The 114,914-nt window shown below is 40.5% G+C and overlaps 4 protein-coding genes and 1 pseudogene across 11 annotated transcripts; 4 read left to right on the top strand and 1 right to left on the bottom strand.

The window, feature by feature from the left end:
- The first annotated feature begins 6,464 nt into the window (after positions 1-6,464).
- LOC117758641 (DNA repair protein RAD51 homolog B) lies at positions 6,465-43,627 on the top strand. Of its 5 annotated transcripts, XM_034580480.1 has the most exons (11): positions 6,694-6,820; positions 6,908-7,013; positions 8,589-8,726; positions 20,040-20,157; positions 20,301-20,392; positions 20,671-20,765; positions 20,941-21,054; positions 25,709-25,838; positions 29,936-30,057; positions 30,533-30,687; positions 43,507-43,627. In XM_034580480.1, exons 1-10 carry the CDS (start codon positions 6,729-6,731, stop codon positions 30,654-30,656), a joined length of 1,131 nt encoding a protein of 376 aa, XP_034436371.1. In that variant the 5' UTR covers positions 6,694-6,728; the 3' UTR covers positions 30,657-30,687; positions 43,507-43,627. The 5 variants fall into 5 exon arrangements, with proteins under 5 accessions (XP_034436372.1, XP_034436374.1, XP_034436373.1 ...); XM_034580481.1 differs by lacking the exons at positions 6,694-6,820; positions 43,507-43,627 and adding an exon at positions 6,465-6,619 and having other exon boundaries at positions 30,533-31,764; XM_034580483.1 differs by lacking the exons at positions 29,936-30,057; positions 30,533-30,687; positions 43,507-43,627 and adding exons at positions 23,156-23,201; positions 23,309-23,444 and having other exon boundaries at positions 6,683-6,820.
- rmdn3 (regulator of microtubule dynamics 3) lies at positions 32,140-48,864 on the bottom strand. Its single transcript, XM_034580467.1, has 12 exons — positions 48,255-48,864; positions 47,607-47,796; positions 46,292-46,435; positions 43,486-43,831; positions 40,676-40,778; positions 40,470-40,530; positions 40,288-40,363; positions 39,072-39,149; positions 38,845-38,943; positions 37,674-37,727; positions 34,830-34,910; positions 32,140-32,428 (listed from the first exon to the last, which is right to left on the bottom strand). The coding sequence occupies exons 1-12, from the start codon at positions 48,451-48,453 to the stop codon at positions 32,369-32,371; spliced, it is 1,491 nt and encodes a 496-aa protein (XP_034436358.1). The 5' UTR covers positions 48,454-48,864; the 3' UTR covers positions 32,140-32,368.
- Positions 48,865-49,733: 869 nt separating this feature from the next.
- mcm9 (minichromosome maintenance 9 homologous recombination repair factor) lies at positions 49,734-86,878 on the top strand. Of its 4 annotated transcripts, XM_034580452.1 has the most exons (17): positions 49,734-49,747; positions 54,967-55,036; positions 68,346-68,529; positions 69,665-69,830; positions 71,870-71,976; positions 73,446-73,652; positions 73,808-73,889; positions 74,165-74,365; positions 74,463-74,588; positions 78,233-78,352; positions 79,543-79,717; positions 82,328-82,530; positions 82,845-83,048; positions 83,952-84,034; positions 85,323-85,468; positions 85,786-86,619; positions 86,675-86,878. In XM_034580452.1, the coding sequence occupies exons 3-17, from the start codon at positions 68,365-68,367 to the stop codon at positions 86,733-86,735; spliced, it is 2,880 nt and encodes a 959-aa protein (XP_034436343.1). In that variant the 5' UTR covers positions 49,734-49,747; positions 54,967-55,036; positions 68,346-68,364; the 3' UTR covers positions 86,736-86,878. The 4 variants fall into 4 exon arrangements, with proteins under 4 accessions (XP_034436343.1, XP_034436344.1, XP_034436342.1 ...); XM_034580453.1 differs by lacking the exon at positions 49,734-49,747 and having other exon boundaries at positions 54,891-55,036; positions 73,506-73,652; XM_034580451.1 differs by lacking the exon at positions 49,734-49,747 and having other exon boundaries at positions 54,891-55,036.
- Positions 86,879-93,407: 6,529 nt separating this feature from the next.
- Positions 93,408-100,592, top strand: LOC117758836 (annotated as a pseudogene).
- Positions 99,383-105,071, top strand: cx43 (connexin 43). Its single transcript, XM_034580475.1, has 2 exons — positions 99,383-99,539; positions 101,826-105,071. Exon 2 carries the CDS (start codon positions 101,842-101,844, stop codon positions 103,006-103,008), a length of 1,167 nt encoding a protein of 388 aa, XP_034436366.1. The 5' UTR covers positions 99,383-99,539; positions 101,826-101,841; the 3' UTR covers positions 103,009-105,071.
- Positions 105,072-114,914: the final 9,843 nt, after the last annotated feature.

The raw sequence follows: 114,914 nt of genomic DNA, 5'->3' as shown, positions 1-114,914 counted from the left end.
TTTATTAAAAACGAAAAAACCACATGTACATAAGTATTCACAGCCTTTGCCATGACACTCAAAATTGAGCTCAGGTGCATCCTGTATCCACTGATCATCCTTGAGATGTTTCTACAATGTGATTGGAGTCCACCTGTGGTGAATTCAGTGGATTGGACAGGATTTGGAAAGGCACACACCGTCTATATAAGGTCCCACAGTTGACAGTGCATGTCAGAGCACAAACCAAGCCATGTAGTCCAAGGAATTGTCTGTAGACCTCCGAGACAGGATTGTATCGAGGCATAGATCTGGGGAAGGGTACAGAAAAATGTCTGCAGCATTGAAGATCCCAATGAGCACAGTGGCCTCTATCATCCATAAATGGAAGAAGTTTGGAACCACCAGGACTCTTCTTAGAGCTGGCCGCCCGGCCAAACTGAGCGATCGGGGGAGAGGGGCCTTAGTCAGGGAGGTGACCAAGAACCCGATGGTCACTCTGACAGAGCTCCAGTGTTGCACTGTGAAGAGAGGAGAACCTTCCAGAAGGACAACCATCTCTGCAGCACTCCACCAATCAGGCCTGTATGGTAGAGTGGCCAGACGGAAGCCACTCCTCAGTAAAAGGCACATGACAGCCCGCCTGCAGTTTGCCAAAAGGCACCTGAAGGACTCTCAGACCATGAGAAACAAAATTCTCTGGTCTGATGAAACAAAGATTGAACTCTTTGGCCTGAATGCCAAGCGTCATGTCTGGAGGAAACCAGGCACCGCTCATCACCTGGCCAATACCATCCCTACAGTGAAGCATGGTGGTGGCAGCATCATGCTGTGGGGATGTTTTTCAGCGGCAGGAACTGGGAGACTAGTCAGGATTGAGGGAAAGATGAATGCAGCAATGTACAGAGAGATCCTTGATGAAAACCTGCTCCAGAGCGCTCTGGATCTCAGACTGGGGTGAAGGTTCCTCTTCCAACAGGACAACGACCCTAAGCACACAGCCAAGATAACAAAGGAGTGGCTTCGGGACAACACTGTGAATGTCCTTGAGAGGCCTAGCCAGAGCCCAGACTTGAACCCGATGGAACATCTCTGGAGAGATCTGAAAATGGCTGTGCACTGACGCTCCCCATCCAACCTGATGGAGCTTGAGAGGTCCTGCAAAGAAGAATGGGAGAAACTGCCCAAAAATAGGTGTGCCAAGCTTGTAGCATCATACTCAAAAAGACTTGAGGCTGTAATTGCTGCCAAAGGTGCTTCAACAAAGTATTGAGCAAAGGCTGTGAATACTTATGTACATGTTATATATTCGTTCTTTATTTTTAATAAATTTGCAAACATTTTTAACAAACTTTTTTCACTTTGTCATTATGGGGTATTGTATGTAGAATTTTGAGGAAAAAAATGAATTTAATCCATTTTGGAATAAGGCTTTAACATAACAAAGTGTGGAAAAAGTGAAGCGCTGTGAATACTTTCCGGATGCACTGTATATGTCAAAAGAAGGCCTTCTAAAAGTAACAAAAGAGGCAGTGTTTTTTCATTATATCCAACAGTGGGAGTATCCTCTACACAATTGCCTGTCCTTCTCACCCATAGATTTTAGTTGAGCCTCAGTAAAGTGGAATGTTGACAGTCAGGGTCACACTGATCTTCTTCCTCAGGTTGCAGATTGTTTCCAAAGAACAGTGTCCAACACAGCACAGGTGTGAGACTGCTCATCAAAGCTGAAACTAGCTCAACTATCCTAAAGATGGTAGAGAATCAAAACTGAAAAAACAAAGTAAGAAGTGAGGAGAAGACACAGTCCAAATAATCCATGTCACACAGGGTCACAACTGTGACGTCACAGTTAGTCAGATTAAAATAATTTTGACGGAAGGGTATAAACCCCTACAAGGTGTTTTTAACTGGTGATGAAACTGTCATTGTAATAATGCTGCCTCTTTATGACCCACAACAGCTAATGAGACCTTTAGAGAGATACTTGTCTTTTTCCATAAACTACTCTCAATGTCTGTGCTCAAGTCGGATTACCTGCGAGGTCAGAGCAGCAATTTACGGCAGTCAGGCTGTAAAAGCCTATCTTTACATCATTTCTGCTGGCACGAGGTTCGGTTTAATCTCCCTGCATACTTCAGACAAATCCGTCTTTTCCATCCCACCGGCAAAACGGCGCAGTTGGAGGAGGGAGAGGAATCAGAAGCGCAGGAAGCGTGCCTAGGCTACGCCCTAGGCCAAAGGTTAACCCGTGCAGACCAGCGCTCCCAAGTGTTCCTCACCAATTTCAGGTTTCTTACAAACAAGATGGATGAGATCAGTCTGAGAATTACAATACTGATGCTGATGTCGCCACGTGCCCCTTGGGTGAGAGCAGAGATGGTGTTTTGTTTGTGTTTATCCTGAACTCGCTAAACCTATTTCAAAAATGCAGACACGATAAAACATTTTCGATTTGGTCTTAACTCTTTCTTCCTGTATTTCTGTTGCTGTAGATAAAGTCATACTGGCACCATCTTCCTGCAAAGAGAACACTGTAGTTGGTAAAGATAAAGAAGGAATGAATGAATGAATGAATGAATGAAATTAGATGCAGTGTTCTCAGATAATTAGACCTACTCACACATGGGTCATGTATAACTTCAGCATCTTGTAATGAGGCTCTAAAAAGCATTATTGTGTCTCCACTCACTGACATATAAAGGACTAATATAAATATATTAATTTATTGATTAAATAAATAAAAGCCAACATAAAGCAACGAAGCAGTTTAGTTAGAGAATATTCACACTGTTATGAGATTTCCTAAATATCAAAGGCATACTTGTCAAAGACCTACACATCTCAATTCATAAATTAGGCTTAAAGGCTTTTAGTGGAGTCTGCAGTTATTGACAATATCATTGACCTGCAGAGTCGAATAGCCCCTGCCCAGACCCAGTTCTAGATGTACGCATGTGCGATGTTCAAAACGTGTAAAAATGGCGGTACACCTAGCGGTAAGTGTAATTTAACAAAGAAGCAGAATATTAATTATTTATAGTTTAGGATTAACGCTCATGTTTTTGAAACACATCAATAAAAGTGCTCTACTGAAATCTAAGTTAGCTTTGTTAATAAACAGTGCCTTAATGTGTGTTTACATTTTGTATTGTCCAGACATGCTGCATAATATATTTAAGATATGTTGCTTTTTTAAAAAGACACCAGAGCTTGTTGTACTGTATTTCTCTGTCTATGCCAGCACAATTAGTAAGGGTTATTAATACAGTACATACATTGAAGTTGAAACTCTATTGAACTTTTTAAAAGAACTGAATATGTATTTTTTCTTTCATTCTAGACAGGCCACGACATCTGCAATTGCTGAGGTGCAATTCAATAATCTTGGTTAAAATATTAACAAATAATTTCAATTATATGCCTTTTGGAGATTAGTTCATATCCTACTCTACTATTTGAACTTTTTGATCAAGGGGGCCAAAACTTTTGTATGACATTATAATTTTCTCTAACATACTGTTAGTCTATTTGCTCAATGTAGGGGTTAAGGTTGATATTCGGTGTATTATCCTACTCATTATTATTATCATTGTTATAGTTTCCATTGTGAAACAGAACACTTTGAGGACAGGGTGGAGAGAAGATTAAAACAAGAAGAGAACCAGCCATTATAATAGCGCCTGAGGATTGAGTAAAGGGAGCATGTACAGTATCTATATGTGCATGTATGCAGGTGGTGTCCACACATGTAAAAGTACAGTAATAAAGTGTCCTTTTATGTAATATTGGTTTATGTAATTTGTAAATCCACCAATAACATGCATAGCCATAAACAACAATTGAATAATAAACTATTTTTGCAATTTGAGCATTTCTTAATCTACACTCAAACCAATATACTACATTAAACTGAATTAATACTTACGTTCATGTGTCCTGCAACGCCATGCAACTAAGAGAAGGAAACTGAACAGCTAGTATTCTTATTAACGTTATCTAGGCTGAAAATTCCTTTCAGCACTCTAGACAAATAAATATACTGGTGGCATAAAAGTGAACAGCTTTAAGCAGCATTCTGCATCTCCACTCAGATTTCCATTGCTGTGCCCAAATGAAGGTCAATCACAAGCTCTTTAGGTATGTCAAACTGGTGGCACATAGGTCTAAAACGGTGCTTGTGGGATTCGCACATGTATACGTCTAAAACGGTGGAGTCTCCCCAATACACTCCATGTGTTCTATGGATCTTATCTCTGCTATTATGTCTTCTGTTCCCATCGAGCTGCCCGTTAATAAATATAACAGTTTATAACATTTGCGTATGCATCTTTCAAGCCCCATTTTGTGCATACGCCACTTCTTAGGCTTTCTGGGATCTATAAAAACAAAGTTGATAGGAGAATGTGCGCACTTGTACGCAAACCTTAACCCAAATGTGTACGAACATTTTAGAGACAGGGATGTGGTGAGGCTGAGTTGAGGTGAATTGAAGCAAGATTATTGTTAGACTTCATCGTTGATATTAAAACCATCAGCGTTATTTGTGCTCGCGCGACATAATTATTTCATAAACACCTTTAGTTGGAAAAATATATAAATCAACAAAATAAATTACGGTAAAATAGCATAAAATAACAGTTACAAAACAGACTAATTATTAGTTTATATTATCTTCTATAGCACTGCGTGTGTGTGAAATTGCTGCATTGAACGTGTCTGTCCTGTCAGCCGCATAGAGCACACTGAGGACAACTTACAAAAAATACACTGTATTCACCTTCAAACCTCTATTTCCAAATGATGGTCCAGAATGGAGGTATGATCTGGGATCTTTGTGCTGAACTGAGTCCAGTATTACACAGACTGATTCAACAGAAATGAACCATCAATTGTCATTACACAGTAGTTAGCTCCTCTGTATTGTCGCTGGACCATACATTTACCGACTTAATTTCTGGTTTGCTGGACTTGAAGACTGACCAGCAGGTGGGGAGCAGTTGGATAAAATTATGATCAGAGTTACCAAGGGGAGGTCTAGCTCTGGCTGTGTAGGCATCCTTAATATCACCATAGTACCTATCAAGGATGTTATTGTTCCTTGTGTTACACTTCACATATTCATAAAATCCTGGTAGGGATTTCTTCAGTCTGCATTGATTGAAATCACCTAAAATCAACAAGGGTGAACCAGGCTCATTTTGTAAATGCTGGTGGATACAGTCTGTAGTTTGGCAAGCTGCTCTGGTAGCGTTCCCATATAATGAGCAAACACGTATAGATATGTAAATTCCCTTGGTAAGTATTAAAGTCGCAGAGTGATACACAGTACTTCCAAGTCAGGATTGCATATCCGATCACTGACTGAGGTTTCTACCTTCTTTTTACCCTGTTAAAAGGGTATTTTAGTAGTTTTTCCTTACTCTTGTTGAGGGTTAAGGGCAGAGGATGTCACACCATGTTAAAGCCCTATGAGACAAATTGTGATTCGTGAATATGGGCTATACAAATAAAATTTGATTGATTGATTGATTGACTGCAAAATTATGTAAACATTAAAAATACATCAAGAGAAACAATTCCACAGCTCTCCATTTTATCCCACATACAGTGTATGCCGTCTACGGTCCATACTAACACTCACACTCAGCGAATGTAAAGCCCAGTGCGCTCGACCGATAACAAACAATATACGGGGACACCACAAACAACCAAATAATGTGCAGAAACACCCCCCCCCCCCACCATGTTGCAGACAGAGCCGCGCAATCTTTAGTGTTATCTATGTGTTAAAATATTGACAGTAATCTTGATCGTTTGTCACAAGTAATGGTTGAATTACAGCATGTTTTGATTTGTTTTCTAAATGGTGGATGACTAACCCTGGTGCATTAGCCTCAAACATTGTCAAATTATCATTAAATAAACGTTTGCATTAAGAGGAAAAAGATGTGATTACCCTGATTGCCCAACTCGGAGCAATGGAAAAAGTTCGGTAACACGTACAGAAAAGTACAGATCAGCCTTCACTGACATCATGTGCGTTCCCGCCGTGAGGGGCACACTTTCTGTCAGGGATAAGTACCTCTGCACGACACCTGTCCTATCCCCAACCACAGCCGGTTGCAGCAGCACAGGAAAACACTATATGTGCATATATTTTTTCGTGAATTAGATCAAATCAATATCAGTTATATAATTTAAACCTCCTCCAGATAGTGATTAATTAATAATTATTTAATGAACTAATTAAATACATAACTAGCCAGAGAAGATAGTCAATCAGTTTTAATGCAATAATGCAAATACAATAATAATACATTTAAAAAAAAAAAATTAATAAAAGAACATTGAAATCATAAACAAAATTAACACTGAACCATAGTACGCTTTATTTCAATTCATGTCCGCTCAGTCAGATTTATATATACTTCCTAACAGAATTGTCAATCTAAAATCTGAGATTTTACTTTGAAGGGTAGATCGGCCTGTTTCCTGTATTTACCTGGCTTGACTGATCACAAAACTTGGGGTGTTGACGTCCATTGCGTAATTGCGTCAGATAAGTGCGTATTACGTATTTCGCGCGGGAGCTTTAGTTCTCAGACGACAGAGTTTGAGGGGAATCAAGAAGCTGCATGTAAGTATCAGCTGTGCATTTCAGTCCACACATTAGACGACGTGTTGCGCTGTTTGTGTTGGCACTTATGCTAACAAGCTAAGCTTTAGTATGCGTATTGAATTGCTAGATGATATACTGGTGGGTACAGGGAAACCACGTCTTTCATCGCCCATTACATTCAGCTAGGATTGTCAAAGTTGTATTAGCCACTCTCTCAGGGTTAGTGAATTATGAACTGTTCCGTGACACATCCCTCATGCTCACTGTAGTCACCTCAACACTGAGCCTTCTATTTCTTCTCTGTAGACCAGACTGTCATACTCTAAACATGGCTATGAGGAGCGAAGCCAGAGACGAGGCAGAGGTAGAGGTGGAAGACAACTATGGACCACAACCTCTGTGCAGACTAGAGGTTTGTTATCTGTGTGCATGTTTAATGAATGTAACTTGCCACTGTTTCTGAGTGAGAGCGAACATCCATTAACAGATGTGCAGCCAATTCAGAGTCACTGTGAAATGAATGGGAAGTGAGCTGGGTGAACTTACATTTTTTTAGTCCTTACTAGCAACTAAGTATTATTAAAGGCAATCTTGTGACATTGAGTTCTGTGATTGCTGCTGGTTCAGAGTTGTAGTCCATAGGGAGTATCCCCTTCACAAAGCTGGAACATGTATGTGTGAACCAGGACCTTAAGAATTTGTTTCTTATTGACCAGTGCGGTTCCTGTTTGGCTTTCCATTCAGTAATAGTCCAGTGTTTTAAACAGCCATCTAATCATTTAATCATTTCAGTATCAATAATTTAAAAGTCACTGCTGTTATATGATCTTAATGATAATATACCCTATATGTACAGCTCTGCAATAAATCCTCCGTGATCATAAAGTTCTGTTTTTACTAAAAGTGGTGCTGATTTATTTTAATGGTCAGTTTGGAGGCTGTATTTTGTGGAGCTGTTGAACTGTGCTGGCTTTCACTGAGATGTTCTTAAACTTTTACCTGACACTTCTTCTACTTAGGATGTGAATCAGCTGTGAATGGTGCAGTGTTGATCTTAACAAAAATTTAAATGTACCTTAATGAATTAACAATTTTAGTTGATTGATAATGTAATCAGTATCCATTTTGTTCTGCCAACCCATGTCCAGGTCATGTTAATTAAATTGATTATATCGCTAGGGATTATTCTGATATATTGCTGAGAAGCACTGACAAATTGTAATGTTATAATAATTTTTACACTGTATTGTCCTATCTAGTCTTCTATTGTGCATTCATACTTCTGATTGTGAAAATTTATGAATTTTCAAAGGAGATGTTAAAAGTCTTACACATGCCTTAGTTAACTTTGTTTCAACCTCACTTAGCCTGCTTTCAGACATGCACTGAACTCTGGGGATATCCTCTGTAGTTTCTCTGGAGGAGGTGCATGTGTGAACGCAAATGTCCGAGTAAGAGCTGCCCGCCCCCCCGAGTATAAAGTTGACAGAGAATCTTGAACATGCGACAGATGCAAAAATGAAAAAAACAAACCACAACTACAAACATATCAGGATGAAGAAGCAGTGCCATACTAGTGGATGACATGGACATGTTGGTGTGATGTAAACAAAATCACATGATTCACATGATCACATGGTTGTAGAGAGAACGTCCTCTAACTAGGTGGTCGGTGGTTTGATCCCAGTCTTCCCCATAAGCATGCCCAAGTGTCCTTTGGCAAGATACTGAACCCCAAAATTGCCTGTCCCATAGAAAAAGTGTTGCCCATAGATGCACTGTATGAATGTTTGTTTGAATGGGTGAATGGCAAAAAAAAGTGCTTTGAGTGGTCATAAAGACTAGAAAAGTGCTATATAAATACATGCGTGTTGTGTGAAAGGCAAACTGCCCAGAAAGTCTGGACCCAATTCTCCAGAGATCCTGCTTAAAACATTTCTGAAAACTGCTTTAGTAAATTCACTCATTCAAATTCTTTCCATTGCAGCAATGTGGAATCAGTGCCAGTGACATCAAGAAGTTGGAGGATGCAGGTTTCCACACGATTGAGGCAGTGGCCTATACACCTAAGAAGGAGTTGCTGAACATCAAGGGCATCAGTGAAGCCAAAGCTGACAAAATTCTGGTAAGAAACCAAAGCCAATTTACTTAGTGTCCCAGATTCATGATGCAGCATGTAACTACTCCATATTTCTTTTGCAGGTTTTACGTGTTCAAAAGTGTTGAACGCAAATATGAGTAGCCGCGGACAAAATTAATCACCAAATTTGAGTCTCTAACGTCATTATGGTCTGGAAAGCATGGATGAATTTGTTTAAAGGGGACATAGCATGCAAATTCCACTTTGTTAGTGCTTCTACAGGTTAATGTGGGTATCTGGCATGTCTACCAACCCAAAAACTCTGGGAAAAAAACACTCGCGCGTTTTGTTATGGTTCCTCTAAGTCAGAAACGTCATGCTTGAGCGACTCGAATGAGCTTCCTGGGTTTTGTGTCGTAACAAGGCACTGGAAGTCTCCCTACATGGTCTTGGGTTAGGGTACTGAGCAGGAATTAATGTGAGCCAGAGTCATGGTACAAATCTCACACTTAAATAAGCCAGAATTATCAAAGTAAGCCAGGATTAGCGTTCAGCTACTTTGATAGAATACCCCCCTGCTCTTTTATGTGTAATTCATTGTCCTTTAGGTGAGCAGCAACCCGAGTCTCTCATCTTAACTGTAAATCTGGTTGTTGTCAGCATAACTATTGTTGGCAAGGTTATTGTTGTGAATGATATGGCAACGTGGGAGAATGAATATATGAAACAGAAGTGGTCCTTGAATTGATCCTTGAGGGGACACCACAGGTCAAGAGCATGTGTTCTGACCCTTCCAATGGAGACCCTGACCAAGTTTCAAAGTTGGTAGGAGCCATAGATAAGTTAAAGGATATTATTATTATTTTGCTGGTAATGATATCAGATGTGATGGGTTTGTATTTTGGGAGTATTATTTGTTATTTATTGTTTACTTGTGATCCTATTAATTTGGCAGGAAATAGGTCATGAGGATAAGGGCGGGGGTCATATTTGATCTAAGCACCTGTTTACCTGTGTAGAAAGGAAAGAGGGTGAGTGGGGACGATGTTTTTGTTGACCACTAAACCTTGTTACGCAACCTGCTACTTTCTGTTTGATCGATTTAATCTATGAGTTTGTGCATGGTCCAATAAGTTGATCTTCTTTTTCTTTAATAAAAGTTTGAACACATTTTTACGGATTGCAGTGATTTTTGGATCATCATGTTATTCAATTTATTAGGCCCTACTTCAGCCTCTCAGCAACGTTTGTTTTCACTAAGTCGCTACAAAGTCTATTTATAAGTATACTGTGATCGACATTCTCAAAAGGTGCACTGAGATCTAAAAGCCCTTAAATTGATGTTTTGCCGGAATCGATATTAAAACGAATATAATTGAAAGCCTTTATAAGGGCTGTCCCTGTGCAGTGATTGGCACGAAAGTCAGATTGAAATTGATCAAATAAGACTTTTATTATTAGGAGGTAAGTTAAATGATGGCCTTTTCTATGATTTTGCCTAAAATTTTGTATTAGTATTCAACATTTGCTACAGGATATATCTGATCAGTAAACAGGATGGGATGGTGATAATTTAGATTAGCTTTAGGTTAGTATTCCAGCGTTTCAGACAATCACATTTATTTTAAGGATGCACGATTAGGGGTGTGCGATATTTATCGTCTACGATAATATCGTAATTGTTGTTTTAACGATGTGCAAGCTCAAGTTATCGAGATAATGATGATCCATGCTCACTTCCTCATCTCATCTGCAGAGTTTACACTCACTCACACACTGACACAGTAAAGCACAGATGAGAGAGGAGAGGTGGTGAGCGAGGTCGTAAATGTTGAACAGTATTTGAAAGAGGTGATTTTCAAGTCTCACCAGCGCATCATTGTCAATTGTATAAATTGAACAGTTATTCTCATCACATTGACTGGCAGGGCAGTGGACACTCATATTTGTAACATTGGCAGAGTTATGGGTTGTAATTTGTGGATGGAAAAAAAGAAAGGATCATCACTATCGCAGTCAGCAACAATAACCAACAAATACTTCTTCTCAGGCTCCAACCATACACCCTGAAAGGGTGCCATGGACATGGTCTTTCCATCGTTCACCAGAGGGGAACTGTCACACCCTTCTTGATGGTTTGTTGAAGCTCGGAGTACAGGCAGCACTCCCCCCATGAGGTGTTAGGATGGGGTGATGTGTTTGACTACTCACTGCACAGCTGCCACTTGTTGGAGCTTGGCATGCTACTGATGGAGGAAGGCGCTATTTCACCCTTTCCTGTTTCTCTCGCCTCTAATCTTACTGGTTGTCTTTGTGGACGTTGGGGAGGAAGTCGCCCACTGGTTCCCGTATGCACAGGTGGCTCTTACTTCAACCTTCACTGCTGTCTCGAGCAGCTGAACCATGAACAAACAACTCCAAGTCAACATTTTGCAATGGGGTGTCAGTCAAGTCTGGTTGTACATGTGTCTTGTAAAACCTCAATGCAGTTATGTGGTTCTCTGTCATCTGCAGTCAGTATGTCATGAGCGCTCATATTTTGGTCCAGGGACCATGGCTAAGAGAGAAGCTTATCTTTCTGAGTAATTTGGAATCCACTGTCGACAGTATGACGTCATACCCAAGAAACTCATCTGTTTGTTAGTGAAAGGTTTTGGAATTGATTGGATAGCTTCAACACGTTTTGGAGAGAGGGATCTGCCTTCTGCTGTGATCACATGTCCCAGATAAGTCGCTTCCTGTTTGGAAAATTGCAATTTAGGTAAACTGGCTTTGTGCCCGTTCTCTGCAAGAAATTTATGCTCAAGTAATGCAATGGTGTCTGTTTTACAGGCCTGTTCTGATGGACTACAGATCATCAAATCATCAACATATTGCAATAAAGCTGAGCCAGCTGGCAGATGTAAGCTTTGTAAGTTCTCCTGTGTGAAATACACCTTGACTCTCGCAATTTCCCTCTGGACAGCGAGTCCATGTCCAGCCATGCCCACTGTAGGAGAACACGAACCAAAATTGGCTTTCTTTTTCAACTGGAACAGAAAATAATGCATTCAACAGGTATCGACAACAGAAAAATGAGTCAAATTTGGTGATATCAGAGATAAAATTGTTCAGATTTGCAACTTCTGGTGCACGTGCATCTACTGCAGCATTTGCTGCTTGCAAATCATGTGTTGACTGGTGAGTCAACACATGGAAAGATTACAGTAGTGACTCAAAAAACGGTTTGATGCCCTGCATGGCCTCTCACTTGAGATGATATTGTTTCAGGCATGGTCTGTAATCAGATTTTGCACAACTAGTGGTTTTGAAGTTTTCATCAATCCAGTATCATATTTGTGTTTAGCCCATCAGTCTGATGGGACCTCTGCCAATTCAGGAATGCTCTGTGGGTTTGTCATCACAGAATACATTTTTACCCGGGATTTACCGTCTTACACTAACTGAACCGCCTTGTTCACAATTACTGTGGAAATTAATACAGTGCGGTATACATTACCCTTCTCTAGGGCTGGACAATCGAAAATCTATCGTCATCGCGATATCAACGTGCGCGATAGACGTATCGCAAGAGACAGCAAAAAAATGCGATAAATGGTTATTCATGCACCACGCATTCGCGCTCTGCAATGGCCAATCAGGTGGAGTTCTGCTGCCCTAGATCAGTGATTCTCAACTGGTGGCCTTTGCCTGGGCAAAACAAATTTAAAGAAAAGAATCCTGTGCTTTTATTTTGAAGGGGATTTTTTATGCAGCGGAGTGCCATCTATTCACACTCCTTAACAGTATTTGGCGTTAATGCCTTGTAATGCTAATAGACACTCGCCATTTCACAGCATAGAAGAACACCTGCAAAGTTTGTTCTCATATGCTAATTGAGCATGAATCTTTTTGAATTGAACTTTTTGTTTAATTTATTTTGAGTTTGTGGATAAAAGCTGCTACTCAAGACACTGAATTTTTTCCATAGTGCACTGTTGGTTGTCATAGATTCAGCGAGTGAGTATTCTCAGCTAAAGCTACATAATTTGAGTCTATTTGAAACTACTTCTCAGTAGTTGGACTTTTTTATTTCATGTTTGTGCATGAAAGCACTGTTGAGTCTGTTAAAAAAGGCTGAAGTTACTGAATTGTTATGTATGTGTTACATATATGTATTACCTTGTGTCCTTAAGATGCAATTTTTGGTTTTTAATTAAAATGCAGCTAATTGAGTGTAAAAGGGAATATTTCCCTCTCTAGCATCGCCACCTGCTGGTCGTTTTGGTTTATCATTAAACTAGTTTTTTTGTGTTGGCATACTGATATTCTGTACTATCTCAGGTTCAAACTGCACCATCTTTTCATCAAATAAATTTGAGAAGTTGAAAACTTTCCTTGATTTGGGTCGCGGCTTGTCATTAAGGGGTGATGGTGGGTCCCGAAGCCAGACCAGTTGAGAACCACTGCCCTAGATGATAAAATAAAGACATTCAGATCATTGACAGGTTTTCTGTCAGTGAATCATCGCCAGAAGATGAGAATAGAGAGAAAACATAGAATTTGAAGGTGCCACGTCGCACTGTCAAATCTTTCTCCGCCTCCTCCAAGTAAATTCTACTGTGAAACTTCTACTGATCACGTTTGTCCCGAAACTGAGGGAAGTAACAGCACATAGACACACAGACTCCTCTACTGTGCATGTGTTTCTCTCTGTCCCTCTCTCTCCCTGCTGACGTCTCTGACTCGCTACAGTTTAAAAGTTGATTTGTTTGTCGCCACAATATCAACACTGATCATTACATAATGATCGATACTTTTATTAATGAGTTAAATCTTTATTCAGCCGCTCGCTCGCTCTTTTCCTCTCTCTCTCTCTCTCTCTCTCTCTCTCTCTCTCTCTCTCTCTCTCTCTCTCTCTCTCCCTCTCTCTCTCCCTCCCTCTCTCTCTCTCTATATCTCTCTCTCTCTCCCTTTTCCTCTCGCTCTCGCTCTCTCTCTACCTCTCTCTCACACACACCGACAAACAGTGGGATCGGACAATGTGTAAACTCAGTCTGAGTAAAAACAACAGACTTTATAAACTTAATTTGTGTAGAGCTGGAGGAGATGGCGACGCGCTCCGTTTGGTTTGACGTGGTTGCGCAGCTAAAAACTGTAAAAAAAAAAAAAAAACTTTTCACGGTCCAAACATGTATGGAAAGACCCCAAATTAACACAGTGGACTTAGTGGAGCTGTGTATGGCTCCCTGGTGTCTGCCCCCGACTTGGTGGCGCTGTGGCTGGGCTGTGTGCCTTCTCCCGGCCGTGGAGTTGTCAGTGGTCTCTGCGTCCCTAGGCAGGGACTGTTTATGTTCTTTATCGCAAATCATATCGTTATCGCGATATTAAACAATGTTATCACATATTGCATGTTTTCCTAATATAGTGCAGCCCTACCAGCACTACCACCTGTTCTGGGATCCCCCTCAACTGGTTTAAAATCTCACCGAAGCAGCCGCTGCCCCAGCCAAGGACCCAAATCCTGCAATTTCCATCCTACTGGTTTTGCAAATGACACACTCTCGCCTGCATAGGAGAGAGTGAGACAGACACAGCAGCAGCATCCTCTGTCCAATACACATGTATTAGGTTTAACCTTTATGGTGTCATCATGTCTATATACCACTTCTTCTCATAGCTGCTGTCTGGCCCTGAACTCACATGTGATGTGTCCTGGTGTCATGAAGTGTGTGAGACATGAAATTGTGAAATCAGGTAGATGTGGAGCTGTGGAGGTGACATCACTGTTGACAAGCTTCCACTCATATGCATACAAGAGTGCACTGGGACTGTATTTAACCATTTGCAAAGGAGAACATTCTCCTGGTTTTAAAACGTTGATGCCCTCTGGTATTGAACAAAGAACAAGGCCAAAATGGCTCATCAAATCTCTGCCCATCAAATTTATGGGACAGTGTGTTGACACTAAGAATTGTTACCTTATTGTCCAGTTCACATCTTAGAGGCACTGAGCAATGCTCTACAATGGGTGTCCCTCCAGCTCCTACTGTGAAGCATGTTCTTCCACTTCTCTTTGGGAGTGTTGATAGTGCATCAGATCTCAAAACTGAGGTTGTAGCACCTGAGTCTACAAGAAACACTTCAGGTTGTCCTCAGATAAACAAAGTTAACTGTGGAAACATTCTATATCCTTTATCATAAGTGTACATTGGGAAATCAAAGGCACACAGCCTTTGATTTAGTGAGCTATATTTGGATGTGCGTGTGTGTTACTTGTTCATCTGGTGTATGGTGGTCTGTTACCGGGGTCCACCCTCCCTCCTCCATCCCTCAGTCTCCTCTAAGAAAAGACGTCTCTGGGCAATTTTTCCTGCAGTGTCCTGTCTTCCCACACTTGTGGCATAGATATGGGTCATTCTGACCTCCTCTACCTTTTCCTCCACGCCGACGACCTTGTCCTCTCCCTCTGCCTCCCCTCTGGCTTGGACCTGTGAAAGCTGAAAACATAGCAGGTCTTCCAGGTCACACACTTGATTTTGACTGCACTGGAGAGATTGGGTCTTAACCTGCTTAAGAAGTGTTCTTTTAAGTGGACCTTATAGGGAGACAATGGGGATGCTCCCATATTAGCTGGACGTGTGAGTCCACTGTGTAGGTCAAAAGAAGCTGTAAGCCTCTGCAAGTATGCACTGACAGTCTCATCCACATGTTTACCAGTCATCATGCATCTGGTGAGATGGTTGTGGGACTTTCCTTTTGCTTGAAATGGTTTACATTTTTTACATTTTCTTTTGGACAGAGTTGCAATCCGCTCTTGTTCTTTTGTTTCTCTCTCTTCCAATTTCTCCTTTTAACTGTTCAAGTTGTCTTTTACTACAACCTCCCTTTTTTGTGGAATCCCAATTTAACATACTCAGTCATTTGACTGAGGCTACCTGGATAGGTATCATTCATTTGTTTTTTAAAATGTGGCAGAATTGGGGTCACATTGTCAAAACACTTTAGGAGTTTCAGGGGTAAACAGTCTTTCAGCCATACTGCATACATACATTCATACTGTGGTGTCATCCAAGTGTCCGCAAGCCCCGACATTCATATTCGACTCGAAACAAGGTAATTTACACTGTGTTTTAAGCCTAAATGTCCACTACCGGAAGTGGTGATGCTAGCGGACGTAGCCACATGAACAGGCATTCTTCGCAAGAGTGTGCCGTTTTTGTGCACGCCTCATCAGAGGACATTTAGGCTAAAAACATGGTCTAAATGACACCGTTTCAAGTTGAAAATAGTTGGGGCTTGTGGACACTTGGATGACACCACACAATCAGTATCGAGGCATGTTATGTTTTTTTCTGTTGTTTTTGCAACGTTTGAAGGGGTTCAATTTATTTCAATTTGATTGGATGTGGCTGCAGCACCTTACCCCTGAGACTCCAAAAGTGTTTTGTGGACTCGTCATCCACCCCCATCGGCATAGTGGTGAGTAGATAATGAGTGAATTTTCATTTTTCGGTGGACTATCCCTTTAAGCATGTACACTCTGACACATACATAACATACTATTTAACAGCAAAATTTCATATATCTTTAATGTCTTTTGATTGCACTAACCAAATCTGAAGTTGATATGATTATTCTGGAGGAAGAGTTCATAATACCTGCAAATGGCAAAAACCAAGCAAAGATTGTACATTACAATCATAATCGCCAATTTCCTGTTCAATTTAGGGTATGGGTCCGAGACTTTTTATTGTAAGTCTGGCCACGATGCATACCTACCTATTTTCATATGTCAGGGAACCTTTAAACTTTCTGAAATTGTGTAGGGTGGGCTATCGAGCCATTATGCCACAACCTTATGCAAGACCCTTATTAGAAGTAAATGCTTGTCATTTCACTGTTTGGCAACTTCTCATGCATACTAAGCTCCTCAAAAAATGCGATCAACTGTAAAAAACATAAAAATCATTTGCCTTGTTGCCATGACTTTCACAAGATGTCTCCATCACACTCTCACAAAGGGTCTTTGGACCAACTTTCAGCTGGATCTGATCTTGTGAAGTGTGGTGCAGATTGGACAATATAGATACAAGTTGGAAGAACTTACTTTTCAAGTCAAAATGTCAAATTTGACATCACGGCACAGACACGCCGTTCAAAGAAACCCCATCTTGAGGGTGTTAAGGTTAAAATGACCCAGTATTACATTACATTTCATTTAGCTGACGCTTTTATCCAAAGCGACTTACAATAAGTGCATTCAACCAAGAGGGTACAAACCCAGAACAACAAGAATCAAGAAAGTATCAAGCCAATCCGATGGACTCTAAGAGGAGTTTGTTGTTTCGAAAAGTTGTCAACCGTGTGGGAAGATCTCTGCAAGGGTCATGGGCAGGATATCGACAGCCTCACCACCTGCATCACGGATTACATCCATTTCTGTGGGGAGAAAACTGTACCCACCAAGACTGTACGGTGCTTCTCTAACAACAAGCCATGGATTAATCCGGACATGAAGGCCCTCCTCAAGGAGAAAAAGAGGGCTTTTAGGTCAGGAGACAAGGAGGAGCTGAGAGCTGTTCAGAAGGAGCTCAGGAGGAGGATCAGGGAGGGGAAGAACAGCTACAGGAGGAATATGGAGGACCAGTGGCAGCAGAAAAACATCAGCGGTGTCTGGAGAGGTCTGAAAACCATCTCTGGCCACAAGAAAGCTGTGTCCCAGGCTGCAGGGGACCAGGAGTGGGCAAATGACCTGAAAATGTTCTTCAACAGGTTGGATCAGGCACCTGGCCCTCCCCCAACCCTGCCAGCCCAGCTGCAACCCCCCTCATCTGCTCCCCCAGTACACTACCCCACCCCCTCCTACACAGCACTCAGCTCTCAGCCCCCCCTCCCACTCCATCCAGCCCACCCACCCACCCACTGCTCCAAATTGTCTCACACATCAAACCAGGTGAAGGAAGATAAAGCCAAGAAAGGCGGCGGGCCTTGACGACATCGGCCCCAGGCTCCTCAAATCCTGCGCTGACCAGCTGTGTGGGATTATGGAGAGGGTCTTCAACATGAGCCTGACTCTGGGGAGAGTACCACAGCTATGGAAGACCTCCTGCGTAGTACTGGTGCCAAAGACTCCTCACCCAAAATCCGGGACCGTGTGTCAGACACGGCTGTCTGCAGTACAGGGGCCCTGCAGGTAACGGTCCTGACTCCGTTCCTCTTCACCCTCTACACTGCAGACTTCACCTACCACTCACCCTCCTGTCACCTGCAGAAGTTCTCTGATGACTCTGCTATTGTCGGCCTCATGACTGCACACACAGTGTTGTGACCGCAAATACTGTGATCTACCATTCAAGTAGTTTACCATCCAGGACATAAGGGGGGGCAACCATTGAGTGGCGTCAGAACCAGTAATTGAGTGTAGGGCTGGGCGATATGGAAATAAATCTTAACAGGATAATTTTTTTCATATCAGTTGACATCGGTATATAGCGCGATATAAATCAAATCAGCGCCACTGCACTGAGGCGCATTACTCTGCACAGGTCAACAAGTGACTCTGCTCCTCTGATGTTTTCTAATAATAATGGCTTGCATTTATATAGCGCCTTTCACAGGACCCAAGGATGCTCTACATATGTCTGTGGATACAAAAAAGAAGAGAAAAGAAAAAAGTAATAGTACAAAACAAGATAGAAATAAACAGCCTGGTGGGGCATTAACTGAGGCCAAAGGACTTAGTGAAAAGGTGCTGCTTGAGAATGATTTGAAGATGTTGAGGGATTCAGGGTTGCGTATTTCGGCCGGGACAGAGTTCCAGAGGGTGGGGGCTGCCACACAGAAAGCTCTGTCTCCGAAAGTTCGCAGTTTTGTGTCTGGGATGGAGAGCAAACCTGTTTTTTTTTTTTCTTTTTTTGTTAATGTTGATGTAAATTATAAATCTGTTTATGTATCGATTATTTATAGAAAAACTGCCCAGTTCACACCAGGATCCCTTCTGGACGCTGATTAGTTTGTAAGTTGTGGAAAACAAAATGTGCTGGTGTTCTGTACTAAACCACCATCCCTATAGTGGTCTGCAAACAAATATTAATTGAACTGAAAAAACTAAGATCATTTGATTTTAAACAAAAGACTCAAGTTCTGGTATTTGATCAATTTACAAATTATAATAATTTGTAGAATTTAACCAAATGTGTATGTTGACTTTTTTGTCTTCACTGAACATTAGGAGATTCTACCATATTTCATTGTTGTTACTCCCCTTTTTTTGCTATGTGTATGTAACATTTCTCTCTGACAACATTTTTTAAGCCTAAATGTCCACTACCGGAAGTGGTGATGCTAGCGGACGTAGCCACATGAACAGGCATTCTTCGCAAGAGTGTGCCGTTTTTGTGCACGCCTCATCAGAGGACATTTAGGCTAAAAACATGGTCTAAATAAAGTCTATTTAAAAAGGAAAAATTACACTGTAGAGGTTAAAGGATGTGGGCCTGTGAGGAGGGGGAATGGAGGAGAGTACAGATGGTGATGGTTTTGAACAGATGAGTCCTGAAGGGAATGGGCTGTGGCAACGGTGTCAAATTTGTTAAAAACAAATTAAGTTTGTTGGTCCAGTGCACATTGCCTTTTACTCCTCTGTTGCCAGTAGGGGAGAACATTGATGGTCCTCATGCCAATCCAGACCTCTTTCATGGTGTTCTGTTGGAGTTTCCACTCCAGTATCCTCCTTTACTTGTCTTTGTCCTCCGGACTCTGTTTCTGTTCAAACTTGGTATTAATATCCGTCCTAAGAGATCCATTAGAGTGTTGAGTATGTGTATCATGCCTGACATTAAAATGAGTCCTGAACGTGTCTCCTGTCACCACTTTATCGAATCTCAATTCCCCGCTCTATATTCAAATGATCATGACCATCATTTCTGTTTGCATAGACCAAATTATGTTTTTTAACCCAGTGTAAGTATACAGGTGTGTGTGTCTGTGTGTCTGTGTGTGTCTGTGTGTCTGCATGAGTAAACAAGAGAGAGTGAGCGGTATAGAGAGAAAGGAGTTAGGAGGGGCTGACTGAATCTGTGATGTCAGCCAAGTATACTGTCCTTTATATGCCCCCCTTATGCCTCCCGCTCTCAGTGCAGTGCAGGTCGACCCTAAACAATATGAAAGCCCTCTATGAAGATGTTTGTCCTGGTGCAGCACATGATACTGCACTCCAAGTACTCCATTGACTCCTGGCTAGCACTGTTAACTCTTTTTTGCAAGCAATCTCACATTGCCCAAAATGAAAGAGGGGAGACAAGGAGTGTTTCAAGACATACTCTTGAGATCTTTATTTGTCTTCTAATTTCTAAATTGTTATTTCTTCGTGGCCAGGCTGAAGCTGCCAAATTGGTGCCAATGGGCTTCACAACAGCCACTGAGTTCCACCAGAGGAGAGCAGAAATCATACAGATTTCTACAGGCTCAAAGGAGCTCGACAAGCTACTACAAGGTCTGTACGTCTGTCTTGAAAATCATCCTGATCCTAAGTTAATAGAAAAACACCATCTAGCACGTCCCAAGGTCTGGTTAGGAACATGAGACCTAGGTCCTGTTCACGAAAACCGTTAATAGAGATCCCTTTTTCCTTTGCAGGTGGCATTGAGACAGGCTCCATCACAGAGATGTTTGGAGAGTTTCGGACAGGGAAGACTCAACTGTGCCACACACTAGCTGTCACCTGTCAGGTACATTCCACACTAACACCAGTGTGGGCGGTTCTTCTACTGCGGAAGCCTCAGTTGTATGAATAGAAGCTGTGTAATACACCTCAAGCAATGAGTCAGAATGCAGGGGCTGAGGGGGCAGACGAGAAAGATAATGTTTTATTTTAAAAATGCACAGAAATCAAATTACTACATTTATTTTGAAGTAGGTGTGAGGTTCATATTGCAATTATAAATACTGTGTATTAAGCCTAAATCTTCAAATTGACTTTTTATTGCACTGTCCTGTCTGTCTGCAGCTGCCCATTGATCAGGGGGGTGGAGAAGGTAAAGCCATGTACATTGATACAGAGGGAACCTTCAGACCAGAGCGACTCCTTGCTGTAGCAGAGAGGTGAGTCAGCGCCTCATCAATGGTCGAAGGCTAAAGGTTATAACATGGGCCCACATTTAAGTTGTTCCTGAGACTTCAAGTGTCTGGAGATTTGTTTAAACCAATAAAAGGGTCTGGGTTTTGGAATAATGGAAACAAAGTATGTTACATGTGACCTAGATCTCTCTTTCATCAGATATGGGCTGGTTGGCAGTGATGTTCTAGACAACGTTGCCTATGCCCGAGCCTTTAACACAGACCATCAGACCCAGCTGCTGTACCAAGCGTCTGCCATGATGGCTGAGTCAAGGTCAGTCGGCACTAAATGTCTTTGCTCTCAGGGTCTTAAAGGGGACCTATTATGCTTTTCCTTATTTGCAGAGGTAACTATAATGTTACAATGTTGGATTATCATATTTAACGTGCTCAGAGTTTCAAAAATTGGCTCAATGCATGTTAGAGTAATCCCTCTGAGGCACAGGGAGCTGGGCTTTTCTTTTGCGTCTTGTTTCCAACCTTTTTTTTCACCCTCTTGGTAATCTGACGATTTCCTTGGACATGCATATTTGGGGATCTGGTCCAGGATCTTTTCGTAAGGTTTGTCAGTATGCCTCTTCTTAAGTGCTTTTTTGGTTGTGAAGGTAAGTTTTCCGAAAGAAAAACACCTAGCAACAATGGATAAACGTTCTTTTTGCAGGCCAACAACAACCACATGCAACCTTCTTTGTTTGTTTACGCCACTTCACGGAGGACTCTCATCAACAGAGCCCAGCATGAAGCTGTATTTGCAGCTTGGTTTTTGTTGAAAGATGGCGCTGTTCCCTCTGTGAAGGGCAGTGCTGAGAACCCAGAAACGCAACCGTAAGTAACATATCAGTTAAATGTTTGTTTTCAATTAGCAGTCAGTCTAGACCGCTTCGGAATACAGTTTCATTACAGACAGTGTAAGTTTACAATGTAATGTACAGTAGCTCCAGTTAGCTGCAAGGGCTAATGGGGATTTGCACATAACAGTACAGCCGAGCTGTGCACTAAGCAGTCTGATAACGTAACATTTTTTTAAACCATTAATGTAAAATTCAAGGCATTATTTTCACAACTGCAGTGAATGTAACCATCCTCCAAAGTTTTTATTCACCTAGTTGTTTCCAAATTTGAAGCAATTCACGAAACCTGCTTACCTCGCTAACAAGGAGCTATTGGGGAGGGCGAGGAAAGAGTGGCAAATAAGGCTGTGTAGATTTCATTGTCATTATTGTTTTTCGTTTAATGGGTAAAAATAACTAATTGTCCAGTGAATTCACAGTAATGTGTCATAATGGCGACACAGCACAGAGTTTAGCAGCTTAGTGCTTGTTTCTGCTCACCTTTATATTGCTTTTTGCTCTTTCAAACATGTTGTGCACACATTTGAATACATGTAGGCTAACAATATCAACATGAAAATAGTCATCATTACAGAGAAATCCTTACTCAGATCAGCTGCACCACCTCACCTAAACCAAAAATTACACAAGTATTTCCAGCATGTAAGATTGCGTCTCACTCAGACAAGAGAAACTCCATGTCTGGAGTTAATATGTGAAAACGGATTCACCTTTAGTCAACTGCGCTGCAACTACTGTAACAGTAACAATGATTTTTAGCCTTAAAAGCTGCTGTTTTAGATGTATTAGCAAGTTTATCATGGCAAACATAGCTATTTCTGTTGACTGAAATTCGTATTGTCTTTCCCCAAATAGAGCACATCACAACAGACCCATAAAAGACAATACTGAGACACAGGATGCCAGATGATACATGTAGGCACACATGGTACATATTTTCACAAACAAAGATGTTCTTTTTAACATCCACCAAATCTGTTGGGACACAGTTGTTGCACGGAACACTGAAAGCACATGTGAGAAGTAAAGATGTGTATGCCATATGGTCACTAAATGGGTGTTATTTACTGCTGGAAAATACATAATAAGTTCATAAATATAATATTTAAAAACATAGTAGCCTGGAAAAACAGCTGAACAAATCTAAGCTGTTTTAAGACCTTTCATGCACAACACAGAGAGAGGTTTTCTGCACAGATGCGTTCCCAACAGCAACAACTCCTCAAACATTATTCAGGTGAGGGGTGGTGCAGCAGGCAGGGGTAGGACGTAACATAGTAATTCCGCTGCAGAGATCCCCTTATTTTCTTGACAACACACAGACAGTGTTGGCTCTTATCAGCACAACCTCTCTAGACATCGTCTGTGCCTTCTGTGTGTGTCACCGCCTTTTGACTTGAAGATATGTTTTATCTTTTTTTTTAAAAAATGTTCATGTTAAGAAGTATCATCAGTTTTATTTCCACACAAGACTAACTAAAATATCCGTAATCGTGCATCTTTAATTTTATGTTCCAAAACTAGGTTTGTCAAAGAGGACCTGTCTGCACAGATTGAGAGATCCTCAAAGGAGGAGGTCATGAGAGATCCTCAAAGGAGGAGGTCATGAGAGATCCTCAAAGGAGGAGGTCATGAGAGATCCTCAAAGGAGGAGGTCATGAGAGATCCTCAAAGGAGGAGGTCATTGCCAGGCCAACATCAAGATTCAGTCAAGGGGAGGTTGGAACCCAACATAGTTCCCAGCAGGATTTAGAAACTCCTGGCGTATTTGGCGAGCAACAGACAAGATGACGACCCGGACATGACCTCCAAGGTATCCCCAACACCAGCTAAAAAAACTGCTGTATGCAAGATATTTGTAACAGATGGAAGAGAGGGAAGACACTATCATTTCAAAGATTGACTTGGCTTGTCAGCTGCAGTGAATCTGGTGGATGACATTATAAATGCTGGTAGTAATGTTTCTCTGTACATAGTCTTGTGCTTTTCAAAAAAATTATGCTATCAACATTTGTTTTTTGTTGATCTTGTTCATTTAATGAATACTGTCTGCACTTTAATTTCTTAAATAAATGACTTTTTCTCAGTTGAGTTATTGTTTTCAAATTGGCAGATATGCTGGTAAACTGAGGGGTAAAACTACTCAAGTACTCAAGTAATCAGTGACCAATTCTGATTGAATATAGACACATATTCTAATTATTTCTAATACTAATTGTATATTTTTAAGGAATATAAAATTTAAGTTGTCTCAATACAGTTTTTCTGTGCTATTTTATAGAACATCAAATACCACATTGTCTGTCACTCCTGTAATACAGCAGAATTGACAAGTGCAAGACTAATAGCTTTCTGTAAGCATCTGTAAAGCGTGTCTCAAATTGTGCCACTTTGGGTCCTTTAATGTGAGAGAATTGGGCCCTGAAAAGTCCTTAACATTTTAAAGAAACATGGGAACCCATGAGGAAAAACGTACTAGTCCAAAATCTGTTTGGTATATATTGTTGATATTTTTAAGTGTGTATCCATTGCAACAGTTGGGTTCTAGGCCTGGGTGGTCAGTCATACATCTTGAAGTGTTTGGCACTTTATTGTTCTTACAAACTGATGTTAAAAAATAAAGATATTGGAAAATAGCCATTTTGATCGGGAAGCAACACAGACATTTATATTTGTGTAAATGTAAACACTTATGTTTCCTAGTGGAAGCATATAAAATTGGGCCGAGCACAGAACCCTGAGGAACACTGTGATTAACTTTGGTGCGCACAGATGACTCATCATTCATTTGCACAAATTGGAATTTATCAGATAAATAGGGTTCAAATAAGGTTAGGGCGGTTCCTTTAATGAAAACATCTGTTGAAGGGCAGTTTTGTCTGGTGCTTGTTCTTGCTTCCGCTCTGTCACTGTCAGAATAAGGGTAAACAAAACCATGTTGTTAAATGTAGGGTGGCTGCAGCCACTGCCCTTGTGAGGTCAACACGCGCCCGAGCTGCTGAAACAGATCAGCAACGCACACCGAGCAACACAAAAAAATATACATTTTAATTATGATAACAGCATTCTAATAGTATTTTCTTTTGTAATTTTTATGTTCGACTCCCAAAATTCATTCCAACAGCCCTAGACCGTACTAATATTTTTGTGAAAACCATAAATGGTCAATGCAAAGCACCTCATGAATATTAAATTACCACGGTGAGTCACGGCATCAAGCAATTGAGAGGAGGAAGCGAAACTCTGACACTGACATCGATGTGTTTTTTTTACTGAGGTGGAGGTGAAGAGCAATTTTATGGGACAGCAGTGATGTCATTAATGAAGAAAATACACTGATACACTGCTGCTGATAATGAGTGAGGGAGAGTGAGGACGATAAAAAGAACAGAGCCTGAAATAAAAACAAATCTAATTCACAGGTAGAGGCAAAAAAATGATGTCTTCCCACTGTCAGAATGTGAGGGATCTTGTTGTATCGCCTGTTCGTAAATTGAATCATCCAAAACTGCAGGATTATTAAAATCAGAGACAGCTGTGATGTCCCTAATCTATCAAATTTAACAGAATTATATTTATATGCTTGTTTGTACTGGGATGGATCGGTTCAGTCGGGTCGGTCTAATACTGGACTCACTTCAGCACAATTATATTATATTATAATTTCATCATTATTAAAAACTATTATTGACTCTCTAACTCTGCTGTTTAATGGTATTGGAATGTAATTTGCTGTAAGTTGTTGTAGGTCTTTTTCAATTGAAGGTTCGTATGGAACAGTTATGTCGCGCGAGCACAAATAACACTGTTGGTTTTATTGTTAATGATGAAGTGGATCAATAGTCTGCCTAAGTTCACCTCCTCATGTCAGCATCGCCACTTTCACGTCTCCAAAATGTTCATACGCATGGGTCACAGTTTGCGTGGAAATGCGCAAATTTTCCCGTCAAGTTTGTTTTTATTAATCCAAACGTTTGCGTGAGAAGTGGCGTACGCACGTTTCAGGCCCCGTTTTGTGCGTACACAACGGTTATAAATGAGGCCCCTGGTGTGTAACTCACTCTCTCTTTGTGTCAGGTATGCCCTACTGATAGTGGACAGTGCCACTGCTCTGTACAGAACAGACTACTCGGGTAGAGGAGAGCTGTCGGCCAGACAGGGACACCTGGGACGTTTCCTCCGAATGCTGCTCAGGCTGGCAGACGAGGTAAGGCCCCCTATTTTTTCAGAAGTGCATTTAATTGCTCAGCTACTCTGCTCTCTCTTTCTCTCCATCACACACACACACATATACACACATCTATAGAGTCCCAGTGGGTGAAAATAGAATGTTTCTGTGTATGTTTATGTGGAGGTGAGGGGGCTGGGAGAGCACCCTCACCTGCTAGAGAGGATCAATCAGCGCAGGTGAGAGCTGTTAGCTGATTGGTCCTCATGCTTAAAAGGCAGCGTCGGCGCTGCCTCAGGACTCAAGACTGAGGAAGGAACTCAGAGAGACTGAGGCTCCAGAGACTCCCAGACACTGAGTGGAGGACTGGGCTGCAAAGCCAGTCTACTTTAAGTTGGCACTTTGAATTTATGTTTATTTGTGAATAAAGATGTTTAAGAGGAACACTTCCGTCTCTGGCTGTGTGTGGGAGAGCCCCGTGGCAAGGTCAATTGCCACACTGGCGCCCAACGTGGGGCTCCACACAGCCACAGACGTGGACCAGCAGGCGGTATGGGAACTGGTACCGAGGATGGGGGACCTGGTGACTGCGTACCGGGAGGAGAGCGCGAGGACCAGGCGAGAGCTGGAGGCGCTCCTGAGGCAGGTGAAGATGGAGGCGATGACGTCGACGGATGCTCCGGTCTCCAACCCCCTTCCGGCCCCTGCACCAAGGCTGGCGGTAAAGCCAGCATCCCCTGTACCCGCACCAAGGTCGGCGGTGAAGCCGACGCCCCCTGTCCCTGCACCCAGGCTGGCGGTGAAGCCAGCGTCCCCTGTCCCTGCACCAAGGCTGGCGGTGACGCCAGCGTCCCCTGTCCCTGCACCTAAGCTGGCGGTGAAGCCAGCGTGCCCTGTTCAGGCACCCAGGTCGGCGGTGAAGCCGACTCCCCCTGTCCCGGCACCCAGGCTGGCGGTGAAGCCAGCGTCCCCTGTCCCTGCACCTAGGCTGGCGGTGAAGCCAGCGTCCCCTGTCCCTGCACCCAGGCTGGCGGTGAAGCCAGCGTGCCCTGTTCAGGCACCGAGGTCGGCGGTGAAGCCGACGCCCCCTGTCCCTGCACCCAGGCTGGCGGTGAAGCCAGCGTCCCCTGTCCCTGCACCTAGGCTGGCGGTGAAGCCAGCGTTCCCTGTCCCTACACCCAGGCTGGCGGTGAAGCCAGCGTCCCCTGTCCCTGCACCTAGGCTGGCGGTGAAGCCAGCGTTCCCTGTCCCTGCACCCAGGCTGGCGGTGAAGCCAGCGTCCCCTGTCCCCGCACCTAGGCTGGCGGTGAAGCCAGCGTCCCCTGTCCCCGCACCCAGGCTGGCGGTGAAGCCAGCGTCCCCTGTCCCCGCACCCAGGCTGGCGGTGAAGCCAGCGTCCCCGGTCCCCGCACCCAGGCTGGCGGTGAAGCCAGCGTCCCCTGTCCCCGCACCCAGGCTGGCGGTGAAGCCAGCGTCCCCTGTCCCTGCACCCAGGCTGGCGGTGAAGCCAGCGTCCCCTGTCCCCGCACCTAGGCTGGCGGTGAAGCCAGCGTCCCCTGTCCCCGCACCCAGGCTGGCGGTACAGCCAGCGTCCCCTGCAGCCCCTGTTCCTGCGTCGGCAGAGAGGCCGACACCGGCAGGCCCGGTACCTTTTGCCGGGGCGCCCGGGCGGAGTCGCCCACCTGCTCGACCTCCTGAGAGCCTCGGTGGATGGGCTTCCTCTCCTGGTCCGTGGGGCGGGGGGAGTAGGTCAGGCCGGGATAAATCCCTGGCCTGAAATTTGCGGTGGAGGTATGTGGAGGTGAGGGGGCTGGGAGAGCACCCTCACCTGCTAGAGAGGATCAATCAGCGCAGGTGAGAGCTGTTAGCTGATTGGTCCTCATGCTTAAAAGGCAGCGTCGGCGCTGCCTCAGGACTCAGACCTCAGGAAGGAGCTCAGGAAGACTGAGGCTCCAGAGACTCCCAGACACTGAGTGGAGGACTGGGCTGCAAAGCCAGTCCGCTTTAAGTTTGTAGCGTGAATTTATGTTTATTTGATTAAAAGATGCTGAAGAGCAACAATTCCGTCTCTGGCTGTGTGTGGGAGAGCCCCGTGGCAAGGTCGATTGCCACAGTTTATTTTCATATAGAGCAGGAAAATTTGATCTAAGAGACACGTGAAGACACATTCTAATGTCAGGAGCACTCCAACTGTGATCAGATCACTGGAGACATGTTTTTACCAGGTCTGAAAAGGACCTAAGATGTCCTAGTTGTCTGGTAATGGGCTCATGTGCTGCTGTATAGGACAGAAGTCAGGACACCATAAAGACCAATTCACACTTTTTATTATTTTTTTAGTCACATTCACTGTCGAATACAACTCTGGAAATGTACTCTCAATCTAAACAGTCCACACAGTGATGCAAGTTAATTAACTTAAACTTTATATGTATCGCCCCAAATCACAACATACATATACTCTCGAGGCACTTTATATAGTAAGGTTGTGTAACTGTCGTATTGAAGCACCAGAGGTGTGGACTCGAGTCACATGACTTGGACTCAAGTCAGATTCAAGTCACAATTTTGATGTCTTCAGACTTGACTCGACAAATCAAAAATGACTTCTTACTAGACTTGGACTTTAACAACAAGGGTGTCTGTATGCAACATCATCGGTTAAGCGGTCGGTCGGTGATGGTCTGAGAAGGCATATCCTTGGAGGGTCGCACAGACCTCCATTTCATAACGGTGCCCTGACTGCTGTTAGGTACCAGGATGAAATCCTCAGAGCGATTGTCAAACTTTACGCTGGTGCAGTGGGCCCTGGGTTCTTCCTGGTGCAGGACAATGCCCGGCCGTATGTGGGCCGAGTGTGTAGGCAGTTCCTGGATGACGAAGGTATTGATGCCACTGACTGACCCTCATGTTCCCCAGGCCTGAATCCGATTGAGAACGTCTGGGACATTATGTATCGGTGTGTCTTTCGCCGGCGACAGTCCAGTGTCCAAGAGTGTCCAAGAGCTCACTGATGCCCCGATCCAGGTCTGGGAGGAACATACCCAGACAATGTTGGAAGTGCATACAGGCACATGGTGGCCATACATACTACAGAACCACCTTACGAATTGTTGGAATGAAAATCCACACAAGTTGGATCGGCCTGTGATTACAAATTTTCAATTTGATTTCGCTGTGATTTTAAATCCAGCCCTCAAGGGGTTAATGATTTTGGTTTCCTTTGGCGCTTCCTACGTTATTTTGTTCTCAATGAGTTACGCAATCAGTAAAGATTTTCAACATGAATAGACCCGTTTTAGAATCGAATCATAGCCCTCTGAATCTAATTGAATCGTGAGGTGCCTAGAGATTCCAAGCCCCAAAGTTAAGACAAGAAAGGAAAAAATATCCCTCCACTTTTTTCTCTATGGTGGGCTGTTTAAAATGACAGATCTCTTGTTTTATATATTAGGAATAACTAAAGACCAAGATTTCTAGTCATTTCTGCTGTGTGCAGTGTTTTCTCCTTTGCTATGCATTTCAATCCCTTACCAGCCTCCCTGTAAAACAGTGGGGAGTTTTCCAAATTCATAACACATGCTAAACATTTATTTGATTTATTGAAATATTAAGTCTCACTTTGATGAATGAGAACAATATTACATACTGTAAAAGCAACTCACTCACACTCCCCCGCACACAAACCTCACTCATTCATTCATTCACCCCTACCCACACTTAGAAGCATGACTGTTTGGATACAGTACCAAAGTAAGTATTTAGTAGTGTTCAAAAGCAGTATTCAGTATTTGCTCATTTGTCTTACGTTTTTTTGAAAATGATAGACATTTTTAAAGTAATTCACTATTTGTGTTAATTTAGTACACTTAGTGTTACTCTGTAGGCTAGAATGCAAAGGCAATTCATTTGTCAAACAGGGCACATTGACTTATTTATGTCTTGAAAAATAAGTTTAGGCACTTGGACTTGACAATCCTTGACTTGGGACTTACTTTGGATAGCTCTGTCTTGACATGAGACTTACTTGACAAACAATGACTTGGTCCCACCTCTGTGAAGCACTGTCAGACTAACCAAGGAATTTTGCAGTGAGTTGTCTAACAACTATTTCTGTCTGATCTATTTCACAATAGTTTGGCGTTGCCGTGGTGATATCAAACCAGGTGGTAGCACAGGTAGATGGGGCAGCCATGTTCTCTGCAGATCCCAAGAAACCAATCGGTGGCAACATTCTGGCTCATGCCTCCACCACACGGTGAGTGATGCAGTGTGTCATCCTTACATTATTCTCCACCTCCAAGACCATCAGGAGATGCCTCATCCCTCTGCACCACAAAACATGAAAGAGCAGATAATTTGGTGTCATAGTTATATTTCCCTCCATGAACTGAATGTTTAAAATAATTCTGTGATAACAAGTGAATGCTTTCATGTCCTCACCCTTTCTGTTGCTGAATGGTGAAAGGTTCTGAGTTGAGAACGGCTCCTGTTCGCTGAAAGGGATAGTTCACCCAAAAAATGGAAATTCACTCATTATCTACTCACCACTCTGACGATGGAGGGGTGGGTGAGTGTTTGAGTCCGCAAAAAAATGTCGGGGTTTAGAGACACTTGGATGACACCACAGGAGCAGATAGTTACCACACATCACAGCAGCTGGAAGGCTTTGACTGCTGCAGATTGATAAAACCTCGGTTACATCAATCTAACATCACACAATTTTCTTGCAGTCTGTACCTTAGGAAAGGTCGAGGAGAGACGAGGATCTGTAAAATCTACGACTCGCCCTGCCTGCCAGAGGCTGAAGCCATGTTTGCTATCAATGCTGACGGAGTGGGCGATGTCAAGGACTAAGTGGGCAGAGAGAGGAAGCTACAAGCTGCTGGTAAATGCTCACTTGTTTCTTGGTCAACTGTGTTGAATGACGATGACCTTAACACAAAGCCACAGATGGGCTCATTGGATTTTGAGTTGGCTTCCCTGAGGCAGAACCGAAAAGACGGTCCTGCCTATATGCATTGCATGCTCACTGAGAACGCTGTGACATTAAAATATTTGTTTTGTGGATTCAACAAAGGAAAAAAAAACTGTTTCCTACAGTTACGACATAGAATCTCATAGTTATGGTATACCACCTCATAATTGTGAGGTTATATCTCCATAATTACAAAAAATCGTGAGATTTATATTCTCGCAAGAAGTTCTTTAGTTCTAACCCTTACCCTACCTGTAATGTGTCACAACTCATAATTACGAGTCACTAAGTTGTAATAACAGAAAAAGTTGTTTTTTCGTTGTTAAATGTGCTGCAGTTTCTTTTAAAAAAGAAAGTGTGGTAAAATTATTTGCTATAGCTTGTGACATTTATTTTTCTGTTAATTTGATGACGTTTTTGTTGAGTCGTGCTTTCTTTGGTGGGTCTGATGGTGAAGCTTTTTTTTCAGAAGGCAGATGAAACATTATTTTACAATGAACACATACCCAAACCACTTCTGTTCAGTCCCTTCTCTGTTTATTTACCAGAAAGAGAATTAAATTCCTTTTACCAATAAATTAAACCTGTTGCATCATCGCAGGAGGAATTTTTTACTGTCTGAGCTATCCCCATGTTGTTGTTGGTTACACACATCCTTAACATACCTGAGGTAGAGTGGTGTCACGGTGGTTCAATACACACAACTACAACTTAATAAAGACAAAAATGTGAAAACAAGTTTATTAAATGTAATCACTGTCACTGAATTGCATGCAACATTTTTCATTCATTAACTGTGAAAAGGATCACTTCTGATATCCCCTGTTAACTCACAGCACATGTATTTTCAAAAAAGTAAATTCCAGGGAATAGAAAACACAGTACTATTAAAGTGATGTTAAACTGATGACCTAATTAAATACTGCACCTGTACTTTCACTTCAGGAAATCATGTAAAAAAAATATTAGGATACAACCAGACAACTCCTACCTCCAATTCATTTTACCATCGCATATTACTAAATATTCTGTGTCTGTAGTGGAAAACTGTAGTGTTTGACTAGTGGGAATCTTCTTCCACTGTGGCATTATGACACTGAATTGAATGTAACTAAAGAACAATAATAATAAAATGACCTTACCTCTGGTATCTAGCTGTGCAAATGGGTTAATTTGTCTGGTCCTTGAGATATCTGCATGACTATGAATCACTAAGTTTAAATATAAGCTTGGTCTTTTTGTTTATCTGGGTGAACAAATTCTGTTGCATTCACATTTTGGTGCTGAAAAATAAAACGACCCTCAATGACCTTTAGGTATAAAGACATACTTATCAGAATAGGTACCATATGTACACAAAAATCAATATTAATTACTAATACTGACTCAATGAAGCATAATAAAGTCAGCAGGAAATAAATCAACATCAAAAAACTTTATAAGTTCACAGTGACAGCATAACAAAGATATCCACCAATGAAGGGAAAGAAAAAGAATGTGCCTTTTGTAAAGCCCACCGGACTGATTGATCACAGATGGGTGGCCTGACTAGCCAGGCTCCATCTGGTAGACCTCAGTCTAAATTAATTGTTCAAGTTGCTCTGTCAGTTAAGACCACAAGTTGAGCTTCCAGTTTGGATGTTTCTTCATCCTAGGAAACAAAGAAAAGTCAACAATAAATAGAAATGAAAGCTGCAAGCTTTCACTTTCTGCGTGTAGTTACTGGTCGTTGGTTGACATGGCCTGGTATTATGTAATGCATCTGCACAGTGCATGATGGAGTTAAAGGTCACATCCTGTTGAGGTGTGCATCCTGTTGCCAGTAGGTGGTGCTATGACTTTCGAATTTTGGCATGTAAATGTGGTCACGCCAGGTCATCAAACATGTCAGATTGGACAATGTATTGTCAAATTAGTGGCACTTCCTGTTTCATGGCTATATGGCCATGCTGTTAAAGGAAGACTTATGATTAGCACAACTTTTCATTATAGTTGATGTAATTAATTTTGTAAAAGGGGTTGAAATTGAGCAGAAATTGTGTATTAAAATGCGTAAAGGTGTGCTGCGGCTGTGTTACGTTTCAGCATATGAAGTGAAGACCAGACCATGAAATATTTCAAACAAACATACATATGTTTTACATATGCATCAGTGTTGTATTTGTTGTTAGCAATGCATGATCGTGAAAATAAGGTAAATGGTTTAATTGTTGTAATCAAATTAGGACTGACTTCATCGATTTCACTGTGGAAAATCACTTGTTACAACAGCGGACAGGAAGAATGATAAGGAAAGAACTGTGTAAGAGTGTAGTTGTGTTTGCCTAGGGACCAAAGGGTTGTCAGATTATGAAGCACAAATGAAAAGTATAAATGGTTGCAACACTTTCTGTATGCGTTTCAAAATAAAAGCACTCCAGCATTTCTGTTGACCGAATCCATTCTTTTGTTTAAAAAAGGTTTTTTTATCGTGAAATATTTGCAGGAGCGGACAATGCAAGGCTTCATACTGTCAATTTTATTCCAGGAGTTTGATTATAGTGGTGTTTACGTACTGATTTTTATACATGTCGGTGAAACGGCATGCAAGGGCTGCTTCATTGAAATTTTCCAGGGGCCACTATCGAGCCATTTTGCTACAACCATTTTGCAAAACCCATATTGGGAGTAAATGTTTGTTGTTTCATGAGTTCATCAACATTTGCCGCACAACATTCACAAGATGTTTTCATCTCTTATGGGTATTTGGACCATATTTTAGCTGGATCTGGTCCTGTAAAGTTTGATAAAGATTGGACAATGTATAATCAAGTTAGAAGAACTGTCTGTTTCAAGGCAAAACATCAAACTCAGAGTACAACTTTTCATCTTGAAGGTGTTTAGATTACACTGACTCAATATGAAGCTGATCTGATTAATCCTCCTTCAAAAGGGTCTTCCAACCTAATTTTTGCTAGGTGTGGTCAACCTGCTGGGAGGAGTACATCACAGTATAAAAGATGTAAATTATATTTGACTGTAGGGTGTGCTATGACTGAATATTGGTATGTAGATGATGAAAAGTTTTTCTCAGCGGGCGTGTGCGTGGCGTAGAATTTAAATATTTCACCGCGAAACAGGAAGTTGTTGTATTGTTGTGCATTATCCAACTTCACATGTTTGATACGCACATAGTTACAACAACTTCCTGTTTCACGGTGAAACATTTAAATTCTACGCCACGCCATGCACACGCCCGCTGAGAAAAACTTTTCATCATCAAGGTGTTAAGATTGCACTGACCAAATTTGAAGTTGATATTATTAATACTCGAGGAGGAGTTGTGTGAATCGCCAAAAATGACTGACTTCTTGTTGGGTTTGGAATATAGGTCCACGCAACTTTTTGGTACATCTGGGAATGATACATATGGCTTATAATTTTCATTTTGGTAAAACGTGCTGCTGGGGTTGCACTTTAGGGGGCGCTCGAGTCAATTGGGTACGCAGGAAAACCAAATAAATTTCTCACATCTGAATTTTGGGCAAAGTTTCAGCAAAAGTTACACATGTTTAGGCCACCAAATGTGCGATTCAATGCTAGAATAAAAAGTAGTAAATACAATAGGGTCCTCGCACTGTAAGTCCTTGGGCCCTAATTAATTGTTGGGTGCAATTAGTCCTTTGTAGTCTGATGAAGTAGTAGTCTTAAAAACTAAAAGTTTTTACTTCAAACAAGTCTGAATATTCTTGCTTAGCTCCACATCTGACAGATTCATTATTTACTTTCAATGTTATTCTTTCAATATTCAATGCTACTGTAGAAACCGAACTGTTTTGATGAATATCTCGAATCTGTGTACATGCAGTACAATCTCGAACATGCAGATTTCACATACTTTAACATTCTACACACTTTTCCATTATGTCACAAACTGTTTCTTCTAATCAATGTTTTAAATACTGTTAATAAGCCCAATGAGACAAATAGTGATTTGTGAATATGGCCTATACAAATAAAATTTGAGTTATTGATTGATTGGTTGATGTTGGGAGGGTGAGGTGTGATCTCACATTGTCACTGTTCGTGGTCATGTTCAGAGCGAGCTGAGTCCAGTTTGTGGCCTCCGATATGTTTCCCAGTTCCATGTGACACTATGAGCATAAAAATACGATGATTAGTTTCATTGACTTCACAACAGTAACACACTGATGATGTGGCAGTGAAGGACAGGCAAGAAAATACACCCTGATATTTTGGCCTATAGCTTTGCTTTAAGCCTTTGAAAATCTGCTCTGGTTTTTGCTGGAATTTCACTATAATCCAAGTTGAAATTATTTTAGTATTTTGCCTGAATGTCCAACAGGTTTTTTGTATACGAGTTGATTTGAAGAGGTATGTTTTGGAACCTGCTCGGCTCTGGGCCTGCCGCACCACCAACAGTCATAAGCCAGGGACCACCATTCATCGAATCACCGCCCCTTATCCCGGTACATCTCCTCGTGGCAGGGCATTGAACAGGGATATCTCCTTGATACTACCCGCAGCTAAGTTTTCTCAGGAGCCCCTGGCTCCCCAATTCTTGTCCCACCTTCTTAACCATAACCAGAAGCTGGCCTTCTCTGCGCTCTCAAGTGGCCTTACCCGGTAGCCCTAGATCTCGGAGCAGGTGTAATGTTGAGCTCCCAACAAAGCGCATTTAACAAATCTCCACCGGACTGAGTTTTGTATTCCGTCCGCTATCCCTGCTCTCTGCAACCAGGTCTGCATATTTTGCCCTCATCCTTTCATGGGCTGCCTCCAACCCCTCCTCCAATGGCAGAGTCAGCTCCACCAGCAGCTATTTTAGCTGACCAGAGTACCATTTCAGATCGCATTGTGGTGCTGCAGATCTGAAATAGAGCTGCCTGCCAAGGTCAACCTCCAACCCCCACAGTCCCAGACAAAAGGAGCAAGGGTGCTGATCTTTTGCTGGTGGTATCTGTGGACTCCCCCTTGTCTTTGGAACTGGATCCACTGATGGATCTTCATATGGCCCTTTCTCTCCACCACCTCCGCCAGCTTCCTGAGCACCTGGTCGTGTCTCCACCTGAAGCAGCCCTGTGGGAGAGCAGTCCTGAAACTTGCAAGAGTGTGTTGGAGGTAGGCGTTGGTGGTTGCACTGTCCCCAGCCACTTGTGCAACACCCTGCCCTCGTAGGAGGGCAGGGTGTTGCACAAGTGGCTTGTGCCATCCGTGTGTCCTCAGAAATAACTAGCTGACTCTGGATCACACGATTGGTGGGTCGCTCCATCCAAGCCCGACCTGTTATGCCTGTCCCTCCCAGGCGAATCCCTGAGCTCCATCACCAGCCTTGTCTCTCTTGCCTCTCTCCAAGAGTCATTGATTGTAGGGGTAGCTGCAGTGTGTTCCACCCGTACAGGCTTGCTGTTGAGTGGAAATTTGAAAGTCCTAGCCTACAAGATAATGCTTAAGCACCACACCTTTTACTTCTCAGGTAGCTGGCTTGAGTCGATGTTGGGTGTCAATCTGTAAAACAGTACAGATGTTTCTCCCGGCTTAGGCACGAAGCCAGGTGGACACAGAGGCTCATTCATTGTGGGGTCACTGTAGTGAACATGGATGTGTTCCTCCAGCTGTCCAGCATCCCACTGGTCTTCTCTTTAAGAAGTCCTTGTGCAAAGCGAAAGGGATTCTAGAAAAAGTTTGCCCTCATTCTCCTTTCTCTTCCTTCGCCGTCTGATGCGCACTGCCCTTCTGAGGTTGGCCAACCTCCTTCTGATGTTGTCCCAAAGAGTTTTAAGGTCCTCTTTTGCTTTCCTCCAGGGCTTGCAGAACTGCCTTCAGCTTAAAACCAGATTGGTAATCTCCTTTTCCCTCCTTCCCTTTGTTCTCACTGCTGCTTTCCTGCCGGTCACCTCACTGTACCTGCAACTTCTCCAAACAGGTCAAGCTTTGGCCACTTGATCCTTCACTAACGCACATTGTTCTTCAGGCTTCTGGCACTTTGACTTAAGACTCTTGGGGGTGCTTCTGGGTGTCCTCCTATGAGTCGTTCACATCCTTCCACTCTTCCGGTGCCGCCTCCACAAAATTGTGCCCGGTGGCACTGTGGTTTTTGACCTGGCCTTGGATCCTGCTTATCTGAACTGCCTGAGCAGTGCAAGGTTGCTTATGTCTACCACCACTACCACACTTAGGCTCAATCCCATTTCACCCCTTCTCCGTAGCCCTTCCCCTCTGTTTTGCGCAATGTAGGGGAAGGCTGTCCTGATCCTTGTTGGGACGGCGGGCCAAGTGTTAGGGTCATAAAGCCCTGGAAACTGAGATTTTTCAGACACACACTTCAAACCGAGGGCTATGAGAATTTCCCAGAAATGTAAAAATGGTATATGTTTTGGAAAAAAGTTTTGTTGCATCTGTTTACATCGACGACTACTGATGACGTGCCTGGTTTTCAAGACAACTACTGATGTAACAGCTTCTTTAAGTGCTGTCCCAATTCGTAGGGGTAGATTTCAACCACTACCCCTTGTGACTCTGTTTCAAGGGGTAAGATAACCATCGAAAACAAGGGGTAGCGGTATGGAGAAGGGGTGAAATGGAATTTTTAATGTGAATACACATCCCCCTGATTGTTGTTGTCTTCTCCTATCTACATCCACCCTAAGAATCCTCATCTCGTTATAACTTGTCCTTGTGTTCGAAACAGCAACATCTGCCCTGGCCGGCCAATCTTCTGTCCCCAGAAGTACAAAGATTTGAACAGGTAGATTTTAGAACAGAGGGTTAGGGTTAGGGTTTATAACAGAGGGTTATATATATATATAATATACACAGTTTATTAATCACACAGTTCCTTTAAATCTGTGTCATGAATTGAATAAGTACAGAGTGTCAGTGAGCAGCTTGTTTACCTTTGCAATGTAAAGTCTCACGGCCTTGGAGAAACCTGGACTGAGTTCCTCTGCCTGGGTGTTCAAATAACACACAAGACAAAGATTCTGTTTAATAATCACTTTACTATATAAAATATCATTACACACTGAAAAGCAGATGAACCGTTAAGACCCACTGAACGCTAGGTCAAGTTCATCTTTGCATTGTGGTTGATTGAGCAAAAATACAACAAATGATATTTAAAAATATATTTATATTTATATTTATATATTTATATTTATATATTTATATTTATATATTTATATTTATATTTATATATTTATATTTATATATTTACTTTTATCTCACAAGAAAAGCATTGTGACTCCCTGAATCGATACCCTATGTTACATTGCTTCTACTTGCCTATATATTTCTGGTCTCTTTCAAATAAATTTTGTAATATTGTTTAGTTTTTACCAGCTGGAGACATGTCTTTATAGGAGAAGATCATAACTGGGGGATGTCTGTAATATACGTTCCTCGGCTCAAAGACAACAGATTGTGTCTCAGTCTTATTCTTTGTTGAATCAAGTTGTAGATTTATTTATCTATTTATTAACAAGGCAGGTGTATATCTGGGGACACTAGAAAGTGCAGTGTTTAGGATGAGTGATCACAATTCTGGAGTGGTTAATTTGTAGTGGGAACACATAACTTAAATACATACTCTAAGTTTTAGCTAAATAGCCTCCTTTATCCAGTGTGCTTTATACCACTAGCAGCCTTCTTTCTTTTTAGCTAATTATAGACCCATATCAAACCATCTCTTCATTTCTAAAAACCTTAAATGTTGTTGCTGACAAGTTGTGTGATGATTTGCAATAGAATGGTCTGTTTGAAGGCTTTCAATCAGGATTTAGAATCCATCACAGCACATAAACAGCACTGTCAATGACCAATGACCTTTTCATGGCCTCAGACAATAAACTTGTCCCTATACATGTCCTGCTAGATCTTACTGCTGCATATGACACCATAGATAACAAGATTACATTACAGAGACTAGAACAGGTTTAAGTCACACTCAGACAAATTACAATTTGTTAATGTTAATAACTCAACTTATCCACTGAATGTGACCAGAGCAAACCAAACCTAAGTTAAAACACCCTTAGACCAAAGCAGCAGCAGTCTGTGATCCTGTACCTTGAGGAAGTTCTCAAGGGCGTCATGCAGTGTGGAGTTGGGGGGGCTGTGGTAGAGGGCAGCAGCCGCCTTCCTCTCAATCCAGTCCAGGGTGGCTACCTGCAGAGACACAAACACTTGAAACACTGACATCAGAGGTATTATACCGTAAGAAAGTGTGATGATGAAGATGCATTTGGTAAGACCATAGTCAAACATAACACCAACAATACATCCCTCTATCTCACCTCATAGCTCCATCTACCCAGCAGGTAGAAACACATGGGGTCATCATCTCTGAGGAAGATAGCACGTTCCAGATGCTCCTGGGTGTAAAAAACAAATCAAGTTCTTTAAAAAAAACTCCCAAGATAGAAGCTCAACATGAACTGGGATAAAAATGGTTAGCACAATATATGTGTCATACAATCATAAGATCATAAAGGTGTCATACAATCATACGATTTTCAGATGACAGCTGTCACCATCCTTGTCAGCAGGGACTCCAGTTTGCTGTGTAGTTTCATTATTTATTAGTTTTAATTCTCCCAAAAAAATTATAAAATCGTAGGTTATGTTACTAGGCCATCTTCAAGGTCAAACAATTTAGATAAATGAAAAAGCCTTACAACATATGTCGCCTGTAGACCAAATAGATGAAACTACCGAATTTCTACGCGTTTGTTGAACAGGTGATTTGATTAGGTTATGTATCAGTCTTAATCTTTACTGAACAAAAACTAGTTTATGTCATTACAGTGTCTCCTAAACACTAAGTGTGTGAGCATCCCAGCGGGGGTCAAGTCGCGTGTCAACGTCTGTGTGCATGTGCGCACATACACATTGGTCTCAAGGTGGAGGGATCCTTAAGTAACTGCAGTTTGCAAGTGAAGAAACAATGCTAGAGCAAGAGTCAGAAGGACAGGTTACCAGTATGTTGTTTTTGTTAACTTCCTATGATTATTTGCGTGAATTAAAGACAGTAAGTGCATATTTACCTATTGTTGTGTTCATTGCCTGTGTAGAATCCTACTGTGTTAGCTTACCATTCCCATAGAGCTCATTTAGGTTATTTCATACTGTTATTTTTGTTAACACACTATTTAGTATTTACCTTATGCAATTAAACCGTATTCCTCTGGTTAATTTATGTAAGTGTTATGATAATAACATGTATGTGTAACCTAGTTTTTCCTGTATGGACACATACTGCCGTGTTTGACCAACATCCCCACTTCAACGTCATCTACAGCTGTTAAACTCAATTCAGACACACTGGTGGTGTGGAAACATGCATGCACATTAAATGGTCTGAATTTATAAAGCAATTTTTAGTCTTGACCACTAAAAGCTCTTTACACTACATGTTTTGCCATTCTCACTCTCTCTCTCTCACGCACGCATACAATGAACATGATCTCACTCCCAGAAAGAACTCATGAATGAAACACAAGGAGACATTACTTTCAGTAAGAGGCTGCTCTTCAGCTTGCCATGCATGCCCTCATACTGGGAGCAGAGTCCTGTCAGCACAGCAAACCTGGAGCCAGAAACAGAAGAACTCAGACACAAAAATATAACCATGTTGTCATTCATGGGAGCAATATTTAAACAGAATGTTAGGGAAAAGTTCATTATCATCTTACCATTTGTGACACTCAGCGTTCAGGCCATTCTTCTTCAGGGCCAGCTCTGCCTCCATACGACCTGCAACACCAGTTCAGTTTATTTCCAAAATCTGTTGGAAGATGCAAACTTTTAAACTTTTCTCTTAAGTAAGTTTACTGTGTTCTAGCAGGATCCACAAGCAGTTGATCATTTCCTAATGTGTGTGTGTGTATTAATTAGTTACCTTGTTGTGCATATATCATCTTCTTTTGTTTGTCCTCAGTGGACTCATACACATCAATGTATGCCCGAGCCAGTCTCCATAGAAACTCCCTGTTGTCTCCATACTGCAAGCACCAAATCAGAAAACCATCACACACCTTTCTGGCATACTCATTATTAAGGTCCCAAAAAACTTTGAGAGGGCACTAAGGTGATAAATAACATTTATTTAATTTTATGTTTATGTTATGTATTGTCCATTAAATAATTTCTTCACTTCTTTCACATTTAGCTATGTTACAACCTATGTTTCTAACAATGTTTAGAATCATTTCATCCTTATCAAGGTAAACTCACCATACCCCATAACACAGATTATATATATATATATATATATATATATATATATATATATATATATATATATATATATATATATATATATATATATATATATATATATATATATATATATATATATATATATATATATATATATATATATATATATAGTATTCAGACACTTGGCCATGGCACTTGACATAAAGGTCAGGTACCTCCTGTCTCTCTTTCATCTTTGAGCTGTTTGTGCAACTTGATTGAAGTCCACCTGTGGCAGACTCTTCTAATTGGACATGATTTATCGTTATTATCATCATTAGCATAATCACTTCTTTTATTAACAAGTGCTGTCATCATTGCTGCCGTTATTAACATCTTTACAGTGTCTCCCATTAATTGTCTAGACTGTGGCAGCCCACTAAGTCTGTAATGATTCTCCAAATCCACGATTCAGTTCAAACCTCTGTTTTTGAGGTTTGGGGGGCGGGGTGTATTGGGTGCGTAAGAAAAAGCGGGGAGAACATTTCTAAAACACCAATATTTGGAACAGTAAAAAGAAGAAGAACACTGAAGAACATGTTGGACTTAAAATTACGTAAACAAGAAGGGTGTGTGTGCTTGTGTCTCCCACAGTCTCAACGTCCAGAGTTCAATCCGTCTATTTAGTATATTTAGTTTAAGTCTTTCATTCTCCCCCACAAGCCCAATATACAATAGTTCACTTCAATCCAGTTCAAACGAAAAACAGAACAAAGATTATCTGTTGCGGGTGTTGAGGAATTTTTGACCATCCTCACACATTACTGTATATGCCACTATATATTATGTATATTACACATTATATCTGTACAGGAGAATAGTTCCTGTCTAATTCAACAGATACTCCCTTCTCTCTCTGAGCAGTACCAAAGGTCAGGTTATAGATAAAGGGCCAACCAACAGTACATTGTTGTGTCTACGTTGAGGGACTCTCATATCTAACTCAGATGCTCCAGACAGAGGCACCAACTTCAACTCTCACCAACTTTAACTCTTTTGCATATTTTATAAGTGGCAAGACGTAAGGACAAACTGTGATTAAGGTATGCATGCTTTAGACTAAACTATCCAATAGGATGGGAACACCTACATGTAACATAGAGAGTGACAGCAATTCTAGCCATTCATGCATGTGCTGTTGGAATGGGTGATGCAAGTAGAGGACATCTTCAGACTTGGGGGGGGACAATTGCTCATGTTACTCTGTTAGCATTTGTATATTGTTTCACCTTCTGGTTTCCTTGATGCATCAAGTCTACATTAAAATCTTCTGCATAATACATCAGCTGCTGCCTGAGTTCTCCTTTCACCAGCTTCCAGAAAACTTCCATAACAGTGGGTTTTACACAGTTAGGTCTTACACAGCCCTACAGCCCACTATGTTGTAATCTGACTCTTAAGCTGCTTTCCGACATGCACTGAACTCTGGAAATCATCAAGATTCTTCAGAGCAGGTGCATGCGTAAAAGCAAATGTGTGATCCCTGGCTCCTTTGTATTAAGTCCGCCAAATGTCCGGAGGAGTCGATGTGAGTAGGGGGATGATGACACTTAACAGGCCACAGACGCAAAAATGAAAAAAACGAAAAACAAATCCCTCCAGATGAAATGTGTTGCCATACATGTAGAGGACAGACAAGACATCAAGAGAGTTTGTGGTAATAAAAGATGACGCTGGTATCGATGTGCTGTTAACAAAAACACTTGATCTCCACTTTGGAATCAATACATTACATCCTGCCTCTGCCTGCTGTACCACCCCTCACCTGAATCCTGCAGAAGATTTGTTGTTGTTGTGAATGTGTCTGTGCGAGAAACTTTGTGCAGGTGTGAAAGGTAAACTGCGGAGAAGGTCCAGACCCAATTCTCCGGAGTTCCTTCGCATGACATCTCTGAAAAAAGCTATGATGAACCAATTTTTTTTTACCTCTCATAATACAAGAAATCTCGAAGTTGATGTTTGAAGCGCTATTTGCCTTCATGCACATAAAAATGCAGCCCTTTTACCACCATAGATTGAATTAATTCTGTCAGAAATGTTGTTACATCTGTAACTATTACTGTCAATGTAACAACCAGTCTGACAGTGCTTAAACACAACAGCACCCCTCCTTTCTCTTTTGCCTCTCCATCAATTTCTTGCCTCTTATCCCAAACGAGGCAGATGGCCACTCACCCCAAGTCTGGTCAAGGTTTCTTCCACTTAAGAGTTTTTTCTCTCCACTGTCACTAAAGTGTTTGCTCGTTGTGGGAACTGTTGTGTTTCTGAATAATATTGTAAGATCTCAACCTTAATCTTTACAGTGCCCTGAGATAATGGTATGTTGTGATTTGTTAAGTAGTTTATAGTCACTGAACCTGACAATTTCTACACAAATAACCTTTTTTCTGTTATTAGTTTCAGCACTAGTTTACCGTCATGTAAACAGTAAGTCAGTGTCCTATTACTGACCTCTGCTCTGTTGTCCAGCAGGAGTCGAAAGCCCTCTGCCTTTAAACTGGCATCTCCTGTGTGGAGGATGTCACTCTGTGCCAGAAGGAGAGCCAGCTCCCCACTGGGAACTTCAGTCACCAGCTGCGACCTACCCTGATCATCTTCCTCCTCCTCCTCCTCCTCCAACTCTCTACATTCATCCACCTCCTCTTCCTGGGAGTCTTCCTGGCGGAGCGTGATGACTGTGGCACAGCTCCCGTCTTCATCCTCCTCAGACTCCTGCTCAGGCTCCTTCTCAGGCTCCTGCTCCTCTCTGTCTGTGTCCCGGTCTGTGTAGTCTGACTCAGCATATGCTGTGGAGTAACTGGGACATACAGTATATTGAGGATCATCTGTTATTTATGTAGGATTTATTTAGCTGGGAAAAGGTTGTAAATATATTCAAGAAACCGCAATTGCAATTTCACACAACAGAGTATTGATTTGTGAATAATATTGCTGTTTTAAATGTTAATTCACCCAAATTGCTAAAAAATTAAAAATAAGTTATAAATGGTAATTTGTTTTGTTTGTCCAGGTTTATAGATAATGTCTCCTAGATCTCTGCATCCACCTCAATATTATGGACGTCTAAAATAAAAAAATATATATCTATAACATAATGCAAATCAAGCATGTTCTTTGTAGATTACTTACGTGAACAATGTATACTCTTAACTACCGCAGTGCGGTTGTACAGCTCTGCCAACCAGTGCAGTTTCAATCTACATAATTTTTTTCCCCCAGATTCATATTAGGTCACAATGACCTTTGACCACTGAAATCCCATCATGCACTGACTCTCCCTCTCGGTCTCTCTTCCCCCCATTTATTTATTTTATTACATGTCCCCTTTGTGTTTTTTCCCTCCCATAGTTTCTCTCTCTCTCTGTGTCATATTCTGCAGGTATCGGACTCCAGAGCTGCAGGATCCAGATGACAACTATTATTAATTATTTTTTATGAATATTGGTAAATGGTCTGTATTTAAATCATGATTTTTTTAGTATTCATGACCACTGAAATCACTTTTACATTACAGTTTTGCCATTCACCCATTCACACAGTGCATCAACTGTTGCTAATGATTTGTGAGGCCACTGTGACCTTTGATCACCAAAATCTGATCAAGTAATCCATGAGACTGAGTGAATATTTGTTCCAACTTTGAAAGAATTCCCTTGAGGTGTTCCTGAGGTATTACATTTAAATGGTAAATGGTTTGTATTTATATAGAGTTTTTCTAGTCTTGATGACTACTCAAAGTTCTTTACAGTACAAGTTGCCATTCATCCATTACAACACACACTGAGTGCTCAGTACAAACCCTAGCATTACGGCTAACGGGAGGATTCTGCCGTTTCATTGCCGGTAACCAACGAGTTTGGAGCTCCATGTTTTTAAATTATTCTGCGATTATTAGTGCTGCCAGTAGTTCGCTAATGCAGGACTTGCACTTCAACCAACAGCACGACGTCACATCCAGTGCTAGCAGAATATGATGATATCCTTGTTTGAAATAGGCATTTCAGATTGCTGATTTTTTCAATTCAGCTTAACTGTCAGTGTCAAAACCTGTAAGGATTTTTAGAGCGGGAAATCCTCTTTGAAATTATGTTAAATACATTAAGTGTTTCATTTCCACTTTAATGCTTCAACTTACCAAGACATGCCTCCAACTTTGTGGGAACAGTTTGGGGAAGGCTCTTTTCTGTTACAGCATGACTCTGCCCCAGTGCAAAAAGCAAGGTTCACAAAGGTATGGTTGGGTGAGTTTGGTGTGGAAGAACTTGACTGGCCCACACAGAGCCCTGACCTCAACCCCATCAAACACCTTTGGGATGAATTAGAACGGAGATTACGAGCCAGGCCTTCCCGTGTATCTGACCTCACAAAAGCTCCTCGGGATGAAGTGGCAAAACTTTACATTAGCACACTCCAAAATCTTGTAAAAAGCCTTACCAGAAGAGTGGAAGCTGTTACAGCTGCAAAAGGGGTACCAACTCCATATTAATTCCTATGGATTTAGAATGGTACATCATAAAAGCTCCTGTAGGTGTGATGTGTAGGTGTCCCAATACCTTTGTCCATATAGTGCATATCACATTCACAGGAATGAGAGGTCACTGTGACCTCGACCTCCAGGCACCAAAATCTAATCAATTCATCTTTGAGTCCAAGTATCTACCAAATTTGAAGACATTACCTCAAGCTGATCTTAAGATATCCCATTAAAAAAATTCAACATACTTTGAGGGGCCACTATGACCTTGACATTTGGCTACCAAATTCAAATCCCAGTCCAAGTGAATGTTTGTGCCAAATGTGAAAGGATTCCCTCAAGGCGGAGATTTGCATTCACAAGGCAAATATGTGATTGTGAGGTCACAATGACCTTGACCTTTGACCGCCAAATTCTAAACATGAAAATTCACTCATTATCTACTGAATAATGAGTGAATTTTCATTTTTCAGTGAACTATCCCTTTAAGAACCCACATTCACTTTCATTTGGCCGGCCCCTCACACCAGGAAGTACAAAAATTTACCAAATACAACTTGAAAACAATTTCTATTGAATGCTCATAGGCACTTGTGGTCTGTACAGGTGCATTGTACGAGGAAACTATTACTACTACTTACTTATCTATTCTTAGCACATGGCACTGCCTAACTGTCAGCAATGGTCTTACAAGCATTAGCTGATTAAACTAGTTAAAAAGCCTTTTAAAAATATCCACAAGATCAAGAATATGACAAAACAAAAGCACCACCCATGACATACCCTCCTTCGCTGGTCTCTTCATATGCGCTGGCCATGCCCTGGCTGGCAGTGAAATAGATGGAGCTGGAACTGGTGGAATCATTGCGGTCTCTGTGGACAACATGACGGCGCCTACGTACTCGCTGACTGTCCTCCACTCCCTTTCTGAATGTGAAAGAGTAGAAGGAAAATCCATGCACATCAGTCAAACAATTTCAACAACCTCCATGTGGGGACCCAACCTCATTTAGAAGAATTACTCTTATGCTTCATACAGTACGATGATTTCATTCTGCATTAGCTAGTTTACACGCATATGTATACAGCCTTTCTTAACAAGCGTCTCCGGTCTGTAGGTCCATTACTTTCTGTATTCAGTTCAATTTACCATCAGAATAGAGTGCTTTCTTTCATTTCAATTAGAAGTTTGGTGTCTCTGATGGTTTCCTGCATCACAGTTGTTTTTATTTCACTGAATATGTTCACTTATGCTATGTATTATTGGGGACATGGTGCATGGTGTAAGAATAAAGAGAAATCAACAAAATAGTAGTTTGAATACATTCCACGACACAACCCTCTGAGGCCCAATATTCCTTTCACCTTTCAATTCCATACAAAGTAAGCTTCCACAGAAAAGAAACCACATTGTTTGACCAACTTACACTGTATGTATCTGCCAGTATTAAAGAACATACCTGTACTTACTAAAAGACTCAAATACAAAAGAATGACTGGGCCAGGAATACCACAGCACATGTTCTACCTTAGAGTTGGGAGGGAAGATCTATTTAGTCAAGTATGAGGCCCATTCCTTGAATAAATGAATATAAATGACTGATGCTACCTACATTAGCACAATTTGTATTTGAACATACATGATGATTATAATACATAGACTTCAATGGGTGATGTGTTTTTTGTGGTCGTTTTCTTCGATCCTTTTTCGTCTTCACTGTCTGGATAAATCCGACTGTTGTTGCAACCTTTCAATGAATACTGTATATCATCAACATACAAGTAAACGCATGATTGTTATTTCAATGTAAACACATGACAAAAATAAGAAAATACTCCGAAACACTAACAAGTTTTTTTTATTATTATTAATAATAATAATAATAATAATAATAATAATAACAACACCCTTTATCAAAGGCGATCATAGAAGGTACTCTAATGCTTTAAATGAAACTACTGTGGATATGTAGATTTGAACCATGTATTAACTACACAATATTATTTCATTTTAATGTTCTGGCTAAAATGACTATTTGGTACAACATGGGAGGCACACTAGCATAGACTCAGTACAGCTCATGACACTGTCACTTACTTGACGTCCTGGATGATTTGCACGGCGATGTCCTGCAGGCCGCCCCTCAGCTCAGCCACCTCTGAGCGCAGTGAATCCACGCAGCTCAGCACCTGGTCCAGCTGGTTCCTGAGCTCTAGTTGTTGCTCTGGGGACAAACCCTGTACCACTGCCTCCACCGCTGCCAGAGCCTGCTGCTGAGCCTTCTCCTCTGGAGACAGGGAGAGAGAACAAGTTTATCATATGGGTTTGGTATTATTAGCCATTTAGTCCTGTCTGTCTCAACAGGCACCTCTATACCTAAAATCTCTAACCTTTCTCCCACCCTCTTAACATGAAAATCACTCTATTTTGTCCTGTTTGTCCAGGTTGTTGGGGATGCAGACTAACAATGGTATCATGGACGTCATTCACCTAACACTGCAATCAGACCTCTTCACGTATTTTTATGCAATTTTGCTGCCAAAAGGTGCTTCAACTATGTACTGAGTTGAGTGCCTGAATATGTATGTCAAAGAATTGCATACTTTGCAACAATTATCAAGTTCTGTTTTTGCTGTGTTATTATTGGGTATTTAAACTAGATTGGTGGGAGAAAAATGTTGACAATATTACCATAAGGCATGTTATGTGCCTGCCTTATGTGCATGCCAGTTCCAGGTAACCCACCCTGAGCTTCCAGTGTCTCCTGCAGCAGCTCTGCTCCAGCCCCGTCAAACAGTCGGCGGGATGGACGGGCCTCCAGCACCAGTCTCTGGAATCTTCTCTTACTGACCTCTCTGTAAATCATGAGGGCAATCAAACCCAAACTGGCAGTAGCTCCAACAGCAAGCCCGATCAAACCACTCCTGCCGAGAGGTGTGTTCATGTCGCTACTCGGAGCAGACACTAGTCGTTATTAAATATCGTTAATGTCGGTTACTGACAGACGCCGCTGTCTCCCACCATTACAGAGCCTCAGCCTGGAACCAGCATGCCCGCGACCGAAGAGAAGGCTGATAAGGCAACGCTCACTGCATTGGACCTAGTTGGCCCAGTGTCACCAGCTGGTCACTAGCCAGTCCCTCTGCTCGGGTTTCAGTTTGGCTAGCAGCGCTAACCACTTTTAATAAGAATTACGCAAATGTCAATTGTTTCTCCTGGCACCACAATTATAGATGTCGACACTTCTTTTCACAAACATCTGTTTACATCCAAATGTGCGACGATGCTGTGAATCCAAACACCCTAGCTACCTCACATCCGCACCCGGCAGCACCAACATCAATGAGGGCAGCAACTTCCGGTTTGAACTTATAAAATAAAACGCGTTGACATCATAATATATCCATTGTTGAAATGCGAACTGAAGCCCATTTCCGTGTGTAAAATTAAATTCAACCTTTCATTTTTATAATGGGGGGGATATAGAGCTCTACCGTCTTCCAACATTTAGTGTTTAACAAGTAATTGGACCGATACAGTCAAACCAAATAATCATTTAATATTTGATCTGTTTGTGCACAGAAATCCCTTGAAGAATCTGCTGCATGTTGTCCAGGTCCATGTGATGCAAAGGTTCCATAGAGAAACCTCACATTTACTAAAATTAAATTTCTCTTCAGATGAACTCCAAGATATGGGAAGTAATCTGTTTTCAGTGGAAAAACAAGAACAATTACATTGGAAGAGTATCAATCAATACAATTTTATTTGTATAGCCCATATTCACAAAGTGCAATTTGTCTCATAGGGCTTATCAAGGTGTGACATCCTCTTTCCTTATAACCTCAATAAGAGTATGGAAAAACTACCAAAAAAAACCTTTTAACAGGAGGGGAAAAACATTTGAAACCTCAGAGAGAGCCACATGTGAGGGATCCATCTCCCCGGATGGACAGAATGTCTACCCGGATGTAGCTAAACACATCTACAAAATAACAATATTTACAACATTGATTAGAAGTAGAAGAGTAAATAAAAAAAGATAATTGTTTGTTGTTTGGGTGTACGCAAAAAGGTTATGTGGAATTAGGTAAATACATACATAAATACAAATGTAAAATGTCTTGTGTTTTGAGCAAAGCAGGATAACTTAAAATGGAGGCGTTTTTTCAATGTGTGAGGATGAGGAGACTAACTCTTTGATGCTATGGAGGATGTGAGCAGAGAAGAAGAGGATGGTGACCTTCATAGCGGGATTTGCAACAGCGGTGGAAGTCAAAAACAGGAAGGATTAAAATAATTGTCAAAGCAGCAGTGCATCATCTTGTTAATGATAAAACTGATAGTAAGAGAGGCAATAGAAGAACGGTTAGATGAGAAGAACTTAGTCTCCCAAAAAACATTGGTCTCCAATAATATTGCTCCACTTGTGAAATGAAAGTGTACCAAGAGGGAACCAAAGGTGGTGAGTATTATCCAGTCTGATGCACAATAAACATTGATGCTTCTAGGATTAAAGCAGACAGGGGTGGAAAATGGTTGAGCTAAATGGTTGGAGTTTAAGGATGTGTGATAAGTAGTAATTAGATAAGTAGTTTGAGCTAATGACCATAGAATCTTTGGACGAGGAAATAAGACAAGGCATTCGACAGGTGCACTCAGATCCAGTGGTACAGTGGAAAATAAAGAAAGCAAAAATTACTTATTGGAGAAAGTTAGGTGACCCGGTAGGGAACACAACCGCAGTAGGAGATGTGTGATGGGAGGGGATGGAAGGGAGTGGAGTTATCATGTGCTATCTTGAACTAGCAGTAACTAAAAACAAACTGAGCTAAAGGCCTTTTGTAAAGATAAACAGCTCTAATAATTTGTCTGAGAAGAAGGAGCAGAGAGAAAACAATGGGCCTTATTCACAAACAGTGCGTACGCACAAATCTGTGCTTAAACCGTGCGTATGAACGTTTGATGCACAAATCTGGGATTCGTCAATATGTTCTTACTTAAATTTGTTCGCAGAGTATGAACTTGAACAGAACTTCCTCAGACCATGCTTACGCACAAATGAAGGCCCGGCTGTCCTAGAAAACACCCTTTTAACTAAATGCATAGTATATTAAAACTCCCCAGGACGGACAGAATTGCAAAAGATGCCACGTGTAAAGGAGAACATCAGAAAGATAACGGTATTTACAGCATTGATTAGAATAAACACTTTGTAGCATAATGGAAGGTCAATTAATTGATGGATTATTGTCAGTAATGGTCGAGTATCTGAGGAGAAATATTGTATATCAAGCAGTCTTGTTGTAATCATAGTCCATGGTCAGCAGCCACCACGATCATGATCCACCATCAAGATCGGATGCCACTATAGTCCACAATCATTGTCCACTGCCGCCATCAGGATCCACCATCAGCTGCCACCTCAATCGTGGTCCACCACCACTATCAGATGCCAACATGATACAAGATCCGCCATTATTATCACGATCAGCCAGCAGGATACAGGATCCACCAATACGATCACGATCTCTGATACGCGATCCACCATCATAATCCACGATGTGGCCGCAGCCGCGGCCCTGGATCTGCGGACGATAAGGCAAAGGGACTCTGGGGAAGAAGTCAAGTCAGTAACATGTATTGATGAGATATTAATTTCTTTGATGTGATAAGGATGGAGAAGAGGAAGGAGAAGCTGGGAAGAGAAGCTCCGTGTGTCATGTGTCCTCCGACATTCTAGACCTATAGCAACATAACTAAGAGCAGGTCCAAGACAAGCCTGGACCGGCTCTAACTATAAGCTTTATCATAAAGGAAGGTTTTAATCCTACTCTTAAACGTACAGATGGTGTCTGCCTCCCGAACTGAAAGTGGGAGATGATTCCACAGGAGAGGAGCTTGATAGCTGAAAGCTCTGGCTCCTACTCTACTTTTAGAGACTTTAGGGACGACAAGTAAGCCTGAATTCTGGGAGCGCAGTGCTCTAGTGGGTTGACATGGTACTATCAGCTCTTTGAGGTATAATGGTGCCATATTATTAAGGGCCTTGAAGGTAAGGAGGAGAATTTTAAATTCTATTCTAGATTTAACTGGAAGCCAGTGTAGCGAAGCTAATACAGGAGAAATGTGGTCTCTTTTCCTGTTTTTTTTTTTTAGCTCTAAACCCTGACTGAAAGTCTTCATATTCATTACTTTCCTGGAGAAACTCACACAGCTGATTGGCTACAACCTTTTCAAGGATTTTAGACAGGAAGGGGAGGTTGGATATCGGTCTGTAGTTGGCTAAAACCTCCAGGGTGGATTTTTTGAGAAGGGGTTTGATTACAGCTAGTAACAGTAGGACTGTGGTACATATCCTGATGATAATGAGAGATTGATTGTGTTCAGTAACATACTATAAATGAGGGGCAGAATTTCTTTAAGTAATTTTGTAGGAATGGGATCTAAGATACAAGCTGTGGGTTTAGAAGATGGGATCAAGGGTGATCAGAGAGAATCTGTCTAAATAATTGGTAAAATTCTCAGCTGTTTCTGAGATTTCTATTCTTGATAGGGTATTAGTGCCAATTGAGGGCAGGAAGTGGTTGATTTTATTTCTAATAGTTAGAATTTATCATTAAAGAAGTTCATAAAGATATTGCTATTCAGGGATCAAGGAATACTGGGTTCGGTGGAGGTGTGACTCTCTGTCAGCCGTAGTAGGCAGCTCTTGCTTTGTGGAGGACCTTCTTATATACTTTAACAATATTTTTCCAGGCTAGGTGATTTTCAACATGGTTGTTGGAGCGCCACTTCCTTTCTAGTTTTCTTGACGCTTGTTTTAATTCATGTGTTTTGGAATTATACCAGGGAGCTAATTTACTATGTTTTACACATTTCTTTTTTAGAGGCGCTATTGAGTCTAATGTTAATCGTAATGACTTTACAGAGCTATCGACGAGATGGTCAATCTCAGTGGAGCTAGGGTTTTTAAAGAATTCGTTGGCTATATTGACGGATAATACAGGTTTAAATGTAATTGGAATTATTTCCTTAAATTTAGCTACAGCACTATCAGGTAGACATCTAGAAAATTAGTTTTTTTATTAGTGGCATATATTCTGATAATGAAAAATCAAAGGTTATTAAATTATGGTCTGATAGAATTGGATTATGTGGAAGTACTATTAGATGTTCAATTTTGACACCGTATGATAGTACAAGGTCAAGTGTGTGGTTACAACAATGAGTAGGTTGGTGTACACACTGACTGAAACCAATTGAGTCTAGTACTGAAATAAATGCTACGCTAACACTATCATTATTATTGTCAACATGAATATTAAAGTCACCGACAATAATAATTTTATATGTTTTTAGGACTAGGTATGATAAAAACAAAACAAAAAATAATTCCGTTAAAAATTCAGAATAAGCCCCAGGAGCACGGTAAACTACAGCAAATATGATTGGCTGTTGGTATTTCTTGGATGGGTGTGGAAGACTAAGAACAAGACTTTCAAATGAGTTGTAGCTTAGTTCAGGTTTAGGATTAATTGATAGACTGGAGTTAAATGTAGCAGCAACTCCACTTCTTCGGCCAAAGTCTCGGGGAACGTGTGTATTTACATGACTGGGGGGAGTAGATTCATTTAGGCTGACATATTCATCGGGATGCAGCCAGGTCTCAGTGAGGGACAATAAATACATTTTTTGATCTGAGACTAGTTCATTTACATAGTGATCCTATGTATAAAGTCCACATTTAAAAGTCTTTGTTTGAGGAGTTGTTGCAGAGGGAGACTTAATTGACAATGGGACTGCAGCCGTAACAGATGAGGAGAAAACAGAAATGTTGGCACAGACCTTTATCAAAGTTCATGGTTCTAGTAATAGTGAGGAGGGGAGATGAGGAAGGGGAGTATATAGCGGCTGAGAATGAGGAATTATTAGAGAAACCAGTGGTTTCATACATGTACCATTCACAAAGGCAGAACTCAATCGTACTCTCAGGAAAACTAAGATGCACCCCAGGGAAAGATCAGATATGTTATGTCATGGACGTTTTACTGGAATTATACAACAGAGTTTGAGAGAAAGGAATATTACCACAGATCTTTAAAGAAGCTGTTGTAGTCCTGATACGTAGGCCAGGTAAATATTGCTAAAACCCAAGGAGTTATAGGCCTGTTGAATTAACTTCTAATGTATGCAAAATTATGCTGAGAACGATACATGAATGACTAACATATTCTATGGAAAACAAAGGCTATGTATCAAAGTATCAGAGTGGATTCAGAAGTGGCAAAAACACCATGGAGCCTGCAATATGTTTAAATCAAGAAAAGTATAGATTCATAGGGAACGTGTAGTGACCTTTTTTTTCTTTTACATATAGAGGGCCTATAGAGTCTATTTTTTAGAATAGAAGAATGGTCAGTTAAGTCGGGATTTACATTTGGAGAAAGGGATTACATGGGCTGTGCACATTCAGAAAATAATAAAGTTATCAGACCTTGAGACTGTTCAGGTGCCACGAGGACAACCCCAACATCCGCACACTGGTGGAAACAGGAGAAATGTCACTGGAATTAAGGAGAATACAGCTATCCCTGAATTACTGCATTAGTTTAAAAGAACAGCATGAACATCATCTAACACAAGATAAAATGAAAACGTTTTGGGAAAATGAGAGGAGAGTAACAAAAGGTTTTGGATGGACAATTGAACAGAAAGCAAAATAACTAGAAATAACTGGAATAAATATTAGTCCAACAATACCACTCTCAGTAATACACCCATGGATACTTACCAATCCTGTTGTAGACCTCATATTGCTTGGTAAAAAGAATACAGATAAGGAATTTAGTTAACACCCCCAGGTTATAGAAAACAACTACTATAGCTACGTCCAGATTTATACAGATGCTTCAAAGAACTGTTAACAAAATTGTTATTTCATTCATGGTATGATACAGTATAATACTTTCATGGATACCAGCATGTATAGGAATCAAAGGAAATGAAATAGCTGACAAATGTGCAAAGGAAGCCACAAAAAGGGATCTCATTGACAGCACAGTGCCCTTTAGTAAAACGGAAATAAGGACCACAATTAAGCATAAGTTAAGCAAAAGCAATGGGAAGAAGAGAAAAAGGAGAGGTGGTTGTACAGAATTCAAAGAAAAGTAAGAAAGATGAGAATCACGAGTAGAACCTGGAGAGAGGAAACAATAATATCTAGGTAGTGTATTAGTCATGCAGGATTGAACAGTACCTTGTTTGTAGGAAAACATTACACCGGAAGGTGTAAACAATACATACATTTTTTTAAATATATAGTTAAGAAAAAAAATCTATATATATATTTAAAAAATAAAAGGATATATATATTAGAATGAGTGAATGTACATGTATTTAGCTTGACGAGCCCCACTTCATACCAGTTGGTGGCGGTAATGCATGATAACGATAGAAGAAGAAGAAGAAGAAGAAGAACAACAAGAAGAAGAAGAACAAGAACTGCCTGCTTAAATCAAGCACCGGTAAGGAGAGCGAACATGTTTTTGCGAGAGTATGAGGTCTCAGTGTGTCAGCAGATAAGGTGACGGAAAAAAGCGCAGAAAAAAAAGCCAAGCTTGTAGACGCTCCTCAAGCGCAAGGTCTCCCGGGAAGTGTAGGCGAAGGGGCATGTGACAACTGTCACTGTGTGGATCCGGGGATGTGTCATGGCCGCGGGAGTTTGATTTGTATATTACTACGCTACTTAATGAACTGGTTAGGACGTATTTTCTGATTGAATAAAGGACACTGATTTTGTATTTGCGGACGTCGGGACCCATAGTAGTAGAATAGGGTATTGTGAAGTACAGTTTGTGGGGGTATCGACCGGCGGCCTGTATAGGTCCGGTTTTCCAGTTTAACTGGGGATCATGGCAACTGGTGACATGTTGTCTTTATTCCAGATGTTGATGGTCGGTTGCAGACTTGGTCGAAGATTCGTCTTTTTCACAAAGCGCCTGTTTCTGAAGTGCGGTGATACACTGAAAGTCTCGTTGAAATAAACATCAATCTAAAACACATCACGAGTTAATGTAATGTGTCTGTGTCAACATCACGTTTAAACAACAATATAATTCATATGGGTAAACAAATTAAAACAATAATAAAAACTTGAGCGGGATTCGAAGCAGTATGAAGCGTTTGTACTCTTTCAGCTGTGTAACACCAGATGTTGTTTAAGGAAGCGCCCATGTTATCTGGTAATAGTCCGAACACAGATTAAACCCTGCATACTTGATAACAGGCTTCACAAACTGATGCTCATCGCTCATAGTAGACACAAAGTGCTTTCTTTTGACGCTGGTGGTCATTACAATGTGCAGGCACCAAACACGTGTCACATGAAAACATCACTCACATCATCGAGGTGGAAGCTCCTGCAGTGTTTTTGTGAGTAAAGTTGGTGAACGTGCTTTTATTGGATGAGTTAAGTTTCATGTCCTCCTATGGCTGCTGGTTAAAGTCAACAGACGTGATTTAAAAAGATTAACTGGATGATGAGGATCAATCATCTGAGAATGAAAACAACACAAACTCTCATCAGAAAACTGGTGTGTTTGTTTTTCGTAGTTTCTGTAATGCAAGTGTTGTTTATCTGTCTGTAATCAACAGATGATCTGTCTGAACTGTGTCCAGTGTCTTGTCAACATGACACATGTGTGACGAGACAAATCTGGAAAACTAACGTCTTCATTGTCGAACGACGTGTTGTGTATTTCTTCTCTTCTGTCAGATGACTATGTGCTTTGTTGGAGCTGTGTCAGTCAAAGGAGTAAATAAAGTACCCTGTGTAACTATGACAACAGTAAAAGAAAAGAGAAAGAAGCCTGTAATGTCAGCAGAATAAAATTAAAATGTACTTCACTATTGTGGGATTGTCAAAGAGGCAGGTTTTGACCTCTGGCCACTCCTGAGGCTCCCAAGTCCTGGGACTATAAAAAACTTGAAATATCAAAACATTAATGGAGGAGGGGGCTATATTGTAGACCTGTACTGTGTTTAGTGATGAAAAAATGCATGATCATTTCTGATAGCTAACCAATGTTTACACAATGCAGTTTGTGCTGCTGCTGCAATGCCAGTAATTCATATCGTGATTGAGAAGGTATCACTCCCCTCAAGAGGATGTAGCTTGGACGTTTTACTTTCCAGGCAAAGGAGGGAACACTATTGGATTCATGGACTGAAAACCCTGTCACCTCATATATTGAATATAGATTATGACTTGAAGGGTTTTCTGTAAAGTAGCACGATTTATTGGATATTTAGATTAAATGAAATCTATTCAAAATAAAAAAAAATGTTAAAAACATTTTCACATTTGTTTCACATTTAGTTCAACTAGTAAACACTTTGAGCCTCACTAGTTCAACTAGTAAAGTCAAAAGACACTTCAACTAGTAAACTAGTGCACATTTTGACTTCACTAGTTCAACTAGTAAACATTTTGGACCTTACTAGTTGAACTAGTGAAGTCAAAATGTATCTTAATAGTTAACTAGTAAACATTTTGAGCCTCCCTAGTTCAACTAGTAAGGTCAAAATAGGCTTTAACTAGTAAACTAATGGATATTTTTGCCTGCACTAGTTGAGTTTGTTTGCATTTTGACTCCCACTAGTTCAACTAGTGCAGAAAATTGTAGACCACTAGTTAACTAGTGAGCTGAATCCATGTTTGACTAGTTAACATGTCAGAGCTTTTGCAGCTCACTAGTTAGCTAGTAACACTTTCAGCATTACTAGTTCGGTCTAGAGGGCCACTAGTGCGGCAAAAAGCCAACTAGTAGGGACTGTGGTGCTACTAGTGCGGTGCACAGTGTTACTAGTAAAGTTTCTGTTGTAACTAGTTGAACAAAAGTGCCACTAGTTGTTGAAAAAGAGTGACTAGTAAGATTTTTTGTTCAACTAGTACAGTAAGATGCTGAACTAGTGCAACCAAATGTCCAACTAGTGCTGACAAAGACCAAACTAGTGGAGGGGACTGACATGTGATATCAAGGATATGGAATAAATGCTCAAATGGCTTGCCACACCCACCTTGCATCTCACAACACACACACACACACACACACACACACACACACACACACACACACACACACACACACACACACACACACACACACACACAAGCGTCTACTCTTGCTGGAGTGAACGCCGCTCACGTTCATCATTTGTAAACTGAGATGAACAAACTGTCAATAACCGTCTCTGAACTCTTGTCAACTCGCTGGGGCTCTTCACCTTCGCTCTCTCGTGCTCTCTGAGTCTCTTCCCTCATGACAAAAAGTTCACTCCCCCGCCCATCAACAAATCTCTGGATGGGCAGGGGAGTGAGCAGGCTGCCGTGACAGGGCATGAGAAGAGAGAAGCGAAACTCAAAGAGAATTTCATGCTGCTTAAAAGATTCACGTGACAATTTATACTCGATGGTCGAGATATAGTCATTTTATTCATTGCACGTGGTAAAAACTCTGCTACATCGAGTAAATTCTATATATTACCGACCCCTACTTTTATTTTTTTAATTATAATTTTTTTAACTTAGTCCCTTTTTTTATAAATTGAAAATTTAACAAATAAATATACACAGGGAACAAACAAACAATCATCAATTACACAGCGCCAGGGGTTCATATTGGTTCAGCAAAATTTACACAAAATGCAAAGCATTCAGCAAAGAGAAAAGTATGTATACGTACGCATAGCTATATACTCAAACAAGTTCAGTGAATATTTTAATTTGGGAGCATAAAAGTTTTCCCAGCTTTTTGGTTGCAGGAGGTTAACAATGTTTTAAAGTAAAGTTGTAATTCCTTTTTGAAGGCACAAAAAGAAGGTTTGGTTTTTTTAGCCTTGCATTTATGAATATAGAACTTGGCTAACAATATACTGAGGTTACATAGGTAAAATTCATTTTCTAAATCTTTCTCATATGTTGTAAATCCAAATAGTACATCTTTTAGACAAAGCACAAACTTGTCATAAATGTTGTCCAAATGAAACGACAGACGCCCTGCCATAGGATTCGAGTGTTTTCACATGTCCAAAATAGATGGTAGACAGTCTCTGGATGCATGTTACAAAAAGTGCAGGCGACATCAATGTCCTTCTTAAATATTACCAGCACCGTTTTTACCGGGTAATAGCGGTGAATGATCTTGAAAGAAATCTCGTTGACTTTGTTAGTAAGTATGTACCTGTTAGGAAGAGACCATGTCTTGACCCGGCAAATGTCCTTAACAGCATTATTTCAAAATGCAATTACATAGGAGACCGAAATACAATCACTTTGGAACAAGCTGTGGATTTTCTTGTTATTTTTATGTGTAAAACATAGTTTCCCTATAGGTGTGTCAACTGGGTCATTCACAGTTGTTACAGCAGAAAGAGGAAAAGAGTAACCCCTGTAAAGCATAATAACACCTGTTGGAATGGCATCAAAGACAATGGCAAATTGTTCGGGGGTCAGAGGAATCTTAAAAAAGTCGAGAAATTCATAGAAATCAAAACGCTTACCCTCCTTGTTGAAAAGCTGACTCACCAAAACAATACCATTCTTGTCCCAATTGTCAAAAAAAAGTGATTTATTTTTGTAACATATATCTCTGTTGTTCCAGATAACGTGCTTTTGTAGGTGAAAAATTGTGCTTATATATAAGTGACCAGGCCAGAAGGACTTGCTTGTGGAAGTTTGAGAGAGAAACAGGAATCCGATCAATATTATAGTTAGACAATAACACAAATTTTAAGCCTCCCAGATTAGAAAATACATGATGAGAAATAAAGTTCCAAATTGAAGTAGGATCTTTTAAATAGCGTCCGATCCAATTAACCTTGAAGGTGTTGGTTAGAGTAGTAAAATCGAGAAAATTTAGACCACCGTTATTGTAGTTATTCATCAGGACAGATTTTCTAATGTAATGAATTTTTTTTCCCCCAAATGCAATGATTAAGTATCTGGTCAATGACTTTACACATTTTCTGGTTAACTTCTAATAAGATAGCTGCCTAAGTCAGGCTAGAGATACCTTCTGCTTTAGAGAGTAGCGTTCTTAGCCCACCCCTACTTCACAGTCATCAGAACATAGAGGTGACGCTGCACTTCATCCCGAAAAGAGGCGTAGTGGTCAGTGTCATCGCCATTACGTAAGACGTTTTTATGTGGACCACAGTGTGTGGTGTCTGAAGATGATACTGACACAAAAAGGCAATTTATTTTAATGATGTTACCTGAAGCATCCTCAATTGCCTGTATCACCACACCACATTGTTCGTGAAAATACAAAATACAAATAGTTTTATTATTATTATTATTATTTGCCAGAGTTGTCATAGTTACACAGGGTACTTTATTTACTCCTTCCACTGACACAGCTCCAACAAAGCATTTAGTCATCTGACAGAAGAGAAGAAATACACAACACGTCGTTCAACAATGAAGATGTTAAGTTAGTTTCACAGATTTGCCTCGTCACACACGTGTCATGTTGACAACACACTCGACACATTTCAGACAGATCAACAGATTGACTTTAACCAGCAGCGATAGGAGGACACATGAAACTTAATCCAATAAAAGCCTGTTCACCAACTTTACTCACAAAAACACTGCATGAGCTTTCACCTCGTATTGTATTCTTCATAACTCATAAAATGGGGAAACTCAAACTTATACATTTTTTTCTAAAATTAAGCATTTTATTTTAAGCTGCCTTTTTCAAAGTGACCTTTATTTTGTTTTTTAAAAGCAAACCTTATTTTACTTGAAATGAGAAAATAAAATTTCTTTTATTATTAGAGTACACTTCAGTTCAGTGTGAAAATTTATAATAAACACTATTGAAATACTATTTAATTATACTTTATAATATACTATAATTTTTATTTGACAGTTAGTTTTTGACTTCATACAGACATTGATACATCTACTATGCTACTTCAAGATTGTTTTTTTTTATAGACTGCTAAACTTGAATTTACAAAGTGTTTGGATATTCCTCCAGTAGGTTACTTGAATTTTACCTTGGTTTTCATTTATTTTGTTGTTGGACAGCTAAATGTAGATTAATATATTCCTTTTACTTAATGGACCAAGCTCTTTCACACATTTTATTTTGGAGCGATATGGGACTTTAAAAAGCAGATTAGCAGTTCAGTCTTGGATATTTTTTGTTGTGGAATAATGACTTGCAGTGCATACTTTGTTTTTGTCAGATTTGTTTGTATTTTAGAGAAGATTATAACATATATATAAATGACAAGTTTTTTTATTTAATTTTGAGTAAATTCATTATTGTTAGTTTAACCGAAAAAATAATCGTAAGATTAATCGATAAAAAAAGAATTGATAGGTGCAGCCTTAGTTTGGACTAAAACCAGATAACATGGGCATTTCCGTAAACAACATCTGGTGTTATACAGCTAACAGTGTAAAAAACTCTTCATTCAGGTGAAGCGCACTGAAAATCTTAGTGACTCGGTGGCGTAATGAGATCGTCATCAGTCCAGAAGCTACTACTGCTTCGGCTCGTCGTTTCGAATCCCGTTCAACTTTTTTGTACTACATCTATTTTTTACCCATATGATTTATATTGTTGTCTAAATTTGATGTTGACACAGACATATTATATTAACTTGTGATGTGTTTTTGTTTGATGTTTATTTCAACGAGACCTTCAGCATATCACCGCACTTCAGACACGAGCGTTTTGTAAAAATGACGAATCAGCAACCGAATCTGCATCCAACCAGCAACATCTGGAATAAAGACTGTTGTAGATGTACTTCCGTGTAGTCATAGCGGCTCATACTACGCTGTGACAACACGGAAGTACAATTACATACCTAACATTGGGAACGCTAAGAAAGGCAAACGCAATGTCATTCACAAATTAGTGGACATGATTTTGCTGTTGCTCAACAATGAAAAAGGAAATTGCCAAAGTAATGGTAAAGGTCCACGGATTTTTCCATAGACGCTAGATAAGCTTGTAAGTTGCTAGGGGAGGGGAAAAGTTGTTAAACCTAGCGATGAGTGTCGTAGACACGAGTACACCTAAAAGAAAAAATCATGATAGAGGGGGAGATAACTCCCAGAATAGCGATATGGATAAGAATCAAGTAAAAGCAATGAGGTCAAACCAAAGCAGTAATTTACATTGTATCAATGGGTGTATCTGAGCAGGAGCTGCTAACCTGTCTGAAAGGTGGCAATATTATAAACGTGACATCCTACTGAGGATGCCCCAACTATATCAAAGCCGAAAAGGTAGAAAGACTAAGAAGGAAAGCAAAATATCTTGTGCAGAAGTGTTAATAAGGGTGGAAGGGGGCCAGACAAGTGTGAGTTGATTCTGTTAGTAGAGCTCTGACGGGAATTATCATGTCCATTAATGAAGATTCAGTTGTGTTAGCAGGAAAATGCTGCCTGCATTTATGGTTAAAGCAATGTGGAAAGTAAAAATGGTAGTAAATAAAAAATCTGATGTAGCTTGAGAAATTACCTATGCTGCAGGGAAGCTATCCTAGGAGTGGATGAGTAAGAATAAATAATAAGCAGAGATGGGGATTTTCATGATGATTAGTGCTATCTGCATAATATTTTATATTTCTTTTAGATAAACTAAAAGAAAAGCTAGAAATAATATGCATTGAGGAGACATGGTTAAAAACATGGTTAGATTTTGTAATCCCAGGGTATAAGTAAAAGAAAGGATAGAGAGAACAAATCAGGAGGGGTGTGTGCAACATTTATTGGAAATGGAATCCAGGACAGATGAATAGAAATCCAAACAGAATTGGAGTTTGTAGTTATAGAAGTGTGGACTGATCTGGGGGAAATTACCATTATAAATTTGTATAACCCCTGCTTTAATATAGAAGAAAGTCACTATCAAAATTCTATTGATAAGGTTAGTACTGATGGTATGGGTAGAGGATTTTAATGCACACAATAAGTTATGGAGAAGCAAGAAGAGAGATAGAAACAAAAGAATTTTGGATGATTTTATAGATAAAAATAACCTATTTCTGTTAAATGATGGCCGACCAACATGGTTCAAAACAAGCTGAGGAATGTCATCCTTTATATACGTAAACAGAATTGGCATTAATTGGTGGATGGGAAATAGTAGACCAAAGTACAATAGGAAGTGAGCCCATAATAAGTAGAGTTGGTTAGGTGCTTAACTGAGGAACCAGTTAATTTCTCCTTGAGGCTTGATTTTAAAAGGGTGAATTGTGTAGAGTTTAAGAAAATTGTGAATACAGAAATATTAATGGTAGAAAGTCAGAAATGTGTAAACAAGTAGAATAGTTCATTAATTAAGGAGATATGGTCAGCTACAGCCAAGACTATCCCTAAGAAAAAAAATCCTCAAAGAAGAACAATGGTCCAATGGTGGAATGAGGAATGTAACATTGGTGTCCGAGCCAGAAATATAGCATATAGAAAGTTAAAATGGCATCCATTAATAAAGTATGCTATTGAATATAAGGGACTGAGCGCCAAAGTAATGGCGTAAATGTAATAAAAGAAGCAAAGAAAAACAGCTGGAGAGATTTTTGTTGTCAATTAGGACCAGACTCCGATTACAAAGATCTGGATCTTATTATATGAAATGACAGTAGTATTTAGGCAATCTACAATTCCTGTCCTCCACCTCAATGGTATTGAAGCTGTTAATAATAAAAATCTGTTGGTAAAAGAATTCCAATAAACCATAGTTCAAACAAATTTTGTGAAAGAAATAGAAGGAGAGGGGAAATATCAGACAAACAACAGAATAAACTAGACTTGCGAGCAAGTACAGTGCGGTTCTGAGACTCGCCACTGTGGGGAAGTGACGCGACAGCGCCGAGGCGGCCACGTCCCCCCACATTGCCCCCACGAAGGGATGTCAGACCTTGTCCATTGGGTGGCGCCTTAAAAATACTCGCTAATCATGTCTCATGATTCTCACGAGTCAGCTGTGAAAAATTCAGGTCATTCATATGATGCTTGAACCAGAGTGAGTACTTGCAGGTTTCCAGTAGGTGGTGCTATTGAGCCATTCTGCCTCAGCTGCCAAATATTGTGCTTGTGTTCACATAGTGACTGTCATTATACATGTCCAGTTTGAGGCAGACTGGAGCAAATGCAGTGGAGTTACAACAACTTAATTTCCATGCTGATTAGTAGGTGGCATTATCACCATCCCTACATACAGACTAATAGATCTGTTCAGGCTTGGACTCTGATCATGTGACAGAATTTTGGGGCTGATTGGACAATGCACAGTGGAGTTACAACAACTTCATCTTTACGCTGATCAGTAGGTGGCGCTATTACTATCACTACATATAGACTAATAGATCTGTTCAGGTCGGGGCTCTGATGAAGCCTGATACATTTGGGTCTAATTGGACAATGTACAGTGGAGTTTAAAAAACAATTCTTGTTTCACAGTGAATCAGTAGGTGGCGCTATGATCATGTGACAGAATTTTGTTGCTAATAAGACAATTCACATTGGAGTTACAACAAAATAATTTTCACGCTGATCAGTAGGTGGCGCTATGACCCAGATTTTGGCGAAGGATGAACTTTTGCTGCACCTCAATGTGTACACGGTTTGAGGAAAAATCGGAATTCAGACCATGGACTTATGACTTGTCTGAGCTCATTTGAGCTGTATATTGTAAAGCAGCCAGGAGCAGTGCATCAAAGTATACAACATGTCACTTCCTGTCGCCAGCAGGTGGCGCTGTGACAATGAGTTAATATTGACATATGGAGCTGTTCAGGCCGGCACTGTGATCGTGTGAAAGAGTTTTGAGGCTGATTGGACAATGCACAGAGGAGTTATAAGAAATCCCTCTTTTTAGGCGATTCATCAAAATTTGATGCTACGCCACAGTCAGACCGTGTGACTTAAAAATCGAGGTAGTTTTAATCTCCATGGAGTTGAGATGACACTCACTGAATTTAAAGTTGATTTAAAGTTGATCCGAGAGAGTTTTTTGTTTGTTATGAAAAGACACATGTCCCTACTGATTTTTGTACATGTCGGTCAATCGTGGTGCCGGGGCTGCACTTTAGGAGGTGTTATTCAGTTATTTGGCCACGCCCACTTCTTAAAGCCATATGAATGTCTTCGGGGGGGGGGCTGTTGTTACACACATGTAGTTTGAGGGAGATTGAACGATGTACAATGAAGTTACAGCAATTTCGTGTGTCACAGCGAATTGTTGAAATTTGACACCTCGCCGCTAACATGGCATTTGACGAAAACTTACAGTTTGCATATGACTACATCATTAATGTCTTGAGAACCTTCTGACAAAGTTTGACATGGTTGCGGTCAATGAATGAGGAGGAGTACATCAAAATGTAAGATGTGCAAAAAACAAGGCCTTTCCTGTTGCCACCAGGGGGCGCTGTGATTTTAAGTCGTGATTTCTGTGTAGATATCATCAGGCCGGGACTGTTGTCTTACATGTCCAGTTTTGAGTCGATTGGACTATGTATGTACACTGAAGTTACAGCAATATCGTGTGTAACGGCGACTTGTTGAAATTTGACGCCACGCCACTAATATGGCGTTTGACGAATACTCACAGTAATCTTATGCCTACATCATCAATGTCTTGAGACTCTTCTGACAAAGTTTGACATGGTTTTGGTCGATGAACGAGGAGGAATTAATCAAAGTGTAAGATGTGCAAAAAAAAGACGTTTCCTGTTGCCAACAGGGGGTGCTCTCATTTTAAGTCAGTTCTGTTTAGATGTCATCAGGCCGGGACTCTTGTCATCCATATCCAGTTTGGAGTAAATTGGATCATGTATGTCCGAGATACAACAACCTCGTGTTTGGATGGCGAGTATTCAATATTTGATGCCACGCCACGGTCACATCGTGTGACGAAAACTCAAAAAAAAGTTAGTTTTAATTGACATCTTGTTAAGATGACACTCACCAAATTTGAAGGTGATCTGATGAAAGCTCTAGGAGGAGTTCGTTAAAGGTCAAAATGGCCGTCTTCATGTTGCATTTTTCATAATGCTCCTTGGGACCTTTTTGTTCGTCTGGTCATGATACAAATGTGTACCGAGGTTCGTGAAGATCGGTGAATGCAAACTCTGGGGTTGCATTTTAGGTGGTGTTGTTGAGACATTTTGCCACGCCCATTTCAAATTACTCCAGAATACTTCAGTCTTTGCCACTTTTGAATTTTCTGGAAACTTTGGTGAGTTTTCAAGCATGTTTAGGCCCTCATAAAGCCAATTCATTTGGCAGCAAATAATAATAAGAAAAAACGGACCAATTTCAATAGGGAATTTCCACTGTCTGTGCTCGGGCCCTAAAAATCATTTTCGCACTGTCATGGCTCGGGCCCTAATAAGAATAATCGGACCAATTTCAATAGGGCCTTCACACTGTCGGTGCTCGGGCCTTAATAAGAAAAATCATTTCAATTTCAATAGGGCCTTCGCACTGTCAGTGCTCGGGCCCTAATAAGAATAACCGGACCAATTTCAATAGGTCCGGTAGAGCAATAGAGTTGCTTTAGACAGTGATGCTCAACAATGGACTCTGTCCTGAATTTAGACATTGACATCAAGAAAGCTGTAGCAAAAAATAAATAAGCAGTAGTTGCATTTTTTCTTGACATTGAAAAAGCGTAAAATATTCTATTGAAGGTAGGATTATAGATCACTCTTTATGACGCAGGGGTTCGAGGAAGAATGTTCAACTAGATTAAAAACTTTTTATGCAATAGGTAGATACAGATGTGGGTAGGGAGTGAACTTTCTGAAGAGCTTGAGGTGGAGAATGGAACCCCACTGGGGAGTATTATTAATCCTGTCCTGTTAAACATAGTAATCAATGGAATATTTAGTAGAGTAGGAAAAGAATATTGTCATTATTTGCAGATGATAGGGCCATTTGGAAGCGAGGGAAGACCCTCTCCCATGTCTTCACCAAAATCCCCAAAACACTGGATAAGGTGACTGAAGGGGCTAATGATTGGGGTTTTAGTAACCATAGATAAAACAATATATATGTTATTTAGATATAAAAAGTAATTGACAAATCATAATCTACAAATATATGGAAAGTTAAAAACTTAAGTTTCTTGGAATGTGGTTGGATGAAAGATTGACTTGGAAACACAGACTGGTACACATAGACAAGGTTGCATTAAAATGTGAAAAAATAATAAATGTTCATAGGTTTGTGGCAGGTTCTGAGTGGGGGGCTGATACAGAATGAATGATGATGAAGCATGGTACAGTATATGGTTCAGCAGCTTCTGCAGTAATTAAGAAAACAGATGTAATACAAGCTAAAGCCCTGACAATATGCATTTCGCACTACTCCAATTCCAGCATTACTGATAGAAATGGGAGGAGTGCCCTTGGAAATAAGATGATATAAACTTGGACTAAAATATTTGATGAAACTAAAAGGTCAAGATGATACATTTCCAACAAAGTGCCTGCTGGATCAACATTGGGAATTTCAGGGAAGAGTAAGAAAGACTTAAAATAATATTGGAATTCAGCTAAAATCTAAAGCGGAGGAAATTGGAATTGTGGATATAGATGTGTGCCCTCCAGTCTGCTGGTCAGGTTCCATTATGGCTGATCCCAGAACCCAATGTTGATCTAAGCATATTGAATAAAGGCTAAAAAAAGACTTCAGAGATCATGGTTCTGGAAATTAAGACTTGGTTGCAAAATGAGTGGAATTCATATCTACAGATCTAAACAGATTGATCAAATCACCGAAACAGGGGGATAGTGGCGTTTGGGGTAAACATACCAGAATTAGGAATTAAAAATGGATTTCAGATCAGATGGTGGGTAGAAGAATATAATTCAATCATATGCAGTGACTCAGCAGCAGTTTTAACTACAATAAAATAAATCAAATCCAATTTTTTCCCCATATTTTTCAAACATTATATAGAATTCATAAAGCAGGGCATGAGGTGGGTTTTATTTGGGTACCGACACACACAGGTGTAGAGGGGAATGAGGAAGCAGATTATTTCACAAAGAATGCTGCCCATGGGGAAGAATAGAACTGAACTTATGACATGGATGGTCAGAATACATGCGATATGCGATAACGTTGTTTAATGTCGCGATGGCGATATGACTTGAGATAAATAAACATAAACAGTCCCTGGCTACGGACGCAGACACCACTGACAGCTCCACAGCCCGAGGGAGAAGGTGCCTAGCCCGGCCACAAGTCCAGAGCAGACACCCAGGGAGCCATGCATAGCTTCACTAAGCCCACTTACAGTGTTAATTTGGGGTCTTTTCATACATGTTTGGACCTTGAAAAGTAATTTTTTTTTGAGAGAGATGGAAAGATGTTCTCTGTTCTTTCTATTCTCACCTCAGCAGAAAACTATTCAGAGACCCGGCAACAACTGGAGAAACAGTTTTTATGAAGCTGATGGACTTTCTGCATAGTAGTGGACAATATAAACACATTTGAATAATGATCAAAAGGTGCACATATATCAAACAGTAGAGGGCAGCAATATGTCATGCAGTGTCTAGTCTGCCAAATCCAATAAGTAGAAAAAGTGTTTGAGGAGGAACTTAGCTAAGTGAGCATACATCACAGTCGTTGGGAAATATGGCAAGTAACAGGCACACAGGGTGGAGAGGGTTGTCACAGTGTGTAGATAATACTGTACCTATTTGTGACCATAAAAGTCTAAGTACTTGCCATATTTTAATTCTAGTGAATATGACATTTGTCTGATTTGTTCATTTCTCTTCTTCTAGGAGTTCTAATCACTTCAACATGCTGATAAACTCAGAACAGGAGGCACTGATTGGGCGGGTGTTTGAAACCTATCTGACAGAACATCATCATGGTGACATTCTTCAGCTTATTGCAGATGCTAATGAAGAGACCCATCACCCTGTTGTTGTCAATGCAATGACATTGTTTGAAAGCAATATGGAGGTAAGTTAAAACAAACAGAAGTAAGCCAGGGTACTTGTGATATGGATATCAGTCCAACTACAGGCCAGAGAAGAGGATTATTTTTACTGTACAGATATATTGCTGTATAGCCCTAGTAATCATATATAAAATAATCTCAGTTCAATACACTGTTCCATCTATCATGCTTTACACAAGACAGAACTCTTCAAATAACACAAATCCTTCATTGACTCGTGAAGTTTCTTTAGTTCCTTCTTTAGTTGGACTTCATTTGGACAGCTGAATGTTGTCATGACTGGATACCACAATTCGAGATTGAATCAGTGTCCGAGCTAAATTCAATAGCTGCTGAAAATAGAGCCTTTTTGCATTCCAGCTAATATATATATAATACAAATTATTATTATTATTATTAATAATGATAATAATAATAATAATAATAATAATTTGTATCAGTGTCCCAGCCCATTAAAACACTCAAATTCCATTACTTTAATAGCATATTAGCTGGAATGCAAAAAGGCTCTATTTTCAGGCTCTATATAATCATTATTATTATAGTTTTGAGAATTGCAGATAAGGGGAGCAATTTTCTTTAGTTTTACCAGAAAATCCTAAAAATGAACTTTGACATTCGTAGGCCCCAAAAATTGCATTCCTTAGCAATATGTTTTGCATTACCTTGCAATACTTTTGCTTTATCTCACAATAGTTTCCTATTTCCATGATGCAACACTGTAATTTCCTTATTGATGGAGAACTGTGCAGTCATCTGTATCTGTGCGGTTATCCTGAATCCAGTCAATGCCTCTGAATTAATCAGGTAGCATATTGCAGATCACTGTACTGCAGTCTTTTGGAAAGACTTGATCTAAGAAGTCGTTTAAGTTAACTGTCTCTAACTATACAGCCATACTTATTGGGCAGTAATACATTTTCACCATACTTTGTGCCCAGTTCAAAGTACAATTCAATAAGCTGATCCATACTGCTGGGAAAAGATGAGAAAAATTTTGAAATTAAAAAAACGTTTGTATTGCGAGTTTAAAGTATTGTTTACTGATTTGCTCATTGGAGAGATTCTTTAAAAACACTTCATTATTTAACCTGTTTTTCATTAATTACATGGTATCTCTAATATGTGTGTCCACAGGTTGGGGACTATTTCAATGCCTATCCGAACGATGTCCTGGCTATATTTGATAAAGTGTTACAAAGAAAAGCCATGGACTTGTCACAGAATGCTTCTCCCAAGCACTACGAAGGACAAAGAACAAAGGAGCACCGAATGAGAAACAAACTTCATGCTCGCATTACAGGTTAGACATCCGCCTTGGAAAGATGGTCTGATGTTAGCAGCTGTTACCCAGAGCTTACATTGTGAAGTTGAATGGTATTCAGAAATACATTATATTAAAGTTCTGTGGCACAGGATGATTGCATGAGGATATCACTGTATTTGCATAATGTGTAAGGAGATTGAAAGAGATGTATACATGTATATGCATATATAGACTGTAATAAGTATATAGGCAGGTATGGTTTATTGTATGAATATGAGTACAAAAATGGTATGTGCTACATACACATAAATGGGTGAAATAAAGGACCTGTGGAAGCGCTCGTCCTTACACTCTGGGTTCAGCAGTCTGCTGAATGAGCTTCGTATGGCCCACAGTGTCATGTAGGGAGTAAGAGGTGTTGTACAAGATGGATTTCAGCTTCGCTAACATCATCCTCTCACCCACTTTCTCAATGGAGTCAAGAGGGCAGTCCAAGACCGAGCTGGCCTTCTAAGGGATAGTTCACTGAAAAATTAAAATTCACTCATTACCTATTCACCACTCTGCCGATGGAGGGGTTGGTGAAGTGTTTGAGTCCACAAAACACTTAAGGAGTTTCAGGGGTAAACTTTGTTGCAGCAGAATCCCTTACAATTGAAGTCGATGCTGAGTCCTTCTTCAGACGTAATAAAACATAAGAAAAAACACAACATGCCTCCATACTGCTCGTGTGGTGTCATCAAAGTGTCCGCGAGCCCCAACATTCATATTTGACTCGAAATTGTGTCATTTACACCAAGTTTTTGGCCTAAATGTCCGCTGATATCTTCCTACGAGGTGCAGTCACAGACCGTCGGACATGCTTACGTCCGCTAGCTTAGCCACTTCCTGTAGACTTTTAGGCTAAAAACACGGTGTAAATGATATTATTTGTGTTATTTGATCATGACACTGTCTGACAAAATTTATCAAAGATTAATGAATTGACATTTAAAATGAGTGAAAACAAACAGATACAGCGCCTACACTCCCACTTCCACCTCTCAGTCTTGTTCTAATTGTAATATTGGATATTGTTCTGATGTTGACTCAAATATCTACATTGTGTATCGTGACAATAGGGCGGACCTATGAAGGCGATCTATTTAATTAATGTTACTCTATGTCTACTCACATATGCTACATCATAAGTCAGCAGTGCGCCGGCAGACCTTTGCTAGAAGAATAGGTAACATCACGGAGGGAGCTAAAAAAGGTTCAGCAATTTTTTGAGGTATTTCACATGTATTACGGCAAAAAAATCCCACACCTAAGAATGATCCCAGTGTCGTTCACAGACAGAGGTGTACAGACCAAATGTAGATTTCATGACTGATCAAATCAATCAGTGCATCCCACATGACAAATGAAAACACAGACAGTTGTTCACCAAAGATGCACTAAGTCTTACACTGGGTGGTTGTGAGACAAAACTATTGCATAGCTTGTTCTTTAAAAAAGGAATATAGAGTAAAATAAACCTCAAGATTTATTCAAATGATTTATTTTATTTGAGACTGGATAAGTTTGTTTGCTGTTGATTTGTGTGGTGACAATTTCTGTGAATCAAGCACAAAGTCAAACACTTCTTTCTGTAAGTTTAATTCAGCATCTGCAGATGGACTGACAGTACACATCACCTGAATGACATGTACAAATTAGCAAAGAACAGAGGAGAAATCTGTGTTTTTATAACTCACAACCCCCCCCCCCCCCATTGGGTATTTAAAGGAATTTATTACCCTCCTGATGTCTTATCAGGGTGGGAGACATCCTACCTTCATGTCTCTGTGGAAGACCCCTAGAGTGAGACCCCAGGTGTGAGATCCCAACCATTTGCAAAGAGATACCATAAAGTTAAAGTCTCTGAGCAATAATCGTAAACCTAAAGTTGCCGGTTTAGATAAACAATTTGGGCAATCTTCCGCATACACGTCTGCTCATGCAATATCAAATCCACAAATGACAAAATTTTCATTACGTTTGCCTGTCAAGTTTTCTGTTCTTTACTGACCCCCTGACTATTGTGTGTCTAGGTTTACCAGTTTGTCCAGAACTAACCAGAGAGACCATTCCCAGGTCAAGAGACGTAGGGCATTTTTTGTCTGTCACTGGTACTATCATACGTACCAGTGTTGCAAAGGTAACAGTAGGTAACTGATCGTCACTGATCGTCTTATAACTTTTGCAACCAATAACATTTGAGAGGCAATATATATATATATATATATATATATATATATATATTTATATGTGTGCTGGCATTGGTGCGCCTTCTGTTATTGTTAGTGTATAGTGACTCCTTCTATATCTCAATTAAATTTCAATTAAATTTTATTTGTATAGTGCCAAATCATTATATACATTATATCAAGGCACTTAACATAGTAAGGTTTAGACACTGCTGCAACTGTGTTTGTTCTAGTCTAACAATCTGGTTTCTTTCATATTTTGTCAGTTGTCTTACCATGTTTCATTAGGGTTGCAAAATTCCGGGAATATTCAAAGTTGGAAACTTTCCATGGGAATTAACGGGAATATACGGGAATATACGGGAATTAACGGGAATAAACGGGAATAAACGGGAATAAACGGGAAATTTTGTGGGTAATTTATACTAACTGTCATATACAGACATAAATATAAACATTTTGTTTTGTCATAAGCTGATTTGAGCCCTGAGGAAACTTTGGGCACTTGACTATATGCTTCTGCATCTTTGTGGCATTCTTAACATAGGTCTTTGCACAGTATTTGCAAATGTACACAGCCTTTCCTTCTACATTGGCTGGGGTGAAATGTCTCCACACATGAGATAGTGCACGTAGCATTGTTCTGTAGAATAAGATGAGAAAAAAGCTTGTAAAAAACACTAATGCAATGCCAGAGATATAAATAGTTAGCTAAACAATTGGAATCGTCTTTAAAAATATTTTACAATTGATGGATAAATGAATAGAAATAGGCTAGATGAACAATCCTCAATCAGCATGCTAATATATTTTCCCCAGTAATGTCATCAAAACTTCCCTGACTAGTCCTTGGGCTAATGCTCACTGGGAATTATCTGCGCATGTGATGGAGAAATGCACAGTGCAGGGTTGAAATTCAACGTGCAGCGTGTGCTGCATTCCATACATCTTTAAAATAGAGTTTTGAATGACGTTTTTATTGCTCAGCGTTTAATTTGCGGTAGTTTTTTTTCCCCAAAATTCCCAAAATTCCCGAGCTTAACTTCCCATGGAAAGTTTCCGGAAAGTTTCCGGAAATTTACCGGAAATTGTCCGCCCCTTTGCAACCCTATGTTTCATTAAATTCAAAAGGCTTAGAAAGTGTGTTTTTAAATGCTTGTTCATGCAGTAAGTCATAATTGGTAATATAAAAGTCAGTGTACCCAACTTTTTTGTAGCTTTCCAGGTCAAGTTGGTTTTATTTAATTTGCAGAGTACTTTTTGCCCATATTTTATCCTGACAGTATATGGTGATATGTGCCTCAATAAAGAAATATACATTTTGACAAAATTGAGATTACATTTTTTTAAGTAATTCATGTTTGGTGAGTGTGACCATGTTCTTGTTTTTTCTTTTGAATGATACATCTGCTTCTCATAGGTTCTGGAATACGAGCGTGATTACATGTGCGACAAGTGTCGTCATGTTTTCTCGATGCAGGCTGATTTTGACCAGTTCTATGCCTCTGTCCCACCTGTGAACTGCCCTAATCCTGATGGCTGTAATTCATACAAGTTCAGCTGTCTGTCAGGAGGATCTGAGCCTTCAGCCTGCAAGGACTATCAGGAGATCAAGATACAAGAACAAGTAGGGCAATTATGCATACAATCCCCATTTGTCTAATTAAAAAGGAAATGTATCTTTGCTACTATTATTTTCTTAAGATAACAAATTTAATATACCCAGGATGTAAAATCGGGATTTTCCTTTTTGTCAAAGTAAATCTTGTTTCCGCACCAAAGGTGCAGAGGCTGTCAGTGGGCAGTATTCCTCGTTCTATGGTGGTGGTTCTTGAGGATGACCTGGTCGACAGTTGTAAATCTGGTAAGAACTGTAACCCGAGACACTTTGCTCTGAAGGCAGTGTCATTATGTTGTATGTCCGCGATGTGAGTTACTTTGGATAAAATCTTTTGATAAAGGAGAAAATGTAATGGAAATGTCTTTTCTGGTACAACACATGCTGTGATACAAAGCATTGTTGCGGAATCAGAGTTCAAATAAAATTCAGTGAGAAATTCAATTAATAAAGAAACCACAATATTTATTTTCAACTGACCGTGACAGCGTTCAGCATGCTCATGTATTGTGTGCTCCCAGGAGATGACGTGACCGTCTATGGGGTAATGTGCCAGCGCTGGAAGCCCTTTTATGAGGGCACTCGCAGTGATGTGGAGATGGTCCTCAAAGCTAACAATATAGAAGTAAACAACAACCAGACTGCTGCTGCACTGCTCATGAAGGATGTTCAGCAAGAATTTGCTGTTTTCTGGGATAATTACAAACATGATCCCATAGCTGGTATGTAAGAATTTCCCTTAGAAAAACAAAAGTCCTACTATATTTTTATTTCTTGTTTTATTTTGATTAAAATTTGTATCCTCTCCCCTCTCTTTAGGTAGAAACCAGATCTTGTTGAGCCTGTGCCCACAGGTATTTGGCATGTATGTGATTAAACTGGCAGTGGCCATGGTGTTGGCTGGCGGAGTGCAGAGGATAGATTCTTCTGGGACCAAGATCAGGGGTATTGCTCTTGTTTCTAATGTGGTTTAAATTAAAGCGGCTGCAAAGGGGCTTACTTAGAGCTTCACTTTATTACCGCCAAGGAGCTTATATTTTTATCTGCGTTTGTTTGTTGGTTTCGTTTTCTGGATTACGCAAAAAGTACTGGACTGATTAACCAGAACCTTGGAGGAAGTGTGCGGGATTGGTCAGTGTAGAACCCATTACATTTTGGTATAGATCAGGATCAGGGGACAGATCCTGCAATGTGGTTTCAGAGAATGTTCAGGACTGATATTTATGAGTGTGTGCAATTTAAATATTCTAGATCCAAATACATTTTTTAATATGGTTTCATAGGGGGACTGTTTGGCCTTGGCAGATGTATTAACTCTCAAGGTACCTTTCTAGTTTTTCCACTTTGTCAGTCTGTCTGATATTTAAAAGGATTACGCAAAAAATACTTGACTGTTGACCACGAAATTTGGTGGAAGGATGAAGTATCTGAAAGGGAAGAACCCATTTGATTTTGTTTTGGATCCTAATAAATGGGCAGATCCAGCAATTCCCCCAGAATTTGAAAAAACATCCTTCTGCATAGCTAGAGAGCCCCCACTGTTCCCCTTTTTCAGACATACGCATGCCATTGAATCATATAACCACCATTGTTAGTGACCTATGCATGTGCCACCAGTTTGACACACACATAATATATATATAATATATGCATTGCTCAAAAAATGAGGGAACAATTAAATCACATCAGACCTTGATGAATGAGTTATTTAAGTTGAAAATCTTTACTATTGTACATTGTAGAATATGTTGAGAACAAAATGATGTTACAACTGTCAATGGAAATCAAAATCATTACCCATTGAGGGCTAGATTTAAAACCACACTGAAAATCAAAGATGTTATGTGATGTTAGATCACAGGCTGATCCAACTTGTGTTGATTTCATCATGGCAACTCATAATAGGACTCAGTAGTGTGTATGGCCCTATTGTGCATGTATGCACTCCAGACAACGTCTGGGTATGCTCCTGATGAGTCGGCGGGTGGTGTCCTGTGGGATCTCCTACTGGACCTGGATCTGGGCATTGGTGAGCTCCTGGACAGTCTGTGGGGGTACTTGGCGGCGTTGGACATAACGTCCAATAGGTACTCAATTTGATTTAGGTCAGGGGAACGTGAGTGCCAGTCAATGGAATCAATGCCTTCGTCATCCAGGAACTGCCTACACACTCTGGCCTGCACCAAGAGGAACCCAGGGCTCACTGCACCAGCATAAGTTCTGACAATTTCTCTGAGGATTTCATCCCGGTACCTAACAGCAGTCAGGGTACAGTTGGCTATGACATGGAGGTCTGTACGACTTACCAAGGATAGGCCTCCCCAGACCATCACTGACCCACCGCTAAACTGGTCATGCTGGATGATGATACAGGCAGCATAATGTTCACCACGGCGTCTCCAGACTCTTTCATGCCTGTCACATGTGCTCAGTGTGAACATGCTCTTATCTGTAAAGAGAACGGGGCGTCAGTGGCGGACCTGCCAATTTTTGTGCACAGTGCTGGGCAGTAAGCACAGGTTCCAGTAGAGGGCGTCGGGCCCTCATGCCACCCTTATGGAGTCTGTTTCTGTGGAGGCAAACACTCTACTGAGTCTCATTATGAGTTGCCGTGATGAAATCCACGGAGTTGGATCAGCCTGTGATTTCCATTTTTTACTTTTTATGTGGTTTTGAATCATGCTCTCAGTGGGTTGATGATTTTGGTTTCCATTGACCCTTGTTACGTTTTGTTCTCATCAAATTATACAATGTACATCAGTAAAGATTTTCAACTTGAATAATTTGTTCATCAAAATCTGATGCGTGATTTAAGTTTTCCCTTAATATTTTAAGTTTTGTCTGGTCAACTTCATTTTATTTGTTAATATACATCCATTCCTGCCATTCAGGCCTGCAACACATTCCCCAAAAAGGTGGGACGGGGGAAATTTAGGGCTAGTATCAGGTAGAATGATAAAAAATGAAGTGATTTGAAATAGGTGATGTCAACAGGTGATTGTAATCATGACTTGGTACAAAAGTAGCATCCAGGAAAGGCCTAGCTCTTTAGGAGCAAAGATAGGCCAACAAATGTGTGAGAAGATTAGTGAAATGTTTAAAAACAGTGTTCCTCAATGAAGGATAGGAAGGGATTTGGATATTTCATCCTCTATGGTGCATAGCATTATTAAAAGATTTAGGGAATCTGGAGAAATTTCAGTGCGGTCAGACGAGTCAGTATTTACGGTCTTTTTTTGGAAGAAATGTTGGCTGTGTACTCCAGACCAAAGATGAAAATGACTATCCAGACTGTTACCAGCAACAAGTCCAAAAGCCATGGTCTGTCATGGTATGGGGTTGTGTCCGTGCCCTCGTTAAAGGTAACTTACACTTCTGTGATGCACCATTAATGCCGAAAAGTACATATAGATTTTGGAGCAGCATCTGCTGCCTTCAAGACGACATCTTTTCCAGAGACATCCATGCATATTGCAACAAGACAATGCAAAACCACATTCTGCACACATTACAATGGCATGGCTGCTGAAGAAGAGGGTGGGGGTGCTGGACTGGCCTGCCTGCTTTCCCAAATTGGCCACAATAGAGAATATGTGGGGCATTTTGAAACGCAAAATGCGACAACGGAGACCCCGTACTGTTGCACACCTTAAGACTTGTTTGCAGGAAGAATGGGACAGAATGACCCCTGAAACACTTTATCACTTGGTGTCTTGAGTCCCTAAACATATTTTAAGTGTTGTGAAAAGGAATGGCAACATTATAAAGTGCTAAATGCTTTACCGTCCCAACTCTTTTTGAAATAGTTTGCAAGAATCAAAATTAAAATAAGTGGTTATTTTGAAAAAAACAATACAAATAATGTGCTTTTGTATTGTTTTTATTGTAATACAGGTGAAAGATCATTTATAAATCGCTGTTCTCAGTTTTAATTTTAAATGTAACATACCGTCCCAACTTTTTCTGATCTGGGGTTGTATATGCCCCTCTAGTTTTCTGAGATATCAATGAAAATATGGAGCACCCTATCTCGCAATGGTAAAGAAAATTCCACCCTTTTATCTGGATCTGCACCAACCTATATGTGTTCTTTCCTGACCCATACCATAATCTTTCCTGCAGTTTTTGTGTAATCCTACTGACTAACAGACAATCAGACAAAACACGAAGGCATAACCTCCTCGAGGGAGGTAATAATTCATGCACTGGTGCAGATACAAATAATGCAAATCTATAACATTTAAATGTGGTTTCAAAAGGGGAATGTTGGCCAAGGAAGTTGTGTTTTCGTCTGCGCTTGTATGTTTGGAATGCTAATTATTGTGGTTAGCTCAGCCTCATAATGTTGTCTACTCAACTGTGTGGCTGTGGCAATTTCAGTTCACTTTACATTTACAACAAGAAGCAAACAGAAACTAAATCAAAATACTTCAAACGTGAGGGTTATCATTCATTGTCTATCAAAGTCAAAAAGAGTGGTGCCAATTTCACCACAATATGGAAAGTGTTTGCCATTTGTTTGGTTTTGTAATTGGTAAACTGGTTGTCTGTGAAATACTGTCTCTCTGAGTAAATTATTTCCTTTCTAGGTGAGTGTCATATGCTGCTGGTTGGTGACCCAGGCACAGGGAAGTCTCAATTCTTGAAGTATGCTGCTAAGATCATGCCTCGTTCTGTACTCACAGCTGGCATTGGCTCAACAAGTGCAGGTAAGGCCGGTTCACTGTCAGCTCTCAGTTTCAAAGAGTCTGCTTGCAGTGCCTTATAAGCCATTAGCCATTGGTCATCAGGGGTTTCTTTTTACCAGGTATAGATATATACACTCTTACTATACATATTATCTGTATTATTAATGGAGACATTTTTGGTTTTCATTTTGAGGTCCTGGCTTCAAGTTAATTTTACCATATTTGACATATGGGTTAAATAGATACTTATCCATGTTTCCTGTAGTGGCATTATTTGTGTATAATGAAACCCATAAACCTAATGGGCCTCATTCACCAACCGTTCTTACTCACTTACGCAGTTTTTACAAAGATTCTGACATTCACCAATGTTTTCTTATCTGTGATTTGTATATGTAAAAACTGAATCTCTGCATACTGAAGACGGTTCCTGCGGCTCCTTAAAAAGTCTTAAATTTAAACTCCACAAACTTAAGGTCTCAAATTCTCCTAAATTGACCATACATTTTCTGGAAAGTATTACATTTGAAGGCGGTGCATTTGAGGCTGTGTGTGTGTGTGTGTGTGTGTGTGCGTGCGCGTGCGCGTTAAAATTCCTCTCTCCGTCTCTAACACACATGCACACACCATCACCGATCCAACCACACACACAAACATTCATGTGTACATGCAGGCCTAACACTAAATAGAATGTAACAAATGAAACGTTGATTTGGTTGTGATTTTTTTTTTTTTCTATATGATTTACATCATGCTAAACTTTCTGTGTGTGTGAATGTGTGTGTTTCTAATCATCGACATATCTAAGGCTTTGGTAATCTCAAAAATATAATATACATATATTTCCACCTAGTATTTGGTATATGGAAAGTAATGCTTTGTTTTTCATATGAAACTATGCTTGTATCAGGTGAACATGAAAAGACAATGTGGCATTTAAAGGGGTAAAATAGAAAATGAATGAATATTTTATATTTATCATCAGGACGGACAAAATAATCATTTATTTGTCACACAGTGGGAAATTTGCAACTTGCAACTTGCTCAACAAAATTAGTCATACAGTATGACTAGTATAGTATGTAAATAGTATGTATCATGTTTAACGGTAGTTGTAGGGACCACAGAGGTTTTTTAACTCTGCCCTAAGTGTTAACCTAACTGTTTATGTTTCACTGGATTAACTAAATATGTTGACACATTTTTTGAAGGACTGACTGTTGCAGCAGTGAAAGATGGAGGGGATTGGCACCTGGAGGCAGGAGCTCTGGTCCTGTCAGATGGTGGTTTGTGCTGCATCGATGAATTCAACAGCATCAAGGAACATGACCGCATCAGCATTCATGAAGCTATGGAGCAACAATCTATAAGTGTGGCCAAAGCTGGGTATGCATTTCCACACACTCAAGTATTCTATTCTATGCAATAATGCAGCATCAATTTAGGGCCAGAGCACTGACAGTGCGAAGGCCCTATTGCTTTTCGTGAGATTTTTCATGCAAATGACTTGCATTTGTGACGGCTTGAACTTCGCTGTCAGACATGGTGAAAATGTATATATTCTGGAGTAATTGGAAATGGTCGTGGCAATCTTCACGAAATTCGGTACACACGTGTATCCTGACACCTATTTGACTAACGCAACAGGAATTCTGACATTTGGGATTTAGTGGCCATTTTGGCCATTGTGACACATGAAATTGCTGTAACTTCAGTGTACATTGTTAAATCTCCCTTAAACATTATGTGTGTAACAACAGCCCCCCCAAAGATATTCATATGATTTTAAGGAATGGGCGTGGCAAAATAGCTGAACAGCGCCCCCTAAAGAGCAGCCCTAGCACCACGATTGACTGACGTATACAAAAATCGGTAGGGACATGTGTCATATCATTACGAACAAAGAACTCTCCTAGGTCAATATGCTAGACCAAACAGGAAGTTGGCTATTTTGCATTAAGTGGCCCCTTACTGAAACTTTAAACATATATAACTGATGAGAGTCTTGAAATACCACACAAAAGCAAATATTAAAGATGAGTGAAGTTGGGAGTGTGTGTCCATTTGCACTATGTGTGTGCTTGTTTGATTGGATGGTGCCGCAGACCAATGCCTCTGTGTTTCGCTCCTATTCTATCTGTTTTTGTTGGTTTGTTCAGTTCTCAGTTCTCCCTCTCTGAACACATTCAGCAGAGATAAAATCCCAAACCTCCAACCAGCCACTGCTCAAACTTTTCCACCGTTTTTCTATCGAATGTTTCACTGGGGTTTTCGAACTGCGATGCTGTCAATCCACCTGGGGAATGTACGCTCACTGGCCAACAAGATGGATGAACTGATGCTTCTCAACAGAGCAAGCTCCGACTTTTCCAATCCGCAGCAGAAGGTGTCGGCAGGGAGGATGGGACCAGTGGAATGAACGTTTGTCTCATCGCCGACGAGGGACCAGGAACAGGGGCTGGCGTCGACGTGGGACCACGAACAGGGGCTGGCTTTGACATTACCGCCGACATGGGATCACAAACAGGATCAGGATCAAGAGTTAACATCACAGCCGAGGATGGAACAGGGGCTTGGGTCGGCCTCACGGCTGCCGAGGTACAAGGAACAGCGGCTGGCGTCAACATCACCTCCGACGTGGGACCAGGAACAGAGCTGGTGTCATCATTGACGTAGGAACAGGACCGGGAACAGGTGTCAAGGGACCAGGAATGGGCATCGACGTCACAGCCAACGACCTGGGAACAGGAACATATCGTGCGACATAATCAGCAAGCATTCTCCAGCGCCACCCGATAGACGGAGGAATATGCTCTAACATCCTTTCCGTTGAGTCCCAAGCAAGTGCCTCTTTGTAGTTGCGTTGGCTGGGACGCAGCAGCCTCAGTGCGGTCATGTCACTTCCCTGCTGTTGCCAGGCGAGGTCCCGCTCATACTTGATTCCAAGTTTATTTACCTTGAACTTTCCCCCCTTTTAATGAAATTTTTGCATAATGTGACTCAGTAGTGTGTAAGGCCCCCGGGTCCCTGTATGTACTCCCGACAACATCTGGACGTATTCCTGATGAGTCAGTGGATGGTGTCCTGGGGGATCTCCTCCCAGACCTGGATCAGGGCATAAGTGAGCTCCTGGACAGTCTGTAGTGGTACTTGGCGGGTCAAGGGAACGTGAGGGCCAGTCAATGGCATCAATGCCTTCATCATCTAGGAACTGCCTACACACTCTGGCCTCATGAGACCAGGCATTGTCCTGCACCAGGATGAACCAAGGGTCCACTGCACCAGCTTAAGGTCTGACAATCGTTCTGAGGATTTCATCCATTTACCTAACAGCAGTCAGGGTACCGTTGGCTATGACATGGATCTCTGTGCGACCCTCAAAGGATATGCCTACACAGACCATCACTGACCCACCACAAAACCAGTCATGCTGGATGATGTTAGCAGCATAAGGTTCACGAAGGTGTCTCCAGATCCTTTCACACCTGTCACATGTGCTCAGTGGGAACCTGCTCTCATCTGTGAAGAGAACGGGGTGCCAGTGGGGGACCTTGTGGTGTTGTGAACATGCATAGGGAGAGTGGGGGCGGGGTTGCATGTAGTATGTTATAGAGGAGACTCTTCTCTTCTCCTCAGGAGATATGTAAACACAAGCACAGCTTTATCTTGATATAAACAGGATTACCTAATCCTGTACCCTTTTGAAAATATATTAATGTATTTTAAAAAGTCGACATACCTCCCAACCCCACATTCTACATACAGCCAGTGTTCTACACAGCCAAGATGTTGTTCAGGGAAGACAACACAGACTTTAGGCAAGAAACAATCATTATCTTCGCCCAGTGCTCCACAACTATATTGTAGAGATAAACTGATAATCCTGAAAAACTGAAAATCCTGTATTTGCCTAATCTGTTTTTTACATGGACTGTTTTCTACTCTTTTCTAGATGTTTACCTATTTTTCCTCTAAATTCTCTTGTCTTTCTTCAAGTATGGTTTGTAAGCTGAACACTCGCTGCACCATCCTGGCAGCTACCAACCCTAAAGGCCAGTACAATCCCAATGAGCCACTGTCTGTGAATGTAGTTCTGGCCAGTCCTCTGCTGAGTCGTTTTGACCTGGTCCTTGTTCTGCTGGACACAAGAAATGCAGAGTGGGACCACATCATCTCCTCTTTTATTCTGGAGGACAGAGGTACAGCTTGTGCTTTTAAAAATGAAATGCGACAGCGGTCAAATATTTTATATTCAATCAGTGAAAAAATAATATTAGTAAATACAGAAAGTATATGCTCTAAAATGCATCTTAAATACCCATGAACACAGATTAATTGTAAATTTGAAGAATGTTGTTTCAGGGGAACACTGATAAAATTGACTGAATAGGATAATAATGAATAATAATAATAATAATTCATATTGTTTTTGCTAAAGTTCCATCTAAAAACTTTTAGTGATATTTCAAAGCATTTAATATCATGAAATGTCAGTGGTGTTGTTTTCTCTCAGGACTAGCTGCTGAGTCTTCCAGCCTGTGGCCCATGGACAAAATGAAGGCTTACTTCTGTGCGATTAAACGCCTGCAGCCACAGGTGTCTGACGAGGCCAACAGCATCCTGACACGTTATTACCAGCTGCAGAGACAAAGTGATGGCCGCAATGCTGCTCGCACCACCATCCGCATGCTGGAGAGTCTAAGCCGACTGGCTGAAGGTGAGCATGGAAATTTGACAAAATCTCTTTGAGTATCAGTCATTTTTGAATATTGGACTAAATGGTGAATATCCCTTGTATGTTTGAAGGTCTTCTGCACAATTTAAGTTATTGAATACCAGTGGATGTTAGCAGGTGTTGAGGAGGACGTTAGGGACATAACCTCAGTTGTTCGCCTTCACATCATCAAGTGTTTTGGCCTTGTAATAAACGATACAGGATGAACTTGAGAGTACGTTAAGAGTATATTTTGGGGGCTTTTATGGCCTTTAATTTTGATAGGACAGGGAGCTGGCTGTGGGGGGGAAGTGGGGGAGATCAAGCAGCAAAGGGCCGCGGTTCGGCATCGAACCCAGGCCACTGCAAGTGAGGTGTAGCCTCGTTGGGGCGGGAGCTCTACCAGGTGAGCTATACAACGTTCCCACCTCTATGCCTTTTTAAACTAAACGCTGTCCCATTTCAGAACATAGGACAAGATGGAGATTATCCATTTTATGTTCTACTGCACTAATTATTGCCAACCACGTGGGTGCGTGCGTGCGCGTTAGAGATGTGGAACCATGTATCCCAGACCACCTCTTAATGTAGTTTCTTAGTGTAGGATCTCAGTTTTACTTGGTTGCATACACACCTGTATTTAGAGCTATCCACTTGTGATTGGATAACTTGATACAGATGGTAACACCAGGTTGGAGCAGGAAATTCTTGCAACTGTTGTTGAATGCACACTATTGTGTTCTGTGTAATGTGATGTGACTGAAATATGTTTGATTCTTGAGGTGAGGATTAGAAGAATTGTGAAAAGTGCTCTAACTAACCTAAGTCAACTAGTTTCATTTCTTTAAATGTAAGAGCTAAAACCAGCATATGTATATGATCACACAAATGTTTTTAACATTGCAGCACATGCCAGGCTTATGTACAGAGAGACAGTGACCATAGAGGATGCTGTCATGGCTGTCTCTGTCATGGAGTGCTCAATGCAGGTAAGGAGAAAAAAAACAAGCTTCTTTGCTAAACAAAAATTGATCATCAATAGATTTTGCATGATTGTTTAATATTAGCCTCCCTGAGAAAAATATGTACATATATGTATTAAGAAGGATTTTACCCCTCCTGTTTTCCTCTACTTTTGTATATTTGTCACTCTTAAATATTTTTTAAATTATCAAACAAACATACTGATAGTAGTCCCAACATTAACATTTGGGTTGGTGTTGGGAAAAGATGGGAGGTGAATGGCTTTTGACGTTCTTTTGTCTCTTTTCTTCTTTCAACTTTCAACAAAACTTTTTGGCTGAATAGCAGTTTCTAACACCCACACACACAAAGACACACACCGACTCAGCTGACATCTCTGACCCGCTACAGTTAAAACGTCGCCACAATATCAACACTGATCACCACAAAATGATAGATACTTTTCTTAAATTAGTAAAATCTTAACTCATAGCTGTGCATTCATACATTAATTCAGTCCGTCTCTCACGCTGACACTCACTTACATCGACACATGCACTCACACACACAAACAGTGTCATCCGGGTCAAAACAACAGAATTTGTAAACTCAACTAATGTGTCAGAGAAGATGGCGGGGCGCACTCGGTTTACCTCGAATCGGCTTGATTGGGTTGGCACTGCACAGCGGGAATGATAGAGACACAGAAAGGAGCAGTAAATTACTGACAAAGCTTTTTGATCCATATAAACGGTTGATCACTATATCTGTGATTACTATATCCGGTTTCCTCTGTAATAATAATAATCCTCTAGATGTCAAAAAGCGCTACTAATTACTTAGGACACTTATCCTTGTTTGCGCCGTGCTGTGTGTGTGTGTGTGTGTTAGCAAAGGTTGGTATCACTGCATGTGTGTTTGGCTGAATTTCGTTTCCAGGAGCGCCTGCGTTTTCAAATGAAAGACAATGGTGTTTTTTGTATTCACACACACATTCAAACTATGAGCAGATTCATAGCTCAGTGGTAAGGTTTTCGTCTTACACTTGCGCACAGGGTTTCGGATTCAATCCCGTTGTTGTTATTTTGATGTTATTATTCTGATATTTTATTTGGCTTATTAATAGTTTTAAATAGATTCTCTACTCTATCAAAGAAATAGTTTTTGGGTCTTAAATTTCATTTATTGTGGTCCTACAAAGGTCTAAAAAGGCATTCAATTTGACTTTGAATCATGTTCTTGTAGGTCATGGTTAGGACTAGAAGAATTGCTTGTAGTACTCATTGGCAGTCAGTAACAACTTTCCTCTCTTAGGGCGGTGCTCTGCTAGGTAATGTAAATGCACTACTGACCTCATTCCCTGAGGACCCTGGTCAGCAGTATGAAGCTCAGTCTCAGGTACTACTGGAAGGGCTGAACCTGCCACTGCTCCTTCAGAAGGAGATGGATAGACTGGCCAGGTGAGTAACTGACTGCTTGTTACATTTGTAGTGTCAGAGTGTGAAATTTTAAACTACTTGTACCAAAAATATTTTAATATCACCCACTCTTTTGCTTTTGCTGATTTGTTGAATTTGATGAGCATTAAACATTAATTTAAATGACCATATTTTCTCTTCTCATTACTTCCGCAGCAAACTGTGATATACATTTCATGATGCATCTGGGCTTGCTTGTTTAATATGTCTTATGTGACCTCTGAGTTTCCTAAAAGATAATTGTATCAGGGTTCCTTCCTACACCTCAGTAGTTCATGTGTGTTTTCTCTATTCATTAGGCTAAAAAGCTACACCTCAGATGCCTCCCAGTTTGATTCACATACTGCTCATTACCAGCATCACCCCGGGGACACAAACACCCACAACCAAACACACGTCCATGGCATGACCACTGTCTACAAGGGGGATGCCACGGTGGAGAGTGGCTTGGACTGGTTCCACTCCATCACTTCATCAGGGTCACCAGATGATCTGACCCCAACATTAACATCAACTCAAGAAAACCTGAACAGAAAACCAAACTCAATTGGGGCAAAAACAACTACTGCAATTAAACAACCAACCTGTCAAACTGAGCAGGACTTTCAAAAAAACATAGGCTCAACATTGACCCATGAAGGAACTGTTACCACTGCATCCAAAGAAGAAAACAAAAAAACTGAGAAAAATGAATACATCAAAGAAAAAAGCTCCATTTGCCAAGAGGTACATCAGCCTGAAAGACAGAAAGATGACCAACATTCAAAGTCATTGGGGTGTGTGTTTCAGAGGGTCTCCAAGAATCTGAGAGACAGAAGACTCGGAGAGCAGGAGTCAAATAATCTGCAGTGTAACAAAGTGGAAGGACAGGGACATGGAGACAGTGTGGTGTTCTCAGACGGTAGAGGTAAAAATGTGAGTCATGTTTTAAATGCGACTTCAGATTCCCACAGAAGCAGCATAATGTCTTCAGGTAAAAACCTGCCTTCTAATTACCTAATGCACAAGAATCAGTCCTGTGGCAAACGAAGGAGATTTGAGAAAGAAGACAAAATAAATCAGACTGAGACTAAGAACATCTTCACTGCTCAAAGGGAAAAGATTTCATCTGAAGCTGACACAACTAAAGAATTGTTAGATTTTACATTACATCACAACAACACTGCCAGCTCAAATGTCAGTGCAGAGTTTCAAACTGAATATAACTTGGGCAGCAGAGATCTCCATGACTACACAGGCAGCAGAATAGGTAAACAGAAATTAGTTAGGCATGATGAGTTAGCCAGACCACCTACAGACACAGAGAAGAATGAAAGAAAGAAAAAACTGAATCAGTTCCAAAGTCTTGTGCAAGGTAGGTGCAGTAGAAAAAGTGAGGTGGCTGAGTGTTGGTCAGAAGATAGTACTTGTTTCACATCAGTCGAGCTGGATAGGAATGTTTTTTCTTTGGGAAAGGAAAAATCTGCCCAAGGCAAAAGGGTTGGTAGAATAAAGAAGAGGAATGATTCAGAAAAACTGTGTCAGCAACAAAGAACCAGAGACAACAATAGTGATATGACTACAGAAGATGACTTTACTGGCAGCCCACATTTAAATGCAAGCACTCAAATCAATGATTCCACACCATTCCATCCAGTCCACACAAAGTCCACTATACCCTCTTCAACTCTTGCTAAACTCTCAAGATTCTCTTTCACCTGCACAACTAAACCCACGACCACTGCTCTAATGCAAGTGGAAACAAATCCTCCCACAGAAGTGGGAAAATGTTTGTTTAAAAGAAAGCAAGGGACAGAGTCACCAACTAGAACAAATTGCAAAGCAAAGCAGACGGAGACTGTACATGCTGCAAAGAGAGTGATGAATGATGATCTTGAGTATGAAAGCACAGTCAATGTGAAGAAGAGAAGGTGTTTTAAGATGGGCCCTCCACCAAGTATTGTTCATGATTCTAAGGGTCCATTCTCTGGACTGTCCCTGTTTGACTCGGTTGAGTTTAGCAATGATGTTCTTGACACTGACTGGGACCAAGAGTTTTCAAACCGAGGCAAACTTTGAAATCATAGGCCCATGTCAAAATGGGTTGGGACAATAGTAATTTACTCAGATTTAGTTACCTCCCTTACCCTGACAATAAACTTCTTCAATTGTTCCAGAAGTTCAGGTGTTCATCCTGCTGTTGTATTTAATCTCTAAGAATATTCGTGATGTTCTGACCCATGAGTGCTCAGTAGTCATTAACCCGCTTCCTTATAGACCTGAAAAGTGTAATGACAAAATATGTCCTCAAACAAATGCACAAATAGTACTCAACAGGCACACACAGCGGCTCTACATAAAATCAGCTCCACCGTGACAGCTGGAGAAAACTTAACTGGGACCATATCAGATGTAAGAATATTTTTGAGTTAAGAGTATTTTTTAAAAATTATTGTAAAAGCTTAAAATGGTTAAGAAATATGTCATTAATTATTTATTTTGCCAGTTGAAAGTTTCTACAGAAGCATCATTTCACTGCGGTTGGATGTCCTGGTCCAGCAGAATTACTACCCAAGCTGGTAGATCATTATTTATCCGAACTGGGACCTTTAGACCCATCACTGCATCCATCCATGTTGCCTAGAAGCCATTAACACCTTTCCTTGACACTGACGTCCAATATCAGCTTGAGGGTTATTTTTCTCTCCTTAAACAGTGACAGACCACATGGAGATTTAAAGCTGTAAGAAAAGCATTAATTAAAGAGGCCCATGCTTTTGTATTGATGTCTAATTACCCAAAAGCCAATCTTTTTCATTTACTTTAAAGACTTTTTCGTGCTACAAGTCTGAGAGCATGGATAAATTACTCCTGTTACAGAAGTCCAACTTGCTGAATAGATGGAGACAAATCAGGACAAGTGAAAGTCACTCAGACACACATTGGAATTATTATTAAAGAGCCTGACTTAACAGATAAAAGTAAACAACAGTATCATAGACAGAATAAGATAAATATTCCTATGCAATTCATACGTGCATTATTGTTTTCCCATAATGCCACATTATTTATTTTGTTCTTAAACAATTTTTTATTTTAATTATTGGCTGACATTGATAGCAATATTACTGATTGTAGATGCCAGGTTTTTGTTCCACATAATAAATCAGACTGATTTTAGTCACGAAATTAAATCACACTGAGACAGTGTCAGGACACACAACACCTCCAGGAAATGCCTGTTGTATGTTAACATTTAGGTTAACAGTAGTGTAGTGCCCTTTCTAAACCTGCCTGTTTGGCATGGGCAGTTAATTTAATCTTTGGTAATGCTTTAGATTTTTCCCTAAAACAGTTAAATAATACACCATTGTTTTTCATTGTTTGTGTGCTTGATGTTGTGTGCAGAGCTTTTTATAAACAGTCTATGGTGCAGTTAAGTTAGAAAACTTTGTTTTCATCCTGCCTGGTTTATCTGCAATGACGATTTGATTGTCAATATTTTCTATTAAATTAAACTGAATTTTCTTTATTATTGTTCAATTGTGTGGTTTATGTAAGATTATGAATTATTTATTTAACTAAAGTTCACAACTTTTCAAAACAAAAGCTTTGTAATTCACCTCCATATAAAGTATGGCATTAACAAAACAAACATACACTACCGTTCAAAAGTTTGGGGTCACTTAGAAATTTCCTTATTTTTCAAAGAAAAGCACTGTTTTTTTTCAATGAAGATAACATTAAATTAATCAGAAATACACTCTATACATTGTTAATGTGGTAAATTACTATTCTAGGTGGAAACGTCTGGTTTTTAATGAAATATCTACATAGGTGTATAGAGGCCCATTTCCAGCAACTATCACTCCAGTGTTCTAATGGTACATTGTGTTTGCTAATCGCCTTAGAAGACTAATGGATGATTAGAAAACCCTTGAAAACCCTTGTGCAATTATGTTAGCACAGCTGAAAACTGTTTTGCTGGTGAGAGAAGCTATAAAACTGGCCTTCCTTTGAGCTAGTTGAGTATCTGGAGCATCACATTTGTGGGTTCGATTATACTCTCAAAAGGGCCAGAAAAAGAGAACTTTCATGTGAAACTCGCCAGTCTATTCTTGTTCTTAGAAATGAAGGCTATTCCATGCGAGAAATTGCGAAGAAACTGAAAATGTCCTACAACGGTGTGTACTACTCCCTTCAGAGAACAGCACAAACGGGCTCTAACCAGAGTAGAAAGAGAAGTGGGAGGCCCCGGTGCACAACTCAGCAAGAAGACAAGTATATTAGAGTCTCTAGTTTGAGAAATAGACGCCTCACAGGTCCTCAACTGGCAGCTTCTTTAAATGGTACCCGCAAAACGCCAGTGTCAACGTCTACAGTGAAGAGGCGACTCCGGGATGCTGGCCTTCTAGGCAGAGTGGCAAAGAAAAAGCCATATCTGAGACTGGCCAATAAAAAGAAAAGATTGATATGGGCAAAAGAACACAGACATTGGACAGAGGAAGATTGGAAAAAAGTGTTATGGACAGACGAATCAAAGTTTGAGGTGTTTGGATCACACAGAAGAACATTTGTGAGACGCAGAACAGGTGGAAAGATGCTGGAAGAGTGCCTAACGCCATCTGTCAAGCATGGTGGAGGTAATGTGATGGTCTGGGGCTGCTTTGGTGCTGGTAAAGTGGGAGATTTGTACAAGGTAAAAGGGATTTTAAATAAGGAAGGCTATCACTCCATTTTGCAACGCCATGCCATACCCTGTGGGCAGCGCTTGATTGGAGCCAATTTCCTCCTACAACAGGACAATGACCCAAAGCACACATCCAAATTATGCAAGAACTATTTAGGGAAGAAGCAGGCAGCTGGTATGCTGTCTGTAATGGAGTGGCCAGCGCAGTCACCAGATCTCAACCCCATTGAGCTGTTGTGGGAGCAGCTTGACCGTATGGTACGCAAGAAGTGCCCATCAAGCCAATCCAACTTGTGGGAGGGGCTTCAGGAAGCGTGGGGTGACATTTCTACAGATTACCTCAACAAATTAACAGCTAGAATGCCAAAGGTCTGCAATGCTGTAATTGCTGCAAATGGAGCATTCTTTGACGAAAGCAAAGTTTGAAGAACAAAATTAATATTTCAAATAAAAATCATTATTTCTAACCTTGTCAATGTCTTGACTATATTTTCTATTCATTTTGCAACTCATTTGATAAATAAAAGTGTGAGTTTTCATGGAAAACACGAACTTGTCTGGGTGACCCCAAACTTTTGAACGGTAGTGTATGTTTTCCACATACTGTCAGAAAGACATTTATGGAACTATATGTAGAAGATACATTGCATTTTTCAAACTTCAGTTCCTGAATACTGAAAAACAATAATTCAACCCTCCATGCTTTGCAAATTTTTACTAATTAAAAATGTATATTGCATTTGAACAAGATGAGTCTTAACTGTTCCTACCTCAGTTCCAATAGGGATGAATAACCCTCACTACTAAATAAAATGTCTACCCTTGAGCAACTAGAAACAAACATGGGCTTTTATAAATAATGTATCACAAAGAAAATGTGTACTATATTGCAGATTTAGGGTTCATCCTTGTATCTGATTGTCAGTCACTTTAATGTGGTTTTCTCTGAGAGGGAAGACAACATTACAAGATTAACTAGGGCTACGTTGTAGCACTAATGGGCCCGAGCACAGGCATTTTGAAGCCTGTTGCGGTCGGTGGAGAGAGCGATCAATGACCAAGCGCACGTCTCCACGTTGCATGCATTTTGCGCACTGCGGCAAGGATAAACGCTTCACTTCCTGCGTCCGTCACGCGATGTCGATCCTTGCCTGCTAATTGCTCATTACGGTCCACGCTATCAATTGCACATCACACTGTGACAATTCTATGTAAATCGAATGATAGTTGTAAAACACAGCTTACTTCCTGCTGCCAGTAGGTGGTGCCATCACTATTATTACCTACAGACTAATATATGTGTTCAAGTAGGGGCTCTGATGTAGCATGAGCAATTTTGTGTCAATTGGACAATGTTACAACAACTTAATTTTCACACTGATCAGTAGGTGGCGCTATGACCCTGAACTAATATTAATATATGGATGTGTTCAGGTCAGGATTGTGATCATAGGTCAGTAGTTCGGAGCCGGTTGGATAATGCAGAGTGGATTTACAAAGTACTTCCTGTTTCATGGCGAATCAGTAGGTGGCGCTATGACACTGAGGAAATATTGACACATAGAGCTGTTCAGGCTTGGACTCTGATCATGAGACATCAGTTTGGTGGTGATAGGACAATGCACACTGGAGTTATGACAACATCGTGTCCTTTGGCGAAGGATGATCCTTCGCCGCACCTCAATGTTTACACGGTTTGAGGAAATGTCACAATTCTGACCATGGTCCATTGACTTCTCTCAGCTCATTTGAGCTGTATATTGTAAAGCAGCCAGGAGCAGTTCATCAAAGTATAAAACATGTCACTTCCTGTAGCCAGCAGGTGGCGCTGTGATTTTAAGCCATGATTTCTGTTTAGATGTCATCAGGCCGGGATTCTTGTCTTACATGTCTAGTTTGGACTCGATTGGACAAAATATGTCCGAGATACAGAACCTCATGTTTTGATGGCGTGTCATCAAAATGCTACGCCACGCCACGGTCACACCGTGTGATGAAATCAAATATACTGAGGTAGTTCATATCTCCATCTTGTTGAGATGACATTCCCAGAAGTTGAAGTTGATCTGATGAAAGCCCTGGGACAAGTTCGTCAGAGTAAAATTGTAGAAAATGGCCAAAATGGCAACCAAAGCCAAAATGGCGGGCTTCCTGTTTGGTCTAGCATATCTATCCAAGAGACTTTTTTGTTTGTCATGAAAAGACACATGTCCCTATCGATTTTTGTACATGTCGGCCAATCGTAGTGCCGGGGCTGCCCTTTAGGGGGCGCTAGTCAGTTATTTTGCCACGCCCATTCCTCAAAACCTTATGAATGTCTGCAGGGGGGGGGCTGTTGCTACACAAATGTAGTTTGAGGGAGGTTGAACCTCGAACACTGAAATTTATAGCCATTTCGTGTGTCATGGCGAGTTGATGAACTTTGACGCAACGCCACTAATATGGCGTTTGACAAAAAGTCACAGTAATCTTATGCCTACATTATCAATGTCTTGAGACCCGTTTGATACAGTTTGACATGGTTGCGCTAAGTAGATGAGGAGGAATACTTCCAAGTGTAAGACGTTTCAAAAACAAGACATTTCCTGTTTCCACCAGGGGGCACTGTGATTTTAAGTCATGATTTCTGTGTAGATGTCATCAGGCCGGGACTCTTGTCTTACATGTCTAGTTTGGACTCGATTGGACCAAATATGTCTGAGATACAGAACCTCGTGTTTTGATGGCGTGTAATCAAACTTTGACGCCATGACGCGGTCACACCGTGTGACGAAAAATTGATCTTTGAGGTAGTTTTTATCTCCATCTTGTTGTGATGACACACATCTCCATATGAAGTTGATCTGATGAAAGCCCTGGGACAAGTTCGTCAAAATAAAAATGTGGAAAATGGGCAATATGGCCACTAAAGTCAAAATGGCGGGCTTCCTGTTGCTTTTTTCCAATTGCACCTCTGACATTTTTTGTTTGTCTGGTCATGATACACATGGGCTACAATTTTTGTGAAGATCGGTGAAAGCTAACTGAGGGGCTTTTCCTTAGATGGCGCTGTTGAGCCATTTTTCCACGCCCATTTCAAATTACTCCAGAATACAATTACTTTTTGGGGTTTTGAATTTTTTTGGAACCTTTGTAACAATTTGAGCATGTCTAGGCCCTGAAAAAGCCCCAAAAGGGAAATACAAATCCTTCGAAATACAATAGGCGTCGGTGCTCGGGCCCTAATAATTGTTGTGCTACTTAAATTTATTTTACAACCCACAATTGTAAGTTTGTTTTCTGTGTGTTTCTCCCTCACTTCAGATGTTTGTCTCCAGCCATGGGTGACTGGTCTTACCTGTCCTCACTGCTAGATAAGGTCCAGTCTCACTCCACTTTAGTGGGGAAGATCTGGATGAGTATTCTCTTCCTGTTCAGGACCTTTGTTTTAGGTGCTGCTGCAGACAGTCTGGAGGAGATTAAGTGTGAGAGTTCTACTGTGACTCCCTGGAGCCAGATGCACACACGCCTGCTCCAACTGGATGTTCCCAATATCCTATATTCATTATTGAGTACTGAGGATCACCTTTGTGTCTACACCCACGCTGACCTACCTAGGCCATGCTGTCCACATCATCCACAAAGAAAATATTTCCTGAAGAAAAATGTACTTTCTTGATTCTTGTTGTTCTGGGTTTGTACCCTCATGGTTGATGCACTTATTGTAAGTCGCTGTGGATAAAAGCGTCAGCTAAATGAAATGTAATGTAATGTAAAAAAAGAGGATGATGGCATAACTTTAGGGCAGGTCTGATAGAGGTGCACTGAAGAAACCCAAGTAAACAGATAACAGAGGGAAGGTGAAGATTAAAGGCATCTTTCTCTATACCTACAAGACCCAGCTGGAGGTGGGATTCAGTGTGGGCCAGTTCTACATCCTTGGCCCTATGTTTATGGTCTCTTACTTCCACTGTACTATGTCTCCACCTTGTGCCCAGTGTAATTTTTCTCGTCCCACAGAGAAGAGGGTCTTCATCATCTTCATGCTTATAGTCTCAGGCATTTCAGATCTTTTAAACATAATCAAGATCATCTACCTGCGCTGTAACAACAGGAGAGACACCAGGAAACAGTTTCTACATCAGGAGCATGCACTTAGTTTACAGCAGTACCCATTTAACCCAGGTTTAAAGGACAAAAGCAGCCAGTCCAGAGGCTTCCCACTGTCGCCTTTAAGGCCATCCATAATCTCGCTCCTCCATACCTCTCCGAACTCCTGCACATTGACACACCCTCCTGCACCCTCAGGTCTTCTTCTTAACATCCACCTCACTGTAACACCTGCCCGTTTGACAATCATGGGATCTATAGCCTTCAGCAGCTCTGCTTCTCGCCTCTAGAACTCCCTCCCACCAGATGTTTGTCACATTGATTCTCTCTCTCCATTTTTAGATCCCATCTAAAAACTCATCATTTTAAACAGGCATATTCAATTTGATTGTCTTCCATTTTGCAAAACTACATGTTCATTTTATTTATGTTTTTGATACATTGTTTTTTGTTGATGTGTTTTTATCTCTGCCTTTTAAGGTGACCTTGAGTGCCTATAAATAAAATATATTATTATTATTAAAATGTTAAAGCTGCATAGGAAATGAACAAAAAAATGTGAAATATGATTAGGACATTACATACACACTTCTCAAAAAAATTAAGGGAACATTTAATCTTATATTTAAACTTCAGGGATATCAAAATGTCCATTTAGGAAGCACAAGTGATTGTGAATCCATTTCACCTTCTTTGGTGCAAATGAAAGTGACAACAGGTGCAATGGAGAGGCAAAAGCAAGACAACCCCCAAAAGGGGAATGGTTTTACATGTGGTGGCCACAGACAGCTGCTCTCTCCTTGTCCTTCGTGACTGATTATTCTCTAGTTTTGTGATCTGCTAGTATCCTTCTCACTACTGGTAGCATGAGGTCGAACCTGCAGCCAAATCAGGTTGCACAGGCAGTCCAGCACCTCCAGGATGGCAGATTCATACAGGCGGTCGCAATAAGGTTTGCTGTGTCTCCCAACACAGTTTAAAGAGCATAGAGGAGATACCAGGAGACCGGCTGTTACACAAGAAAAGCTAGATGGGGCCGTAGAAGGGCATCAACCCAGCAGCAGGACCGGCATCTGCTCCTCTGTGCGAGGAGGAACAGGAGGAGCACTGCCAGAGCCCGACAAAATAACCTCCAGCAGGCTACTGGTGTGCATGTTTCTGACCAAACTGTCCAGAAACAGACTCCATGAGGATGGCATGACCAGCACCGTGCAGCTCACCAGAGAACACCAGAATTGGCAAGTCCGCCACTGGCGCACTGTTCTCTTCACAGATGAGAGCAGGTTCACACTGAGCACATGTGACAGTCGTCTGGAGACACCGTGGTGAAAGTTATCGTGCGTGTAACATCATCTAGCATGACCATTTTGGTGGGGCTTCAGTGATGGTCTGGGACACCATCCACCAACTCATCAGGAGCATGCCCAGATGTTGTTGAGAGTGCATACAGCTGCATACAGGCACACCTCTGCACGCGTTAGTTTATGTGTTGCCGTCATGAAATCACGCAGCCTGTGATTGAAATTTTTTACTTTGATTTTCGGTGTGGTTTTGAATCCAGCCCTTAAGGGGTTGATGATTTTGGTTTCCCATGACCATTGTGACGTCCTTTTGTTCTCAACAAATTATAAAATTGACATCAGTTAAGATTTTCTAATTGAATAATTCGTGATTTAAGCATCTTTTTGCATCTCTTCAGGCATTGTGACATTAAAACAGAAGGATATCTATTATAATTCATTTAAATATGATATGATTGTAGGTATATGGGTGGGATACATTGGTTACAATTATTGAAGTTCTGTAATTGGGGAAATATGCATTTAGGGACTACCTGAAGTAAAAAAAGATAAAATAAAGAGATGGATCATATGAGTTGCATCTGTCAGACAGGAGTTAAGGGTAAATGCAGTCCCCGTCTGTTTAAACTGATAACTACCACATAATAAGTTAGCTCTCTAGGATAGAGATGATCTGAAACACAGAAGAGTGGCTGTCCTCTGCGGTCTGCAACCATTGGTTTCACGTAACATGTGAAGAAGACAATTAGGTGATCGATGATGATGGGTCTCTCAACTGCAAGGACTGTTTGTTTCCTGAGTAGCCCAAATAGACACTGAATTAATAATCTGTTATTGTTGCTTGCTGAATTTTAATGATTTATAAATGAATATTTTCTTTAGGATGACTTTTACATGTTAATATGAATTAATGACAATAATAATAATAACAATATACATTTTGTTAGGCTTTTTTACATAAAATTTAAAAAAAATTGGCAATATTGAGCTTGGCATACAAAAAGTGAAAGAAGGTGATTTAGTTGTTTTTTTTAAAGCCTAATACAAGTGTCCCAGATTACCAAGTGACCTGTCCAAGACTATTAAATTCAGGCAGAATTGTCTTTTTTGGCATAAAGAACACAAACAGCTGTGCCATGTCTCCTCTGGGTACGGTATCCTAATTAGAAAACATATTCAGGATTATAGAAAGTTATATAATATGTTGATCTAATGTGTAAAGCAGATATCGGAACAAACTGTAAAAGTCAAAATTGCTAAAATTTTCCCAGATTACTGGAATTTTCTTACAAATAATGGATAGTATATAAGTATACCGGCAAATGGAACATACTACAACTTTGGTGGTTGTTACTGATCCTGTTGGGCAGTGTTCAAGTACTTGAACAGAACTAGCCTAGAAGTCATAGACTTCTTAGTTACCACACAGAGAGCATGTAGTGTTAATTATTAGTAACTGTCATAGAGATTTTTTATTATCATACTGATTTGAAGAAGCTAAGTCTTCATTAGAGAAGGTTCACTTCTTCATGTGTGTGTGAATGAGGTGAAAATGTATGTGCATGGTCGACAGTCAAACTCATGCGGGTGTGTCAGTAAAACACCAGGGGGCAGTGTCGTATTAAACAGACGATGAAATGAAGGCCACCAATGTTTTGCCAACTAGTTAGGATTTATTTTGTGTGAAATACAATAATATCAGTAGGGACTACAGCAAGTTCACAAGCTCCGCCTCCTACACGAACCCCTCTCCTTAGCATTTCCTACTGTCGTCTGTGCATGTCTACCTCCACAACAACTGCATATGGTTTCCTGTACAATAAATAATCCTAAATCGTATTTTATGTATTATTATGACATTTTAAATATGGACATGACTACAGTATAGAAAATATACTTCATGAATATGAAAATAAAAAATAAATTTACAGAGAAAAATAACACATGGGTAGCTCACATAAGTCGGTGACCATAACATCAATACAGCAACTTAACAAGTTCTAGCTTCTACATGTATATCTTCAAAAGAGAAAACAAACAATGGATGTGTGAGAAACCATCCTCGCACTTCATTTAGCCTTGCTGAATATTAGTGGAATAGTTACACAGACCTCCTGTCCACAATTGAAAAATAAATGGCTGGAATGGCTGTGTGAACAAATTTCCCCCCCAGACAATTAAGTCTAAAAATTAAGCTCCCCAAAAGATATTTTAACAGTTACAAAATATGAACAGAAATAGGTTTTTGGTAATATATAAATCTAATAAATTAGTTCATGGGTGGCATCTGCACATCTGTGTAGTGTGCAAGAAAAACAAAAAGCAATTTTGTTCATTTCCCCAGTCAACACTGGCTGTGAAGCGAGCCCCTGCCCCCAAGCTACATGCTACTGTCACACATTTGCACATTCAAATGTCATTAATTTGATAAATATGAACTAAAAGATTGGTTAAATACACAAAGAACAGAGACAAAACAGCACTTGTTAATCAGTCAGACAGTGGATTGTGTCTGTCTCTGTCTGTTATTGCTAGAGTTTTGTGCAGTCCAACCTGCTTCAACTAGAGAGCTAACAGTGTGTGAATGTGTGTGTGTGTGTGTGTGTGTGTGAGAGAGAGAGAGAGATCTTGGTCCCCCTGTTAACTCATGTTGTACCATGTTATACTGGGTAATACATGTAGCAAGCTCCCATGCATAAACCGACCTTGCATAAATGCCATCTCTAGGTGGTGCTGTGTACTTGTCAATTGCAGTAAGACAAGCAGAATATTCAAAACTTCAGCAGTGGTGCATTGTGAATGTGATGTGATGATAAGCCTTCAAGGACATCATATTGATTCATATTAAAATAGATAGTATCAGAAGAAACTACTCTCACAGGGCTTTGAAAAACAATCTTAGGAGCAGTCTAATATATTAAAGAAAAATGATACAAAAATAACAACACTACAGGATTACATTATAAGAGCTACACAATATCACATGCAATATATGAAAGTACGAAGCATTAAAAAGCACATTCAAATTAAACTTTCAAAATAAACTGTGTATTGTTATACATATAACAATAACGCTTCAGCCATGTATCAAAGTCATTTTCTCTTCCACGAGAGGAGATGTGACTTGTTCTTCTTCAAACTGTTTGTTGCAGTTTTGCTCGTTTCAGGTGAATGAATGGATGAAGAAAGAACAACAGCAGTAACAGAAACAATAAGACTTCATGATGAAAGTCTGACATCCACTGAGGCAAAAGTTTGTTTGACTCGATTCTCAGACTCATTTACTGGTTAATCAAAACTCCATGTCATTCAAGATATATATCAATTGAATCCTGAATTTTTACATTTTACTGAAGCAAATGCACATTGATCAACTAAACATGGTATAAGAGAAGAAATAGGCTGATATCTGTGATGGCTTCAAGTGTAAGATGATCTGTGGAGGAGGAGCTGATGTGAACCACTGACACATCATATTTGAAATGAAACCTGCACTTTAGCTGTAAGACACGCGGAGTGCATGGTTCACAAGTATAATGACAGAAAATGGAAATAGCCCTACTTATGTAAAGTAAGGTACCGGAAAAGTCCACATAAGTGAATTTCGTTCCTTTACTGATCAGACATATGAAGTTCATATATTTCTCATAACAGATATACTTTCGTCTCTCTCTCTCTCTCTCTCTCTCACACACACACACACACACGCACGCACGCGCGCGGGCGCACACACACACACACACACACACGCACGCACGCGCGCGGGCGCACACACACACACACACGCACGCACGCACACACAAACAGGGTCTTGACGTAGAGATCAGGTGACTGGAACTTCTCTGACTCTTATAAGGGAAGTTTGACAAGTTGGACTCAGTCTCTCAGCTGCTGGTCCCATACCTAGATCTGAACATCGTCAGGCTGTTTCGGTTCCTACAACTGGCGGAAAAAGTCCTGGTGGGCCCTCTGCTGTCTCTCTTCAACTCTGCGGGTAGGTTACTAAGTATTTGTGTTGGACAGTGAGAAAAGACGCTTCTCCCTGTGTCCCAGAGAAAAGAGTCAGAAAAGTTCCGGTGCGCTTCACAATACATGCAGTGCAGCTTCTCATTGTTCAGAGACAGGGGCTCTCATCCAGAAGAAGCAAAGTGTGCTGAATGATAGAGAAAATATTTGATCTTATTTAATAAGGTTTTATTCTTTTTTTGGATGAAATCCTGAAACATGTTACGTTTAGTATTTTTTCTATCCAAAGCTGGTTGCTGTTGTGCTGCATTTGTGCTGTAACTGGACTTTTAATAAAGGTTCTGGTTTACATTCAAATACACGTTTCTCTTAAAATACCTGCTGATCAGCCCCATGACACCAGGGAGAGTTTAAACTGCCGTGTTCAGTAATGTGGAAATATTGTGACCCTCAAGTGGCTCATTGTGCTGGGCTCTATTGTTCTGCTTTGTCTTGTTCAGTTCCACCAAACAGACACACTCAAGTAGAAAATGGCGGGATGTTCTCAGTCTAATAATCATTTTTCAACTTTTACTCATCATATTTCACCCTTCAGATCCATAAACCGCAGGCAAACAAATAATCTGTATATTTTCCAGGTCACGGGATTCAGTGTACATAGTTTATCACAAGATAAGTGGGAGCACATGCAGTTAGTTTGGCACCGTGTGGGTCGGACTGGAGGTTCCTACTTATCCACATTAATGTCCCTGCTCTCTGATCTAACTGTCTTCATGTGTGTCTATTGCAGCCTTTTGTTCTTTTCCTCATATGTTCTGCTCAAACTTTGTAAGAGCTCTTCAAAGCTTTTTTCATCTCTAACCCTTATCAGATCCTTGATTTCAAATTGAACTGTTGAGCTGTGATGTTAGAGTGAAACATAGATTCAATCTTTTGTTATAATTTTTTTTCCAATCTGTGGTTTGTCATTCAGTTCAAACTGCGCTCTGCTGGACCCACTGGTAACTGCTTAGAGATGACCCAGAAAGCCCCCAAAGACTCCACCTTTAAGGACCTCTCCTTTGATACAGATTATAACTGATCCATTTATTTTACAGGTTTTTGTACATTGTGTTTTGTTAGTTCATATTAATAAGTGAACAGTATTATTTTTTGATCTGCGGCTTAAAAACTTGTGTTGACACTGTTTCTTTGACAGGCCAGTCTGTCGAAGCTTTGGACTTAACTGCGTCACACTGGTCAACGGGAACTCAGCTGATTCCATACTTAAGTCAATAGGCAGATTTTCCCACAGGAAATGTACTGTGTATCTGCAGGATGTCTCTGTAGGGACTGAGGAAAGAAGCTCAACACTGGCCTTACTGAATAGATTTAGCCGGAGTGTCTGTTCAGCCACAAACACTTCTTCTGGGAAGCTTGGCTAAGACATTAGCATTCATTAGATTTTCTGGTGTTCTCTGAGACCTGCCCAGCAGGTCGGTCTGATGATGATCTCTGCGTCTGCTAGGAGCTTAAAACTTTGGTATTTGAAGCAGATACTTAAGTCTCTGCAAAGTAAGAATAACAGCAGAGGGTTGAAGACTGATAGAAGTTGTTAACATGTACAAACTGATGCACATATTAAAAAGATTGGCCTAAAAGTTATGCAAGACAACGGTTTGCAGGTATTCTCATTTGAAATAGTTTGAATGGTTGAGAAAAAGGTTTAGCAGTGCAGAAGAAAAGGACTGTAAACATCTCATGTGACAGAGATATGGGTTGCTATGAGGAACACTGACCAGACTGACGACTGCTCAAGATTGAGAAGCCTATAGGTATTATAGGTTATTTTAAGATGTTACATTTTGCAGGGATTTGAATTTAGAAATGAACATCATTTGATCGTACATTTTTCCTCCATGTAACTTTTTACCATCAGTTTTCACTGGAAAACTGCCTTGCATAAATCATTTTGCTGATGTGAGGATTTTGATGGGAATAAAGGTTGTTTGTATTTGCTCTATCACCTCAATGTTTCAAAGTTTCAGTTCATATTTTCACATCATTACATTGATCTAACAGGCAGTGTTGCATAAACTGCAAAAAATATCCTCTCTGTTCCTGCACTCAGTAATTTGATTAGCTTGAAATTTCTACTTTTGTCTACTGCAATAACAATGCTGTTTAATCACATAATGCAACCAAAACAATGAAATGTTAAGACTGCTGAAGATGTCAATCTTCCCTGAAGGCCCAAAGTAATGTTAGGAGCATAGTTGATAGTATGTGTATATTATTGCTCAACAGTATAATAGTGTCCTCTTTTTCTCACCAGCAAACAACCATTGAGAATGGGTGACTGGAGTGCTCTGGGTCGTCTGCTGGACAAGGTCCAGGCCTACTCTACTGCTGGGGGAAAGGTGTGGTTGTCGGTCCTCTTTATCTTCAGGATCCTGGTCCTTGGTACTGCAGTGGAATCAGCCTGGGGAGATGAGCAGTCTGCCTTCAGATGTAACACTCTGCAGCCTGGTTGTGACAATGTCTGCTACGACAAATCCTTCCCCATCTCTCACGTTCGCCTCTGGGTCCTACAGATCATCTTTGTGTCAACGCCCACACTCCTCTACCTGGCTCATGTCTTCTATCTGAATAGGAAAGAACAGAAACTTAATAGGAAGGAGGATGAGCTTAAAGCAGTGCAAAATGATGGAGGTGATGTTGACATACCACTGAAGAAAATTGAGTTAAAAAAGCTTAAGTATGGCATTGAGGAGCATGGCAAAGTGAAGATGAAGGGGGCTCTGCTCAGAACCTATATAGTCAGTATTTTCTTCAAATCCTCATTCGAGGTGGGTTTCCTGCTTATCCAGTGGTACATGTATGGTTTCACCCTCTCTGCAGTCTACACCTGTGAGAGGTCCCCATGCCCACAGAAGGTGGAGTGTTTCCTTTCCCGACCCACAGAGAAGACTGTCTTCATCATTTTCATGCTGGTGGTATCCATGGTGTCCCTGCTGCTCAACATCATTGAGCTTTTTTATGTGTTTTATAAGAGGATCAAAGATCGTGTGAAGGGCAAACAGCCGCCCATTCTCTACCCAAGTGGAGGCACCATGAGCCCCACCCCTAAAGACCTGTCCACCACCAAGTATGCTTACTATAACGGCTGTTCTTCCCCAACTGCCCCACTCTCCCCCATGTCCCCCCCAGGCTACAAGTTGGCCACAGGGGAGAGGGGAACCGGCTCATGTCGTAATTATAATAAGCAGGCCAATGAGCAGAACTGGGCCAATTACTCCACAGAGCAGAACCGGCTTGGCCAAAATGGTGGAGGCAGCACTATTTCAAATTCCCATGCACAAGCCTTTGACTTCCCTGATGATACCCACGAGCATAAGAAACTGTCGTCATCAGCAGGACATGAGCTGCAGCCGTTAGCTTTGATGGACGCCAGGCCCTGTAGCCGGGCCAGCAGCAGGATGAGCAGCCGAGCCAGGCCAGATGACCTGGACGTGTAAGCCCTTGTTCTTCCTCCTCCCACTTCCAGCCAGATAATCAGGAAACACTCAATCACATAGGTTCATACTAGAGGTAGAATTAACCTTAACCACTGTCATTAGCATAGAGAGATTCTTAGTCAATCAAATACACATTAAGATTTATTATTTACCACTGTAAGAGTCAATATTTGTTCAGTAACTTTTACCACAACATTTTAGTGGAGCTAACCCAGCTGTAAGAGAACAGAACCGCTTCAGGAATGGTGCAGTCCAACATAGGCACTCCATAGAACCAGCCACTGATCACTTCAACCCATACCCAGTTTACCCAGTATAAATCTGAAACTCCTAAATCAGCTTTATAACCCAAACCATGTAATTTGTCCATTCTGACCACAGGCTGCAACCAGTTTGGTCTAACAATATAACTGAATTGTTTTTAGTTCTCTCCAAAATAACCCATATGAAAGTTTTTTTGTCTTATCACCCTGTGGTTAAGTAACTAAAACTACCTAGTTGAGTTTTTAGAAGGATGTCTTTTATGGTTGAAAACAAATGATGAGTTTTGCCAATAAATAAAAGATAGGATATAAAGTGTCCAGTGTAGAATTTCTGCTGAATGATGTCACCTTAGAGATGACAGACAGTTTCTCGTACATCACAGCAGGTCTCTCCTGGGTAACATTTAAACATAGGTCAGGTAAGGACAGTCCCTTGCTTATATACTGTTTAAACCTGTGTGATCAAGTGCCTCTACTGATATTGTTTGATGGTCTCAGCCAGCTCTTACAGTTTGCTTCTGGAATTAAGAGAAGTGTATATATAAATCAACATTATTAATATTTTTGTTCGAACGTATGTCCTAACTGTCTTAACCCAGTTCTCAATTAAAATCACATGTTAGTCTCTGAATTCACAACAAAGACAGGACTCATGTGTTGAAAAATGTGTTTAGCATTCGGCTCAACCTTTGCATGTAAGTCAGAGTTTTGAGGATAATGATTTATATCAGTTGTAGTGAATATTTATTTCTTGCCATCTATAGGACGCATACTACTAGGAAGAATTGACTACTATCCAGTTTCTCATACTGACATAAAACATCAACATCAACTTCCCAACAACTGTATATTTATTGACAGTAAACAAAATGATGTTTTTTTTTATTTTATTAGTAACTTGGACTGTTGTTTCCTGATAAACTTTGAATTTATGTGGTCTTATGTCTTCATTTTTTTTGTTTTATATGTCGTTTGCGAGTGCGAGAGAGGGAGGGCTAAGGGTTCAGTCTTCTGTTGAAAGTAAACTCATCTGCTTGTATATGGTCTCCATCAAGAAGACCTTATAAGTGTCATTAATCCAACATGTGTGTTCTCTTTTTTCATCATTTATGAGTATTGGAGAAAGACAGTAGAATGATTATCTGTGCTTTACATTTTATGAATGAATAATTTCTTCATTCTGTAGGTAATGTTTTGATTTCAGACTGTTGTTACCCTTGCTGCTTGAGAAATAGATATTTAGTACTGTACATCAAGCTAATTGTGTCACTATAAAAATGTGAGTTTTTAGAAGATAGATCTGGACTAATATTTAGTCACACATATCAAAACATATGCCAATGTAGCTTCACAACTACACAACAGTAGGATAATTCTCAATTTGGGCTTCCTTTCTCTTTAGTGTCATTTTTTAAATTGTCAATTGTGCATCACTTTGTCGGTACTTACATATGTCATGGATTTTCAGCTACAATGGCATTTGCACTGAGATGTAATATGATGCACACAGTAAGTGTTAAGAGTTTTCTGATACACATGTTACTAATTTATTTTATAACACAAAATCACTACAGTGCATAATATCAGACATCTGACACCAGTGGTTTCATTGACTGGTTCTGTAAGAGATGTCTTCTATTGATAGAACATGAGCAATAGTCATTTGCTGCAGTTATTCAGACAATGCTAATCCATGGGGATCCACTGTTGTACAGTGTAAGTGCATGATAGCAACCCATTAAAACCCATTACTTGTACCTGTGAAGAGCAATTTTAACCAATAAATATTTTCTTTCTTAATTACTGATTGCTTGGCTTCATTTCAAGTCATTCATCATCATCACTGGGGTTTGAGTGAACTTCCAGTCAGTGTTAATTTACCTAATTTTGATTTAGGTTAAGGCTGTCTTAATCATTTTTCCATGTTCCATGTTTCGGTATTGACAGTTACAGGAGTTAGAGTTCGAAAAGAAGGCACTGCTGACCTGTTAGTAGCAGATGGTAATGTTTCTATAATTTATATACATGGTGAGATGTATGCAACAAATTCATTTGTTCTCTCTTAACTCTGTTTGAATAGAGCTGCTCACAGTCTTTACTGCTCTGCATACAGTACTATTATTATTCTAGTATTATTCATTTGAAGGGCTTAACTTGAGACAAGCAGCAAAACATTTTATTCAGCAGGATCCAACAACATTTTAAGCTCTCTTAAAAGATAACTTCTTTGTTTTGCTCTAAACTTCATTGTAGAGGAAAGGTCATCAGCAGATCCGTTTTGTTGGTTGAATTAACACTGCAGTTAAAACAGACACAACCCTTTTTGACATCTTATGACATCTTAGATAAGAAAATATCTATAACACATCATTTTTGTGGTCCTTTTCAGATTATACTGTGATCTAGTTTACAATAAAATACTGATTGAAGTTTAAAGATAGAAGTTCAATTTTAACAGCCTTTTGATTCTGTATAATTCATTTGCCTAATCACAGCACATTAGTGAATGGTAAACAGTCAAAATTTAGATCGTGCTTTTCTGGTCTTATTGACCGCTCGAGTGCAGATTCACATAGACATTCATATGCAGAACTTTTTTATTTCACACACACCATTCACACACTGCTGGCACAGCCACCAGTGCTTTAATTTATAAAATTAGGTGTACTATGTATTTTCTATTTAAATATGAAATATTAACTGAAGTGCATTTAACTACTAAGGCAAATATACTGATGTATACTCTAATTTATAGAGACTGTCATGTATAGTCCTCTGTGCTGAATCTTTACTTTGCACTTTGATACTTTTTGCTGACTTAACTATTATAACATTTATGGTGAATTGCTTATTGTGCTTGAAACAGAGGAAAACTTTGTCCAGCTAATACTTGCAAGGCCTTCTGAACACCACATAAAGTCATGATCCAGATTATGGGGGTTGATAGGACTCCGGAGGTATTCAGGCCTAAAGTGTACTGTAGCTTTGATAAAGGCTTTCGAGAGACAGTTAAATTTCATAATATGAACGGACACAGCTCTTTTTCAGGTCTCCAAGTTTCCTATTTAATCTTTCCACGGCACTAAATTAAAACACATGTTTGCAGAGCTAAGCTGCAGCTTGAAGACCACATGTGGCTCAGAGTAAGAAAAAGAAGGGGGGGCATCAAACTTTAATTAGTGACTTATTCATTTGAATTTCTTAGGAAGCTGATGCTGGCCAGTGCAAGAGCTGTGAAATGATCCCTTTATTTATTTTAGAACAAAATGTTGCCATTAAATCCATTGTTATCTGGTAAGTAAAGACAGAAGAGTGTGGTGGGTTCAAATATCTTTATAAAATACAACATATTAGACTTCGACAAGAAGTCCTGGACTTCTGCCTGCACTGAAACATTAAAACCTGCTAAAACCTGTAATAATAATAATGATATACTGTATATATATATATATATATATATATATATATCCTCTGGTAGAGACCCTAGCTTCAGGAAGACATATCACCCAGAGGAAGAATTGTTAGTTATTATATACATGATATATGTGGTATGCCTCCCGCAAGCTAAGGTCCTTCACCTCGGATTTGAGGGTCCTGTGCAGTATCTTAGCTGTTCCTAAGACTGCACTCATGTGGACAGAGGCTTCAGAAGTTGTACCCATAGACTGTATATAAAGATGGACGTAGTGTCCGTGACATCACTCGTTGTCACGGACACGGAGGGAATTTAAAGGCTCTATAGTGGGGCGTTTCACCCGTTGCCATCTTGCTGGTGTCCTGACTCCTCCTAGTTCCTGGCTAACCCAAATATGAGCAAGAGGAGGAGTCTGCCCTTGACCGTTTCTGGTGAGCAGGGAAAAATGGGTAGGAGAGGTGATATGGGTGGAAAAGAGGGGAGAGAAGAGAGAGAGAAGGGGGGGGGGGGACCAGGAACACTAGTGCACTATCAGGTTTCAGATCTGAATAGTTATAATGAAAACATAAGAGTATTAAGATGAAGCTCAGCGTAAATTCTGTCAGGAAGACTTTTCATTTAGGAGGAAGACTTTCCATTTAGGAACGCCGACTGTTTTTGGGCGTTCCTACGTGGTCAATCAGATCTGCCATGGTCTCTTTCAGCCAATCATTCAGCAGCTGTCAAACTTTAAATCCCTTCCCTTCCGCAGTCAGCCGTCATTCAGTGAGGCGCATAAGGCATCTTTCGCTCACCTTGCTATTTCACATCGTTTTTCATCTCGATGTCAGACTCTCACAATGATTATCGCCATGAGGGTCGGACCCAGCATCATCAGGCTGATTTCCTCATCGCTCAGCTTCAACATCGCGGCATCATGCCAGCTTCAGGCCGGCCTCCTTATCAGCTTCGTGAGCCAGCAGTTCAAGCAAGCTGTCTATCGATTCTACCAGCCGGCTCCTCTGCTGCGTCTGTTCGCAGCCGCAAAGGACCAACAAAGCGGCTTCTTCCAAAGCCCCCCAAAGTAACACATCGTGCCTCTCCAGAGCTCCTGCTCCAGCTTTAGATAATATTCTGACGACCACTCTGCAGTCCCTGGTCCTCACCATGCAGAACATTGACACTCGTCTAAAAACTCTTTCTAATTACGCCTGGGTTGATAATGCAAATAAATGAATAAGCTCAGAGGTCAGGGAGCTTGGTTTCCTAAAGCAGACATAACCGACGCTTTCATAATACATCCTTCGGTGAAATCATTCAGCATCCGGTGGGAATCAAAGTTTATTTTGCAATGCGCCTGATTTTCGGGTGTAGAGCAGCCCAAGTACTTTAACCAACTGTCAGAGACGCGTGTTCCTCAGAGTTTCTGCTGGTTTCATCTCTTGGATGATTCCTCCTGATAGTTTCCCCTCAGCTCAGGTGCGTCCCTCTTCAATTTAAACTCTTTCAATCCCTCGGTGTCCCTCTGTCCGATGGAAAATAAACAAATAAATAAATAACATCACAAAATCCTCCCTAAAACATCACAAAGCAGCAGCTGCTCTCCTCCTCAGTGCCTTAACTTTGCGATGTGCATCATCCCTCATGACGCTCCTTCATTTCCCCTCTATTGGACACGGCATCTTGTGCAAATATATACATCTATTATCGCTCGATGAAAAGTGTCAATCGGACCTGCGTTTCTGGTCCCATCTGTGCGATCACTGGAGTGACGTCCCTTTCTTCTACGAAGTGCTGGTGCATCCCTCTGATTCTCTGCATCTATTCACGGATGCTGCTCCATCCGTGGGTTTTTGGGGGATCTTTCAAGGACAGTGGCCCGCAAGCCGCTGGCCCCCTCCTTCCCAAGTTGCAACTAGCTCTGTTCGATATCATCACATTGCCCGTCATGCTATGTCTGGGGCCAGCACCGGAAATGCAAACTTTCTCTGTTCTTTGCAACATCCAAGCTGTAGTCAATATCATTAATAAGGAGCGCTCCTCATGTGAGGACATCTTGCCGTTCATTAAAAGCATCACGTGGTCAGCATCACTCACAACTTCATTATGACACAAGTCACGTCCCCAGGCATTACAAAACTCTAGCTGATTCTCTCTCCCATTTTAATTTCCACACATTTCGAAGCATCTGTCCAGAAGCCTGCTCCCATCCGATCCAAGTTACTTCCCTCCATGTTCTTGCTCTCTATTAAATATTAAACCCTTGTTTAAATACTTAGAATCAGCCAGGGTCTACATTAAGAAAGGACTAGCAACGTCTGCCCTAAAAGTGTACGATTTTGCCTGGAGCACTTTTGCTTTGTTTTGTGCCTCCATTCATGTACCTAAAACTGTTCACATAAACACAGTCTGTAAATTCATCTGTTATCGTATGGATGTCTGGCACTTGAGAGGCCAGCTTACATTCGAGGACTAGTAGCAGGAATACAGTTAAACACAAGATGTCACATCCTTCTTTCCCCAGTTTATTTTCAAATCCTGCTGTTAAATCACTACTAAGTGGAATCCCAAATGTTTCTCCTCCCCTTCAAGATCGTAGACAGTCCATCTGTTCTGCACAGGATGCTGTCAGTGCTCAGAAACTGCATTTTTGCCCTTACATAGATTTTCTCCTCGATGCAGTATTCCCATTAGCTTTCTATGGAGTTTTAAGGATCTGGGAACATGTTCCCAAACATTTAATCCCGATGTCAACATTTCTTTCTCCGACCTAAATTTTTCACCCTGCTCACTACAGACTCCAACTAAAACATTCTAAATGTAGTGGTGCTTGTTCAATCATAGTGGCTCACACTGATTCCCCTTTTTCCCATCAAAGTCTATAATACATTTTCTACAAATTAGACCTACTACTAGCCCCCATTGTCCTCTATTCCTCCTTCCCGGAAACTTGCCAGAAAACATTGTTCATCACCATCTTAAACAAGTCCTCACTAAAAGCAACCAATTGCCCGAGCAGTACTCAGGATAGGAGCTGATAATTCTGCAGCTTTCGGTCCTGCAGACCTTAATTTCTGTTTGTCAAGCTGACTGAATTTCTGTTGCGGTCGCTGTACCAATTTTATAGTTTCTGTTGGCATTTTATATTATTTGGTCAAGGACCTTAATTTCTGTTCAGTCAAATTAACTTTTATTTAATTTTGGTCCTTGTTGACATTTATTAAGTTCTACATTTAGATCTTTAAACATGCACTTTCTTCAGAACTTCACACCTGGTCACTCCCCTTACTCATTGCATAAACGGTCTCCGTGACCTTGCATGGTCTTCGGACCTCATATGGGCTTCGCAACGTATGTGTTGCACACAGTATTTTACTTTCGGTCGTGCAGACCTTAATTTCTGTTTGTCAAGCTGACTTAATTTCTGTGCACTTGTCAAATAAACATTGTTAAATTGTGAATCAAATCTCTCCTGATTTAAATGTTATTAATGATAGCAGGAACAATTAATATAATAATGAATAAATAATAAGTATTATTGTTAATAAAAATAATAATAATTGTTGTTATCCTACAGCTCTGGAGTCAGAGATACCTGCAGAGAGAGAGATAAAGAGAGAGAGAGAGACTATGGGAGGGGAAAAAACACATAGTTACTGACATGTAGTAAAATAATTGTAAAAGTGTTTTAGGGCAGGTGCAATATTCAACTCACTTTTATTCTGCATTATTATTCTGAGTCTTGCGTGATATGTCCTTGTGTACTGTTTTTTGTTGTTGCTTTTTGTAAATTGTGCTGTTCTGCAGCTGCTGTAGCACTATAGCCCAAGATAAATTTCCCTATGGGACAATAAAGTACATTTGATCTGATTTGATTTGAATGTGGGAGCAGAGAGACAGAGAGAAGGGGAGAAGTGCTCAGTGGATGATGGGAATTTAGTCTAGACCTATAGCAGCATAACTAAGGGATGGCTCCAGACTCACCTGAGCCAGCCCTAACTATAGGCTTTATCAAAAAGGAATGTTTTAAGTCTTTATATGTAGAGATGGTGTCTCCCTCCAGAACCCAGAGTGGGAGATGGTTCCACAGGAGAGGAGCCTGGTAGCTGAAGGCTCTACCTCCCATTCTACATTTACAGATTTTTGGAACCACAAGAGAGCCTTTGTTTTGGAAGTGAAGTGATCTATTTGGATAATATGGTGTTATGAGATCTTTGATATATGAAGGGGCTTGATTGTTAAGGGCTTTATGTGTGAGAAGCAGGATCTTGAATTCTATTATTTTATAGGGAGCCAATGCAGAGGAGCTAAGACAGGAGTAATTTGATCACTCCTTCTAGTTCCTGTCAGGACTCGTGCTGCAGCATTTTGTACCAGCTGGAGGCTTTTCACAGACTTACTGTGACATCCTGATAATAAAGAATTACAGTAATCCAGTCTAGAGGTAACAAATGCATGGACCAGTTTCTCAGCATCCTTCTGAGACAGGATGTTCCTAATTTTCATACTATTGTGCAGGTTGAAGAAAGCTGTCCTTGTTTTATATGTGGGTCAAATGACATGTCCTGGTCAAACATAACTCCAAGGTTCCTCACAGTGGAGCTAGTGGCCAAAATAATATGATCCAAGGTGACTATCTGGTCAGACATTGTTTCTCTGAGATGTTTAGGGCCAATTGCAATGATCTCAGTTTTGTCTGAATTTAGAAGTAAAAAGTTTTGGGTCGTCCAGACATTAATGTTCTTGAGACAATCCTGAAGTTGAACTAAGTCATTAGATTCATCAGGCTTCATAGATATGTACACCTGGGTGTCGTCTGCATAGCAATGGAAGTGTATGAGGTGCTTTCTGATGATTTTGCTTAAAGGGAGCATATATAAGGTGAAGAGTATCGGTCCAAGGACAGAACCTTGTGGAACTCCATGACTAACCTGTGTGTGCATGGTGGAGTCTTTGTTAATATTACAAATTGAAATCCATCTGATAAATAGGATTTAAACCAGCCTAATGCCGTTCATTTAATCTCTACATGTTGTTCCAGTCTCTGTAACAGAATCTTACAATCTATGGTTTCAAATGCTACACTAAGATCCAACAGGATGAGTATAGAGACAAGTCCATTATCTGATGCCATGAAAATGTCATTAGTAACTTTTCATAGTGCTGTTTCTGTTCTGTGATGGATTCTATTTCCTGAATGAAAGTCTTCCAACAAACCATTACTATCCAAGTAATCACATAGCTGGTTAGCCCATTTGGGCTCTGTAATGCACCAGCGACGTTTGGTGTTTGGTGAATATTAAATGTGTGCATGGTGATATTCACAAATACCCTGTAGTGACAGTTGAAATTATACATCGCAGGAAAAAAAATAGAACCAAGGTCCCACCCAACGCTGCCCCTAATCCTGTGGATTGATTGGCCTGGGTTTAATTCAGTAGTGGGGCAGTCTGCGGGGCTGCACTCACGACAGACAGGGACATATGACGTGTGCGCTGCAATCAGTTGTGGCGCGAGGATGTCCGACACTGCAGATAAGGAGGAGGTACCAGCGGCGCCTTCCCTGGAGGTCGAGTACCCGAATTACACTCCATTTAAGATTTTCCACTGGAGCTGTCTCAGTATGGCACTCTACGCTTCGCCATTGATCAAGTGATAAAAATTGATGGTCACATGGTGCGCCCTGACGCGATGCCAATGTCCCCACATTTTTCATTGATTAGGGACAGGCTGTAAAGAGTAAGAGTTGTGACACTCAGACAGGAGGAGAACTCACCCAGTTGCAGGTGCCTAAAAGCCATCAGGAAATGGTTTTCCAGGCGACTCATTACAACCCAATGGCTGGTCACATGGGGTATGATAAAACACAAAGCCGGATAATGACCAGATTTTATTGGCCTGGCATTCGCGGGGGTGTGCGACGCTGGTGCGCGTCCTGCTGTGAATATCAAATGGTGAACCAATCAGCCATTCCCAGAGCGCCATTGCACCTATTACCATTAATGGTGGTTCCATTTGAACGCATTGGCAAGGACCTCATCAGGGCATTTCACCGGAGTGCATGAGGATTATCGTTAGTCCTTGTGGATTATGCAACGCGATATCCCGAAGCAGTGCCGCTGCGCACCATCTCTGCAAAGAGTGTTGCGCAAGCACAGAGAGAGGCTGAGCCCGTTTCTTTAGTGTCGCTGGTAAGTGAAAGAGATGAGTTGGGGCCTGAGGTACCAAATACCATCAATCCGACCACGCTCCTTTGTGATGACCATCTTTTCCTGGCCCAGAGAGGGGAGATCGCCATGTTGCAGCATTGTTTGGCTGATGTGTTCTCCCCGTTGCCAGGATGCACAACACTCATGCAACATCATGTTGAGACCTCCCCTGGGGTGACAGTGCGTTCACGTCTTTATCGACTTCCTGAACACAAAAAGAAAATTGTTCAGGAAGAATTGGCAGCTATGCTTGAGATGGGGGTAATAGAAGAGTCCAACAGTGCCTGGTGTAGCCCCATCGTTCTTGTAGCCAAGAAGGATGGGTCGATACGGTTCTGTGTAGACTACCGCAAGGTGAACGATGTTTCAGTTTGACAGCAGATTCCCCTGTCTCCAGAGTCCAAGGAGAAAACATCCTTTGGACGGAGGGAATAAAGCAAGTTATAAAGGCTTCATTGATGAGGGACCCACGGTATACAGAGCAACTGTTACAGTAATTATCAATTGAATGCACAGGCAACTCATACAATACAGATAAAACATAAGAATGAATGGGAATAGGGGAAAACAATTAACAGTCCAGCAGGTCCATCAAATGCTCCTGGAGAATATCTTTGTATTCTATTAGCAGATTGTGTGTTTTACTTTTTGTCATGATACCTATGCACTATGCACAAGACATTCTGAGGTTACATCCCACATAAATGCTTTCTCTTAGCAGGCTTCAAAACCAGTCAGTGCACATGTCTAGTTTCTCAGTGATTGTCTTGCATTTGTTTTAAAGAAATGTCTGAACAAAAGCATAACATCAGCTTTTCATCTTTTACTTTCAGATTTGATACACATTACATAAAAACCCAGTATTTATTTTTCTTCTTTGCCATAAGAGACAGAACACGGTCAGCACAGCTGTGTCCTTCAGGCTCGTCCGTCCCTAATAGAATGACAGCAAATATAAAAGTATGGCATTATTGCAGAGTAACTGGCTGTTACTGATAAACAAAGTTTGTGTCCTTATATTCTGTGGATATTCAACTATTTGAATATGGTTTTAAATCAAACAGTGCACTTCAAAGACAATAAATGTGCAGAATGCAGTTTTTCAACATTATAATTATTGTATTTAAAATGTTATGTATTATGTTCAATACCTCATCAGTTTAAACAATACTTAGCTTTGATATATAAGGTATTAGTAATGCTGTTAGATTGGTTTAACCTTTTCAGCCCAATAATTGCTCAAAATTTGCCCAGGTTTATTGAAAAATGTATTGAAAAAATATTCTGAGATAAACAGTGCACATTAATTCAGAAACAGTAACAGAGTTGTGCTAAAACTATTTGTGTCATTATAATAAAACATCAATTGAAGTGGTGATTACTGCTATGGAATGCAGAGAATTGATCAGTGTGATTTGATCAGGGCAGATAAAAAGTACCAGGGTATGAAGGAATATCAGAGTCCCAGAACTACTTGCAAAGTTAAATATCTTATTCACATTCAACATTAACTAATATTTTTTCTTAATGTGAGTAAGTATGTTTATGTACAGAGATAAGCACAGTGCAAATGGTCAGTGCAGGAATAGTGAATGACTCTCACTCGTAACACACACACACACACACAAACTTTCTCTCTTACACATGGCACAGTTAATAACAGTCACATATGAAATGTGAGCATATTTGCAATAATCCTTTACTTGGTGAAGTCTAAATGCACTTGAAATTTGTATATTTTAGACATGCATTCTGTGCATGCTGTGAGAAGTAATGGTGATGTAGTATTAACACATTATTATAATTTATGTAATCCAACGTGTATTAAATAATTTATTTTTCTCCCTGCTAAGATGCTGAGCCATCAAGTTCACACGTAATACGTGTTGCGATATTTTGACTGTAATTGATATACCAAAAAGGAGTTGAAACACACAATTTAAAATTATTATTATTATTACTTTTCTTTAAATACTTTTTCTTTATGATTTGGTGATAATAAAATTGTATTTGCATAGCCCATATTCACAAATCACAGTT

The sequence above is a fragment of the Hippoglossus hippoglossus genome, chromosome 24, assembly GCF_009819705.1.
Source record: "Hippoglossus hippoglossus isolate fHipHip1 chromosome 24, fHipHip1.pri, whole genome shotgun sequence".
Classification (NCBI taxonomy): Eukaryota; Metazoa; Chordata; class Actinopteri; order Pleuronectiformes; family Pleuronectidae; genus Hippoglossus; species Hippoglossus hippoglossus.
The sequence above is the reverse complement of the archived record's forward strand: the minus strand, read 5'-3'. Positions and strand labels throughout refer to the sequence as shown.

What these genes read in the sequence shown, in the direction of transcription:
- LOC117758641 (XM_034580480.1), top strand. Translation starts at nt 6,729, where the DNA reads ATGATATACTGGTGGGTACAGGGAAACCACGTCTTTCATCGCCCATTA. An exon ending in AACCTCTGTGCAGACTAGAG is followed by an intron (nt 7,014 to 8,588) that starts GTTTGTTATCTG and finishes TTTCCATTGCAG; the next exon opens with CAATGTGGAATCAGTGCCAG. An exon ending in GCTCGACAAGCTACTACAAG is followed by an intron (nt 20,158 to 20,300) that starts GTCTGTACGTCT and finishes TTTCCTTTGCAG; the next exon opens with GTGGCATTGAGACAGGCTCC.
- rmdn3 (XM_034580467.1), bottom strand. Translation starts at nt 48,453, where the DNA reads ATGAACACACCTCTCGGCAGGAGTGGTTTGATCGGGCTTGCTGTTGGA. An exon ending in AACGCTGAGTGTCACAAATG is followed by an intron (nt 40,364 to 40,469) that starts GTAAGATGATAA and finishes TTCTGGCTCCAG; the next exon opens with GTTTGCTGTGCTGACAGGAC. An exon ending in AGAGCAGCCTCTTACTGAAA is followed by an intron (nt 39,150 to 40,287) that starts GTAATGTCTCCT and finishes TTTTACACCCAG; the next exon opens with GAGCATCTGGAACGTGCTAT.
- mcm9 (XM_034580452.1), top strand. Translation starts at nt 68,365, where the DNA reads ATGCTGATAAACTCAGAACAGGAGGCACTGATTGGGCGGGTGTTTGAA. An exon ending in TTCTGGGACCAAGATCAGGG is followed by an intron (nt 74,589 to 78,232) that starts GTATTGCTCTTG and finishes TTTCCTTTCTAG; the next exon opens with GTGAGTGTCATATGCTGCTG. An exon ending in ATAAGTGTGGCCAAAGCTGG is followed by an intron (nt 79,718 to 82,327) that starts GTATGCATTTCC and finishes TCTTTCTTCAAG; the next exon opens with TATGGTTTGTAAGCTGAACA.
- cx43 (XM_034580475.1), top strand. Translation starts at nt 101,842, where the DNA reads ATGGGTGACTGGAGTGCTCTGGGTCGTCTGCTGGACAAGGTCCAGGCC.